Source organism: Ammospiza caudacuta, chromosome 12 (genome assembly GCF_027887145.1).
Source record: "Ammospiza caudacuta isolate bAmmCau1 chromosome 12, bAmmCau1.pri, whole genome shotgun sequence".
In the NCBI taxonomy this organism is placed as follows: domain Eukaryota; kingdom Metazoa; phylum Chordata; class Aves; order Passeriformes; family Passerellidae; genus Ammospiza; species Ammospiza caudacuta.
The window spans coordinates 10,719,109-10,859,563 of record NC_080604.1 but is presented as its reverse complement, the minus strand read 5'-3'; the positions used below and the strand labels follow the sequence as shown (position 1 = coordinate 10,859,563).

The window sequence follows — 140,455 nt, the reverse complement described above, 5'->3', positions numbered from 1 at the left end:
CTCACCAACTGCATAACTTTGGAAAATTAACCAAGAGGGGAAAATATATAGCAGTGGAAGATAAAAGAGGATTACACTCTGATTGCAGTCACAAAACCAAGATAGAACCATTTACTGCTTCCACAAGGCCGGAGGCATAAGTGAGCTTGTTTAGTTGTTCAGCCCTCAGTGCACTTGTAACAAGCCAGAGCTTGTGACAATAGTTAAACCCAAATTGCATCAAGAGCATTTAACAGTTTCAAACTTGCCTAGTATATGCAATGGGCTCAGACACACTGACTCTCTGATCAAGAATCCAGATTCAGCACAAATGATTTAGTATACTGGATTAGTCTCAAGTGTAATGACTAACTCTGAGAAACTTCTACACTATTTTTAAATCTCCCTTGTCAGGGCAGAACCTGGAAATTAAATGAGAACCTCAGAGACATATCCCAAAGAGAAAAATCAAATAGGAATACCTCACAGCTTCCAAGGGGAGCTGTGACAGGCTAGTGCCACCTGGTGGGAAACTTTTCTCCATCCCCCTTACTCAGCTTTCTGTTCCATGTTCCAGCTTCCCAGTGGCAAGACAAGGGAGCAACAACCAGTTTAACACCAAAAAGGCAGAGCTGGGTAGCTCTTCCAACTACTCAGACCTAGAGATTATCTTATGCGTTCAGGCCTGAGAAGGTTCTCAGTTATTGCCTAGCTGAGCCTGACTGCATGGAGAGTAAAAGAGGAATGTGTAGTCCAACACCACCACAAGACAATAATCTCTGCTCATTACTGAGCTGGTTTACAGATAACCAGGAAGATGAGAGGTAACAAATCTCCATATAGAAACACATGGGTTATTATAACCTAGCCCCTCTGGACAGATGTTTGCCTATCAACAGCTCCAGCTCCTCACATCCCATGTCCCCCGTTTGGCAAGATGAACGCTGTCTACACGCACCACCCAGGAAGAACAGTTGACTACCAGCAGAACTAACTCCACTTAGGATGTATTTATTTTTATACATTTAACACAGAGAAGACAGCTGCTGTGAATGGACTCAGCTTGCCCGTGGTGCCCAGGACATTCAGAGCCAGAGGCAACCTGGCACAGTCCACACGTTCATGATTTCCAATCTGCAGGCAACACCTCCTAGAGACGGACCCAGTACATGGCACTGCGGAGGCGGTTGTAATCCAAGAGCTGCTCAATGGGACCTGAGTGAACAGAGGAAAGTTACTTTGAGACACAGTTAAAAAATCCTTCTACAATTTCTTATGGTTTTTACAGCAGATGGTGGCAGAGCAGCCTGTGCTTGCAATCCATAGCAGCTCTGCACAAAACCAAGCAACTACAGCTCAAGCTTGCATCAGGAAAACTAACAGACACCAGCTCCTGACAGAATAAGGTGTTTTCTCACACTGCCCCACAATGCTCAGTATCAAATACAGGGAACCACCAAGTCATTTCAACATTTCAACTTCCTGCTCAAACACTGTATCCCTTTTCCAGCCCGCTCCACTTTTGAAGGCCAGAGGAAACAGCTGCAAGGAGGAGGGGAATTCTCAACACACAGGAAGGAGGCAGCAGAGCTGAGCTGCTTAGGCAGGTTTTACGAAAGGAATTTGTCCTTGGCCAGACAGACATGCCAGAGCAGCACAGGAGAATCAGGTCCCTTCACTTCCCTTACATAAACCACCCTGACCCCAGGGTAAGGACACCTGGCAGACGTGCTGGGCCCGCACCCAGCTACAGGACTCCCTGTCTTAGGCACAGCTCCACAGCAGGCAGAGGTGGGAGCACAGCCAGAGCTCACTGCCACTGCATCTCCATCACCTGCAAGTCTGATCTCGTGGCAAATGTGCCTTGGCACACCTCATGTGCACAGGCACGAGGGTATCAGTGAGGAACCAGAGTGGCTTAACGAGTCAGGACAGACACATGAGGACTGCCTGTAACACCTGCACTCAGCCCTTGGCCCTGCCTTGTTTTTTAAGTGTGTACTGATTGTCACCTACTACTCACCAACTGCTGCAATTGCCGGGCATTTGTCATAGATGTATTTACTGCACACATCTCTCACCATTTTTGCATCAACAGCCTAAAAAAGATTCAACAAGCAATTAATGACTCTTCCAGCAGATCTACACTTCTCAAAGTTGCAACTAACTGCTGCCATTACATATCAAGATCATTAAAAGTTACAATCAGACCCTTGGAACCATCTGCACCAACTGCCCAGCTCTGCCTGCAAGGATGGCTAACGTCCCTACACAGTGCATTCTCCTGGGGGTACAGAAGACAAGGCCAAAATCAGAAGTCTTCTAAGGAATAGAGCGGTTGCTGAAATTCCACAAATTAGGTGTGGGACACCAGTAGGAAAACTGTTACAGGAATTTCAGGTTGTGCTGCTTAACACAATTGAATGCCCTCTTTTGGGATGGACTGACTCCAGTCACAGATACACAGCATACACTGTGTCTAAGCCAGAGATTCTGACAGTTACATCAGTGTCAGCAGGATAACCACCGGACTGACTCCAGGCAGTCTGATTAAGGGATAAGTAAACCACATGTTACTGCAATGTTACTGCAGCAGACTAAGGCCAGACAATGCTGACACCCACCATGCTCAGGTATACCAGCCAAAACAAATGGATACCTACAGAAATCCTGGCATCCCACTCCTCCAGAGGGATACGGCGTCCATAGTGCAAGAGGTGGCTTGCAATATTCTCACACACTCGTGTGGTACCTGGATGTTGAAGATATTGCATGGTCAGTGCACCAAAAAGCCTTCCAAAATTGCACAGCCTGATCATCAGCCAAAGCAGAGAGTAGAAAGTCTAAGCATTAAACCCTCTGCTAACAAAGCACAGTCCTAATTCCCACTCTATGCAGCTCCAGCAGGAGCTACACAATACACAGATTTCTTTACTCATCTGCCAAGTGTTAGAGCCAAGGCAGGCCAGTTTGAGGGTCTCAGTTCTTAGGTCACCAGCAGTGTGTCACTCCTGGGAGCACAGAAGGCCAGGTCAGTGGCTTTGACAACGTGGCAGGAGGAGTGTGGAGCAGGAAAAGCAAGTTTTGCCCAGCGCCTGCCAGCAGAACTGCAATCTTTAGCACAGGTCCTGCTCCCCAGGAGAACCTCAAGCAGAAACCCTCTGAAAGCTGCACAGTGGTCAATCCATCAACCAGAACATACCATCCAGCTGAGCCACCATGGCATTTCGGAGATAGTTCTTGGCTCTTGCTACTTCTGACTCTGTGGTACTGGTGCACAAACGCATCCTGGAGAAGACATGGAAGCTCTTAAGATGTTTGTCTGCTCAGACAGAACATTAATTCCTCCCTTTCCCAGTCTCCTCAAAAATAAGCTGCTATCAACACCGCTTCTCTTGCAGGCTGACATTCATCCTGGATCTCCGGAGAGCAGCAGGAGGCAGAGCTCCAGCACACAGGCAGGGGATTCAGCCAGCAGGATACACGCTGAGCTACACTCAGAGGTTCAGCAGCCCTGGTGATGGCTCTGGCTTGCCCAGCAGGCACAGCAGCACGTGCTGTGCACGGCCCTATCACAGGAGAGGGAAGGCGTGTCAGCCATTCCCATGCATGGCAAGCTGCTATGGAAACTGATGCTGGAAGAACAAGACAGCTCCACAGTCTGTCTGGACTCCAGCTGCTACATCCCTTCTTCTCCTGCCAATGGGCCATGTCTCTGGGGCAAGGGCTCACTCCACCTGCTCCTCACAGAGGGGCTTGCAGCTCAGATGTAGCCTTGAACTGGTTCATGGACACAATAAGATGGACAGCCAGAAATCTCCCAAACACTGGCATGATTCCAGCAGCAGGTCATTCATCAGCCAAAAGACAAGAGTCTGAGCAGCAGGAACTCTGCCTGTTTTGCTCAGGCTTAACAAGACAATGGAAATAAATCTCTTGGGCACCTAGGAAAGCCTTGTCTAAGGAATCTCACTTGTATACAAAAAGCCTCAAAGCCTCAGTGCTAATACTTGAAAGCATGAACAAAAGACCAGAGGAGCTATAAGGGACTAAAACAGCTCCTCAAAAGCCACATTCTTAGAGATTTACAAAAACCACTTACAGGATCACTTAACCAAGAAGTTACCAAGAAGTTCATGAAGAGACACAGCTCTCTGTAAACTTAATATGCTCCCTCAGCAGCTCAGTCTCCTACAAGAGGCTCAGATCTTGAACAGCAACTTGTGCCGAAGTTGTACTTACCACTCTCCCTGAGCACAGAACATCATATCATCTACAGAGAGGGGATCAGAAACAAAATGGAAACCGAAGAGGCCTGTGTCAGAGTAGCAGGTGTTGAATGGCTCAAAACTGTGGCAGAGATTATGCTCCACAGCAAGCGTGGCCAGCTTGCTAGACTGATTCTGTAAACAAGGAGATGCTGTCAGCCATTTCATTTTCAGTTTCCTCACAGCTCAAATTCTTTCCCACTGAGCTGTTTTCACAAAGACCATAGACAAGACAGAGCGGAACACTTTGCTGAAGGAGAGCTTAATTTAGAGCCTTCATGTGGTCAACAGATGAGAATCACTGCTGGAAAAGCCACAGACAATGGCCTAGGAGTCCATCCAGCAGAACCACTTCCTTTCCCAGCTGCAGATGAAAAGCTGGTATGCACACCACCACAGGAGTGGAAAAAAAATGAGAAGGACAAGGTCTCCCAGCAGCAGGGGTTAGCACAGACATACAGGCCAGACAGATTTCAGACAATAATGGATTCAATACTGAGGTTTTAAACAAGTTCCATTTGCTCTGCAGTGGTAAGACAAGCTTGCATCACGAGACTGTAGAGTATTCTGTCCTGCTTCCATCCCCACCCCCACTGAGTGGTTAGTTGTGAGAGTGGGAACAAGCTGCTGTGAATCCACCAGCTACACCTCTCCCACAAAAGGTTCAGTTCATTTGCCAGCATCACCTCTCAAGAACTGTCCTGGATTAGCCTCGATTACACTTCTATTTACTTTCCAGCCTCCTACCCCCTTCACAGCTGGAAGCTAACCACGACAGCCTCTCCTAAAGCACATCCACCATAATAAAAAAGCACATTCTCCATAACACTTCACATGAAAAGGCTCCAGGCTCTCCCTGCTGCACTCACAACTCTTACCTTGCCACCTCCGAACGTGCGGTCGTAGCGCCCTATGACAGCATTGGCCACGTTGAGCACCACGTTGTCAGGATCAGCCCATCCTGGCCCCTCCACAGCAAGAGCAATATGGGCAAGAGGCAGACCATCATCTCTGGCACGGATCTGCAAAATCATCAAACAGTGGGGGAGAATTGCATCAACACTGCACTCTGTCTGCAGCCTGCTGCAATGTCAGGCTGACTAACTGGGGCACTTGATGTTATTCCAGTGAAATAAAAGAATCCCAGGCAGAACTGAACACAAACCAGCTGTTCTGATGTGAATTTTGTAGCAGATCATATGAGCAATAGCCTCACACTCCTAACGGGTTTGGGTCCCATCTAAAACCCAACACGTGGCAATAATCCCCAAGAAGAGAACGTGGGAGCACTACCAAGATGGTGCATCATCAGCTTCTCTGACACACATGAACAGACTTTTCCACTGAGAAGCAGCTCTAGTTGCTTTCCCATTCATTCCACAGCTGGGCAACAGCTGCTCGTTTTGATGGAGACCAAAACAAATTTACCTCACTCCCTGTGAAGCGACAGCGCCTGAGGGTAGGCACAGAATCCCCCTTGGATGTAAAAGGTGGCCCAGTGAAGTGCTGCTTAGCTGCATCTACCAGTTCTTTGTGGGAAATACCTGGCAATGATAAAAAGAGAGATCTCCAGTCTTAAAACAGACTAATTTAACAAAATTATCTGATTTTACCTTAGTGATGCGAGACAAGTCTGATCACATGAAAATACCAAGGCTTCCCAGGATTACAAGGATCTAGAACTTACCTCCAGCAGCTGCCAGGACCATACGAGGTGCCTTGAAGTGAGTATCAACATATGAAACCAGATGTCCTCGAGTCATCCTCCTGGAAAGAACACAGAGACCCAGAACATCAGCATCTCCAACTCTGCAGGAATGAGAGGCTTAGAGAAAGCAAGTTCACACTGCAGAGACAACAATGATTGTCTTTGCTGCAGGGTAACAATGCTTTTTAGAAGCAAGACTGCACTGTGTACTGTGTTTGCCCTGTGCTCTAATTCTAGAACACAAAGAACAGGAACCAGCAGCCAAGATGGAGAGTCAAAGACAGACTTCAATGCAGACTGGAGAGTACTGAACGCAGTCACTGAGCTAACACAAGGCCACTGTGTTAGTGGCATCCCTAGCTCTATAATTTTTCTAACAAACTGAGAAGTATGGGAGAAGGTTCAACCTGTCCCCTCCAGCCTCAGGAAGGGCTTGCACGGGGTGGTTCTAAGGAATGCCTGCAGCATTACACTTTCACCAGTGCCAACAGGGGAAACAGAGTCAGGGCACAAGGAGAAGCCCATGGGCTCAGATCACCTCCATGTAGACACTGTACAGTCATCCCACCCAGGATCAGCAGTCGTGCACCCACACACTGCACCCCAAGGCTGTGCACCACACCCAGCCTGATGCTCACTTTATGTTGTCTGTGGTCCCTTCAACGGTGTGGGCCAGCGAGGTCCCCTGGTAAGCAGTGGCATGAAGGTAATCAAAGGTGACATCTGTCAGGTTGCTGTCCATTTCCTTCAACTCCTGAAGGATGACAACACGCTCCTTCTCCATCTGAGACTCCTCCAGTGCACAGTTCTGCACAAGGTCACTCAGAAGCTCCACAGCTGCAACACAATTCCTACATTAGCATCCCACTGCCTGACTGCTACCCAGTGCTGCTGAAAGGAGACACACAGGAATGAGCAAAAACCATGAGGGGGAGGGCATGCAACCTTGCAGAGCTGGGTGCTACCTATTCCCAAAGCATCTGGGAGGAACAAACAACACTCATTTAGCAAGAAGGCTCCAAACCAGCTTGCCAAGCACCTTCACCAGCAGAGCGCAGGCTACATCTGCAGAAGGTGAAGTGTATCAGAAGCAGGTTCTCCTCCAGATACACACTGAATCCTCACAGAGAGTTTGTGATGCCTACAGCACAGCCCATGTCTACCATAAGGCCCCTACTCAAATCACTGCCTCTGCCCAAAAGCAGCACGTGGCAGTGCAGAGCACGAGGAGCACCTGCAAGAGCTGCACTGAGGACTCCTCACACAGCAGCTCTTGCTGACCTCAGCTGCTAAGCTCCACAAAACAACCACAAACTGGTGAATCCCTCCCATCTTCCCTCCTGGCAAGGCAGTGCAGCCTGACATAACTGGAACCCTTGGTTTAGGGACACATCAACACACAGCCTTGAAGCACCACATCACTGCACTGCTCTCTTCAGCTACCAACCAGAACCTCCAATTCACTGCTCAGCTTCAACTTCAGTTCCCAGTCTGCTGATAGAAAAGCTGCTTGGGGATGAGAAACAGAAGCACATGCACTTACTTAACCTCCCAATCAGACTCTGCCCTGGCCATCCTACCTTTGGGCATGTCCTTGGACAAGGCTTTTATGTAGAAGGCTGTTTGCTCACGGGAGGTGTACCCGTTCAGGTGAGCTCCCAGACTCTCCACTTCCTTCTCAAAGTCTGAGCCAGGACGCTTCTTTGTGCCCTAAAGGAAACCAGACAAACTCAGCTATGAAATGAACAAAGCTCCCTTTAGGTCAGAATTAAAGCAATGAAAATAACAATAAACACTGTCTTGTGAATCATAAAAACCAAGGGCAGGTGCACAAGAGATTTAATACGTGGTTTATTTCCTCTAGATAAAGGATGGCTGAGGTGTATTTTGAAAGACCAAGACAAACTGTCAATAAAGCTTGTGTTTATTGAAACACAATGAAGCTGCCTGAAAAAATAAAGGCTGTCATCACCACCAACCAGCACAAACTCAGCAGGGAAGGAGACAACCTATGCTGAGACAACAGTGTTTGAACAGCACATCCCTGGAAGTAAACCAACAACAAGCCCAAACCAAAAACAAGCAGGTTTCTAGCTATCCAAGCAGAAAAAGACAAATAGATGCAGAAGACTATTTCTAATACAGGGCCCATCTCTTAAGGAGCTAGCCAAATGCTGTAGCTGTCTATGAAGGCACAGGCTGAACTTGAGCCAGCAAGTCCTAGGCTTAGATGTCTTCTGCCCTGTTCAGCAGACACCTGCATAATTTAAAAAGCAATAATTGTAGCCTCTGAACTTGGCTGTACCAGTAAGAAAAGCTAAGCAAAATAAATGGCAACAGGAAATGCTGCTTTGAACTCTCTGTGCTAACCTGAGGAAAAATGCTTCATAACACAGTACTCTAAGTGTACTACACTTTTTAATTGCAACTTTTTTCCTTTAAGAGAAAAACAGCAAATAAGAGTTATTTTTATTTCATGCATGCTTGCAAGTTGCTGCATATTCAACCAATATGCACCACACAGGCTAGATGCCATTTCAGACTTATTTTTATAGTGTATGCAAAGACTCTAGGACTCAGATGACCTGGTTTACACCCTCTTTCAACAGCCACAGCCTCCAAAACGAGAGGCCAATGCATGGACAGAATATTCAGGGCAGCTGTGTGCAGAGCTGGCACACATCCTCACCTTCAAGGCCATGTGCTCCACAAAGAAAGCAGCCCCGTTGGTCTTCGGGTCTTCATAGCGGCTCCCAGCCTTGATCCACACACCCACCTGGCAGCAAAACCAGCCAGTACCAACATCAGAGAGGAAAACAACCAGCACCCTAATGACACAAACACAGCAGCAGCGACAAGGGGTCTGCTCCACACACATTACACCACAAGAACCAAAATAAGAACAAACAAGCAACAGTTCCCTGCATGTAGTTTGGCTTTTTCTCTCTCAGCTTCACCACATCTGGTTTTGCCAGAGAGATAACTTTTACTGCTCACTTATTGCTCATACAAAAGGCTGAGCAAATTTGTAGAGCACTAAAATTTGTCTTAATACAACACCAGTCTGGGCCTCCTGCTGCTGTATTAATCCCATCTGTTCACAAAGAGAAGCAGTGGGGTCTGTTCCTTTTGGAAGACCAGCTGCAGGCTAGGCAAGGCTAACTGTTTCAAATAAGCCCTTAATTTATGTTAAGCTTACCGTGCAGGTTGGGTGATTGGACTCCTCTGAGGCTACCCGGAGGCCGTTCTCCAGGGTGGTGACCTGGGTCTCAGGCATATTCTGGAGTGTCTGGGCATAGGTGGCAGCACCTCGCTTCTTCGTCAAAGTCAATAAAGCTGCCTGTAAAAATAAAGGCTGTCATCACTACTAACACACTGTTCCCTCAGCAGGGCCGGGAACCCAGAGGTTTGAAGAGGTGGGAAACCCCAAGGGAAAAGCCGCACGAACTGGTCACACCCCAGTACCGGGTCAGAGAGCGGCTCGGTGGCAGCCCCGCACTGGGTGACAGTGACAGCGCCGCTGCTCCCCGCCCGCCTTGCCCTGCTCCGGGGCTCGGGGGCTCCCACCGCCCGCCGCGTCCCCATGACCTTCCCGGCCGGGACACAGGCGGGCCCGGCAGCCTCTCCGCACTGCGGGACCGCCGGCGGCCCGGCCGGGCTCCCCCCCGCGCTGCCCCGGCGGGATGCGGTGACTCACGGAGGGGCGCGGGCCCCACAGCAGCGCCCGCCCGGCCGCGCTGCCCGCCCGGCACACTGAGCGCGCCGCCATCTTCTTCTTCCGCAGACCGACGGCCCGAGCGCCGCGCGCATGCGCAGGGGCGGGGCCTGGGCGGGGCCGGGCGCGCGCAGAACGGGCGGGAGGGCGGGCGCGCCCCCTGGTGGCGGGAGGGCGCAGCGCGGGGGGCGCGGACGGGGATCCGGGAATGGGGATCCGGGAATGGGGGTACGGGAATGGGGGTACCGGGAATGGGGGTACCGGGAATGGGGGTAACGGGAATGGGGGTAACGGGAAGAGGGATACGGGAATGGGAGTACCGGGAAATGGGGATACGGGAATAGGGATCCGGGAATGGGGGTAACGGGAATGGGGGTACGGGAATGGGGAACCGGGAAGGGGGGTAACGGGAATGGGGGTACCGGGAATGGGGGTACCGGGAAATGGGGATACGGGAATAGGAATACGGGAATGGGGGTACGGGGATGGGAGTACCCGGGAATGGGGAACCAGGAATGGGGAACCGGGAATGGGGGTAACGGGAATAGGGGTACCGGGAATGGGGAACCAGGAATGGGAATACGGGAATGGGGGTACGGGAATAGGGGTACCGGGAATGGGGATATGGGAATGGGAATCTGGGAATGGGGGTCACGGGGAACGGGCGTCACGGAAATGGGAATCCCTGGAAATGGGGGTCTATTGCTTACATTCCAAGAAAGAGTATTAAATACTGAAATGACCTATGGAAGGTGAAGTGGTTATCAGTGTGAAAGTCCAGTGTGTGGCAGTCGCAGAAAGGAACCCATGAAAGCCCTTTAAATCCCAACACACAAGCTGTGAGTTGGCAGTGTATGCCAGCTTTTACCAAATCACAGCAAACTGCAGATCACAAAAATTGGCCATTAGGTCAGATATATAATGAAGCAATAGGCATCAGCATCAACCCTGGTAAGTGGTATAAGAAATTACAGTATTCTTATTGATATTATCAGAAATTTCAGTGACTCTATGAAAATTATAAACTAGGCAAAAAAACAAAAGGGGGACACTGATGCTTACTGTGGCATAGTGTTTCCCAACAGAGATTTTCAAAATGTAAAAATTATATCATCCTTTAATCTGAAGGAAGGTATTAAAATGACAGTAAGGAAATGACATCAAATGCTAGAAATCTTAGTCAGCATACTTATAGACAGAAATGCCACTGGTACACTGAGAAAATGGACACCAATGCAGCATGGTATTGAACCCCAGAAATGTCCACTGCTTCACTGTCTGGCATTTCATTAATATGCACATAGCAGCTCTACTACATTCCTACTGATCCCCTTCTTGGCAAACCACTAGTTTCTTCAGTGCCAAGATTTTAGGTACATGATATTAGTGATACAAATCTATGCCCTTCAAGTGAAATGTATTGTGGAGAGAAAATCCTGTCTGAGATGTTCAGTCATTCCATTTTCTAGACAGACTAAATAAAAAGAAAGCCAAGTTATAGGGTTGTGTACTTGCTATTACAAAACACCTGCCGGCATCTGAAAATAAGCTAGCAAAAAATCAGCATAAATGACACTTGAGGCAAACAACCTTTTGAAGAGAATAATGGTGTGATAAATAAAAACAATACATTTCCAGGCTATTGAGGTACTTCAGAAAAGGATTGAGAGCAGAGGCTGAACTAGTGGGGAAAGATTAGAGAATCCCAAGAAAAACATGACCTGGCAAAACTCCTGAAAGATATGGGCAACTGACCTGTTGAAACCTTCAGGAAATCAGCGGCCAATGATTTAGACAGACTATTAAAGTAACTTGCAGGTAATTTTCCCCTTCTGCTCCTTTTTCACCAGTCAGCATCACAGGGTGAATTGTGACCATGGAATCACGATTTTTTGGATTATATTTTAGCTTTAGGAGAGAAGTACAGCAGCTGAAGTACCTATTACTGATGTGATACCCAAGAGCAAAGATTTGACACATTTCATTCAAGTCCAGTTACAAATATTAATACTAAGAGGAGAGGATTGGTCTTTTGCATTGCACTCTTGTTTTGCAGCCTGCTCTGATCCTGGTGAAACTTTTATGATTAGCTTCTCCCTAAAAAGGAGGAAGTCAAATTAAATTTCCCTCCCTATTGGTGGAGGTTTCACATTTTGTTTGTTGAGCCTAAAAATGGAACTGAAACTAGCAGGAATGACTGTATTTTAAGTGCTATGTCCTTGAAGGCCATCTCAGTTTGATAAAAGCCTACAAAGAATATTCTGTTTCCTCCAAGACCAGATGCATGCTATTTAGTCAAACTTTCTTGTAATAAACCCTAGTTATACAAGATAGTCACAAATAGCAGAAACACTTATTTCACCATTTAGGGAACCAACCTTCTCACCCTCTTTTGGGGTGAGCATTATCTGGTAGCTGAAGTAATAAACTTGAGAACATAAATCTCCCTACTTCTGAGAAGCTGCTGACACAGGAACCACCCAAGCTCTGTGACTTCCTCCTTTACATTCACTAGTCAAGCTTAGAAGCCTAAAGTTGACTGGGTCAATCAAAGACTAATGCTAACCTAGCCAGAGGTCTATAAAAAGTCCAAAAATAATCCGAGTTCTTCTTAGATAATGAGAAATGGAACAAGAACTACCAATCTGGTTACTTGCAACATACCCCTAAAACTTATTCCCTTCTATTCTTCCTTAATGCATAGCCACGGGTACAACCAGGAAAAGATGAAAGTTACTGATGTCAGCAAGGGAAGGATCATAAAGAACTATTCCTATTAATCATCATACAGGCAGCAACTCTATAATTAAAGACACAGAAACAGAAAAAATATTGAACGAATGCTAGATATTGAAATTGTGGAACTAGCCTTACCCCTGCCCCCCAAAACCCCATATCAGCCTTCTCTTGGCTGCAAGCACTTTCCCCCTTGGTGTAGGTATGATTGCAGCCAGCAGGTGCTGGTGGCTCCCCAGTCAGGCAGGGAGGGTGCTGTGACCCTTCTGAGGGTGGGGATCCCTGCCCATACTGCTACCCAGAGCAGGTGATGGTGAGAAGTGGAAGAAAAGAGCCAGAGGGAGGGTGCTGGGACAGGGAGGCCGTTCCCAGCAGTGCTGGGGTGCAGCGGGGTGGTCTGGCCCAAAAGTACCATTATTGAGGAAAGGGCATTGAAACCAACCCTGGAGAACACCACGGAGCTTTATTCATGATGCCAGCCGGCTGCTGGGAGCAGGAACCCTTTGGCCCCTCCATCACCCCCAAACCACGTCCTGGCCTGGTGGGGCAGGCTGGGCTGGGCAGTGTGGGGGCAGCAGGCGGCCCCTCAGTGTGACAGCCAGCTCCTCGGTGTGACAGCCAGCAGCAGCTCCATCCTGCAGCTCCATCCCCATCACGGACAGGGCAGAGCCCCAGCACTGAGAGTCCAGAGGAGCTGGTGGGGATCAGGGCATCTGGGCCCTAGGGTGGGTGACTTGGTGCCATCAGGGTGGCAAAGCCTTCCTTGCCCACCCGTCTCCTGGGGGAGATGTCTTCCTCTTGAGGGGCTACATTCTGGTGCTGTGGTCCACCTGAGGGGGCAGAGAGGGAGGGGTTGGTGTGGCTGCCCTCTCCATCGCCATGCTGGGACAGCAAGGCTGGGTACTCACCGAGGCCTGGTGCCGCTCCCTGCTGATGTGCGCCACGGCATCATGCACAGAGGGGAAGAAGGAGTGCTTGGTGATGGCTGAACTGAAGAAGTTGCCCCGCTCCAGCTGGGCCAGGACAGATACTGTGTGGAGGAATAAGCACCCAGCTGAGCCCCCGTCACCCACCCAGAGCAGCCTCCTCCCGCCTCCTGTGTTTTGGGCGACACCAGGGTCACCACCATGGGACAACCTGCAGGACCCATCCTCTGAGGAAACCCTGGGGGTGGGAGCACCATGGGGGGACCCCCCAGGCTATCAGCTGTGTGCCAAAGGGGTGGCCATGCCCAGCCAGGGCTCATGACTCTGCAGATCCCCCTCACCCGAGCAGCTGGCAACGAAGACGTCCACTTCTATCTCATGGAAATCCCTGAAGATCTGCAAATGGGAACAAACATTTTACCCAGGAAGAGGAATGGGCAGCAGCCATTGGGGCACCCCACAGGGCCCCAGAGACACCATCAGTGAGGCTGCTGTCCTGCCTGCTCCCCAGCCCCTTACATTCTTCAGGATCTTGATGGCGACGGTGTCCACGAAGTTGATGGGGCTGAAATCCAAGATGACAGCGTGGAAGTTGGGCTTGGGCAGCCCTAGGCTCTGCAGGGTGGGCTCTGAGGGTGCACCGCTCTCTTCTGAACTCAACTCAATCACTGACACGCCTGGACCGTCCTCTGCATGCTGGGGAAGGGAAGGAGACCTGGTGTCAGCAGCACCCTGGTCATGGCAGTGCTCCCCCGGGCTCACCTTGGTGAGGCTCTTTGGCTGCATGAGGGCACAGGCAGTGGGTGGCCCCAGGAGTGGCTGCCCCTTTCACATCTTCACCGACTTTTGGGCTCCTTTCAGATGTATCAAAATCCACCCCTCTCCCCAGCACCACTCTGTAGAGCCAGGCTCATTATCTGGCACCAGGCCAGCCTTTGCCCTTGCTCTTAATTCTGATTAACTAGCAAAAGGTTAATGACTTGGCAGCTCCAACACATAATCATTAACAGCCCAGCTTTCCTACTAACCTTGGGGGGTGTGACTCAGTTCAGTCCCAGTGCCTTTCTCACTCATTGGCCCTAAACTGAACTGGGAACCATGTGGGCCACCAGGCCACACCAGTGCACTGACAGAAGTGTCAGAGCTGGGGAAGGAAGAGGTGCAGGATGTCACTGGAGGAGTGGAGGCACCTTTTTCCTCTTTGCCTTTTCCTTCTCCAGTTTCTTCTGCTGTTTCTTCAGCTTCTTGAGGGCCTTCTTCTTCTTCTCAATCAGGCGGTCCACATCAATGCCGCTCTGCAAAGCAGTGTGGCCCTGTGTCCCCAGCTGCCCCAACGCCACCCTGTTGCTGGCAGACAGGCAGGAGACAGAGGAAGCACTCTGAGCTGGTGACTCTCCTACCTTTTTCTTCAGGGCCTCAGCGTACAGCTCCACATTGGCAAAATAGATGGTGGAGGAAGAGCGGAAGATCTTCACGCCAGGGACCTCCTGTGCCTGGGGGCAGATGGGGAGGGTGCTACCCCAAGGATGGAGCCACCTGTTCCCCTCCCCTTCCCCCCACCAAAATGCCCCCAGCCCCTTTTTCCAGTGAGCTTTGAGCTGCCCCCCAGTGCAGGCAGCTCTTCCCCCACCGCTTGTGCTGTTACCATCTCGTATTCCACCACATCCCTGTAGACGTCAGTGTCGGAGATGCGCCCCAGGATGGAGTAGTGGGGGCTGCAGGGAGGAGAGCAAGGGGCTGAGGTCAGCACAGGTTCCTTCTGCCCTTGGGATGTGGCACAGGCCCCAGCCCCGGGGTACTCACAGCTGGGTACGGAAGATGACCGTGAGCAGCCCAAATGCCACTGAGGCCGCCAGGCCGATGTCCAGGTTCAGCAGGAGGGTGGCTATGAATGTCACAACCCAGACCAGCTGGAGAGGAGACACAGTCAGCTGTAGCACAGCCTCTTCACTGGCACCCACAAGCCTCAGGGAGGGTGGAGAGATCCTCTCCAGGAACAAGAGAACAGCCCTAGGGCTGGCCAGCACCTTACCAGGTCCACCTTGTTGGACTTCCAGAGAGTGCATAAGTCCTTGAACTGCTTGAACATGCCCTTGAGGTTGGCAATGATGATGGCAGCTAAGATGGCCTAGGAGAGAAATTTCTGCAGCTGTGAGGAAGCTGAGGGCAAATCTCTTTCCCGTTCCCCTACCATATCACCATTGCATGGGACAGGCACAGGTCAGGGATGTGACACTGGGGCTGTGGGACTAGATGTACCTTGGGTAGGTCCCTGAAGAGCTCTCCAATCTTCAGAATGGTCACCAGGATGACCAGGGATGCGATGACACCAGCTACCTGTGCAGAAGGAGAGCAGGAGGCAAGGGGTGAGCCCCCACTGCTAGCTGTGCTGCCTGCCCCTGGTTCAGCCCCAGAGAGGGGGCAGCACTGCCCAGACCCACCTGGCTGTTGCCCCCTGTGCTCTCCTGTACAAGGCTCCTCGACATGGAGCAGCTGATGGCAAAACACTGGAAGAATCCTCCTAAGAAGTTGCAGAGACCCAGTGCAATCAGCTCCTGCAGGGACAGAGCAGTGGCAGGGCAGCACCATGCTTTCATCTGCCTGCACGAAGGGCAAGATTAGCTTTCACCCAGGGTGGGGGCCCTGTGCCTCAGAGCATCACCTGGTTGCTGTCCACTTTGTAGCCATGTTTCAGGGCAAAGATTTTGCCCAGGGAGATGCAGATGGCATAGCCTACCACAGCAATGGCAAAGGCATTGCCTGCCACCTGCCCAAAGTAGCTCATGTTAGGGACCACAGGTGGCTTCAACCTACATTCAAGAGAGAGATGGTGCTCAAACAGGGGTGCTGTGGGCAGCATGGTGCCCTGGCACAGCCCCCTGCACCCTCAGGCCCCGCTCACCCACTGGGGATGTTGCCCACCACGGAGATGCCAAACTTTTCTTTCAGGTTGACCCCATAGGAGATGCCAGTGGAAACGATGATCTGGGGGAGAATGACTGGAGTGAGGCAGGGTCTTCCTGCACAGGGACTGTGGTGGAGGAACACATGCCCTGGAGCTGCCAAGGAACCCAATCCCACCACTCCCCACCCTGAAGGGGACAGGGATACAGCAGGAATTCCTGGCTGTGTCCCCACAGGAGGCCGGGGCAGCTCTGGGTACCGTGATAAGCTCGATGGGGATGGGCATGGGCAATTTGGCAGCAAACTTGTGGTTGAGCTCCTTCACAATCAAGATGGCCACCATGGCAATGATGGCAGTCACCAGGGTGCCCACATTGGTGCCTGGCAGCTTCTTGCAGAGATCGATGATGGTCTAGAGAACACAGGAGGAAGGAATGTGCTCAGGAAAGCAGATGCCTCCCCAGCAGGTTTTTGGAGGCCTCTATGTGCCCCACCGGTGAGCACCAGTGGTCCTTGTGTGCCAGCAAGCCGCCACTCACCACAAACAGCGAGAGTGGCCCTGAGGCCTCGCCTTGGGAGATTCCAAAAACATTTTTGAGCTGGGAGACAAGGACATGCACAGAGGCAGCGGTGGTGTAGCCACGCACCAGTGGGTCTGAGAGGTAGGTCACCACAAATCCAAACTGCAGGAGGCCCAGGGCCACCTGGAAGAACAGATGGCAGAAATTACCCACAGGTTACGGTCTCCTGCTCTCTGCTAGACTAGGCTGGGACCACCTTACCTGGAAGATACCCGTCAGGACAGTGATGGTGGCCACCAGCTCCACCCTGGCAGCATCGCGCCGTTCCTCATCGATCGTTGTATTGCTGCCATTGACAGATATCATGAAGTCCTCACTGGGCATCAGGGACTCTGTCAAGCTCCCAATCATGACAGAGATTACAGCAAAGGGACCTGAGAACAGGTAGAGTATGGGCAGGGAGCCCAAGGTGGGCACCAGGATCTCTCTGAGAGGATCTCTTAAGGGGTCAGCTCCTCTCTCCTTAGGCCAGGCTCAAAGCACACACACTGTACTTTGGCTCTGGCTTGGCCACCCCCCTTCTTGGTGGAGCAAAGTAAAGGCAGGAAGGGTTCCCCCAGCTGCTGATGGGGTAATGCAGTGCCATGGACTGCATTACCACATCCTTGCTCCCTGCCCACCATTGCTGTGCAAGCACATGGTCCCTCAGCTCACCCACGGAGTTGTGCCTTGACGTTCCAAAGAAGAAGTAGAGGAAGACGGGGTAGAAGGAGGAGTAGAGCCCCGTGACCGGCGGCAGCCCGGCCAGCAGCGCATAGGCAAGCCCTAAAGGTGGAGAAGGGAGACATGTCACCAACGGCCAACCCCTGAGCACCCCAGCTGTGGGGGGCCCCTGGCAGCCTGGGCATGGCACCACTCACCCTGGGGCAGGTGCATGATGCCCACACTGAAGCCCGAGACAATGTCCCCCAGGAGCCAGTCCTTGATGGGGTAGCGGGGCAGCCAGCGCAGGAAGGGCAGGAAGCGGAACAGCAGGGACTTGGCAGCAGAGCCCGAGCACCTGGTGGGGAGGCAGCAGGAGCTGAACTTGAGCACAACTGCAGGGGGCTTGGGGACATCAGTGAGGGTGGATGAGGCCCCATGGGAAGCAATGTGGGACCATCAGCTCCATCCAGTGCAGGATGGTGTCCCTCCAGGCAGGAGGACAGAGTGGGCACATGGGTGTCTGGGCATAGGGAAATGAACCCCCAGGTCTGCAGCTCCCTGTCTAGGCAGGGCTGGGGGCAGAATAGGGCAAGGTGGGGCCTACACTGTGTGGGGCAAGGTCCAGGCACATCCCACTGGCCACATGGTCTTACCTGGTCTTGCGGAGATAGCCACGCAGAGAGGGCCTGGGGGGAGGTTTCCTGTGAGCCACCTCCTCGAGTTCAGCCTCATTCAGCACCTTGTGGGGCCCTCGGTGGCTCAGGGCCATCTCTGCTGCCATGCCCACCTGGCTCTCCGGAATGCCAGTCCACTGCAAGGACACAAGGGACAGCTCAACCGCATTCCCACTCTCAGGGGCATCCCACCCACCCTGAGGCCCCTCCTCCAGCTCCCCTCGCCCATGGAACCATCCCACCTGCTGACCAGGGGGGCAGGAATGGCCCTGAGGATAGGCACCAGCTGAGTTTTGGGAGTCCTGAAGCAGCAGCACTGCCTCACAATGGAGAGCAGTAGGCAGTCAGCAGGTGGGCAGGGAAGGCTTTGGCAATCAGTGCTGCCCACTCCTGCCCCAGAGCAGCCCCATCCACCCCACTGAAATGCACGGGGGGGGGTCTGCCAGCAGAGCTGCCTCGGGGGGCTCCCTCTCCACCTGCCCACGCAGGACCCACCTCGGTGCCAACACCTTCCCCTCCGTGAACTGCAGCAAGGCAGGGCAGTGGGCCAGCACAGCTGCTGGGCAGAGCCCCATCCATCCCACAGCCCCATCTGCAGACTTTGTCCCTTTACACATGAGGGAAGCAGGAATGTGGAACCCGGCAAATGTCACGGCTCACCATCCCTCCAAGAGTGCCCTCCCTTGACCCCTGCAGTGCAGAGCAGGATGAGCCTGTGAGCAGAGGGGCCAGGCTGCTCTGAGGTCTCACCCTTCCCAGGGCTGGGATGGTGGGTCTGAGGAACCCTGTACAAATCTGCAGCTTGTTCTCGCTCAGGGCTCACTCTGAGGGCTGCACCATCATTCCAGGCCCACCCAGCTGGTGGCCTGATCAGTCTTAAGGTGCTCATCCACTTGCAGCTGGACCCACAATCCCCTCCCTGAGTACTGGGGCTGTGCCAGCCTGAGCCCCTGTGTTACCCCCAGCCCTCCTACCTGCTGTGCTCAGCTTGGTCAGGAGCCACCAGGTGTGTACTCAGCTTCCTCCTATTTATTAAAACCAGCCAGTGATCTTTGAGACGTTGTTCCTTGCCTCCTGCCCTTCCTCCTGCCCTGCCAGGAAGCCACCCTGCTTCCCAGCCCCATGGATGCACAGCACCCACTATGCTCCCCTTGGTGCCCTGGTGTGCTGGGTTCCCCAGCTGTGCCAGACCCAGCACTGGTACCACTGTGCCCAGAGCCATCCCATTCTGGGGACTGTCCACCACAGTCCCAGCTCCTGGTCTCCAGCTACATCCAGGATGCTGCCATGCCTGACCACCCATGTCACGAGTAAGGCAGGGGGCTTCTTGCCCCTGGGCACGACCTGGTACCAACCTCCTGCCAAGAGCTGCCTCCCCAGAGCGCTGCTGTGCCCCCATGGCTCCCATGGATGTCTGCTCCCCAGCCCATGCCCTGGAGCAGGAGCTGTGACCAGGACAAGAAGGGTTACCCAGAGCCTCTGGCCATGGCATCCAGGGTACTTTCCCCAGACCCTTGCTTACCTGCTGGAACAAGGTGTGCTGTGCTCTGTGGACTACCCTGGTCTCACACAATTTGCACAGACCCAGCTGTTATCTTGTTCCAAAGGTCCCCCGCGGGCGCTATAGTCCCACTGAACCCATCACACCTCCCTGGGCTCTATCACAATGTAGAATTGGCTGCAGGGAATTTCTGAGTCACATTTGGCCCAGGCCCATGGGGACACAGCTGCGGAAATCCAGGCTCAGATTTCTGACTGGTAGCAAGGTGTGATGTGAAGGCAGTGGGCAGGGCCAGGCATTAGAGAATCCTGGGTCCCCTGCATGGTGGGATGGGGATGAGAAGCAGCAGGAGCGGTGACATCCAGGACCACAATCTCTGGAGTTGGAGCAACTTGTCTCCATCCCTGGTGCCTTGTGGTGGCAGCCTGTGGCCACCTTGGCTCTCTCTCAACCCAAGTCCCACAGCTTTCAGTGAGGCTGAGCCTCTTCCCTAAAGCCATCCCTGGCCCTCCCTGTCCACCCTCCTGCCCATCAGTGGTCAGGTAAAGGCATGTCCAGCACAGGCACCCACACATGACTGCTGCCTCCTCATTTATCTACTCCCCATCATTTATTCACTCCCCCAGCACATGAGAGGCTATCACAGGGCTCCTGCTCCCAAGCAGATAACACCCCGTCCCATTTATTGCCTCTTTATCAGTGCTCCCTGTCCCCTTCCATGCCATTCCTTCCCTCACTCCAGCCTCCAGTGCCCCACGTGCACCTCAGGCTGGTCACTCTGCCTGTGTCCCCCTCTCCATTCCAGCCCCCCAATGGCTCTCCCTGGCCCTCACCCCCCAGCCAGCCTCTGGCAGGGCTGCAGGGCAGGACCACAGCTCCTGGCACTGCCAGCACAGCTCCTGAAGGCTGCCCTCCACTCCCTCCCAGCGGCTCAGGTGACAGCCCCTAGGGGACAAAGGGATGACAATTGATGGTGACCCTTGCTCAGGGCGCTGTGGATAAATGCTGCCCTTTGCTCACCTGTTATTTCCTCTTCAGCAGGAGGGGAGGACACAGGGCACCAGGATCACGTTCAGCCTTCTCTCCCCACACTTCCTTCTCCTTGCTTGACCCTGCTGAGGTCACGCAGCCTTTGGAAAATGGATCTTCTTCCCTTAGCCTGGTCAGGCTGGGGGTGCTGGCAGCTGCCAGGCACGAGCCCCACAGCTCACCACAGCCACTGTGGCACTGCAGCCCTGCCAGCCAGGCCTGGAGCCACTGCACAGCACCACAGCCAATCCCCCCTCTGGGTGAACAGCCTGTACACAGCCCAGTCCAACCACCTCACCTCGAGTCCCCATCCCAGTGTCACCTTGCCTCGGGGCACAGTGACTCCCAGGCAGCTCAGGAACTGTCTGTGAGCTCCTGCCCAAGCCCCCTGCCAACAGCAGCTCGAGCCCAGGTGCTGCATCCACAGCCCCAGCCATGAATCCCCAGCAGAGGGAGAGACAGCACAGAGGCCAGCACCATTTTATAGACTTTTATTTCCAAATCTGGCGCTTCCATGATACACTTTTACACAGCCAAAAGGGGGTGTGGGCATCTCCCCCCTCCCTGCCCAGAGTCAGGAGACAGAGAGGAAACAAAACCCAACCAAATCCCCCAAAGGAAAAAATCCAAACTCAAGGAGGATGCTCCCCAGGTCACAGCACTACAATCAGGGACCAAGCTGCAGGCTGGTCTGCAAGAAGCAGATTTCTGCTTCTTGAGTGGCCCAGCTCCGCAGGGATGGCCACCAGCCCTGCAGGGATGGCCACCATCTCTGCTGCTCTCTTCTTTTTGGCACTTGACACTTGCTCTCCATTTGGCAGCAGCATAAAGAGCCCTGTGCCCAACTTGGCAGAAACATGGGCCCTACAGTGCAGCAGGGACAGGATCCCAGGACTCTGGAGAGAAACTTGTAAACGAGCTTGTTTCCAAAGGCAAAGATGGGCAGCGTGGAGGTGCCTGGCTGTCCCAGCAGGTGGGGCCAGCAGGCTTTCCCTCTGCACACTGGTCCCAAATGGCATGTAAACATGTCAGCAGGCCTTTCTCTCCTCATCCCTGGGAGAAGGATGACAGTGAGCCTGCCTCATCAGGGCTGTGCTGGGGACCCAGGGCACCCCCAGTCACCAGCCCTTCTGTTCCCTCCATACTCTCCCCACTGACTCGGGGAGGCAGCCCAGAGGACGTGGCCTCCCTAGAGGCATGAGGACAGCAGCATGGGTCCTCTCCTGTAAACATGGTGGGCTGGGCTACAGTAAGATGCCATGGCAGTGTGGTAGTAAGGCAGTAAAGAGCACATGGCCATGCAGCCCTGAGAGCACCTGGCAGGTGAAAAAGGGAACATGCTGGCCCTGCTGTGCCTTTTTCACCTGGGGGGTGAAAAAGGGAACATGCTGAGCCAAATGTCCCGGCCTGAGGCTGAGGTAGGCACAGAGTGCCATCTCACAGCACAGTCAGGGGTCAGGCCCCAGGCTGAGCAGAGAAACCATCTGGGTAGCCTGAATTTCCAGAGGGGACAAAGTGCTGCTTATCTCCATCTCCCAAAATTCAGGCCACTCTGAGCTGTGGTCCTTTGCTACTCAGGGGAGAGCAGGTGTACACAGAGCCCCCAGGGAACCAGCTAGATACAACTTCTGGGGGCAATGCTGGACCCTAACTGGAGCCACATCATGCTCCTGTGGATGTTAGTTCTCTGCAGAGTGAGGACTGGCTCTGGGAAAAGCCAAGCCTGCTCCTCAGCAGGGCAAGGGTCATCCAGCTCCTTTACCAGAGCCACAAACCAACAGAGGTTTGTTCTGTAACATGCAGGTTAAAGAGCACAACACCCAGTGGGTAAAAGCCCGGTGCTCACTTGCTGAGCTGAGGAAACCAGCAGTGATGAGGGTGGGACCACCCTGGGACAGGACAGGACTGCACAGCAGAGCTTGGCTCCTCCCCAGCAGGTTCCCAGTGCTGAATTTGCTGCCCCACTCACCCGTGCTCTCGCTGGCACATCCCCAGCTCACAGACAGCCCCAAGGGTGGTGCCATGGCAGGGCAGAGGGAGGCCTGGCTGCAGGGGCTCAGGGACACCAGGCAGGCAGAGACAGAGTTTGGAGCTGCAGTGGGAGGGCAGGGGGGGCAGCAGGGCCCCTGCAGGGGGAATGGACAAAGCACTGCCAGCAAAGCCTTAAGGACTGCCTGGCACTGTCTCTCCAGTCCACTGGGATTCTCGTAGCCCCAGGGAAACTGGCAAGGGGCTGTTGGTGAAACAAATGCTCCATGTCCTGGGAACAGACCATCCGTAAAAATAACCATAGAAATTTCTCTTCTCTCTGATTACAAAGATACAAAAGGATAGAAAACCCTCCCTGCCCCCACATCCTAGGCTCCATTTCTGTCCCCCTGCCACTGCCCACCCTTCACACACACACAGGCACACCCCACACACAAACAGCTCGCAGAGAAAGACCTTGGCCCCAGGGGGTTGGAGATGCCACCCTCGCCCAGTACTACCTGTCACACCAGGCAGGTGATGGAGAGCATGGTGGCAGTGAGAGCCTGGAGGCTCCTGGCAGTGGGTGGTGTGGGCTGCTGGCCCCTGAGCCCACAGGGCAGGGGAAAGCAGGGTTGGTTTTGGGCCTCTGACAACCATCAGTTCTGGCCCCTGCTCCATGGGGATACCAAACCTCAGCTGGCAGTGCCTGGTGAAGAGCCCTGCTTCTTCCATCTCTGTTGTGATCCATCTCCGGCCCCTCAGGAATGGCCATCGTTTCTCATTATTCTACTCAGAGGAAAGAAAAACAGTGTTAAGCTATGGCATCTCTCCTGGGCTCCAGCACCCTTTCCCCACGATGCCAGATGGGGACAGGGCAGAAAACCTCTCCTGTGTCAGGGCAGGAAGAACTGTCTCTGAGTCCCTGAGATAAAGGAAGAGGGAAAGAGGGAAGGGCTGGGGTGGGAGCAGTACCAGCAGGAAGCACAGCTAGAGGGAAAAAGTGACATGCTAAAACAGAGTGCCTGGAGAGAAATGTGGCTGGGGAAGGCAGGGCTTCCCTAGGACTTGGGCTCCCTCCTCTCCAGCCAGCCTGGCCCTTGCATACATCTATGGGACTTAGAGCCAGCACTGACCAAGGGATCAGCCAGGAGGCCAGTCTAGCTGCACAGAGCATCCTCCCTGATTACCCTCAGGCCACAAGCAAGGGCCATCATCTCTTGGGCAGAGAGGACACTCACATACAGAGAGGCTTCTGTTTGTGCTGCTCAACAAGCATCTGGAGCTGTCTCACCTGAGGCTTCTCCCTGCCCAGTCACTATTCAGTCCAGGAGACACCTGCCACTCACCCAGGGAGCTCCCCCTTCCACAGCCCTCTCCCTCCAAACTAAACACCTCTGGGAAGAAGCCAAGCAGGTGGACAATGCACAAGATCAGCTGAACAAGACCTGGCTGAGGAAGGAAGGAAACCACTTACTCTGAGTCTGGTGACAGCTCTGAGATGCTGTGGGAGGTGGCAGAATGAGGTGTAGAGGGACACACTGCAGAGGGCGTCGAGGTCTGCATGGCAGAGGGGGTGGCGGTGGTCTGGGGGCCTGAAGGTGTGCTGGAAGATTGCACTGAGGACAGCACGGAGGAGTTAAAAGAAGCAAGGATGGAAGAAAGGATATCTAACTGTTCAGTGGAAGGATGTCTGCTGGGAATGGCCTCCAGGTTCTCCCTAGAATGCTGTCTCCTTGACAGCGGTTCCAGGCTCTCCCTGGACAGCTGCCTCCGAGACAGACTGCCCAGGTTGTCCTGCGAGGGCTGCCTGCTAGGCACTGTGTCCAGAGGCTCTCTGGAATTGGATCTTCTGGACAAAAAGTCCAGCTGCTCCCTTGAAGCTTGTCTAGCTGATGCTAGCAGATCCCTTGAAGGCTGTTTTCTAGAAAGCAAATCCAATTGCTCTCGAGAAGTATCCCGACTTGGCAACATGTCTATTTGGTCTCTGGACACTTGCCTACTTGGCAATGTGTTTAGCCACTCTCTAGAGACTTCTCTTACTGGCCCACAGTCTAGCTGCTCTCTTGACCCAAATCTGCAGGGTAAAGTGTCAAGGCAGTCTCTGGAGCCCTGCCTCCGGGGCAGTGTGTTCCCATGATCTCTCTGACTGGGCCTAGCAGCAAGTAGATCCAAGTTCTCCCTGGATGCATGTCTGCTTGGGATACTTTCCAGGTGTTCAGTAGATCCATGCCTGCTGGGGATAGTGTCCAGCTCCTCTCTGGACCCATGCCGACTGGGCACGGCTTCCAGGCACTCTCCTGAGTTGTGCCTGCTGAGCTGCTCCCGGGACATCTGTCTCCTCATCAGCATGTCAAGCTGCTCCCGGGACGAGTATCGGCTGGCTGGCTGGGACAGACTGCCAGCCCCAGAGTAGATCCTGCCATAGGAGGCAGCGGGGACAGCCCTGTGACCCAGCGTGGACGTCTTGTACCACGTCAGCTCGTTGGTCATCCTGCCAACGGATGGCAAGCCCTGGAGAGTTGGGGGGTACTGGAGGCGGTTCTTCAAAATCCCTGCACCAGACAAAAGAGAAGTCAAATATTTGCACAACAGCAAGAAGAGCAGGAAAACCAGGGAGACACCTCCCCAAGGGCAAGGCCACACAGATCTGATTCTGAGCTTTCAGTGTCATGTCAGCCTGAGACAGGCAAGGCCACCCTTGCCCACTTGCTCCAGATTTTTACCTTTTCTCTGCCGCTGGGTCTGGGTGAGGGAGTTCTCATCCCCACTGGTCAAAGCCAGGTCTGGCTGATTATTGTTGGCTGCATCCTTATTGATGTCAAATCCCAGCTTGCGCTCGGAGCCCCACTTCTGCAGGGAGCAGGGGTGAACCTCACACTCGCCCAGCGCTGGCCAATACAACATGAGGTCATTGCCATCCACATCTGATGAAGGACACAGCAAATCAGGCCCCAGAGAAGAGGGAGGGAATATTTCCATGAGCAGCAATTGAGCCATCACAAGACATGCATGGCCTGACCCCCCTAGGGAGCTGAGCTCATTCTTTTCCCTGCCAGAGCCCCAGGCTTGCCTTTGGGAGTGTTGTTGGCAGGGTTGGTGAGGAGGCGCTCGCTGTGCGCCGCCCGCTTGAGCTGGCGCTGGAAGCGGCCCCGCAGGCGAACGTTCTCCTCGCTCTCCGAGGATGGGATGGAGAGGCTGCGCTCCTCATCCAGAGACAGGTCACTGTCCGAGTCTGAGTCCTGGTCTGGAGGAACATGGTGTGTGGGGGAGACATTTGGAATGAAGGTGGGAGAGGTTCCTGCTGAGAGCACCAGGAAGGCAGAACCACCCCAAGCTGACTACATTCATGAGTTGCCCCTGCCCTTTGCTGCCCCTCCCTCAGCAGCAGCCTGTGCCAGCTCCCTCACCCCTATCACCAGGTAACCTGTGAGAAGAGCCCAGGTCCATCTCACTGCACCTTCCTGTAAGGCAGCTGCAAACAGCACTAAGATCCTCTCTGCCTCCTCTTCCAGGCTGAGTAAACCCACATTCCTTACCCTTGGCTTCCCTATCCCACACCCCAGCCCCAGCTGGTCTAGCTCCAGTGAGTCAAATGCCTGTGCTGTACTGCAGAGCCCAGTGTCCCCAGAGATCCCACAGTAGCCCATGTCCCCTCTGTTGCCTCCCTCATTTCTACTCCCTTGGGGACTGGCTATGCCCTTTGCCATCTGTCCAGGAGGAGGCTGTGCTAAATGACACAATGGCTGCCTTTCCCGCCATCTCCCACGTATTTGGAAGTTGCAGCTGAACATGGGGTACAAGATGTAACCACACATCCAGAGCCTGCACCAGGAAGAACTCCCCCAGCTCAGGAACAGGGCAGAGCCTTACCTCCCCCAGCATCACGGTGGAACATTGCCATGTCGATGTCCGTGGGGCCGGTGTGAGCCAACAGGCTGTGATCCAGGGCTGAGCCCTGACGTGCTGCCACGTTGTCTCTGAAAGAGAGGAGGCTCAAACTGTCACAGTGGCAGGAGCCTGTGGCTCTGCCCAGGCACTGCTGGCCCCCTGGCTGCTCCCTACCTGAGGTAAGCTCTCTGGCTGGAGTGGGTGCGGGCAGAGCGCACGCTGCTCACCGAGGACACTGTGGAGGCCCCCAGGGTGATGCGGATGAGCCCACTCTCCTCAAACAGTGCTGTGTTGTTGTAGGCATTGGGGCCCTGGGAGGAGGGAGAGGGCACATGCCCTGTTAAGGAGCTGCCATGGCAGCCCAGGGAAAGTGGGGATATCCCTGTCAGCTCCTGTCCCAGATGTGCAGCCTGAGCCCAGCCCCCTGGGCTGCTCTGCTCTCACCCACCTGGGTGCTCCTCGTGGCCTCCTCGCTCTGCCCCTTCTTGCTGAGGCAGGCTAGCTGCCATGCCTCCCTCACCTCCTCGTTCAGGACACAGAACAGGACCAGCACTGCCAGGCCCTGTGGAGAGAGATGCCATGAGAGACAGCCCCTCACTGCCAGCTGACCTGCTTGCCCACAGTGCCAGCAGCATGCTCCTCCCCTGGCTCCTCCCAGGCCACCGGACTGGGACGCACCAAAAACCCCAAATACCAATGAGAGCTAACACCCAGAGTGGCCATGGATGAGGGAGGAACAGGTGGGGTGTCCACCTGTCTGGCAGTGGCCAAGAAGCAAATGGCAGGGTCCCCTGCAGCAACATCAGCTCCAGTGGTGGGAGAAGGTTGGCAGGGTGCTGCCATGGATCATATTTTGAGTGTCCAACACCTCCATCACATTCTCTTACTCTGCCCTCTCAGGACCTGGAGGCACCTTCCCTCCAGATGGCACTTGCCATCCCTTGGATGTTACCTCTGAACCAAATGCCTTGCAGCCACCTCCTGCTCCGTGTGGCTGCTCACCACAGGCACAGCAGCAAGGAGTGGCAGGAGTCCCTCAGTGCCACAAAGGTGGCAGCAGAAGGGACAAGGAGCTTAGTGAGATGTTGGGAGCTCAGCACAGGGCATCCATTCTCCACAGATAGCTGTGGGGACCACAGGGATGCTCCACTGGGCTGACCCTTGCCCTCCCCAGCAGAGGCTGGGCAGTTACCTGGAGGCTGCAGAGGACAGTGTAGAAGTAGTGGAAAGCCAGGACACTGTTGTTGACAGCCAAGAGGCCAAAGAGCCAGGTAGTGCTAATAACTAGAAGCAGAACAAAGGAGCTCCGTAACGTCATGCTGGAGAGAGAGAGACAGACAGACAGACAGGGACATAGACACACACCGAGAGGTTAGTGCGAACTGTTAACCTACAGGCTAGTGCTCCCTGAGATCCAGAGGGGAAAGCTCCTGCAGAGACCTCCCTGCTGTGCCCAGCACTGCAGGCACATCCCTGCACAGTGGCCCAGCTTCCCCTGACTGCCAGGCCTTCCCTTCTGGATCACACATGGCAAACACAGGGGCCAAAATGACACAGGTCATTTTGAGCCACAGAGAGCTCAGCCATGCTCCAGGGCTGGCTCAGAGGGAGTGGGGAAAGTTCTCAGGAGCATGTAGGAGAGGTAGAAACAGGTGCTCATAGCTGACAAGGGCTGAGTGCTGAACCCAAGCAGACACAAGAGGTGGCTGTGAGGGCAGGTGGTGAAAGGGGACCAGCTGGGACGCGAGTGTGAACATAGTAGGGACATAGGAACTAGAAAGGATAAAGTTTAGGAAGGGTTAATGTGGCTGGCAGGTGTGGGAGAGGAGAGAGGAGAGTGGCTGCAAGGCTGACACTGATGCACAGAAGGGCCCTTTGATGGTAGAAGGAGGAGGATGGTCACTGAAAATGCTAAAATCCACTAGCTGCCAGAGCTCTGCTGGGAGTTTGGCCACTAATACTCACAGAACCGATTTCTTCTTGGTCTCCTTTTGGCCTGGGGAACAGGACATCTTGGCCACAAGCAGGAACATGACCCCATTCATCTGAAAGTGTTGGCACTGATTAGAAGCTGTGCCAAGGGCTGGCTCTGACCTGACCTCCCCACTGCAGACTCCAGGCTTGCCAGGCCCTGCAAACATCCCCTCCTTTCCCTTCATGCCCGAGCTGTGGCCTCCCCCAGGTTTGGCTAGAGTTGAGAAGGGACAAAAAGAGGGCCTCTGACTGAGGGAGAGGGAGACAGAGAATGGGACAGGCAGTGGGCAGCCAAGGAGGGGTGAGTGCCCATGGTGCAGAGAAGGGAGGCAGGAGAGGGTTGTGGGTGAAACAGGACAGGGTTTTACCACAATGACGACAGTAATGGGGCCTGCAAAGCTCCAGACCAGCTTATCATGAATGGAAATCCAGCAGAAATCGGGGTTCCCGTAGCCCTCAGGATCCAGGCCAACGGCCAGCCCTGCAGGAGGAAGGGAGAGGTCAGGTCCACACCCAGCAGCCTTGGACTTGTCCAAACCATATCAATCCCATGCCAGGACTGTCAGAAGTGAAGGAGCTTTCTCCCTGCTCCTTGCCATGTGCATAGGCTTCCCCACCACAGGGGGAGGGAGTCAGGACTGTGAGACTCAACAACGGGGACTTTATTTCCTTTTCCTCAGATGTCCCTGACACAGCCCAGTGCAGGAGGCATTCACTGCCAGCGACAGGTCACCCAAGTATGCAGGCTTGGGAAACCAAGAGACTTTAACTAGAAGACCTGAGAAGAGGTGCTTCTCAGGAGTATTTATCCTCAGGACGCAAGATGACGGTCCTTGATACATGGTCCCTGACTACCACAGCACTGCTTGCTGCCAGCACTGCTGACCATGGCAAGCCCACCCTCAGCTCTCCACCCTAGATGAGCTGGGCAGCACCAGGTGGTCAGGGACTGCTGAGAAGCAGCAGGGCTGGTTTGGGCATGGCTCCAGCACCAGCAGCTCCTACCAGTGATGATGGCAGGCACGCCCCAGCCGATGGCGTAGTAGAAGCGCATGGCCCCAAAGTTGACGTTGCGCGCTTCTGTCTGCATGCGGTAGATGTGGAGGCCCTGGACGAAGAGCCAGGCGAAGGTGGAGAGGAAGAAGCAGTGGAGGAGGATGGCAATCACAGTGCAGAGAAACTGGGGAGAGAAGAGTGACTTAGAGATGGTCCCACTGTGCCAAGGCTAATGGCATCGTCCACACCTCACCCCCAGTGTGTTCAGCCCACAGACCTGGTTCTCAGTGCGGTTGATACCCAGGAGAAAGAGCAGCTCAGAGAAGAAGAGAGTGACAGATATGTTGGAGTGGATGCCACGTGTGTTGGACTTGAGGCCTTTGAGGCAGGTCAGAAAGGAGAAGGTCAGCAGCAGAGACACCAAGGAGAGAGACACCAAGGAATAGGTGACAATTGCCAATGTCTCCAGATCACCTTCCAGTTGCTGCAGCAACAGAGAACCAAAGGCAAAGAGCAGGGTTAGGGGCAAACACAGGAAGCTTGCAGAACTCTCAAACTGGGTTTGTGTCCCACATGGAATTTTTTGCCTGTGCCCAGGACATTTTCTGCCTGTTCTGGGACCCAGCTGCTAGCAGTCCCCACCATCACCACAGTCCCACAGGCTGAGGTTACCTCTCGGTGCGAGCTGTCCATCAAAACCCCAAAGGTGCCAAACTGGGAGCACTGGCAGTGGACGTGGGTGCTGTTTCGGTACACGAGCTCGCAGTCCCTGGCTGTCCAGAAGCCAGAGGGGTTGGTCCTGCAGCCACCAAAAAGCAGAGTGCACTTAGGAGAGAAGACACACAAATGTGTGTGGGGGCAGGAACCACAGAGAAGAAGGGTGACTGACAAGGCTCTTCTGCCAGCAGATACAACTGCTCTGCTAAAGTGGAAAAATGGGAGCCAGAGCGTGGACTTGACACTGAGGGAAATGGGTCAGTGGTTGACTTGGCAGTGCTGGGTTAATGGTTGGACTCAATGATCTTAAAGGTCTTTTCCAAACTAAATGATTTTGACCCTGCTGTGCCCTCCCAAAAGAAACAAATCCTATGGGAGAGGATGGAACCCTCCCCCCCATCCCAGTGCTGCTCAGGGAAACTTGGGGAACGAGGAGGTATGTGGGGAAAGCAGCTCAGAGAGAGCAGCCCAGTCATGCTCAACTCACAGGTTGGAGTGGTTCCACTGGACACAGAGAGGTTTGCTCCTGTTTGCTGTCTCCAGCAGGTAAAATTCCAGCACAAGAGGGGTGTCCAGGGGTCCTTGCAGGAAGGTGTGATTGCTGAACACAGACACACTCACAATGGGGGAATTCATCACAGGATTCTTGGGGAGCCTGCAAGGAACAACAGAGCTCTACCATCACTATCACTGTGTGGCAGCTACAGACCCCCAGAGACTTCTCAGGTGTCCAGCTCTGACATCTCAGAAGGAATTGCTCAGAATACAACATGGGGCTGAGAAACGTGGCACAGAGCAGCACCACGGCTGGGAATCAAACCCTCGCCATTGCAGACAGACTTGGCAAGTGCCAGAGGGAACAAACAGAGTCCAGCCAGCCCCTGTGCCCTGGTGCTTGTGGGGCACGGGAGGAAGGGGAGGAGGATGTACCTGACACTGCGGCGATCCACCTGGTAGCGTGCAGGCAGCAGCCCCCCGAGGGTGCGGTACATGATGAGGATCACCACGGTGAGGGTGGGCTCGGGCTCTGGCAGCGCCTGCCTCGGCGAGGAGTTCTCCACAGAGTAGTTCCCTTCGGCCCCAGCCAGCGTGGGCACTGCTGTGGGCACAGCTGGGGCACACAGAGGGGTGGTGAGAACACACACACACACACACACACAAAAGCACACACACATATAACCAGCACATGCTGCTCTGAAGACAATCTGCAAGGCCATCAGGAGCCTTTGGGATGTGGTGAACACGTGTAAAGCTCAGGATCTCAAGGCTGGCTCTCAGACCTCTGACAGAGACATGTCTCAGTAGGGTACATGCAAACTAAATGGCTTTTAAAGGTCATTTCAACCCAAATCTTCTTATGATTCTACATCTTTCTTGCCAGCTGTACCCATCCATGCTGTTCCTTGAGTGATGCTCTTGTGCTCACCTTCAGCTTTTGGAGGGCTCAGCACGGAGAGTGGCAGCACCACGTGTGTGTGGGGGTCCCAGGCGGGCTGGCCCCTGAAGAGGCTGCTGTGGTAGCGGGGATAGCGCCGGCGGATGTGGGAGTGGTTCTCCATGCGGTCGATGCTCAGCACTGCGGAGGAGCAAGGCAGTGAAAGTCAGCTCAAGGATGGACACCTGGATACCAACTGTGCTCCAGAGCACCCCAGGATTCAAGTCCATGGCCAAGGGAGTTGAGGCTATGACCTCTGTTTGGGCATGACATTAAATCTCACTACCCACAGTGCTCCTTCCCAGCCCAGGTCCTTGCTCTGCCATAGGGCATGCTACTCCTGCCACCAAGGCCAGTTGCTTTTTCACTAGACACTGGAAAGTAACTGTGAGCAGGCAGCACACTCTGAGCTCTGCTAGCTCTTGGAGGTCAGCTAGTCCAGGCAGGGATGGGACCAGGACATCTCTCACAAATGCCTCCCCATGCTAGAGAGAGCCATCAAGAACATTACCAGCACACTCCCTGGGGTGCAGTGAGATGAGAAGGGAACAAGCTGTGATGGAGGAGTGTCCCTGCACCCCAGGCAGCTCCTACTCACTGATGTTGGGGGTGACGACACCGACGGGGTTGAGGTAGGTGAGTTTCATGTTGCTGGCCAGCGTGCCCGAGTAGTCGTGCAGCTGCTCCATGAGGCTGGCGCTGCCATGCTCCCCGTGGGGCAGCATGGCCCAGTGCTCCCGGTTCTCGGGGGCCAGCACAGAGCTGCCTGCACGCAGCAGGTTCTGAATGGGAGAGACACGAGGACAGAGGGTGAGCGTGGCCTTTGGGCCTCTCCTGACCACCCCCAGACTGCAGCACTGTGCTCTCTGCACAAGGGCTCTGGGAAGAGAGGGACTTCATACTATAATGGGCTCCCCCTTCAATTCTCATCAACCAATGCCCTGCAGAGATACCTTTCCTGCACCCTTGCCATGAGGGACCTGCCAGCAGCAGTAAGACCTTCCCTTGCCTTCCCAGGCTGAGCAAACCCAGCTCTCTGCCTCTCCTCAACCAGTCTTTGCTCCAGCCCTGACCATGCAGGCCTTGCTTCCCACACTGCTGGTGCGAACCGAGAGCCCAGAGCTCCTCACGGGGTCCCACCACACCCTCAATCCCCTTAGAATCACAGGGGGGGCTGCTCAGAGCAGCAGCAGAGAAGGCCCTGTGGCGTGGGCAGCACTGACCTCGTTGAAGTGTGCGTCCTGCGTGGCGGTGAGGCCGAAGCCGCGCTGGCGGCTCTCGAAGGCCATGAGGCGGGACAGCAGGCGGAAGGCGATGTGCACATCATTGCCAAAGTAGTGCTCCATGTGGTCTGTGACAGCCCGCAGGCGGTGCGCCAGCTTCTTGGCTTCAATCGTGTTGAGCTCGGTCTTGTTCCTCTCCAAGCCCTCCAGCTGTCAGTCGGGAGAAAAGAGAGGGTTTAACAATGCAGCAGGTTCCTCACCAGGGATGCTGCAGACCCTGCTGGACACAGAGATTATTTCTGAAGCCACGGCAGAAGCCATGGACACTCACAGTGGTGGTCTCTAGCACAAGGAGAACATCTGGCAGAAAACCAGCCTCCAGCAACACACCAGGGTCTGCACTGGCCTGGCTAACCCAGTGCAGTTAGTGCAGTAACACAACAGAGGCCAAGCAGATGAAAGGGCAGAGCAAGGCCCTGGCAATACTCCCCTGGAAACTCTCCTGGCTTCAGTTTCAATTCAGCCTAGATGACATGATGACATTCAGCCTAGATGACATGTAAGTGCTAAATACACTTGCCTGGATATTTCAAAGGGATTTGTCCCTGACAAAATTGAGGGGCTACAGAGGTCTCATGGAGCAGACATCCCACCAGCTTCAAACCACTCAGCCCTGCTCAGGATTATTTATTTTCCCCTCAAATACTCTGGCAGGACAAAGTAATTTCTGAGGGGGACACAGATTAAATGAAGCCATATGAACTTAAGCTCAGACCACTGTCCCACAGGAGGGATTTGGGGGAAGGAGGTGAGAAAGAAAGGGACTGAGCACTGTGGCAAGGCCCTCTCATACCCCAGGCACCCCTGGAGAGCTGAGTGCTTTGAATTGTGGCTGTGAGCCCTTGTTCAGAGGGCTCCTGCTCTGTCAGGGCTGCAGAGCTGAGAGGATTACCAGCACGGACAGCTCCTTGAAGGCAGGTGAAGTGCAGTTGAAGAGATCTGGCTCCAGCCAGCCCTTCTCCTCATCACAGTGTCTGATGGCTGCACCTAAAACAAGGAGGAAGGGCTTGTTGGAAATTCAGCACAGGAGACATGGCTGATCCTCTGCACCAGCTAATCCCAAAGAGTGGCACTGACAAGCAACGGGAAGGGCCTGTAACACCCCAGGGCCATCATCCTGCTCTGCACCAGTGCAAACCATTCTGCTCTCGATTTGTGAAACCTCAGCAAGGTGCCATCACACAGGATTGCAAAAAGGACAGACTTGGCATGACCCAGGCTCGAAAAGCCCAAGGGGACATGACTGTGTCCTTAGGCACATCTGACCCCAAGTTATGAAAGCCCAAGCAGCTCTAGGCATCCCCCAGCTGACAGCCTGCAATGCCTGCTGAGGTCCTGCTTTCTCTACATGGCAAAGCCACTCCAGAGAACAACAGCCCTGCTGCTGGGTTGGAAAGCCAGCCCCTGAGAGGACCCCCTTCAGCCAAGGGGGATGGAGGAGTGCGATGGTGCACCCCAGTGTGGAGGATCCAGCAGTGTGGGGCCAGTATCCAGTGACAGCCCCCCAGGCTGGAGCCCAAGCATTTGTGTACAGCAAGGGAGTTTCCAAAACTGAATGAGATGAGATGATAACCACCACCAAAAATGCTGCTAAAGCCAACACGGAGAAAAGTGTTCTCAGCTGGGTATGTCACCACAAACACTTTGAGCAAAAGAAACCAGGCAACCTCAGTGTACCCAGCAGGGCTGTGGAGCCTCCTGGGGACAGCATCAGGGCACAGGAGCTCACCAGGTGCCCATGGCTGGGAGAGGGTAGCAGGGGAGGGCAGGGAGAGGAAGCTTAGAGCAGACTCCAGCTGCTGTTCAGAAAAGCCCCAGGGACAAGTGTACCCCCTCCACCACCTCCAGCTCCTAGCAGTCCTCCCAGCCACCCTTCTCCCAGCTGCAGAAGCACAGGGACCAGTGCCATTGCAGCAGGAAGCAGTAAGAACAAGAAGTCTCCATACTGATGGCATTCCCCTTGCACAGAACAGAGATTGACTCAGATCTGGGCAGGATCAGACCCCCAGGTCCCTGTGCCTTCTCCTGCCAGCCAGCCAGAAGGAACAGGACCTTGTGCTGTGCCTGCCCATCAGCTCTGCTCCCATCCTACCACTCCCCACTCAGGTAGTTTCTCCTTCTTCCACCCCACAGCCATTCCTCCCTAGCCTCAGCACCAGCTCCTTCCCCTCCCAGGCTAAGCAAGCGAGCGCCATCCAGGAGAGCCAGCATCCATCCATCCCAGCCAGGGAGGAGAGCACAGACCTGCCAGAGCCAACACTGCAGGCCAGGCACACAGGGTGGCAAGGGCTGCATGCAGCTGCAGCTGGGCTTGTGTGGTTAGTGAGCTGGGAGCAGGGAACACTGTGGAGGAGCAGTGAGACCAGGCAAAGCGTTGGGAGGACCCTGGGCAGCTCCAGAAGCAGCAGGGAAAGTGCAGGGGTGTGCAGGATGCCAGGCAGGGAGCAGGGAGGGAAAGCCATGTGGTGCAGCCCTTGGAGCACAGGGGGAAGGAGATGGGAACAACCTTACCTGCACCCCTCAAGCCTGTGCATGGAGGGCGAGAGAACCGGGGAGAGAAGCGACAACAGTTAGGAGCCAAACCTGCCTCCTCCAGGGGCGAAGGGCTGGGGAAGGACAGGGCTGGTATTGTCCCCTGGGGCTTGCACTGCCCTGCACTCCCAGACACCCTGCTGACACCTTTTCTGTCACTGAGGACAGCTTGGCCTCCTCCAGCTCAGGATGCTGACTCCTACCCAACATTCACCTGACACCACATTGTGCCCTGCTTCCCCTGCAGAGCACATGGAGATGGGGCTGGTGGAGCAACAGCAAGGCACTGAGGGTGCTGTGCCAGGCCTGACCTCAGCCTCGAGCCTGGTGAGCCCAAAGAGCAGCAGGAAGAAGATAGGCACCAAGACTGAGGGAACAGCACAGCTCCATGGCTGGGTGATGGGTCTTACACCCCATAGCTTTTACCCCACCCCAGTGCTATCGCCAGCACCCTCTGCTCTCTGCTCTTCCTCAGGCTGTGACATTTTCTCTTCCAACTTCCTTCTCCCAAACTTCCAGCCCAGCTGAACGGGACTGGGGTAGTGCAAGAACAGAGTGATATTGCCAGGGCTGCTACAGGACAGCCAGGCTGTCCCCTCCCCTCTCTATCATATCCCCACTCACCCAAGGAGCCTTTGGGACACAGCACTGCAGCCGAGAAGCCAAACTTGGTCTGGGGCCACCACACACCTGCCTTGAGGCTTTTGGGGCAGCCATCGTAGAGCACTGTGGGGACACACAGGTCACAGGGCCAGCCCACTGACACCCAGCCCCTGGCAGCAGCTGCCCACAGTGCCCACACTCACCCTGGCAGCCGCTGGGTGTCACCTCGGCAAAGGGGCTGTCACAGCTGTTGCACTGGCGGCCGATGACACCGGGCCGGCAGTGGCAGCGGCCGCTCTCCCTGTCACAGGAGCGCGAGGTGGAGCCCACGGGGTAGCAGTCACAGGGCAGGCACGTGTCACTGCCCCTGGGCCGGTAGTGGAAGTCCTGCGAGGACATGGGGACAGTCATCAGAGTGCCCAATAGGACAGCAGGCTAGGGAACCCCTGGAGCCAGAGAAGGTCAAGGCATTCCTGATTTCCAAGCACCCCACTGCCCCCATCAGCACCATGCTGGTCTAGGAAGGCTGTACAGAGGAACTGAGCAGGGATCCAACCCAGATATGGGCACACAAAGTAGGACCTGGGCAACTGCCAGGCCTTTGTTGGGGGACAAGGAACAGCATCAAGAACAAGCAGGGTTTCAGAGAAGCCATGGTCCATGTCCCCATTGGCACAGCTGCCCCTCACCTTGCAGTGGCACTGCCCGTTGGTTTTATTGCAGTCGGGGTCAAAGCCTTTGTTCACATCACAGTTACAGGGCCCACAGGTGGGGTTTCCCCACCAGCCCTTTGGACACTGCTGGTCTATCCTAGGGAGAGAAATATCTTTGATATTACAACCACCAAATTCCCCAGGCCTTGTTCTGCCACCAGTCAGCAGCTCCAAGGAGGAAAGTGGCACTGAGAAGCCCCTGGTTACACATCCAGGATGAGAGGCCCGCACGGAGCCAGGCCCAAAGGCCACGGTCCTGCCCTGTATCTCACCTGTGCTCGCAGTACTGCCCAAAGAAGTTCTCACTGCACTCGCAGACGTAGCCCAGGCGCGAGCCAGGCTTGCGGCGACACACCGACTTGTTCTTGCAGGGGTTCAGGTGACACACGTCCACACAGTCCCCTCCGTAGTACCCTGAGGTGGGGACAGACACCACCAGGTAAGCAAATACCTTCTGCCTGAGAGGTGCTGGAGTACCAAGGAGTGAATTCAGGGGGCTCAGGAGGGATTCTGCCCTCCAGAAAAACTGATGAGTGTCTGACAGGGGTGTGACTTGCCCAAGGCATGGACAGGAGAGCGGTCACAGGCCAGGAGGGAGTCACAGGGGCAGAGGAGAAGATAAATGGGCACAAAGAGCAGAGGAGTAGCAGGGTGCTGCAGGTCCTACCTGGCTGGCAGACACAGGAGTAGCTCTGCCACTCATCCTTGCAGACACTGTTGGCTGGGCAGGGGTTGGAGTCGCAGGGGCTCGGGACACTGCAGCCAGCCTCCACCCGCAGGGCATGGTTGGGCTTGGGCAGCACGATCCCAGTGACACTGTCACCCAGGCGCACACCCTGCAGTGCAGGTGACAAACTCACAGTGAGGCCAGGGCAGACACACCAGGCTCCAGCTCTCCTGCCTTCCACAAACCCCCAGCAGCAGCCACTTGCCATCCTCCCTACTTAACGCTACCCCATGGCACGTCAGAGCCTTGAATGCCCAGAGGGACAGTGACAGCAGCACCAGGGATGCTGGCAGCAGTTGCCAGACTTGTGTTTCCAACTCTCCACAAAACAGACCTGCTGAAAAGGGAAGGCTCAGAGCAATGGACTCACCTGTATGCAGCCCCTCAGCCCATTCTGCACCTCGCCAGAGCCCAGGACTCCCCCCACATGCAGGTGTTTCACCTTCAGGCCATGCAGTTCATTTCCCACAACCACCGTGTCCTGCAGAAGGGAGCAACACGAGGCAATGGGCACCAGCCCTGGCCCAGCCCTCCCAGGGGGTGCAGAGGCACAGCTCTGCCTGTGTTTGCCAAGCATCCCCCACAGCTCCTGCCCTGGTGCCAGGGTCCTGAGCAGCACCCACCTGGTAGAGCCCAAAGTCCAGGGTGAGGGTGATGACGTAGCGCGAGTCGCGCCCGCTGTGGACGTCCCGCAGCTCCAGCTGGAGGTCGTGCCACTTCCCATCACTGAGCTGCAGCTGGTCCAGGAGCAGGCTGGTGCTGCGCCCTGAGCCCCTGCTCACCATGAAGGAGAGCAGGCCCCCAGCCAGCTGCACAAAGGGAACAGCAATGCCAGCAGTGAGCAAAGACCTCATCAACCCTGGCTGCTTCCAGCCTACCCTCCATCAGAGCATGGGGAGGGAAATCCATCCCTGCTAAATGCCTCTCCCCTCAGCCACCCTCTGCTTGGGATGCAGCCATCAGGGAGAACAGGGTCCCCGTGCCCTCCTGGGGCAGACAGCAGCAGAGGCTAGCCCGTGGTGCTGTGGCTGAGGCTGTGGCCATACCTGGCAGAGCAGGGTGGTGTACTGGCCCGCGTGGGCCTGCAGCAGAACCCCATCCTGCTGGCGCGTCCGGAACGCCAGCCCCAGGTACCACGGCACCGAGATCTTCACGTCTGCCTTGAAGTCCCAGGTCAGGACACTGTTGCCCTGAAAATAGTGGGCATGGTGCATGGCTGGAAAGGAAAGTGGAGGTGAGGAGAAGGGAAAGGCACTTCACAGGGAACACTAGATGCAGGGACAGCAGAATTGGTTCATCTCATGTGGATCCATCACTCTGCCTCCACTTGCACCCCACCCTGCCCATGCCCAGCAGTGCCCCCTCACTCACCATGGCGACAGTCCTTGCCCCCAAAGCCAACAGGACAGAGGCAGGAGTAGGTCCCCCAGCTGACAGAGCAGGTGCCACCATTCTTGCAGGGGTTGGAATCGCAGAATGTGTGCTTGGCATGACAACCTGGAGGTATCAAAGCCACCTGTATCAGCCTCAACCAGCTCACCACCTCTCCCCAGCCAAAAGGAAAGGCACCACTGCCTGCTGGCCCTTCCCCAGGCTGTCAGAGGGGCAAGCCCTGCTGCTCAGTGTCTCCACACAGACCATGCCTGCTCAGGGATAAGGGTTAAGGCTGTTGGTGCTCCTTATGCCAGAACAAAGATACCGTAGAGCTGGACTGATGATCTGGCATCTCCCAGATCAGCCAGCTCAACAGACTCTGCACTTGGGATCAGGGGACATTCCCAGAATGTTAGCTGAGGTAGGCATTGGATCATTTAAGGGGACCTGAAGGCCTTGTTCTCCAGTGAGAATCTGCTCAACTCCAGCTGTGGTGCCACAATGCTGCTCCAGCCCAGCAGCAGTGCTGTGTGAGAAGCAGATTCCATCCCTGGCAGGGCTGGCAGGAGCAGAGGCACCTGTACCTGCAGCAGTTCCGTTGTTGGCAATGTAGGAGGCCAGGTCGATGCGCTTGCTGTCGATGAAGAGATCTCTCATGCACCCCACAAAGTCACGGTGAGTGATGGGGAAGTTTTCTGGCAGATTGGGGACCCCTCCAAGGAGCAAGGGACCTGTGAGGTCCAGGGACCTGCAGGATCAGAAGCCCAGGGCTTTAAGAGGTACACTGACCTCACCTCAGTGAGCTCCCCAGTGCACAGGAGGTCTGTCCCCAGACCTCCTCAGGGACAGGTACACACAGCCAAAATCCTGGATGTGAAGGCCTGGCTCCACAGGGGACCACCCCTCCCCACCACAGCAGCTCCAAGGAACTCACTTCTTCGAGCTGGTCTGCACACCTTCTGCAGCACAGGAGTAGTTTCCAATCTCGCTGCCAAACTGCAGGGCCACTGAAGCATCACATTCATCTATTGTCAAGATGGCCACCTTGTCCTTGGAGGGGCCCTGCACCACCCCCAGGGTGCTGACCTTGGGCTGAAAGCAAATGAAGGGTGTCATCAGCACACAGGCCCCAGACCCCAGCACCCAAGAGTTCACACAAAAGCAAGGAAAGGCCTGAGTAGCCCAGGCTCAGCTGTGCTCCTGGAGGTGTGAGCAATGCAGGAGGGAAACCTCCAGCTGAGCCCAGCAAGCAGCCCCAGAGAGGAACATGCACAAGGACACTGCATGCAGCACATCCCTGCAGCCTCCAAGTGAGGTCCTGGGTGTCAATCTGTCCCTGCACCCAGCTGTCTGCTCCCCTGCATCCATCCCCAAGGGCTGACAACCTGCTCTACCTTCTCTCCAGAGCCCCTGCCATGGGACAGAGGCAGGGAACAGGAGAGCCAGCACTGCTCACTCATGGGGAGAGAGAGCCATGAGTGCTGGGGCCAGCTGGGGCACACGTACCTTGTTGTAGTAGCGGAGCTGCAGCGTGTGCCACTGCCCATCACTCACACCCCCCGGCAGGTAGGGGCTCACCACCGTGCTGGACTCTCCTGAGGAGACAGGGATGATGGCAGGGCTCAGGGGAGCCACACAGCCTCCAGAGGTTCCCACCCTTCCTGAGGCACCACACCCACTGTGCTGCTGATGGACTTGTGAAGCTCACAGTGACACAACAGGACAGAACAGCAGCACAGACACCAAAGGGGTTTGTCCTGGTTTGTGCTCACAAACCACACTCCTAAGGCCAGGGAGAGTCCTGATACACACAACTCATCTCCTGTGGTATCCACTGATGCTCACCAATCCCTCCTAACCCTGCTTCCCTTAGCACAGGCTCCATCCAGGGCAGCATTCTCCTCTTCCCACTTAGCACAGGCCTTCTCCCAGCTCCCATGACACAAATCCCACAGCAGGCAGGGCCAAGAGTACCTGTGGAGTATTTCAGCTGGACCTGGCCCTGGATGATCTCCACTGCCAGGAAGTCGTGCCTCTCATTCAAACGCCCATTGTAGAGCAGGAGGCCGCCGGGCTCCACGGTGCTGAACCTGGGGCAGGGCACAAAGGAGAGCAGGGTGTGGGCAAGGAGCACGTGGAGATCCCCTCTATCCTGTGGCATGCACCAGCATCCCAGCACAGGGACACTAAGACCTGAGCATGGGGGGCAGAGAGCTGGCAGCAGCACTGCAGGAAGGCATGAGCTGATGCCAGTGCAGGTTCAGAGCCCTTTGGCCAAAGGTGCCAGGGCAGACCCATGGGGGAGCAAAGCCAGTGACACGGGGTGAGGAGCGCATCGGGCAGCCCCTGGACTGGCCCAGCATGCTGTGCACAGGAGCCACCAGAGCAGGGCCGGGTGAACCGAGGACACTGCTGTGCAGGGGAGGGGAGAGAGAGAGACAGAGAGAGCACTCACGAGAGGGCGAGGGTGAGGTGGAAGCGCTGGCGCAGGCCCCGGAACATGATGAAGGAGCGCGGCGGGAAGGAGCGCGTGGACACGTGGCAGAAGGGCGCCTCGAAGCCGCCCGCCGGGCACTGGCAGCGGAAGCCACCGTCGGCGCTGTCGGTGCAGGTGCCCCCGTTGTGGCACACGCCGGGCATGCAGCGCCCTGCCCGGCTGTCCACCTCACAGTGCTCCCCTGCAGGGCAAGGCACAGGCTGGGACCACGCACAGCAGCCACCCACAGGCTCCTTGTCCTGGGAATGCAGCCTGGATTCGGCACAGGGCAGCTGAGGGAAGGGAGTCTGAGGAGTAGCTGGGGGCCAGGGAAGGGTATGACACCCCAAGTGTTACCCAGGTGCTCCCCAGAGGAGCCAGTGAGCTAGCCAGCACTGCCAGCCCAGCACGAGCCACTGGGCTGGATGTGATGCCAGGTCTGGCTGAAGGGACAACTTTGGATCCAGTACAGCATGGGAATGTGGCAGGAGGGCACTGGCCTCTACACTACAGCTGCACAGTCCTAAGAGTGGAGAGGCAAGCCAGGGAATCCTGGTAATGCTGAGAGTGCCTCCTTGGGCTCTGCCACCACACAAACCTGGGACAGGCATCTCAGTCCTGTCTCTGGCATGTGGGGACAGCCCAGTGCCACTGAGCTCCTGTCAGTAGCTATAGAAGTATCACCCATGGCACCAGGAGCTTCCAAACACTGCATGCAAGTGGGAACCACATGGAGAACAACAAATACCCTGGCACCTTGCTGGCATGGGTAACAGGGATGCCTCATGCCAGCTCAACAGTGCAGTGCAGGACATCTGTCAGCCCCTCTTCCTGTGCGATTCCCACAGAACCCAGGGAAGCACTCAGCTGAAGTCCTACTCAGCCCCAGGCCCTGCTCCCATTACTTGCTCTGTGATACACAAGGAGGATGAGGAGACAGCATGAAGTGACAGGCAAATGAGCTCATTAACCCTTCTGCTAATGGCTGTTCACGCTTCAAATGCCGGAGGTTAATTACCACTGACTCTGCTTATCTCACCAGGAGCCACCTACAGAAGAGCTCCAGGCAGCCATCTGCTGCCATGCTCCCTCCTGACAGCGAGAGCAAGGCAGGGGATCCCTCCTCAGTAGACTGAGGCCACCTCCCCTCATCCCTCAGCTGCCAGTTCTCCACAGCCTGTTGGGAACTTGTGGCAACCAGACTCTGGCTGGACTGTGGATTCCCCTGCCAGCCCCCCAGCTAGGACCAGATCTTCCTGGCTCAGATCCTGCCTGGTGGGGCACCTGGGCCCAGCCTCCCCTTCTGTTCTGGGTGGGTTGCACTCATCCACTGCACATGGGGCCAGTGAGGCTCCAGACCTCTGCCAGACCAGCTGAACACTGGCACAGGCTGAAACCACAGAAGGACTGCAAAGGTCCCAGAGCCCATCACCCTCTAGCATGGGGCACAGCCAAGAAACCTCCTGTGCCCCAGCCTAGCCTAGTCTAGCTTAGTCCTCCTGCTCTGTGACAAGGGGTGGAAAATGATAGCCAGGGTCCCCAAGAGTTCTCCAAGCCAACTCCCTACCAGACAGATTTCTATGGCAACCTCAGCCCTGCACACGCAGCACCATGGAAACACAGAGCTGGGAGCAGAGCTGGACTCTGCAGGCACAGAGAGGCTGTGACACCCACGGCCCTGGTGGGAAGGGCACCTGCCACGGTGACAGCAGTGCCAAGGGACGCTGCCAGCCCTCCCCCAGGGCCGCACTCACCGCTGAAGTGCTGGCGGCAGACGCAGGTGTAGCCGCCCTCCCTGCGGGTGCAGATGCCCCCATTGAGGCAGGGGTTGGAGTAGCACAGGTTGATCTCGGTCTCACAGTAGTCCCCGGTGAAGCCCTGGGGGCAGCGGCAGCGCAGGCCGGCAATGGGGTGGATGGGCCGGAACAGGGTGGAGCGGGAGGCGATGAAGGGCGCCGAGCTGTCGAACTTGAGCACGGAGATGCACTTCATGTAGTTCTGGCAGGGCTCCCGCAGGCACACGTTGTCGTCGAAGGGCAGCACGTCCAGCATGGAGGTGCCTGTCAGCACCATGCGCTTCATGTACAGCTGCTCCTGCAGCTCCTCCGAGCTGAAGTAGCGCCCGCCCCGGGGCGCCAGCGCCGAGAAGCTGACGTTGAGCACCGTGCCCCCCACGTCCGTGTCGTTCTGGATGTTGAAGATGAAGATGTCCTCCTTGGGCGTCGCAAGCACGGTGGCCACTCCTTCCAGGAAGGTGGAGAGCAGCGGGGAGAGGAACCTCTCCTGCCACATGTTCTGCAGGCGCACCGTGATGCTGTTGGCCAGCATGTCCTCCGTGATGATGATCACGCGCAGGACGCACTGAGCTGTCACGCTGTGGATCCCGTCTGTGGGAGGCAACAGGAACACGCTGCAGGTCTCTGCCTGCTCTTGGAGGATCTCTTCCCTCCCAGCCCAGGGCAGAGCCCTGCACCCCAGTGTTTGACTCCTGGGTAAGGAAGCTTGGAGCCACAGCCCCAAGGGCTAGTAGAGAGCCACCTGGGATGGAGAGGGAGTGGCCCATGTGGCTGCATCTTCTCCCCCCATCAGGCTCTCCACTGAAGGAACTCTCAGGTTTTCTCCTTGTCCTGGATCTCGGCAGCAAACTGAGCTCCCAGGAACAAAGGTGCTCAGGAACAGAAGGAAGTCCCAGCAGGAGGTTTGGCAAACACTGGAGATGATGCCAGGGCCTGGGGTGTTTTGTTTCCCTGCTGTGCCCTGTCTGCCTTCCCCACGCTGCCTTTTCCTGTGCTCTTCTCCTGCCATTTCCTTCCTCTCTCCTCCAGGCTCTCCCAAGCTTTTGTGCTGGTCTCCCTGCTCCCCCCATTCTCACCATCTGCTCTGCATCTCTTCCTCTCTCAGCCCATCTCTGGTTTGTTTAATTCTCTTTAATCTCTGTTTTCCTTGGAAACAAACTCCTTCCCTTTGGGATCGCGCTCCACATGAGCAATCTCACAGGCAGAAGCAGAGGAGCGTGCAGGGACAACTCGGAGCGTGCAAGGACACTCGGAGCGTGCAGGGACACTCGGAGGTGGCAGGGACACTCGGAGCGTGCAGGGACAACTCGGAGTGTGCAGGGACACTCGGAGTGTGCAGGGACACTCGGAGTGTGCAGGGACACTCGGAGGTGGCAGGGACACTCGGAATGTGCAGGGACACTCGGAGCGTGCAGGGACAACTCGGAGCGTGCAGGGACACTTGGAGGTGCAGGGACACTCGGAGCGTGCAGGGACACTCGGAGGTGCAGGGACACTCAGAGCGTGCAGCGACACTCGGAGCGTGCAGGGACACTCGGAGGTGCAGGGACACTCGGAGGTGCAGGGACACTCGGAGGTGCAGGGACACTCGGGAGGTGCAGGGACACTCGGAGGTGCAGGGACACTCGGGAGGTGCAGGGGACACTCGGAGCACGCCTGCCGGCTCTCTCAGCACCTTGGCCAGCAGCAGCAGCAGCCGCTCACCCAGGGCACATCGTGTGCACTCCCGGCCAGCGGCTCAGGCTGCAGGGGCACCACAGCACAGCCCGAAGGGGCAGCGGTGCAGCTTCCACCCTGGCAGATCCGTGATCATGGGCTCCTGCCCCACCCCAGCCACCCAGCTCCCAGAGACCAGTGGATCCTGATACCCCAGGAGACCCCAGACACCTCTGACAGCAGCTTTGGCTGGGAGAAGACTGCTTTCCCAGGAAAATGCCTCCTGTCACCTGGTCCCCTCCTTCTGGGCTCCAGCACAGGCTCCAGCAGAGCCAGATTTCAGCATGGCAAGGTAAGACTCTGCCAACCTTGGTGGCCCCAGAAATGTTTGATGGGGCTCATCAAGAACCTCACTGCTCTTGAAATGAAGCAATCCACCTTCCAGCCCATTGCCAGCACCCCAATGCTGGTGCCCCACGGGCATTAGCAGCACACAGCTGCCACCTGTTGTTCCCACCTCCCACCTCATATACACCTGAGAGCCTCAAACCCACACAATTCCATGGAAAACTGGCTCTCCATCATCATACCAACACAACATTACATCAGCACATCTCAACAGTGAGCCCCATGGCTAATCCTGGATCCCAAACCTATGTGCTTCACCTGCTCCAACCCAGTGCAAGGAGCAGCAGCAGGATTCTGGCACCCCAGCCAGCCCCATCCCCGACCAGGATCAGGTGTGCCCATCCCTCATCCATGCCCCAGCTCCCAGCCTCATATACAAAGCTGCCTTCACTGCTCCTCTCTTCCCTTGGCTGCTGTGCTGCAAAGCCTTTTGATTTCCCCCAGCCCTGTTTGAAGTTTGCAGTGCAGGAGGATTTACAAATGGAAACATCTCTCTTTCTTTCACCTCTCTCTACTCCTCAGAAGGTGAAAGCTTTCTAGTGACCCTGCAAATTCCTGCACGAGCAGCAGCCTGCACACAGGGACTGTGCTCTGGAGATAAGGCTGGCTGCAGGCTGGGGGAGCAGCGTGCCAGTGCAGGCACCCAGGAGCTAATCTCCTGCAGGAAAGGGGAGCTGCTTCTCTCTGAAGGCAAACTGCTCCCGGCCCTTGTGGAAGCAAGGTGAGAAAGCACCTATCTGTGTGCGACACCCTGCCTGCTCTGGCACACAGGGCAGCACGAGCAGCAACAACAGAGCTCCATTCAGCATCTGGTTGGACGTGCCAGGGTATCCAGATCTGTCAGGGCTCAGGGCAAGGAACTGGCATCACCACCTCCATTCCCCAAGGCACATCCTCTCTGCAGGAGGCTCATGGGGAACTGAGACCACCCCGACCCTGGGAGGCAGGAGTGTGAGGAAAGCCTAAGTCACACTTGGCAGAAGATGCTCCCCAAGCCACCACCAGCCTGGCAGCTCTCCCTGAGGAGCCCCCTGGTGAGGCAGCACCCCAGGATGCCATCACTGACACCAGCTCCCTTCTCCACACAGCTGGGTCGTGTCCAGCTCCCTCCCCTGTCCCTTTGTCCCCTCCTCTCTGTTGTCTCTCTGGTCAAGGCCAGCATGAGCTCCCTGCCCTCTCCTCTCCAGCTCCCAGCTCACCCAGAAGCAGCCACAAGGCCTGGGGACAGCTCCTGCTCTCCCCAGGGGCTGCTCAGAGCCCAGCAGATTTCTGCCTGATTTATGGCTGCTATTCAGCCTTGGCTCAGGGCATCCTGAGGCAGGCTGGAGGCCAGGAATGCCTCACAGGAGCAAGGACTCTGTGCCTGGGGAAGAAAGTGAGTTGGAGGGTACCTGATGCCTTTGATCCCACGGCAGGAAAGCCAAGCATCCCTTTCCCAGTTCCCCAGAGCAATGTGGAGCCAGGCCTGGGCCCACAGCCCTCCTCAGAAACCCCCCTCTAACACTGTCCCAACCTCAGCATCACACCCAAGGCTGCCTGCCCCTCCAAGCACAGGGAAGCAGATGGTTAAGAGAATGACCCACTGCAAATGGGAAAAGAAAAAAAAATAAAGCTACCAGAAGAAAGCCCAAAGCTGGCTGGAGGCACTGACCCCCCATGGGAGGCATTTTAATCACGAATGCTCAGCCTTTCTGATTAAATCCTGTGGCTGCAGAGCTGGTGCCTGGTGAATATTCATGCAGCAGAGTGAGGAGTCCTAGAAACACAGCTACAGGGAATGGAGCAAGGAAAAGGAACAAGGGGCTCTGACCCTTGTGCTGGGCAGCATTGAGCCATTGTGTTTGCAATTCCAAGACTGACAATTACCAGCTTCAAAAGCAACGAAGCTAAAGAAGAGTTCCATGCCCTCTTCTACTCAGTGGCAGCAACAGTGTCCAAGAGAGCCAAAAACAGTGTCCAAAAGCCACTATTGTGACTGCAATGGCCACCCCAAAGACAGCAAGGTGCTCTGGGGACAGACAGGGTGACTTTCATGTTTGCAGGTGAGGAACAGTAACACACTTACAGACAAGGAGCCAGGAAAAGACCTGGATATCAGTATAGTGAACATTCCTCACTGCTGCTGAAATGCTTTGGCAGACCTCTCAACATCTTGATAATATTTTACCAGTTAAGAGATCTTGAAAGTAAATCAGGCTTCCATCACCCAGCACAGAAGATGAATGCCATTCTCCTGCACCTGAGCCTCCACACTTGCCACCAAGCCCAGAGAAACCAGTCTGAAATGGTTTGAAGTCAACATGATGTCAGTCTCTCACACTGCCCTGATTTCAGAGCGCTGCTGGCCATGGACAGCCCCTCCATTCCACTGTCCTGCATCCTCAGCAGCCAAGAGCAGATGTTAGCAGCCAGAAGTGTCCTGTGAAAAGCTGAGGTCAGTTTTGAGGCTATCAGCCCTGCTGGAAAGGCAGTGGTTTGTGATGGCCCAAGTCTGCTGCCTCCTACAAGGGGCTGAGCTAAGAATACACACGGCTCACAGGCAGGCAAAATGGCCCCTTGCCCTGTGTTTTAGGGGGTTCAGCCTCCCTGAAAAGCACCATAAAGGCAGGGATTCAGTGGCCTCCTAGGATGCTGGCCCTTGGGACACCCACGTAGCTGCTGCTGCTGTCCCCCAGCAGCAGGGAGCTGCTCTGCCAGGCAGTGTCTGGGGCAGACAATGCAGCCAGGGCTGACTGTCCTGGCTGCCAGCTCTGCACACCCACCCTGCTCTGCACACAGCGACAGCACGGGGCTGCGGAGCTGCCAGCTGGGCGGGGGGCTTCCAACAACAAAGACTGAAAAGCCAAACTAGACCTCCACCTCCACAGCCAATACAAATCCAACAAAAGGCTCGTTTCCCAGCATCTCACTTCCCTCGCCAGAACAGCTCTTCCCCTTCCATCCTCTCCCCTCCTTGAGCACACCGCTCCCATTCTCCCTTCCCGCTGGAAGATGACGACATTCTAATTGCAAGGGCCCCCTTGCCACGAGGCGGCTCATGCAGGACTCCAGGATGTGATTGTCTCCTGCCTTTGTGCAGGGTTAAGTGTGTGAGGAGGCAGGGCTTGCATAAACACACTGGGGCAGAAGCTGGAAAGGTCAAAACCACCCCCACCTCCAGCGAGGGGCTGGAGCAGCCCTGCGGCTACAATTACCCCCACAGAGCCCCAGCCCACTGCCAGGCTGCTGCTGCTCATGCAGGATTGCCTTGGATAGGTCTCCTGTTAAAGCCCTTGCTCCATCCTTTGAAAGAAATCCTCCTCTGACAGAATAAGCCGGACTGAGAGAGCCAAAAGGGAAGGCAGCCAATGGCCAGGGGACCATCACAATTTAGAGCACCGCTCCCCAGGCACTCCTGGCAATTCAGTGCTTGGCCCCTCCAGAGAGGGCTCCTGCCCTCCCTCCTGCAGCCACTCCATGGTTCAGCAATGGACAGATGCCTCCATTTCAGATCATGCTAAGAAAGGCTAGTGCTGAAGGCAAAGCTCAGGCTCTGGAAGCTCCAGGTCCAAACCCTGCTTGCCCATGGTCCGTCTTTGTCCTGTCCTCAGCTGGGCTAGAGGGCACCCAATACCCCACAAAGCCACCCCTAGCTACAGCCAGCATCTGCATTTGGATACCCCAACAACAAGCACTATGCAAGAGTTCCAGGGACTGCACTCAGGCTTGTCACAGCTGTCCCCTGAACACTGAGCTGGCTGCAGAAAGGCAGCACTAGGCTTCAGAAGCCACCCTGCAAAGCAAGTGCTGGCAGGAGCCACAGCCAGAGTCCGGACTGAACTGTTTGCTGCTGGCAGATGGGTGTTTGAGAGGGCTCCCTCTGCACTGAGCTCAGTCCCTCCCTCTCTACAGCAGAGCCAGGGAAGCACTCAGTCCCGGCAGAGAGAAAAGCCACCTGGGCTTGGGAGCAAGGCAGTGTACCAGCCCTGGGCCAGCAGCCTGGCCATCGTGGGAACTGCCTCCTTCCTGGGCCAGCACCCCACAACACACAACACAGCCTGGCTGGCCACAACACCTCCAAAGGTGCCTCGCTAGCAGCCAGAAGTGATCTCACAGCTCAGTAACGATGCTTTGTTCTTGCAGACCATTTCCAGCCTTGTCCCCTTCACAAGCACTGCTCAGCAACCTGCCTCCCATGCCACCCCTCACACCACCCCAGCAGAACTCTGTCTGGAATGGACCCCCAATCCAAACCTTGTTACCAGTCCCCACCCCCAATGCACAACGGGCTGCCCCAGAGGGACCCTGCAGAGCCCCCCAAAGGTACCGTACCAAAGATTCAATGATTTTCACTCCCTACCTGTGACAGTCACCAGCATGGAGGCCACAAGCGGACGGTTGTTGTCCAGCTTGCGGCTCAGCCTCAGCTCCCCGCTCGACTGATTTACAATCAACAAGTGCAGCTCGTTTCCCCGCTCAAAGGAGTAGAAGAGGTGGTCAGATGCATCTGGGTCATATGCTGGGACCTTCCCTATGACCCCCGAGGGGAAGGTGTTGGATTTATTGGACACGTAGTTATTGAACAGGATTTGGAAGTTCTTCAGAACAGGGCTATTGTCATTCTGGTCAAGGAGTTTGATGTGGACTGTAGCTCTGCTGACCAGAGGGGCAGAGGTGGCCTGCACTACAATCACATATTCAGATTTTGTCTCATAATCCAAGTCTATCAATGCTGTGAGCTCCCCAGAAAAGATGTCCATCTGGAATATCTCTGGGATGTTGCCCTCCACAATTTGGTACATGATCTGGGCATTGGGTCCCTCATCTGGGTCAACAGCTGTGATTTGGGCCACTACAGAGCCTACAATGCTGTTCTCCTTCACCAGAACCTCAAACTCCTCAGCAGGAAAGACAGGAGCGTTGTCATTCACATCCTGAATGGTGACCTGGATGTGGACAGGAGTTCTCAGAGGAGGGATGCCCCTGTCCACAGCGTAGGCAGTCAGTTCGTAGACAGGAACGCTCTCGCGGTCCAGCCTGCGCACGGTGCGAATGATGCCTGAGGTGGGCTCTATGGTGAAGTCCCCATCCCCGTCCTCCCCGTTCTGGAAGGTGTACTGCACTCGCCCGTTGGTGTGGGCATCCCGGTCGGTGGCAGAGATCTGGAGCACGCTGGTGAAGGGAGGTGCATCCTCAGAGATCACGCCCTGGTAAAGAGGGCTGACAAACTGGGGGGCATTGTCATTAACATCATTCACCATGATTTCAACATATGTGGTGTCTGCCTTCTGGGGGATCCCATTGTCCTTGGCAGTGATAGCCAACGTATACGTGACCTGGTCCTCATAGTCCAGTTGTGCCTGGAGGGTGATGGCCCCAGAGTCTGGGTCAATACGGAACTGAGGGACGTTGTCTTCCAGGTAGTAGGTGATGCGGGCGTTCTCCCCCACGTCATCATCCGTGGCACTGATCACCACCACGGTGCTGCCCACAGGCCGGTCCTCGTTGATGCTCACGGAGTAGTGGGCGCTCTGGAACACGGGCCGGTGCGTGTTGGCGTCGGTGATGTTGATGTGAACGTGGCAGTTGTCACGCAGGGTGCGGTCAGAGGCCGTCACCGTGAGCACATAGCGCCTCTCCTGCTTGTAGTCCAGCGGCAGAGACAGAGTGATGAGCCCCAGCCCTCCCTGCGTGCTGATGGAGAAGCGGTTCCGTGTGTTGCCCCCTGTGATCTGGTATGTGATGGCGCTGTTCACGTCCCGGTCCACTGCCGTGACGCTGAGGACACTGGTGCCCACAGCCGCGTCCTCGTTCAGGCGGATGAAGTATTCCTTCTGGGTGAACTCAGGGCGGTTGTCGTTGACATCCATGACAGTGATGGTGACGCTGGCCGAGGCGGATAAAGGTGGAGAGCCGTGGTCATGAGCCTCCACCCCAAAAAAATAGTGCTCGACCGATTCCCGGTCCAAGGGCCCACTGACCGTGATCCACCCCGTGGCACTGTTCACCACAAAGGGTGTGTCAGCTGAGACCCCTGTCAGTTTGTACTCCAGGCGCGAGTTCTCGCCGTAGTCTGCGTCCACAGCCTGGATGTGGATGACAGAGTGGCCAAGGGGAGCATTCTCCAGGACGGAGATTTGAAAAGGGGTGCTGACAAAAATGGGGGCATGGTCATTGATGTCCACCACCTGGATGCTCGCCATGCCAGTGTTGTTAGAAAGAGGAGGACGTCCCGCATCCTGAGCCCGGATCCTCAGGGCGTACTCCCGCTCCACCTCAAAATCCAGGGGGGCCACCACCTGTATTTCCCCAGTGACACTGTCAATAGAGAACTGGCCCCGACTGTTCCCACTGATGATGTTGTAGTGCACCAGCGCGTTGTTGTCCTTGTCCAGGTCCGTGGCGGTGACACGCAGGATCTCGGTGTGGGGCCGTATGTCCTCCCTCACTTGGACAATGTAGCGCTTCTCACTGAACTGAGGGATGTTGTCATTCTCATCGAGGACTGTGATGTAGACCTTGACAGTGGCGGAGCGGGGCCCCGGCTCCCTGCCCTGGTCATTGGCTTCCACCACCAGCGAGTACTTCTCCATTTTCTCCCTGTCCACTGGCCCACTGGTGGTGATGAGGCCGGAGCGGGGATCAATCTCAAAGATGTCGTGGGCAGCCCGTTCGTTGACAAAGCGGTAACGGATGTTAGCATTGGGCAGGGAGTCGACGTCGGTGGCCCGCAGCTGCAGGATGGGGTATCCCTCCTCGACGTTCTCCCGGATGGTCTCCCGGTACTCGCCCTGCTCGAAGACGGGGTCGTGGTCGTTGCGGTCAGCCACAGTGATAGCCACCATGGTTGTGGCGGAGAGCCGCGGTGCCCCGTGGTCAGTGGCCGTCACTCGGAAGTAGTGCAGGTCCATGCTCTCGCGATCCAGGGCCTGGGTGGTGGAGATGAGCCCGGCCCGCGGGTCGATGCTGAACAGATCCCGCGAGCGGCTGTTCATCAGCGCGTCCATGGAGTACACCAGCCGCCCCGCCTCGCCCCCGTCGGGGTCCTGGGCCGTCACCGCCATCACCGCCGTCCCCGCCGGCTGGTTCTCCGCCACCTCCGCCTGGTAGTTGTACTGGGGGAACAGCGGGTGGCGGTTCGGTGCCGCGCGCCGGCCCCGCCGTCCCGGGGCCGGTGCCGGGACCGAGGGCAGCGGGCGCGGCTGGGCGGCGCGGGGCGCGCAGCGCGGCGGGGACCGGCGGCGCGGCGCCGGGGGCAGCCCCGGGGGCACGGCCGGCGCCCGGCACGGCACGGCGGCGGGACAGCCCCAGCGGGCTGCCGGCCCCCAGCCTGCCGGCGGCGGCGGCGCCGTGGCCCCCAGCCCGGAGGGGAACAAAGGGAGCAGCAGGAGCGGTAGCAGCACTAGCAGTAGCGGCGGCGGCGACGGCTCCCGGCGGCGGCGGCAGCAGGAGCGGCTCGGGGCGGCCACCGGCTCCTCCGCCGCTGCCATGGTGCCTCGGCGGCCGCCGCCCGGCCCGGGCGCACGGCGATGGGCTCGGCGCCGCCCCCGCTCGCGCCGGCGATGGCCGCCCCCTGCCCCGCCGCCGCCGCCGCTGCTGCCGGGGGTGGTGGCGGCTCCTCCCGCAGCCCCAACATGGCTCCCGCCGCCCCGCCCCGCCGCGCCCCCGCCCGCCCTGCGCCGCCATCTTGAGCGCGGGCGGCCGGGCCGTGCCGGGCGCTCCGGGCGGAACGCGCGGCTCTCGGGCCGGGCATCGCGGGGCGGCCGCTGCCGGCGCTGGAGCGGCGTGTGCCGCCCGCGAGCAAACCCGCGGGCTCAGCGCTGCCGGACGGCTCTTTGCGAGGGGCTGCACCGGCCGGCCCCGGGTGAGCGGCTCCCAGAGCATCCCTGCCAAAGCTGCAACCCCGGCGGCCACCGGGACACCGTGCACACAGCACACACCTGCTGAGCCCGCCGACCCTGCGGCTCTGCCGGTGCACCCGGGGCCAGAGCAGTGCCCGTGCCGCTACCAGCATCCCCAGGCCAGACTGTGCCCCGTGCCCGAGCAGAGCCCGCGGGCACGGCTGCGCTGCCGCCCGCACAAAGGGCGAGGCAGCGGAGTGCCAGCAGGCAGGTTGGGCAGGAGGCACTGCCGTGCCTTGGCAGCCCCACGGGACCCTTCCACTCCCCATGGCCTTCAGGCAGCACCACGTTGGGCATCTGCAGGGATGGGCTCTACCGCGTGAATGAGGACAGGCTTCCTTCCCTGTGTCTCGCTTCTCCAGGTGGTGCAAGTGGTGTCCCAGCCCAGCCCCTGCCACCCAGCTCCCAGCCATGGGCACCCAAGTGTGTGACAAATATAGCTATCCCACTCTGCTTCCCTGACACAGACCCCAGCTGCCAACAGTCACGAGGTGTGGCATCAGCACCAGAGGGAAAGTTGCAGATTTTCCTTTCTGTATCCCCAATATAAAATAAAACCAACAACCAACCTTATATTTTTCTGAAGAAAATTCAGTTTGAGGCCCTTGCATTACAGTGATTCATTAATGCATCATCCTCGTAATTTAGCTGTTGGTTTGATTCAATCAACTAATATCCTAATCCACTGGAGCTCATAACAGGCTTCAGGTCCTCATTAGTGTTTCGCATGCCATGGTAGAGGGACATCCTTGGCCATGTCCTGCTGAAGGAGAGGGCAAACTGGGGCAAATGCTAGAGAAGAAAGAACTGTGTCAGGGAGGAAAACAGAGCAAATCTGGGAGATGGGAGTGTAGGATGGGGCAGGGAAGAGCAGGGCATACATGGGACACACTGTGCCTCCATGCACATCCTAGCTCCAAAGGGGCCCTCCCAGCACCTGCAGAAGCCCAGGCCTGGCCACCCCTGGGGAAGCCACAGGGTGGGCAGAGCAGGCAGGGCTTGTCCTTGCCCTGTTGCATGTGCTGACCATTTGTTGTAGCACCATGACAGGAACTACCAGGCAGGCCCTAAAGTGGTGGCCAGTGCAGCTCAGCATGTGCCACAGAGAACTTCCCCTGGTGCTTACACAATGCTCAGGGCTGACACCCAGTGAACGTGGATGTCTAACCCCTGGAGAAGCCAACCTGTTAATTTATGAACTGCATAGGATGGGTAATCTGCTGTGATTAACTCCTCAACCACCACATAACGCCTCTGGCTTGGGTGGTCCAGCACCAGCCATGGGCATACTGTGCTCTTGGGGGATTTACATTCTCCCCTACAGACCCTTAATTACCCACTTGAGCCCTCTCAGTGCTGTTAGGATAGTGCCAGAGCAGCCCTGGCCCTGCACACAGCTCACCCAAGAAACCTCATTTACCACAGAGCAGCTCATCACTCATGTGCAACAGGAACACGCTGGCTGATCATACATCACACCTCCTCAAACTGGGGCTGTGCCATCAGGAAACCAAATCAGGAGAGAGGCAATACTTCTTAAAAGTAATGAAGGCTTTCAAGTTTATTTGTTCTAATTACCCAGCTGACAGCTCAGGGGAGGAGGAGAAAATTATCAGGGTATTACTGCCACAAAATAGTTGTAATTGAATCATTCCAGACAATAAAGCAGAAGCGCAGGTCACAGGCAACGTGTCACTCCCCCCACGCCAGCCACCAACACCTCAGTGTTGCACCACAATAAAAACACCAATACAAGGACACACTGCTCTATTGTGCATTATTATAGCCAACAATCCTGAGTGTCTCACCTACAGGGAGAGCAGGATCTGCTGAGCAGGCTGGGGACAGTGAGCTCACATGCTGCAGTTTGATTGCCTGTGATGGGTGAAGGCCTCTCCTGTGCAGCAGGTGCATCTCTCAGGCTGGACCCCCCAGCCAGCTGCCCCCCAGCTCTTCCAACCCTTGGCTGCAGTGGCAGCAGGGTGCTGGGGCAGAGGGTGTTGTGCTACTGTGCAGCTGGGGCAGGGTGAGCAGCCCCATGGACAGCAATGGCTCAGGGATGCCAATGGGAGCCAACAGCTCTGCAGTCTGGGCTCCTGGCACACAGAGCCACAGGTCCTGCCACTATTGGGTTTGCCCGGCACAGCAAAGCCTGTGCTGTGTCATTGAGGGCAAGTGCCAGATGAGCATCTCACCACAGCAGCACGTCATGGCCAACAACAAGCCCAGCAGCACTGGGAAGCAAGCCGAGGTTGGCACAGGGGCACACTCAACCATGTGCTGCACAGAGCAATGGGGCACAGGAGAGCCACCCTGGGGACACACCAGTGAGCACTGGGAGCCCCTATGTGCCCCAACTGAGCCAGGTGTGCAAACTGCACACTGCAAGGCCACATGCCTGGGGACTTTGGAGACACAGGCCAAAGAGGCAGGAGCTAGGACAGAGCTGCCCCCAATTCTGCAGGTAGCTGAGTTTGATGCCATCCTTGGAGTGGCACAGCTTGCACCTGGCATTCACACCCCTGCCCTGGCAGGGCTGTGCCCATGGCCTGGCTGGCTCCCTTGGCACAGAGCTAGGAGCAGACACCAGCTTCCTGCTGCCAACCCAGTGCTCTGCCCCGTGCCTGCTGTGCTCCCCTTGCTCCCCTACAGAACCCCTGCCGTGCAGCACCCCAGGGCTGCAGGCACGGGCTGAGCTTTGGGAGCACACATCCACAGCCAAAGCACGATTCATTACACTCAGTACAGACCATTAAACCCTTCTCTGCCCGGGCTGGCTGCTGGGGCAGCTCTGCTGGGAGCCAGCTGAGGCTGCACGTACCTTGTGGGAAGTGAACTGTGAGTCCAGCTCTGCCAAACCCTCATGTGGAGCAGCCATGCTGGGCAGGCCCCAGGAATGATGGCTGTGCCCCTAGCAAGGGCTGCTGCCCTCCACCCTTCCTTGTCAGCCAGCAACACGGTAGCAAAAGACAAGGCAAGAAGCTGAATAAGGGAAAACAACTGCATTATCCCATTTGGAGATCAGCACCCACTGCTCTGCCTCTGTGGGCAGCAGGCATCCAACCACTCCTGATGCTTTGGTGCCCCTACAACAGGACTGGGCAGGCAGGGCTACACTCACAGAAGTCCAGTTTAAGACATTTTTATTCTTCTGCAGGTTACACTTAGTGTTTAAGAAAATACAGGATCCCTTTTGACATTCATACATTTTTACAGGGAAAAAATAGGTTTCTCTACTAGGGTGGTTATTAAGCTTGGGCATTCCTAGGCTGACTTCCTTGCCCCCATTGGCTGCCAGGCCAACACCCTCTCTTCTCAAAGCATCACTGCCCCAATGGCCAGTCCAGGCCTGCAGAGCTTGTGTCATCCCCTCAAGCTAACAAAAAAAAGTAATTAAAGTAAATACAGTGCTCACTATTTCCAGTTTCACAGCTCCTACACTGGCTACTGCAGAAGAAGACCTGGAGACAGGGAGTGACCACACTGTGCACACAAATATCTAAGAGACCCACGTTAGTGCGTGTGACTATCTGGACCAGGGAAGCAGGTTAATCCCGTTTGCTAGAAACCTAGAGGAAATAAAAATAAGGGTTCCCCACAATTAGCATAGTCATAAACAGCTACTGGACACCAGGCTCACGCTGCCCCTGAGTGTGCCAGGGGACAGGAGGGCAGCGGGGCAGAGCTACTACGAAGCTCAAGGCAGGAAATGCACGCGCTGCACGACCCGAGCGTGCCTGCCCAAGGGCAGCCCCTCTGCTCCAGGCAGTGCTGCAACAGAGTGGCAAGGGGCAGCTTCACCTGGCAGGACACGTCTTGGTGCTGTGTCCAGCCAAGGGCTTCCTAAGGGCAGTGTCATCCACGTGGCTCTTACTTCTAGGCTGCCACAGTGTGCAAGAAATTCAGATTTAAACATCACTATAGAAAGCAGATTGAAAAGCAGCTGCTGGGGTAAGACCTCCATGACCCAAGGTGGGCTGCTGCCCAGAGCAAAGCTGAAGGCTAGGAGGGAGCGAAAGGCTCACTAGACGAGGCGTTAGACAGCGAGCAGCTACTTTCCCTTGGCAGGGCTGCAGCACATTGGCACTAGCAGCAGGAAACAAAACAGATGTTACAAAAGCTTCTTCCAAGCACCAGCAGACTCCACTTGGTCACTGCAGGGAGAGAGACTCACATGGAAAAGAAGTGATACTCTAAGGCAAAGGCCTTTCTCTTCAGGACCTTGGGACACCAGTGCAGCTAAACACCCCCCCATGCTGGCTGCTAAGCCCCCACAAGCTCTCTGCCCTTCCCACCAACACCAGCTGCCCAAACAGCTCCTGCTGAGTCTTGCAGGCAAACCACGTGCCAGTGCCCACCCTGCCCCGGGCACCAGGCCCCGGGGGCACCCCTCACCCTCTCTGCCACTGGCGCTTCCACAGGGCCGGTGAACACTGTCCCAACCTTAGGCCTCACACAGAGGGATGTAAGGTATGAGCTGTACTGGGAGGGAATGGGGACAAAGTGTCAACAAAAGACATAGTCCATCCAAGTGGATCAAACTCCAGTCCAAGCTGAGGAGCATTAGCTGGTACCAGAAGAGATTTCTGGGAACTCTTTATAAATCTCCAAGATGATCAGTTTCTCCATCTGGCACTGCTGGTCCTCCTCCTCCTCGCCCAGGATGCGCTGCAGGATGCCCTGCAGGTCAGAGAGGCGGTGCTGGTGCTGCAGATAGGGCGTGGAGCGGATGATGGCATGCATCAGGGACAGATACTCCATCCTCAGCTGCCAAGTGCAGGGGAGACAAAACACAGAGCACAGTGAAAGATCTGAAGTGAGATAAACAAGTATGCCAGCATCCGTGACAGCATGAGCACAGCAACAGCTGTTTGCTGCTGCACCATCAACCAGAGCACAGCTCCAGAGGCACCTGCCTTTCCTTAAGTATCATTAGTAACTATGGAAAACTCTGCTTTTCCCACAGCAAGAGTGCTGCTCCTCCCCTGGCCTTGAACACGTGTACATCCCCCACCTCCTGCAACAGCAAACAAAAGAGATTTCTCCTACTACTACTCACAGAGGGTCTCTCTTCCCAAAGGTCCCTGGTCAGAAGTGTGTAGACCACCAAAAGCCTGGCAGATCTTTCTTCAGCTATGCTGGTGTGCCAGGCAGGATAAATCTTCCCTTCCTCCTCAGCTCCCAAGGTTGATTTAAGCACACAGAAATGCTGTGCCCACCCCAGAACTCCACTCTTGCCTGCACCAGCAGGCCCCATGAGGGGCCAGGACAAACACCATTGCTCTGGGACTGTGCTCCCTTCCCCAGTGTCTGTGAGTCACTGTGAGCACCTTGTCTCCAGGGGAGAGATCCGCAATCTGCCGCACCAGGATGTCGATCAGGACCATCATGTCTGTGTGATAGAAGATGCTGGCTGTATCCTTGCTGGCAAAGATGTCCTGCAGAAACTTCAGTACTGAGTGTGGTGGCTGAGGCTGATGCTTGAAGATGGAAACTGGATCATCTGGAGGCAGAGACACTGTGCTGAGCCACACACTCCCCGCTGCCCCTCTGCTCCATCCTCAGTGCACATCCCCTCATTAGACCCTTCAGAGAGGAGCCTGCCCTGCCCTCAGCCAGCCCCTCCCTGCCTGTGGATAGCTTTGGTGCTCAAAGAGGTGAAATCAGGATGGCAGCTCTGCAGGCTACCCAGATGAGAGCAAACTCATTATGATGAGCATTAATCACTGTTTATGTTTCACTGACCATCCCAGGTGAGAGCACATTAGTACACTGCCTCTCAGTATCTCCTGTTTTTGCTCAACAGCCACCACTCATTTTCTCCCTGGTTTATTAAGAGGGGTCCAATAACCCCCCTGAAACGCCCATGAGAGCCTGTACCAAAAACAAGCTTTCACCAGAGACCAGGCTAGTACTGTTCCAGAAGCAAGAAAAGAAACACTTCCAAGTTGAAATGAGCCACCACATCCTGTTCTCTTGCAAAACACATCCGTGCAGACTGCAAGAGGGGCTCTGGGCCATGGCAGCTCCTCCAGCAGTTGTCAGGAAGGCGGGCAAAACAGAAGCATCTTCATTAGGTTGTGCCCCCCCCTTTCTTCTCCCAACTCCTCACTGTAAGGTGATCTCTGCAGGGAATCTGGCAGGAAAAGGGCTAAACAAAGGCTTTGGGAGGAGGCCAGACAGAAGAGTACCGAGGTGCCTGCTGCCCTCAAGCTGATATAGTGTGGAGACAGTGATTTGCAGCCCCAAAGAGAACTAAAGCCAGACTAAGATGAGCTGCATGCATCACAGGGTGGGTTATTTCCAGCAGCTCAACAAAATGATTTCTCTCAGGCAGCAAAGCTCCTGTGCTCCAGAAGGTATTAGCAATACAACAGTGGCCTGCAGCACAGGCTGAAAGGCCTGGCACCACTCTTCCTGCAGAGATCTCCAGTGTTCCAGCAATCTGCTCTGCAGCAGCTCTACAACTACACTGGATTTCGCTCCATGCCTGAAGCAGACACAAGGCTAACCCTCTGCTGGCAATTCAGAAATGGAAAGTTCCACTCCAAACAGCGTTTCTGAAGACAAAAGCTTCCTCTGCATCTGTCGCCCAGGGCAGATGTTTACCAGCACAGGCAGAGGTTTCTATGCCAGCACACATTGAGTCCTCTGCCTGTCCAAGGACACAAGTGGTCCAGGACCAGCTTTCCTCCCAGACAAGAGCTTGCCCATGGCAGCTGTTCCATGCTCTGAGATGGAGCTGATCTGACACAGAAGTATGGAAGTAGCAGCCCCTCCTCAGCAATGCAGACTGTCACCCTCACAAACTCACCAGGCAGCAGCACAGCACAGCCAGCTCCTCAGCCACCTGCACCCCTGACATCCTACCCCGTAAGAGCATGGCCATGTCTCCCCAAGGATCTTTGTGCACTCCCTGCCAGGCATGCAGCAGTGCCACACACGCTCTCACCTCCTCTGTTCAGCAGCAGCAGCAGCTTCTCTGTGAAAGTCTTCACGTTGGAGTGTTTGCTTATTGCAGTCATGATCACACTGTGTTCTGGAACTAAAGAAAAAACCTGTTCAGCATCTCCCTTTTTTCCTGAAGACCACGGTGATAAAAACACACAATGGGTGGCCCCTATTTCACATCAGTACTCTGGGGTGCTTTGGGGAACCACAGTCTATGAGGGCTACAAAAAGTTTCAGGCCACAGAGTGGGTGGGCAGGGAAAGAGAAGGTGAAATAAATCTGGAAACAGCACATGAAACACTTGCAACTTGGTGCTTTCTCCATATATCCGATTCATGTGTGGGTTCCCAACTTGCCAGCCAAACACTGGGAAAATACCTTGCAAAGGCTTTATGTTGTCAAACATTACCTCTGCTCACAACCCTCTGCAGCCAAGGGCTCCATTCTTTGGTACCTTCTTCCTTCCTACCAGCACTACCCTTCTGGAACTTAAGAGTTTTATGAGTTCTCTTAAGAAGGGTCCCAGGAGCATCCCAGAAAAGTTCTTCCCAGCACTCAGCACTGTGCTGTGCAAGGGCACAGGCTGAAGACTTCTAGGAACTGTCCCCTTGCCTGGTCTGGGAGTGATTTGCTGTAAAATACATTTATCCCAGCAGAGCTTTAGTGTGTGTGTGAGTGTGCACACTCAATCACAGCTCAGTGTGGCTATTTCTGTGGCCTGTAATATTTCACAGGCTGCAGAGTGTTTCAGGATCCTGAAGGCCATCAATATAATATGCATTTAGGAGAGTTTTTGAACTAATGCTGTACAACTTAACTGCATGATAGATGAATCTTGCAGACATAGGGATAAAAATTCAATCCACCAATAAGCAACGTGAACATCATTTAACATTTTCTTAGCATCAGAGAACAAGTCACTGCTCTCAGCTATGCCCCAGGTGGGCAATAATCTCCAGAAACACACTGCCTGTCATGCATTCCTGCCTAATTACAGTAGCCAGCAAGGATATGGGTAACTGTGGGAAGGGGTAATGAATGCAGGCAGCAGAGATATACTTAATCAGTTTCTGTGCACTCAACTTTCACAGGAAATTAGAAACATTTTAATGACACACAACCCAAAAGAACAGGTAAATTACTGGACACATTGTTGCGGCTTTATCTTCCCCTCTCTCCAAAAAATCAAGGATAGTGTCATGAAGTAGATCAAGGGTAAATAATTAACTAAAGACAATTGGAGCAACAGGAGACTGGGTTAAGGAATGGCCTCTCTTAGCAAGACCTGAACTACATTCCAGTCTTCCAAAAGGCTTCAAAATGTGCAGGCAGAGAGAAGGAAGACGCTCTTCCCTAAGGACCTGATCTGCTGTCTGTCCTCATGGAGTTCAGCAGGGCAGGGAGGAGAGAGAACAAGGGCAAAGAGGGGACAGCACATCCCAGGCCAATGCTGAAGGGCTTGGCCTCAACAGCTTGGCACTGGATGAGCTTCAGACAGTGTGGACAGGGAAGTAGAAGCTTTGCCAAGACTTGGAGAAGGCAGAGGACTTTTGTTGTGAGTTAGTATTGAGAAATGCCCACTGAAGCATCTTCTCTCCCAGGTCACTCATGCCTATAAATTAACCCCACTCATGCTCTGCAAGTATACCCCAACAACTCTTTTGACAGTGACAAATCCACTGAGCTGCCCAGGGTGCTGGGCAGGGGGTCTCAGACCATTTTTTCCTCTAGGGTTTTGCACTACACTTAAACACAGTGCTGTACCAGAGACTAGGAAAGCTGGTTGGTGGTTACAGCACCATCAAGACCCAGTAAGATTCTCCCTCCCCATTTTTCACACTCTCACTGCAGACCACTGAAATGCTGCCAAGGCAGAGCAGCAGCAGTTGAACCTGGAATGTGGAGATTGAAGGCCAGAAGGACGTTGACAAACAAGTCAGGCAGCTGGTCAGTGGTGTCCGAGGGCAGCCCGTCCTCAATCACATCCAGCAGGAACTGCACAAACTGAGAGTTGAGATGTTCTGCACAAGGACAAAGGGGAGTTTACAGCACAGTGAAAATAAACCAAGCAACAAGGGACCATCCAAGCCACTTTTATGCTTAAAAACCATTAGTGTCAGCCTCTGGGGAATAGTGGGCTCTTCAAGTGGACTAGACAGAGCACTGAAGCATCTTTGTGTGAAACACAGTGCAGGGGATTGCTAAAATTCAGTATTCCAAATGGCTTTTTTTTTTTTTGAGTAAACCACCAAATCCTGCTCTAGCTGTTGCAGAACCAATGCCAGCAGTGAAGGCTTCAAGGTAAGAAAAGATTGGCATTCTTGACCACAGGTTCAGTTAATCTCTTTTAAAAAAACCCTAATAACCTAGATCATTAGTAATAACCCAGTTTTCAATTCAGCTATTAGGAAAGCTCAGGAGCTCATGCAAATAAGTCTACCTGCAGGAAATAACTGCCAGGGTTACACAAGGAGAGGTAAACAGGAGGTGTAGAGGCTCATTCCAGTCTCTACTGCACCACTTTTAATCTTGCACAGGTTTACCCAGGGTTAAGGTAAAGCTGCTGACAAGATATTTATAAAAATCTCTACTGCATTTCTAGGAAAATTAAGTCCAGAATTTCCCAAATATGAAATAGCTGTGGGAAGAAGTGGGCAGGGCTTTCTGGCTGAAATGAAAGGACAGAGAATAAAACAGGGAGAATATTTGCACTTTGTAATTAACCACAATACCCTTAATCATCTCCACTTTCCCTAAGAGCCTGAACTACAGAGAGCTGCACTATCCTGCTAGAAGAGAGACCAGAAAGAGGCCACATTATGCAGCTGACAGCCTTAGTGGGTGTTTGTGTAGGGATCTGGGATCTCAGCCTCCTCAGCAGACAGTCTCCAAAGCAAGTAAGAGGTGTGTGCTTTCACACAGGCCAGAGGTAAAACAAAATGCCACTTAGTCACAGGGATGGGCAAATCCATGTTGCCTGCAGCATGGCACTCAGTTCTCCACTGCTCTAACCCAGATTTGTGCTGCTCTTTGGAAATCTGGCACCTCAGCCCTGTGCTTCAGCCAGGCTCTACTGATAAAGAACAGATCCTACTCTTGGTGGGCTTCCACTGAGCTGTCCCTGGCCTTGGCCATCAGGAGAAGTCCCTTCCCCATGTCTGCCAGCATGCCCAGACATCCCCTCACCAGCTCTGCCATGAGCACAACCACTCTTACCATAGTGGTGATATGGCAGGGGCTCCCCCATGGAGAACATCATGGCCAGCACCAGGGCAGAGTAACACATCTTCTGATGATCTGCAAGGCAAAGGTCCTGGCATTAGCTCTTCTGAGGATGTGAAACCCTTCCCCAGCTGCAGCTGGGAATCACACACTTCATACAGGCATGTAACACTCCTCATTCCTGTACTGACTGAGCAGTAAGGGTGTTTGTCCCCATTTTAGCACAGCACACGCCTTCTGTGCCGTGTGTTTCCAAAGCAATTTAAAAATAATCATAACAAGAGTCCTCTATTTTTTCCCCTCTACTTCAGAGGATCTGGGAAAACTTGAGCTGAATAATTAAAAACCTCCCCTGCACAGTCCCAGGACACATCCCATAGTTATGTAATTATTGAACCCAGAAAAAGCATCCATCTGGCCAGCTCAAAATACTGCCTGTTCCAACCAACACCACCCCCAGACAGACATGCTGCTTGTTACCATCTCTGCACTGCTCTACTTTTGCTACCTCAGCTCTGCCTGAAGGTATAAAAGGTCCCTGGGGAGAGCAGATCACTGCTCAGGCTGTGCATCTGCCCACCTCCCAGGCCACACATCTCCAGCACTGATACATCCCACAGCCTCCCAGCCCAACACAATTATTGCTGGCAGCAGCTATCTGTGAATGCTCCAAAGAACCCCTGCCAGTGTCTTTCCTGAATTTTAATTAATGGATACCTCTCAATAGATATTTTCAGAACAAAATTTTAAAAAGTCATCAAATAGGATCTGTGCCCTCATCAAATGTAGCCTCTGACCAGTTCAGCAAGTCTGAAGGCAATAGGAAAATGAGTATTATTTAGGTTACCAGATGTAGTGGCTAAATAAAGTTCAGCTACATCTGCCAGAAAGAGCCCTGGGGCACAAGGAAACTGAAGGTGTAATTATGAAAAACTGACCAAAGCTACTTTTCATCAGAGGAGAAAAAGGCCCCTTCAATCTATGGTGCTTTTCCTGGCCATACTGCTGCCCTGCACAATACACACCTGTTCAGTGCTCCCTCCAAACCCTTCAAGATATTTCACTTCTCCATGCACAAAGCCACCATCTCTAAGCCTCTGCACCCTGCAGTTGGGCGTTGACTGCACAAGCTGATGCCTTCAATGTCACCACTCACTCCTGCACTTGGCCAAAGGACCTGCAACACTTGGCAGCTCTCAGGTTTACTGTCAGCATGGGGGAAAATGCTATGGAGTCATTCCAGCCCCATGCCCCCTGGAAAGGCAGCTCTGTCAGCAAAGCCTCTCCACTCAAAGCACACTCACACTGTCACAGCTCCACATGATGCCTCACATTTCCATCAGCAAGTACTTGGAGTAAAAATAGATCATTTGCAGCTTAACCAGATACTACAGTATGAACAAGATTAAGAGTTTGTAGACCATGTGGCAGCAAAGGAAGGCTGAAAACTGCTGTTTACTCCCTGTAAACAGAGAGGGAGGATATTTAATGACTTCAATATAATTCATACTTCTTATATAAGAAGTACTCAGCTATAAGGTGACAGTAATGCCAGAGCAGACAGTAGCAGAAAAGGGATTTGACAAACTGTTCACCACATGATTTCTTCATTCTTCCCTCCATGGCTACAGGAGCTGGGTCTCAGAGGCAGGACACTGCAGTAGGGAGACACAGGGAGCTGCTGTTTTCATGTTCCTAAAAAGGCTTTCTTTTGTCAATAAAATAAAATATTTTCTCTCATCACATCAGGAGCAATGAAATAAAGTAAGAGCCAGAAGCCAGTGATAAACGCGGCAGTAGCAAATATGGAGGAACAGACTAGAGATGGGAGGGGAGGGAAGAGTGTAGTTTTATACCTCCTTGGTCCATCTGCCATTAACTGATGTCCATTCATCTTGGCTGACAGTAGTCCACATGACTAGGAGGCAAATCTTGTTGTATTTCCCTACAGATGACAAATCAAAGAATGCTGAAACCAGCCAGAAACCAGAACTTGGGGCAAATCCAGATGATCCCAGAACACTCACACTGCAAAGGCTCCACAAGTTTTTGGGAGTGTCCCAGCTGCAGCAGGACAAGACTCCAAGACTCACCATGCTGAAGAGCAGAGTAACTGTCAGTCAAAACAAAGCTTCTGGGTTTTACCTTACAGAGCAGCACCAGTTGTGTCAGAAATTAGGCAGTATCAATGCAGCTCTCCTGAAGCAGAGGGAACTGCTGACAACAGACTGAAAAGCATCACTGAAGCAGCCACGACAGGTGGGAGAGATACAGCTGTTTGCTTACCAGCCTGCATTGCTGAAAACTACTGAGATAGTGGTGAGAAACTGCAATCATGTATAATGTAAAAGCATTTCTCACAGGCCTTTGAAAACCTTGCTTCCACCTTCTAAACACAGCAGTGTGAAATGTGGGCACTGGAAGCAGACAATTGTCTGTGACTGAGGGAAGGAGAGCCTGACAGCTGACTTGCATGCAAACTGTGCTGCAACAAGGGAGAAAGTCATGACTACAGACTGGATTATCCCTGTCTGTTTTCTTTGGAATTGTTCTGGCTAACTCTGTCTTGCTGTGGCTTATTATAAGGTGTTCTAACATGGATAGATGTGCAGGCCAGCTGCAGCAGAGGGAAGGAGCTGCCCAGAAGCAATAAGACCCAAGCATCTGCAGAAGAACTGGCCAGCAGCCAACCTGCCTGCATCAGTCCCAGGGTAAAGCCCTTCTCACCAAAGGCACCCAGCATCCACAGCCAGAGCTGCTGCCCCAGCTGCTCTGCAATAACAAGCCAGGAGGGATCCAGGGATCCCCCAGAGCTGCTGCAGCCAGTTCCAGCTCCCCAGCTGTGTAGTGTTGGCACTGACTGCCCTGGCTGCAGTCACCCACAGGAGGGATTAGCTATTCCACAGCATGTCATGGATCAGCTGCTAGTCCCCAGTTTTTAGTACCAAAATAAGCTCAAGTCATTCTAGGATTCAAGGTCATGTTTTCACACAAGCTTGCCATTTGCTGGCAGCACATGAAGCAGTAAAGCACCAGCATGGCAGGAGGGAACTACTAATGCCCTGAAACACCTCTGAAGGACAGACACATTTTGGCCAAGGATGGTTACCCCCCTGCAGCCCCACTGTGAAGGCTGGGAGGAATGGATGATGCACAGATGCCATTGCACAAGTGCCTACCATAAAGCCTAGCCCAAGGAAAGCAGCACAGGATGAGAACACTGATTTGTGAGGCTCCTGTATCCACACAGTGGTCTGTCAGCAAAGGAGGAGCAGCTTTTCACCCTCCAACTGGACCACTTTACATCAAGGAGGGAAAAAATCCTCACCTTGAGATGAGGCTAGGGAAAGGGAGATGCTGCAGAGCTGCAGGCCAGCAGCTCAGAGGACACAGTAGAGCCACTCCTCACCCACTTCCACTGCCCTACTTTTAGGACCCCAAAGCAGAGCCAGGAGTTGCTGTGAGACAGGCCTGCTCCAGCCTAAGTGCTCCCTGGAGATCAGCAGAGGTGTGCAGAAGTCACAGGTCAGGGCTCAAAGCTCCACACCCACCAGGAGGCTGAATCAGCTGTGCTGTCTGGGATGACACAGCCCCAGGCAAAACACAGCATCACTGCAACCAGCAAGGAGTAAGAAGGGTGACCAGCCCACTCTGCCTGCACAAAGACAGCTCAGGAACAGGCCAGGAGACAGAACCCTCTTTGGGAAGGTGCACAGGATGCTCACTTGGGGACAGTCTTTGTGAATGAATGATGGAGGCACAATAAAGTTTTGTTTTGGCAGCACAAAATCAGGAGAAATGCTGCTGCAGGAGCACAGTCACAGTCCCATAACCAAGCAGCATTTGCTTCTTGGGCAGTAAAACCTCAGCCTGGAGAAGATGCTTCTGAGGCATAACCAGATTAAACACCAAGAGTGTGGCAAGCTCACACCACAGAATTCATAAGCAAGAGTAACAAAAGAGGAAGCACAGGAGTAATACTTGCAATCCCACAGCACCAGCCCTTTCCCCTGCCCTGAAATGCCACCTCCTCACCTCTGAAATGCCTGCACTTCAAAGCATCTAGGCAGAGACAAGTGCAAAGCCTTCTGCAACAGGCTTGATTTTCATCTCCACAGCCCTTTCCAGACACGAGATGAGCCCTGTTAATGCTGCCCAGCAGAGCCAGGTTGGCAGGGACTCATCTGAGGTGGGATGCTGGGACAGGAATGTCTATTATGCAGGTTCAAAGTGGCCATCTAGGACATTTACTCAGCTCACATACAATGGATGGGCCAGTCCCTGTTCTCTGCAGACCTGTCAACCCCTACACAGTCTCATCACCAAATTATACCACAGCTCCATGACACCCACAACAAACTAACAGACTGCAACCAGGGCAGCAAGGCTGCAAACACCAGGCTCTGCTGATTTGATCCACATGGTCACTCAGCAGCTACTCTAATTATGGGTCACAATTAGCACAAGACAATGGATTTTCAATGTCCTTTTAAGAGGAATATGCCACTGCCAGTACTGGTGGCCAACAGGTTGGCTTCAAAATGGGGAGCAAAGCTGTGACTGTCCAGGACCAGGCCTGTGTGGGGAGCTGGAAGGTAACTCCAGGGGAGTATTACTACATATTCACCTTACTCTTAGGCTTTTTCCCAGCATGTGCTTCTGGCTGCCCAGAAATAAAGGACACTGGGCTAAGCAGGAGCTCTGAGGGCACAAAGGACATCCCTGTTAGTAGCAGGGACAGGTCATCCTAACAAATGGAGGAGGGTGAAGTAGAAGGAACATGAGGGCAAAGCCTGAGTATGGAAAGCAAAGAGCTGGGAAATCCTGGGCCATGGCACTATCCTGCAGAGGACCAGGACTGCAATGCCAACAACAGCACTACCATCTCTCTTGGCACAGTGGTGGAGAGAAGGCCTTTTCCTTTAACCAGCACACACATCACTCACCACAGTGAAACACCACAAAAAATTGGGTACAGAACACTGGAAAAAACTCTTCAAGAAACTGCAGAGATCTTCCTTGAGATCTGCAAGTGTCTCTTGTCAGCATTATGAAACAAAACTGGAACAACTCAAAATGTGTTTTAAGACATCTACAAGAAGTGACACAGATCATTCATGGCATGTTCAAGAGCTGGAGGGCCTGGCACCATTGGACTGAAACATCCCTTCCTGTGCATTCCCAGTTACAGAGGTAATAACCTGAATAACTTCAGAACCAGACACCATCCCCCAGGCATGTGGAGCAGCCAGGCAATGGGGGGCCATGCTGCTGCTGCAAATCCTGTGATGGCAGCACACATGCCAGGGCTGTGGGAGCAGCAGCTCTGGCTCACCCTGTGTGTGGGTCTGCATGTCCCGGGCCAGCTCCATGGGCAGCACAGAATTCACCAGCGTGGAGATCACAGCAGCATCCAGGTTGCACATGGCTCCAAAGCACTTCAGCAGCAGCAGGCGCAGGGGCACCCTGTGTTCCTGCAAAACCAAGTGCTTACATCAAACCATGTCCTGAGGAGGGCTCACTGAGGCAGAGACACAGCTTCTAGAAGTTCCTGTTGTTGGGAAGCCACAGACCTCCCCAGGGAGACATGAACCCAGAAGGTCTAAAGGCTTTTAGCAACATTACAGAAATCACTTTACAATAATGTTCACAACTGGGCTGGCTACAGGTTGTTGGCCTGTGTGGTCAGAGGGCATGTGGCAGCCAGACCTCAGATCTGAGATCCACATCATCCACTAAATCTGGTAACACACCAACAAGCCATACCTGTCCCCAGCAAAGAGACTGAATGTGCTGGGCAGCCAGAATTCTCTGAGCATGTCAAGGTTTTGTGAACACTGCTCTCATTAAGGTTTCATGACAAGGTAACATTTGCAAGCTCTCTTCAGAAAGTTTTGGGAGATGCAAGGATTCCAGCAAAGATGATGCTCAGCCTGCACCCCCCATGCAGGAGTTCTGATGCTGAGGTAACCTGCATACTCCACCCCCAGCCAACAGCTCCAGGGTTCAGAGAACACAAGAGAGCCAAGCCCTGGCACTGGGCATGACAGCAGCCAGGACAGGACACCCGACTGCTCCTTACCTGGTCAGGCTTCCTTGGAATTGTGGTCAGAGAGGAGCAGGCAGTGAAGGTCAGCAGGCTCTGCCTGCCCAGCCTGCCTTCCTGCTCTCAGCTATGCCATAGCCCCCTGATGCTGAGATCTGGGTTCAGACACACAAGGGCTGGGTGAAAGCAAAATGCCACAAGACTTGATGTACTGTAGCTGGGGACTTGGGGACAAGATGGGGACACGTTTTCTACTCCCACAGAGTCCTACAACAGAACTTTCCAGGAAGGAGAGGGGCAAAGCAGCACTATATAAGGGTTTAGGGCAAAACTTACATTTCTTCCTCTAAACTGATTTCCTTCCCCAGTCCCAAGGCTTCTACTCATTACCTTCCTCACCAAAGTTATTTACAAATGCACAGGGGTGCATCAATTTAAAGAAGAGCAATCACAGATCTCCCCAAGGCATCCTCTGAATTCCTTCCTCTAGACAGCAGTGATGCCAATGCTGTCCCTAAATGGGCCAGTAAAAGCATCAAGCTTTACCCTTGCCAAGTGCTAGCTACTGCTTCAAAGTCTACAGCACCCTCTGCTCTTTCACACAGCTTTCATGCACAGCATTGACATAGCCAGCACTCAAAAGGGACATGCTGCAGTTTCAGTGAGACCACAGAACTGCCCTATCCAAGGGAAACATTTTAAATACATTCATTGTACCAACCCTGCTCTTCTGCACGTTCAGGGAAATCTTAAAGAGACATTTGGTGCATTCTGCCACCTTACCATCTGATAATACGCCACAAGGGACAGCACAGATTCAAACTCATTCTTCTTGCACATTTTCTTGCAAACTTCTGGGTCTGCATCTGTCTGGAAGAAGGAATTGACAGGTAACCCAGTGACACATCAAAGCAGAAGGTGCCTGTGCAGGGACCTTGAGGGAGTCCACTTGCTATCAGATCTCAGTAGCCCCAATATCTCACAAAGAAACTGAAGGCAGAGCACAGAAACAGATCAAGAACCACCACCCTTCACCATCAAGGTGGATTCTTGAGATATGCCTCTGTCATAGAGCACGTCTCGGCTGAAAATATCTAAAACACAACCCAAACAGCACCTGATTGAGAGCATCCCACAGTTACACAGGGCAGCTCCAGCACTGCTCCCATCCTGAGAAGGACATCTCCTCCCATCCCTAAGTTAGGGGGAAATGGTTGCACAAAATCCCACTCAGCCTTGCCCTGCAGGCCCACAGCAAGGCAGCACAGGCTGTATGCAGAGTGACAAAGACCCTGGCATTTATTACAGCAAATGTACCTGTTTTTTCCAGAACTGGAGAGGACTATACAATAGTGCCAGAGCAAACCCCTAACACAGACCATGTCACTGCACTGAGGGCAGCTCCCCAATCATCCCTGGACACAGATGGCCTTGTACATACTGGTGAGAATGCTGGGACAGTAATCCCACTGCTGCTCACCATGGGCATGTTCCTCTCCGGTATGCAGAGATAAGTGAGATGATTTATACTTTCTCACAAAAACAGCTTTAAAGCTCACTTTCAAGGCAACCAAAGAATGTTCTTTGCATTTGATGAGCTTAACCCCACAGGTACCTCCCAGCAATGGAGGATATCTTGAGGGGATGATGTTTTAAATGGGCTCAGGAGTGCAACAACCCTCACCAGAGACTTCCAGGTTTTCTGTGGCAGGTTGAGTATTTTGGAGGTGAGGGTTTATATCCCCTTGTGATAGCTCAATACCAAAACTACCATGAACAGCTCAGTAATGCTTTTCAGAACAGCTCTGTAAGGTGGAATGGAGAGTAAAGGCAGATCAGAGGCACTGCAGAGCCCACAGAGAAGGGCAGGGCTTACTGACACTAAAAGATGCACAAGAGACCTGTGTCCCCAAAACAGCCGATCCAGTGGCAACACAGGGGTGAAGGAGGTCAAAGAAAAGGAGCTTCACCAGCACTGTCTGCTCTGGTCTGCCTGTGAAGAGAGGGATTTACTCACCAGGATGCGAAGCAGCTCCTCCAGGTAGCAGCAGATGACATTCTCATCCTCGTAGAGGGCCCAGCTGCGCTGCTGAGCATCGTCCTTGTGCCTGGCCAGATCGGCAAAGATCACCTCCAGCCGCTGCTCGTCGTGGCAGATCTGGCCCGAGGGCAACCCCGCACTCAGGTTCTGCACGACAGCAAAACCCCTGGTTAGTGGGGCCCTGACAGCTGGCTCTTGTTTGGGTGCCTGTTCCCTGCAATCTTGTCTCACAACTGGCAGCTGACCTCATTCAGTCAAGAGCTGGCAGTATAAAACCAGGAAGTTTATGACACATGTTATTTCAGATCTCATACTTTTGGAGCCTCTACCCTCCGTGGATTTTGGAAATCATCCTGAGAATAGGAAAAGCCAAACCAGCCCAGTATGGGCCAGGACCACTGCCAGGCAGCAGCTAAGCACCCCCAGAGAAACAGACATGTCTTGGACAGGAGACCACCACACTGCACAGCTGCCTTGAGGCAGGAGAAGTTCCCTCTGCTGCCCACTCCCTCCAGCCTGAAAGGGACAGATCTGCCTTGAATTCTTAGCTCTTGGCACTTGTATGGTGCTCTCCATGCCAGCTGCTCTAGGCTGGATCCTCTGCAGCAAGAACAGGAACCAACTCATCATGGGCTGCTTTGGTTTTGCTTCATTCTGAACAGCAGAGCTCCACTGTTCACCACAGCTCTGAAGTGTGTGGCCACCCAGCAAACCTTACTGCACACAATCCATTCTCCAACTGCTGTCAACTGCATCCCCAACACTTCCACCTCACACACAACCCTTGCCATGAAGGTCTCACTCTTCAGTTGCCTTTCCTATGCTCCTCCTCTCCTTCAAGAAAGAGGGGAGTGGTGAGGGTGCATTTAACCCACCTGAACAGCCGCTGTGCTCTGGGATTTAGGATAAGCCTCTAGGACCTAAGTATATCACATGAATCACTTGGTTTCCTGAAAGCAAGGCAAGAAGGGGGGTTCAGTACATGGAACTGAGCTGATCACAGGTGAGGTGCCCAGGCACTATTAAGAGAGGTAAGGACTAATTTGTGAAAGAGCTTAAATTATATACACAAGAGTTTGGCAGCAGTGACAACAAGCAGCAGGAGATCAGTGAGGTGGAAGAGAACCAAGCTGAGAAATTCAAACAACAGGGAAAACCCACTCACTGAGATCAAATTCCTACAAATTTTTGTATGAGGCTGTCTTACCACATGCAGGAACAAGTCATGATCACTCAGTGAGGAAAGCCCTTTACAACTTACCAGCCAGGAACCTGGAACCTCAGAGAAGTCTTAGTCCTTCCAGCAGGCTGGCTGTGCAGGCAGGGGCACAAGCCTTTAGGCAGACTTCACTTTGGGAGCAGAGCAGATAGATTTTGTACAGAGACACAGCCCATGTCTTGTGCCAGCTGTGACACCTGCACATGGATGGCCAAGTGCAGGAGCTGCACCCCTCCTGCCTATCCCCACCCTCCTGCCCTCTCTGGGGAAACCACTCCATGTTTAACCACTCCAAGTAATGTCTTGCCTGCTTTATTAGAGACAGATTTGTTAGTCATTTGCTTTGGGGTATGAACTAATTTAGGACTTCAAGTCCATGCTTCAGTCATAAAATAAAGACATTTTCTTGTTGCTGCTTCTTATATAACTTTTGTCAGGCAGGTAATGAAGGAAGAAGCATGCAGGTTTAACACAAGCCTCTGTCCACACTTGAAATTTTGGGAAGCTGTGGGTGGCCTAGCAGAAAAGCAGGTAGCCAGCTGTAAGAGAGCACAACAGCTTTCAGGAGCTGAGTACAAGCATGAGAATTTCCCTCTAAATGGTGATTTATCAGAAGCAAATACATTAAGAGACTCACTTCATCTTGCCACTCCCCTGCTTCTCCTTAGGAGGACCTACAGCACTGCAGGGTCACCTGCCTGTCCTCAAGAGTCCCAGCTCCCTGGGAGAGGGTTCTCCATTATGTGCCTTACATCCTCCTCCTTGGAGCACTGCAGGGCCAGTCCTACCTCAATCCACTGCTGGCCCTCTTTTTGGATGACCATTTTAATGAATATTCATTTTAATGATCCCTCTACTCAGCATCTTACCACTAATCTACTTTCTCCAATCCTTCATCTGCAGCCCTTAATGACTCCACTGAGCCTCAAGCTTGGATGGACTTGGATGAGATCAATCCATTAACAAGCTATTCCATCTGACCATGTAACTACACCTCACACTGTCTCAGTGCACTTTCAGCACCATTCTCAGCCCTCCCATCACCAGGATCAGGTCTCTGCTTATTAAACATCTTGGCAGCTACTACAACATGCAGCATCATCATATGGCCATTTCCAGGAATCTGCTGGAGAGCCCATAAGCAGAAGGAGGTTTCAATATTTCTAACAATGCCACTTTGCATTATCTTGCTGCTTCAAATAATTCCCTGCCTCCAGCCCAGCAGAACAAGCTACTACAGGGATTTCATTCTTCCTGAGCAGCCCAAAACCATTTTGGGAACTTTATCATACCCACACTGCTCAGAGGTGGCCACATCTGCAATGCAAACCCAGCTGCTATCCTGCCCTGCCCATTTCTTCTTTTCTCTTGCCTCCCTCCCCCCATAACCCACCAGCAAGTGCAGTGTCCAAATTTCCAACGAGCTCCTATGAAAGCCAGCTCCAGTTCAGACAGTCACTGCAATGCTGCCTTTGAAAAGAGGTTTCAGTCCCCTTGTGCATCTTACCCAGTCACTGTGACATATATCAGGAGCTAGCTCATGGACAAGAAGAGGGACAATTTCCAAGGCCAGGCCAGATGCTGACACAGGGAAGCCAACCTGGCAGGTTTGCTCCTGCAGACCCCAAATAGTATGGTATCTCTGAAATATTTTTCCTAAGGTGTGAGCTCCTCAGCACCCTCGTCTCTGCTGTTCCCCCAGCCTAGCCTTACATCACCTCTCAAGAAGCAGCAGCAGGATGCTGTCCCAGCATCTTTTATTCTCTAAAAAAACCCACATGCCTGTACAGACTCCATGCTGGAGAGGCAGCAAGGTAAATAAGATGGAAGTACTATTCAACCTTCAGAAGGCACTGGGGATAGAAGAGAGGTCAGAGATTCTGGAATTGATTTAGTAAACCAGTGAGCTGACTTTAAATTAAGACTGGAAAAGGAATAGAAAGGATATAACTAATTAAAGAACATGATACAAAAGGTTGAAGCAGGTATGATATCTACTATGAGCAGACCAAAGCTTTAAATCAAAGCTGATATCTCACTCTGTTTTAGGGAGTAGAAGAAAAACCTTGAAAAATATGCAAGAGATGAGTTGCCATGTATTTGCATGGATTGGGGAGTAGAGGGATTTCAGAAGCTACAAATTAAAGAAAAAAATTCCTTGACCTAGAACTGACAACTCAGCAACAATTCTACACAGAAACCCCTGAGACTGTGGAATGATTTGGTATAATGAACAACACAAAGTCAACAATAATAATTTGTACCACTAAACCACACTAGTGAAGCTGCAGCAGTGCAGCCACCCCACAAGCACACATGCCCACCCTTCCAGCTGTCAGAGCTAGTCCAGTCTCCCACACCAGGTGAACAACCTCACCTGGGACCAGGCCCCCACCTATCAGCAGAGCTGTATCATCTGGCTGAGCAAAAATGCAAACCACATCCACAACATTTACACCTGAGCACTGTGCAAGCCCATCCAGGCTCTCCTTCTGAAAGCAGTACTGCTCAAAATAGGTATGATGAGATATTATGAGATGGGAGAGAATCTTCTGCTGTGTCTCCATGTATTACTGATCATTTTAAAATCCCACAGATGTCCTGGATGACAGATATCATATCAATTACCATAAGATCCATACTACTCCCTGCACCAGCATCACCTTCTTCCCACCCTTTTCAGGCTGGTCTGCAACAATGGCCATGAAATTGAGGCTTTCAAATCCCCTCTGCAGAAACTTGGCACTAAATAATTTCTGTGGAATTAAGCTTATTGTATCCTGAGTACAGGTATGAATGGTAAAAATAATATTAAAATATTGGACAAGGTGCAAATATCTGAAAACTGAACTCCTCAGCATGCAAGACAGTGCCAGAACATTTGCTTGAACCAGCTAAATTTTTTTGCTGAATCTAGATCACACATTGACAGGGCATTGTTATTGAAGAAGGAAGCAATTAACCACTGGGTTATGGCCACAGAGACTTGATGATTGCTTATAGGCCCCTCTATTCAGTACAAACAGTCAGCCAGATTATGATTTGATGTAAAATTTGAACGTCATTAGTTTTCCATATTCAAATGCCTCCAAACAGTTCATTATAATCTTGCTATTAGCAACGGAATTCCAATCTTACAAGTTTGTATGATGTGCACTGAGCAAGTGGGAGCTGAAATTTATTATCCCTCCAGCTAAAGCAGAGGGCTGCCCAGGTGCACTTCATCATTTCAATGACTGATGCAGAAGGAGAAAGATAGGATTATTTTGACATAAGGTTTATTTAGAACAAGCTCAAGATAATGCGCCAACTCAAGGCTAAGTTGTACATCTGCAGCTCATCTGGGGAATAAAAACTCACCTGTTTTCCACTTCTCTGCTAACAATACTAGGACCTGCCTTAAACCCTTTAAACTCCCGGTTCCCCTGGCTGGATGTTTATCCCCATCTAGCACCTTTCATTTGGGATCTCACTGCATTTCTCATCCCAAACATGAGGAGCTCACTGAGCTCATGACACCTTATCCTCTGATGCTCAGAGGTGGTGAGCAGCATCCCCACTCCAGCCTGACACACATTACCTTACTCTCCACCACAGAGATGAGGATCTGCTCCATGATGCTGCTGGTGGCGGGGACAGAGGTCTGGATGTGGCCGATGACGATGCCGATGGCCACGCGGGACAGCTCGTAGCTCAGGTGGGTGTTCCTGCGCACCAGCTCGATCAGTTCCGCACCAATTGTCTTGGGCACCGAGGCCGCCAGGCCACCGGCCTCTGCAGACAGCGACTCCACCCCAGCTCCCTTCTTATCCTCCAGGCAGAGGTTGCTGAAGGCATCCAGGCTTGCAGGGGGGGCCAGGGCAGTTTTCTTTCCCTGAGAAGTCTTCTCCCCATCCACATTGTGGGACCTGTGGGTCCCCCCTTCGCCTGGCGGAGCTGGGGCGTTCCTCTTGGACTGGGGAGATTTGCTGGTATCCTTTGGGGAAGTGCCGTAACGGGAGTGGGAGACGGAGCCGCTGTCCAGGTTGCGGGTGATGGTGGTGTGCACGCTCCGGCTGGGGACGGGGGGTGGCGTGTTGGCAGGACTGGACGTGGCTGTGGGGAGAGCGCTCTCGGACACAGAAGAAGCAGTGTACAAAGTATCCAGGGATGTCGTGCTTATAGAGGAGGCACTAGAAGCTGACCCAGGAATAATTTCAACAGCATCTGAAAGGGAACAATTAAACATGCCTTAGCAACAGCATCAAAGGAAAAGAGAAAAACCCCAAATTGCTACAGCACAGTCCATTAAGAGGCTCATTGTGCATTCGACCAGAGCAGTTTAACTCCTCTTCCTGCCTCACTTATCTCAAAGCAAAAATTGTACCAGTTCTCTCTGGAGCATTCCCACACAATCACCTCTTTAGAAAGGGGAAAGCTCCTCTGCTGAGATGAATACCCTTCAAAGGGCTTAGTGTTTTACACAGGGGAAGGGAGGGCGAGATGGACAGAACTAAGGGACAGAAAAGTCTTTTCCCCCTGGGTTAGGCTTTTTCTGTGTTAAGGATGTAAGCCCTAACCTTTGAAAGATGGTGCCTCAGAACTGCAAGACACAGAAGGCTTCACACACAAGCCTGCACCTCCCTCTTGCACTGACAGTGGAGGAAACACTTGACTGACAACCTCTTTAGTCCCTCCCTTTCAGCACTCTCCCAACATTTGTTCACGAGCCCTGCAGCCCTGCTGGCACCCACTGATTTCACTAGCCTCCACACTATCTGCTCTACTGTATTTCTACCCCCACCTCTAGTTCTGACTAGCTCTAGCAGTGGGAGTCCCACCTTCCAAGGGAAAAAATCCACAACAAGCAAAGAGATATTAAGATTTTTCTTTCCTTTAATCTGGTTTTATGTATAGTTTTGGTTAATCTTATCCATTAGTTTACAGAGGGCAGAAATGTATCTGAGTTCTTCCCTGACTATGAAAACAATTACTTGGACAAGCAATGGGTTAGCTGGGGTTCCCAAGAGCAGCTGGTGTTAGTGCTGGAAGAGAAGGAGCTGTACTCCATGGGGAGCTCAGAAGGCTGTTACACACACACATGCCCAAAAGAAGGAGCAGTGGGACTGATGTGAAATGCCTTTGCTGCCCTTCCACAGGCAACTTCAACCCTTCCTGCTCCATCAGTGCTTGGAGCCCTCCACCAGTCCATCCACCACTCCTCCCAAAGTAAACACCACCTAGGCAGAAAAACTGGGCCCTTCACACCCACACAGGTTCAGCATCCCCCTTTTTCCTCCTCCTCACAGAGGATCATTCATGACTCATAGCTCCCCCTATGCTTCATTAAGTAATGAGTTGAAGGAAACTGACCTTTGCAAACTCCCACCACTCCAGTGAAAAATGGCTCAATACCATTAAGCACCATTAAGGAAGCTGGTGCCAGTCCCAGGTCTCAATTACCTGCAAGTCAATAGCTCTGCCCTGCTCCACACAAGGGGACATGAGTGGGCTTGAAATGGGCTGAGTGTCACCAATGGCAGCACTGTCACAGCACAGCAGAGCACTTGGGCAAGCTGGCAGCAAGTCAGAAGGATAAGCATTACTCTGTCAGCTCAACCACACTGCAGATGGAGAAGCTCCAGCCCTGACCCCATGGTCCTGCCCTCAAGTGTTTCTCACCAGCTGCTCCTCTGCCTGTGGGCAGCACATAGGCAGATGTGTCCCTGGTATTATTACTGCTCCTTACAGGCACCAGACACTGAGTTAATGGAAATTCAACCACTGTACAAAGAAAGGGCTCAGTAGACTGGTAGTTGAGACTGCATTAAAAGCCAGTGAGATGCCCTGTATCACACACTGCACTGCAAGAAAACGATCCCTCTGCCTTGTTGGGAGACAGCCATGGTGTCTGTGGGAGAAAAAGGACCTTAAACCACTGACTCAGTGCACTAGCCAGGCTAGCCACATAAGCAGGCAGAGTTGCTCCTTGGAGAGCCACAGGCACTGAAGGAGCAGGGGGATGCTGTACCTGGCACCCATTCACAAGCTGCTCAGACCCTCCCAAATCAGAGCAGGCTTGAAGGAGCACAGGTCACCAGCTCTGGACCACTAGCATTAAAACATATAGGAATCAGGCTGCATACATCTTATATTTGTAAGGATATAAACCATAATCAGAATTCAAGGAATGGATGAGGATGCTCATGTAAGCACAAAGCAGAAGCATTCAGGCCCCATGGCTGTTACATCACCCAGTGTCTGCTTCATGCTCAAGACCTGGAGAGCAGCTTGTCCTTACTTTTAATGGGAGCAGCAATCTGTGTGTTCTTGCGCTTCTCTGGAGGTGGGGGGGTGACAGGAGCAGCACGGTGAGCCTGTGGTTGGATCTGTAAGGAGAGATTGCAGGGCAATCAAAGGAGGTTAACAATAAAGATATTCTCTTTATGAAGGCTTCCTTCTCACATGCATGTGCAGATTTGTCCTTACATCTCTCTTGTCATTTGGGGCAGTTTTCTCAGGAGGACAGATGCTAATGGGCAGCCTCCCAGAAGAACAAAGCAGGACTCAAAGTGACTTCATCCCCTCCCTGTGACAGGCAAAGCAGCCCTTGTTTAATTGCTGTGTTCAGAAGCACATGGCACATATGTCGTGTAGACCTGTCAAGCATTTACTCCTCCTTTATTCCAAATGCAATCCCACACACTTACCATGTCTCCACATTACTCTCAATAGCTCCACAGAGGCTGCAAACAGAGTGTGTATTTACACATTCTTCTGGAGAGATCCATTACATCAGCTACAAATACCCTTGCAGAAAGACAAAGCCAAGGACTGGAAACATGTAAATGCCTTTTCCATGCTTTCAAAGCTATTTCTGCTCATGCAGGGAGAAAATAGGGTTTAACCCTCTGTGCAATACTATGCTACATATAGCAAGACACACTGGGAAAAGCTTTGCCAGGGAGTTGCATTAACTCTCCACATCTGGGGATTCTTGTGCAAGTCTCTTCTAGGATTGCCAAGCCAGCAGTGTACAAGCCCCAGACCCAGACCCCTACACTCATCTTTTCCTGTCAGATCTAAGATCACCACTATCACATTCATCCACAGTTACTTGAGTGAGGTGCAGCCTCAGGATTTACCTCTGATCAGCAGAGCATCACTGAACACAGCAGCCAAGCTAGGTGGGAGCACATGGCATCACTACACCAGTCCCCACAGCCCAGCAGCTCAGGGCCAGGAGACTGGCTGGGACCTCTCAGGACTGCTGGGATTCAGAGCCTGCTGCCTCAAATGTGCCTCTGCTTTTATGGGATATTGCAATCACTGTCTGTGGCCAAACCTCCTAGGGGAGCACAGGAAGGGAAAGGAGGTGATGGCATGAATGCCTTGGGTAACCTGGCTTTCAACCATTTGGAATCTACAATGACATTCAGTCTACCACAAGTGAAAATTTTCCAAGTTTGTTTAGCCCCGGAAAAGATGTTTTTCTGTGCCCTGTCATTGTTGAATAAACCTATATAAACACCACTAAGGGCACAGAGCTCTGCCACTCTGCCATCCCAGAGTGAAAATCTGAGACAGGCCCCTGAAGGGTCTCTATCTTACATTAGCTCAGCAGAAACAGAATGAGAAATGTATTTTTTCCCCCAGATCCAGGAAGGGCAAAAACTTCATCTGAAATGGGAGCAAAGATATTCCTATAAATAGAACACCTTCAAAAGCCACCTCAAATATTCACAACTCCATGCCAAAAGCTGACAATGTGCTCACAGCCCGTGTCTAGATCCACTAGACAAGTGAAGACAGCAGTTTGCACAAAGACTTTTAAAAAAGGATCTCTTAGTCCCTTTCCCACCCAACACCAAATACATCCAACCTTATACCATGCCATATAAAAAGTCACTTTACAAGTGCCTTCAGCCAGTGAATTAGCAGGAGGCACTGCTGCAGACTCCCTGCCTGCACACTCTGCTCCTGTCAATCCACCCCACATTGTTCTCTGGGTGAAATGCTATCCAGTACTTGCATACAGCTTCAAAAATTATCTGTGTTGGTCCAAAAAGAGACTGCACAGCTGAGAGAGGTCAAGCAGATCAGGAGGGGTCTCTGCATTGCCATGGTTGGCAGGCTGGCCCCAAATCCAGAAAGCTCAGCTGTGCTAAAAGCAGAGCCCTGTCTGCAGAGTGCTGGAGCTGACAGCACGAGTTGGAGCTGCTTGGCATGGCACAGCCACCATTACTGGGGCAGTGGGATTTAGCAGCCAGGCAGGCTCAGAGCTTAGTGCAGATGCATGACATTGTTTGGAGATAGCGAGGGTTGGGTCATTATGGAGTATTTCCACGGCTTCCAAATTTACCACACAAGTTTAACAGTTATTACAGGCTAGTGCTTAAATTAATAGATGTACAGACAATGCTAGGTCAGCCCCTGCCAGTTTAGGCAGCCCCACACCACAGTACAAGCAGCTGCAAGAACATGAAGCATCACAGGAATTTCCCTGTGCTTGCCTGAGCTGCATGATCAGGAGCTATGAGGAGTAACCAATGGCCATCCCCTCTCTCCACTCCCCATCCTAACCACTACCTGGGGCCAACAGGAGGATGGACAACACCAAAACCCCCAAAGGAAAACCTCCCTCCTCTGCAAGGTGACCATGCAGGAGTCCTTGAAGTCCAGATCCCACCTCTCCAGAGGAGAAAAGATGAGGGACCTTACCAAAGGTTTAAAGAGAAGCAACTGCACTTGTGTTGAAACTCTCCCTTTCCCCAGACCTCTATTAAGGCACTGTGAGCTTCCTCAAATCCACAGATTTTACACATCTGCTGCCTGTCCTTTACCCTTTTGCAAGGACTGATAGCAGGCTGTGCTCCCTGTGCTGCTCAAAAACAAGAGCTGACTTTACCACAACACTCTCATTCCCTTTGCAGCCAAGTAGGCAGAGAACATCACCACTCTGACTCCTGGGAGCAATGTTATTATAGTAGTACCCTTTAAACAAAATAATAAAACAGTAAACCAAATTAACAATCTCCCACCCACCACCTCCTCCAGGCAAACTCTGCCAAGCCAGACACACTGGTCTGTAGCAAAGGTTTCTGGAGATGAGCATCACAAACTCACTGAGCATGCACAAATGCAGCAGACTGACTAAAATACTCCAAGAGCCCAACCTCCACCCTTGGCAGCTGGTATGGCAGCAGCCCCAGCCTCCCACCTTATGCTGACTGGGGAGGAGCTGAAGCACAAATGCCCTCACCAACTACTGCAGCCAGTTCAGTCCTGGGAGCAAAACCACTGAGAGGAAACCTCAAATTTTGCTTAGGTTTTCAGATGCAAACAGTAAATGCACTTGAAAGTCCCAAGCAATGACAAGCACATGCCAAGACCTCTGCTACTCTGGAGCTAGTGAGAAAGTTTAGATTTCAGTGGGTCTCCTCTTAGGCTCCTGCATAACCAGTGGAAGAAAGCAATGCTGCTTCCTCCACTTTGTATTTTCAAAGTGCTCAGGAAATCCACTGAGCTGTTAAAATCTCAAGGAGCCCTTTCAGCACAGGGCTAAGCTGGAAGCTCTTCAACTGCATCCTCAGTGCCACCCAGACAGAAACAGTTCTTTGTCAGCCAAGGAAATTTGTCTTCCTCCTTTTTGGCAAGCAACCAAACCACAGACCAGATAAAGACAGGGAATCAGCATGGAGAATGGGCTGTAAGGTGCCCCCTTTGCTTAGCCCATAATGTACAGGCTTCAGAATGGAGCTAGCTTGACTGCCAAAGAACAGAAATGAATGCTGAGGAGAAAAATGGGGTTTGTAAGAATTGCTGTGTTCAGCCAGAGTGAGCCAGAGCTGCCTTTCATCCTCCCAAACTCACAGTTCTTCAAGTATAAAACAAGCCTCATCTGCTAGGGGTGACAGCAGATCAGTGCCTTATAAACACAATACCTCCAAACACTCAGTCCAGAGAGATGAAGAAAAATTACAGTGCATGTGTTCATCTGTAGGAGGAATAAAATGCTCATCCTTGCTTGGTGCCTTTAGCCCTAAGATCCAGCTACACCTACACAGGGACATCTGGCACATCATTCATCCCCAACAGCCACAGCCCCATCCTGGGCTGCTACTTTGAAGCCTCACTGATGCGACACTGTAACCTTGGAACTGCGTGTCACCGAGATAAAAAAAGATCTGCTTTAAATCTTATTTCCTGCAATTTGCCTTTAATTCATCATGATAAGCAACCTTCAGACAAAGCAGGATCTTTGGGGTTTTTTTTGGCTTTTTGTTTTGTTTTGAGTAGTATAAACAGGCAGCCACAGCAGACAAAATGCTTAAGGACTAATGATCTTGTGCAGACATAACAAGGGGGAAATGAAGCAGTGCTGAGTGCTTGGAGGGAGCTCTCCTGCTCATATCAAAACTGCTTTTCAAAGCATTCTCCAAGGAGCCTGCAACTCTTTTAGAAAGTTGCCAAGAGATAGTCACACAGTACAAAGTGGATTTCACATGTCACCATAAGGCATGGACCCTCAAGGACTCCAAAAAGCATGACAAGTGTAAATGGCAGAGGGACTGTTCCAGATTTCTTAGACAACAACACTTCACACTGCAGTAATCCCAGGTCAGCAGCACAAACACCTGACTTGTAACTTCAGCTGCCAAGGCATTTTATTCACCAGGACAAGAACCATCACAGCACCAAAGGAGGAAGCCAGCACGTGTCCAGCCCATTACCTGGTAGAGACCTTCATCCTCCGCCTCGAACTCGGTGTTGGGGAGACTGTGGTGCCGCTCGTAGCCCGTCCTGCACACCCCGTTGGGCTGCCGGGACACATCCAGGTGGTGGTCACTGGAGGACTGGGTCATCACTGTCCCCTGGGGGGTGGGGGAGTGGCTCTTGCGGGACACAGTCTCCTTCCGGTGATGGATCAGCTTTCTGAAACGGAATGATGACATCAGGAAGGACAAAGCTCAAGGGAGTGACCACGCTGCAACATTGAAATTATTTTTTAATGATTTATTGCTTTTGGGCTATATATACCAGAATGGGCTACATTACTCTAAACACCAGCTCCAGTTTCATTAACAACTAAGGAAGCACTTCTGGGGGAGGAAGGAAGAGGCTTTGCAAAAGCCCATAATTTATTCATCAGTTCACTGGAGAAAAATGCCTCTTCCTCGGGGGAGAGTCACATATTGCATTACAAGCTTCAGAAATTGCCTGCACTTTAGAATTGCTGTTCAACCGAGATTAAACCAGCATGCCTCAGCACAGAGGCTGAGGTGTCAGAGAAAACAAAAATTCTCCTCAGAAGCAATTATTTGAGAATGTATTAAAGACCTTGTGTCACATGCCAAAAACCTCTACAATTCCTCGCTGGTAAAGCAGAGAAAATGCAGCCAGAAAGGTTTTGGATTTCTCCTCCAAGCCTACAGTGTGGCTGAGAATCTCCTCTTCTTGGCATGCACAGAGAGAGCCAGGCCAAAGCTCTCCTTTGCTGGACACAGCTGCCAGGAGGAGCAGCAGCAGCTCAAACACTGGGAAGTTCTCCAGTGCAGCAGCACTTTGAGGAACAGAGGCTCAAACCAACAACATCCAACATCCCCATGGACAGAGTGACACTGTGACCACCCTCCATCTGCCAGCTCTCCCAGGTGCCCATCATACTTACTGGAGGACATCTCTCTGCTCCAGGTTGTATTTCCCCCCATTCTTCATGGCTGCATTGTGCACAGCCTCAATGGCACGGTCAATGGACTGCAGAACCACATCCTGCTCCAGCACCTGAAAAAACAACATCCAACATGTTACTGTGCCCTTCAGCTGAGGTTCTTTTGCACCAGAGGTTATGGCAGGAGAGATCACAGTACAGTAAACTCCCAGAGTTTATCTTTGGGAAAGAAGGTCACTGTTACAAGCACCGAAGTCCAATGATCCCAACAGGGAGACCAGAGGCAAAACTTCAGGACCATGCAGCAGCCTTGAATATTTAGCCTGCTGCAGGGCGGTTTTGAGATCCCACTGCAAAGCCAAGTTTATCCCAAGCCCAATTATTCCTCTTCTTGCTGCCTTCCTGTGGAGCAAATTCACAACTGTGAATGTGACAGTTGAAATCTGGTGATCTCCAAAGTCTATTGGCTCTGAATGATTATTTTTTTGCTCACTTTTTTCTTGATGGTTTTTGTTCTTGTTTTGTAACTTGAAGCACCTTTTCCAAATCACAGAATCACTGGGTTGAAAGAGACCTTCAAAATCATAGAGTCCAACCCATGCCCTAACACCTCAACTGAACCATGGCACCAAGTGCCACATCCAGTCCTTTTTTAAACACATCCAGGGATGGTGACTCTACCACCTCCCTGGGCAGACCATTCCAGCACTTTATCACCCTTTCTGTAAAAAACTTTTCCCTAATATCCAGCCTATATTTCCCTTGGTGCAGCTTAAGAAAGCTGTGTTCTCTCATTCTGTCAGTTGCTGCCTGGAGAAAGAGATCAACCCCCCAGCTGACTACAGCCCCCTTTCAGGGAGTTGTACAGAGTGATAAGGTCACATCTGAGTCTCCTTTTGTCCAGGCTGAACACCCCCAGCTCCCTCAGTGGTTCCTCACAGGGTTTGTGTTCCCAGCTCCTCTCCAGCCTCGTTGCCTCCTCTGGACGCGCTCCAGCATCCCAAGGTCCTTCCCAATCTGAGGGGCCAGAACAAGGCGCAGCCTCACCAGTGCCAAGTACAGGGGCAGAACGACCTCCCTGCTCCTGCTGGTCACACTGTTCCTGGCACAGGCCAGGATGGCCTTCTTGGCCAGCAGGGCACATGCTGGCTCATGGTCACTCGGCTGTTGATCAGTACCCCCAGGTTCTTTTCTGCCTGGGCACTGTCCAGCCACACCACCCCCAGCCTATAACACTGCAGGGGTTATTGTGGGCAAAATGCAGAACTCAGCACTTGGATTTATTAAATCTCCACCCAAGCTGTCACAGCAACATTTATTTCTCCTGCCAGCTGGTTTAGCACTTGTTACTGCAGTTAAAATAAACAGCAGCCTTGAAACACCAAAGACCACTCCCTGGGCTCCCAGAGGAGGCTGGAAGGGGAACAGGAAAACAAAGCAGGTTCCTACACTTGTGACAGTCTAAAAAGCTTTGTTTACCAACAGTTGCTATGCCTTCAGGAGAAAAGACCTTTACAGGACTAAGGCAGAAGGCAAAGGACACAAGACTGAGTCTCTGACCCACAGGTCTCCCATAAGCTGCCCCTGGTGTCACCATCCACTCAGTCCCACTGCTCCAGCCTCAGCCATGCACGAGGGGAGGAGGGGAATGCTCAGAGTCCAGTGCTCACTGCAGCTGTTTGAACACTGAATCCCTCTTTCACTTGCTTTGCCCCCCTCTGTGCATCAGAGCAACTATTTATGCAGCCAAGCAGCGGCTGGATTCTCATCAAGGATGCACCTTAATTGGCCTTAGGGGGCTGCAGAGCACAGGAGGGAACCCTCCCCACCAGGGCCAAAAGTGCCTGCCTCCATAACACTGGCATGCAGTTCCCTGATAACATCCTATGTATTATTTATATCCTGGTTAATTGCTTAAGCAAATGTGAATTAACAGCCACCACAGACTGTGGGGAAAAAAGCAAGGTGTGGATGAGAGACCTCTTCTGCAATACTCAGCTTCGAAAAATTTCGGAGATTTTTTTTTTTTGCTGATTTGTTTTCCCAAGAAAAATACATAGGAAAGAAAGCAACTGGGGAAAACTTTAAAAATAAAACCAATTTTTCTAAAGTATCAGGTCATGATCAAAACCAACACTCAGAATTCCACTTTGGGATGAAACCTCCAAGCAGCCCCATGTGGCCTAGGGCTATGGCCTAGGGAGCATTTCATCACCTCCAACCACAGAACTAAGGAAATGGAGCAAGGTGTATTTGAACACATTCCAAGGGGGTTTGGAAGGAACAGCAAGTTATTTCAATGAATTCACATCATCTTCTGAAAAGATAAGAGAAAATTACAGCAAGCTGCATGCTCTTTCTGGGAAAGGGGAGCAGTGCAGAAGTCTCCAGCACTGCTGTCCCCAGGGGAATGCCAGTGTTGCTCTGAGTGCCACAGACCCCTGCCCTCTGCACACCCCACCTGCCCTCCCACATGAGCCCTCCCTGCCCCATCCCATCCTCCCCAGTCTTCCACACTTTCACCCATATGGGTTTAAACCCTTCCTCAGTCTGATCATCCCAGGGAAGACAGCAGTACAGAGCACTGAATCCTAGTGAACAGCTCAGCATCTCTGCCCTCTTCCACAAGGCACATCAGCACAGTCCACAGGAATCCATCTACAGGCTGGGATCATAGAATGGTTTGGGTTGGAAGGGATCTTTTAAATCTTCTAGTTCTAGACCCCTACCATGAGTAGGAATGTCACTCACTAGACCAGATTGCCCAGGGTCCCGTCCAACCTGGCCTTGAACACTCCCAGGGATGGTTCCACAGTTTCTCTGGGCAACCTCTTCCAGTGCCTCACCACTCTCCAGTTAAGGAATTTCCCCCTAACATCCAATGTAAGCCTCACCTCTTGTAGTTTAAAACCATACCCTCTTGTCTTAGCAGTACCTGCCAATGTAAAAAATTATTGTCCATCTTTTATAAGCTCCCTTTAGGTACTGGAGGCAATGAGGTTTCCCTAATGCCTTCTCCAGGCTGAACAATACCACTCTCTCAGCCTGCCTCCACAGGAGGGTGCTCTTAGGGAGCTGCTCCTTGCTGTGCAATGCCATTTATTAAGGAGAGGGTGCTTCCTTTCTGATAAAACACAGCATTTTCACACTAATGCAGCAGTGCTGTGACAACTGGCTTTTAGCTGCTGTGCCCTTCCCTTTTGTTTCTGTTCCCAACCTTCTATTAACAAGGCCCTGTCAAAGGGCTGGAATAAAAAAGCAGCATTAACTTGCACTTTATGACATGGTTGATGCTGCTCATAAACCACCTCCCCTGCTCAGCTGGGTTGGGAGGGTGCATGTTGGGTGAGGGGGAAATGGCAGAGCCTTCAGCACAAGGGGCTGCCCTGTATTCTGGGTTGTAGGACACTCACCATCAGGGATCCCCTGCATTGTAGTCATAAAGTTAAAAAGTATCAGTATCCTGGATAGATCATGTGAGTCAGAGGAATCTGCACACTCCTCGGGTTAACCAAAATGGCACTGCTTTGTTTAAAGGGGGAGGGATGAAAAAGCACATTGCAGCTGAAATGAGCACAGGTTGCAAGGGGGCAAAAGTCTGATTTGCCAATGTCTCACCTATGATCTCCTCCTCCCTAGGACTGGAGGGATTACGTGGTCACAGCAACTCTGGGCAGTGCCTCACTGTTCTCCCCCTGCAATCGAGGGAGATCAGTCACTCTGCAGGACAGGGGAATCCTGCCTGTATCCAGCACCCATTCCTGAGGATGCTGGCAGCTGGGACACAGGCAGGGGTCTCACATTCACAGGCAGCCCTGGCCACGCACAGCTCTGCAGACTGCAAAGGAGAGAGGCCACAAAGCAGCAGCAAGAGCAGAGCCCTGGAGTGCAGGGCAGGGCTGGGTGCTCCAAAGTCCTGCAGAGTCCTGTGCTGCAGCCCTGCCCTATCCTATGCTCTGGGCTACAAAGATGAACCCTGTTCATAAGCTAAGGCTCACATGGAAGCAAGGGAATGCATGAAAAGGGCATTGCTGTACAGAGGGCTGCCAGAGGAGACTACCAAGCAAAGCCCAGGAATTCAGCTGGATTTACTGATGCTGCACGGTGGGGGTTGGCAGAGCCCTGAGCAACCACTGCAGCATGCAAGCTGTTAACTGTGTCCTTCAGCAGTTCACTGGCTTGCCAGGCACAGACACAGCCATGCCAGCCACTCTGGGAAGGCGGAAAAGGTGGCGGGGACAGGGCAGAGATGGCAGTGGAAGGCACCAGCCCTCACAGGGTGAGTGCAGGGGACTCCTTGGTCAGCAGGGAGTGATGGTGCCCAGGCTGTGGCCAAGAAGCACCAGCCTTCTGCCCAACATACCACAAAGATCAAGGGGTATTTGCTGAGGTATTGATAATACATTCCCACTGGTGCTTCCCCCCAGAAAGGAGTGGCTGCCACCCCCTTTATCAGATATTTCTGGTTTAATCAAAGAACACTGCAGCAGAGAAATGCTGGGCTCTATACACAGCCTGTCTCCACCACCCTGGTGACAGCAGAGAAGTGACCCTTGGTGACCACAGGCCATACTGGCCATGGACACTGTATCAGAGAGCCAAGGCTACCACCAGCACCCCACAGGCCAGCTGCTCTGCAAGGAACATAGTTATGGCTCTAATTGAGCAGTACCATCAGCCAGGAAACTGAATTTCTTCCTTCATAGCCTGGTGTAGGAAAATCACAGCAGCATTAATAAATCATTATTTCCTCACTCCTTGCTAATAACAGAACCAAACAAAGGGCATCCCCAGAGCCTGCTGCTAATTTCCTCCCCACCTGAAGAGGACAGAGCCAGACCTCAGCACTGCCTTGGGGTGCTTTGCACACCCCAAGGTGGGTGGGGAAGGATGCCTTTCTCAGGGCCAAAGAAGCTTTTAAGAAGTACCCTTCCAGAATGTCTTGTGAGTACCTAAGCATGGCCCTGCAGAGACAGGAATGCATCTATTCCTATGCCTCACACTGCTCTCATCCCCACTGCCCCAAAAGGAGCAGTCTCCCCAAAAGGAGCACACCTGCACTGATGTGTCACACAGGCTGGTGAGAGACCTGAGCAACTGAGAAGACACTGCAGGTGTCCTTGTTGTACAGCAGCACAACCTCCTCTCCTGCCCTCCCCAGGCTATCAGAAATGTTGCCCCCTCTCTCTTTGTTTGTAATCTTTCCACATGTACCACTGGTGTTGTTTAAATGCACTCACACAGAAGAACTTGCTCAACAGTCTAGAATAATCATACCTTTCAGAAAAGCATTTTCTAGACAAACAGGCTGACAGCTGCATCAGCTCAGACAGCCTGAGCCACTCTGTGTGCAAAAGGCTCCCACATTTATGAAAGTGGCCCATTAACTTATGGCAGGCTTTTCTTTGCCTCCACAGGGGGCTGATCCAAGAAAATATAGCTTTTTTTCTCCTCCTACCTCCCCATTCATTAGTGATCAAGGGCATTTACTCTTCTGCATGTGCAGGAATCAGTGCCCTCATGCCTGCAGCTGCCTCTGCAGCCAGAGGGGTGCCCAGGCAGGGCTGCTCATCCTTACCCTCATCTCATTGCCCCAGCTTTCACAACATGACAACAAAGGACAGACAAAGTTTTGTCTCCAGTGACAGCTCAGTTTTCATGCAGCTGCACTGACACGGACCACTGGTGAAATTAGGATATTTATCCTGCTGGCATCCACAGGCACAGGCTGGTTCTTTGTTTCACAAATCAGAGAGGAACGCCACCTCTTAGGTCACATGCCCTTCACCCCCAGTCACTGCCAGACTGTCTGCATGTTTATTCCTTCCAGACTGAAGTGATCATGGCACCAATTTACAAATATCAGCTATCCTTTGTCCATGGCTCAGTGATGTGCCAGATCAGAGTTCCCCCTTTGGGACCACATGGCTCAAACAAATGGACTGATTTTTGGTTTTTTGCATTGCTGGGGAAATTCAGCTCATTTCCCTTCCCTTTTGCAGCCCAAATCTGAAATTTTTAGTCCTCAGGCTGCTGGCTAAGAGAGATGCATTAACTTATTCTTGCCAGCATGAAGATATTGTGCCTCACGGCACATAAAAGCACACAACAAAACCACAAGTGAAACAATGGGCAACTGCCCTGGTTACTGAGCAAATAAAGATGAGTACAGCTCCAAACAAACCTGCAGCATCTCCGACTCGCTAGCGAGAAAACAAAGACATGGCTGAGCTCTCCTGACAAAGAGGCAGCCCAGAAGCAGCCCAGGAATTCCTGCTGATACACTACAGCGCGTTTCTCACGGATCCGTGTTTTTCCACTGTGTGCTGACAGCAGCCGCCTGAGCAGGCAGCCGGCACAAATGGGAAATGAAAAGAAAGGATGGCCAGGAAAAGGGCTTAAGCTGTGCAAATCACGCTAAAGCCAAAGCTCCTGGCAAAGACATACACTGACTAGGGACAAGAGGCATTCTGAACAAACAGAACCCTGGAGGCAGCAGAGGGATGCGCAGCAACCAAACCTCAACCAATTTCTCTCCCAAGAGCAGAAGCCTTGGAGTCAGGGAGCAGGGGGCAGAGACAGGCTGAGGGACAACAGAATGCATGCAACCCAGCACTGCATGCAACCCAGCACTGCATGCAACCCAGCACTGCATGCAACCCAGCACTTCCCGAGGTGGAAATGCTTCATCCTAAGTCTCTCCAGCCATGCTCAGACCCTGTTAACTGGGCACAAAGACCAGAATCAGCCACTGATTCCTTCCCCTCATAATTTTTCACACTCCAGTAACCAGAACACGTCTCATGCCAAAACAGTCTAAGAGGATAAAAGCAGAGAGAGAAATTTTTAAAATAAAACAATCAACACATACTCATGTATCCTGCTGTTCCCTACTGCCTTGTTAGTGCTCTCAATGCTTCAGGGACTTCCCTGGCTCAGCCTGCCCCAGGTGAGCAGCTGCCAGACAACAGAGGTGCCCCTATCTTTAGGATCACCTGCTCAGCATCATTTTGCACACAATTGTCAAGCCAAGTCAGTATCTGACATGATCAACATGGCATTTGTGTGAGAAAATTTACATTTCTACTGACACATAAACATAAAACGTATACACATACATAAACATAAAATGTATATACATACACATACTGGAGTTATCACCTACACTGAAAAAGAGACCAGTAGACAGCCTCTGCTTTGATGAATATGCAGGATTATGAACCAGGATGTATCAAGGTGGAAGGAAAAAATACTGCAGGGCAGCACTAGAAGTATACCAAGACTTTTGACATATTAGCCTTTGAAGATGAAAAAAAGCCCTACAGAAGGGGTTTTGCCAGACTTTGTGCGGTCTTCAGTTTGGTACCCTAAAAAACTGCTACAGATGTCATTCACTCTCATTCAGCACAGCTCCAAGATCACTTGCACACAATTAGCACAGGTCTATGAGATAACCCCAATATTAATTATGATCAAAAATGCAACTAATTTCTAAGTTCCCAGCGTGCTGGGAAGAATGCAAGGTGCTAATCTCAGCCCATCTTTGTTTTGATTGAGTTGGCAAAAACACGGATGTGGGATGAAGATCCAACCACAGAAACTCTCTTTGCAGTTAATAAGATTTGCCAAGAGCTGCCAGATAAAGGAGCAAGGTCAGAGCCCAGAGGAAAGAACAAGACTGGAAAACTCTGCAAGTCCTGGCTCTTTATCTGGCATTCAAAGAGGAAAGCTCAGCTTCCCCGCAAAATTTATTTCCATAGCAGAAATTGTAACAAAATGCCAGAAAGGTGACAGTTATATAAAACCTAAGATGAAAATATTCAAATGTCTACCATGATTGAGAGAACTCTTTCCCTTCCCAATTACCCTTGCCTTGGAGCACATTCCAGTACATGAGGATCAAGTAAGTAAAAGTCTCCAGGGGTCAAGCAGGAAAAATATGCAATTACACTGTTAATTCAACTGATGCCCAAAGACACATGCAGAAGAGCCCATATGTACATGTGAACCAAAAGGGACTTTCCTCCTGCATGCCACAGACTGGCACTGATGTAACAGCTTGCAGTTACATGTTTGAGAAAGAGATACTAACTCGTGATTCATCTTGCACAGGAATTTATGATTTATCAGCTTTTCTTCCCAAATCCTCCCTGTCCCATGACCAGCACTCTGGCAAGAGTCAGAAGGCAGCAAACTGGAGTTATTATGTGCTTTGGGATAATAACTGTGTTGCCCAAACCCAAAACCATGGGGAAATTAAAAAGTGTCTCTTATACAGACAGAAAATGGGGAAATGCAAAATTAATTGGACCTGCTGTCTCAGTCCCAGAGAACATGGAAAGAGAGGCAGCAAACACAGGTCTACAACCCAGGAACACTGGCCAGGCAGGAAGGAGAAGGGGCAAGGAGGGTGCACAGGTCACCATCCAAGGAAGGGCAGAGCCTGTGGGCTTGGCAGGAACAATCTGAGTCTGTCACATGGAGAACAAGTGCTGCTTTCTGGTATCCATGAGATGAACAGCCACATGTACTTCATTAAAGCCATTAATGAGGGAGAAGAGATTTCATCCTTAAGAGGCAATCACAGAAAAGTCATCAGCTAGTTTTAGTCCTGGACAGCTGTAAATTGCACAAAAAAGTGAACCAGACATGAATCCCCATAATCTTTTGAGTAGCACCAGGATCAGAGCTACCAGGCCTGGCACAGCCCAGGCTCTTTTCTGCTAAGCTGTCACTGTGAGATGAAAACCTGCCTTGCATTACTGTGAGCAAACCTGAGAGAGGCCCTGGAAAGTTGTCCCCAAAGATCATTCTAGTCAGGAGGATCAAAGGCAGCTTGCTGCTGCAGGATCAGTTAACAGTCTGGATAGAAAAGAATTTTTCTGTGTTTTGGACTCTACATGCACAATAAGCATTGCTTCCTCTGCCATGAAGGGGCACAGCTCCGCTCACACTGTGGCAGGCCATCTACCCCTCCCCTCCTCTGCCACAGGTACTTGGTGCATGAAGAGAGAACCTGGCTGAAAGGCCCACAAGGGGTCATCTCTGGCTCCAAAAAAGCTCAGGCCTCAGCTGAGAATCAACCTCCTAGTCTGGAGAGCAGATGTGGGAAGAGATAAAAGAAATATTCTTGACTGAGAGACACTGTTTTACAAACTATAAAAGACATATGAGTTATCACAGAGGCAGAAGCCTCTTACACACACCCTGACAAGTGTTCAAGACTTCTCCCCAAAGTTTGGATGCAGATTCTGAGGTTGGTTTCCAGGGAATTGAGGGGAAGGATCTCAATGTGTGCTCCACCAACAACTGGATGGTCAGACATATTGAATCCTAAGTTATATCATTTCTTCACTAGCTGTAACATTAATAGGTAGCTTTAACTCCATGCTGTACATATCTACCAGTAGTCTCTTTTTGTCCTTATTCCCCTGTAGTATTAGTTCAAGTTTTATGTCTGTTAGTTTTGTGTCTGTTAAATAAATCATTCATTCTATAATAGACCGAATCACCCATTATTAAAGAAGTTGTGAATGAGAGTGGGTTTTGGGGTGCTGGCCACTTCAATAAAGTTACTGTCTGCTGCCAGAAGCCTGGACAAAAGGCAAGGACTTATCTAAACCCCATCCATTCACAACACACACCCAAAATAAAGAGAAAGCCAGCAGGGCAGGAGCAGAACACATTAACTTATAGAGAAAACCCAGCATTTTCCTCTGTAATGAGCATTTCCTTTCCTCAAATTACTGGTGCATCTTACCTGAAACTCAACTTACCAAGCTGTGTGATCAGATCACATGTGCAACCTCCTCTGAAATAAAATGACCCTCAGATCACCATATGGAAAAACCTGAGCATTTTTTAGCAGGAGTAAAATTGCTCCAAGCAAATACAGAATGGCTGGGTTTATGCTGCCCCTTTGTTCAAAGAGGGCAGTTCCACATTCTCATGGAGCAAAACTCATTTGAAGGTGGAGGGATCACTTGCCAACAGTACTTTTACTATCATCCCTTCACACAACCCCTTAGCACAAAAGATAAACCAAGATCCTTGAGGACTTCTCCTGCTAGTGGTGTTTCAGGCCAGGGACTCAAGACAGCAAATATATTTACAAGGTTTCTCCAAAGCAGATGCCCATATAATGTTCCCAAATATGTATTTCACAAGCAACCTTGCTTCTCTCCACAGCCCCCTCTGGGTCACAGGAACAAAGATTTGAAACATCAGTGTTGGGAAACCCCAGGATACCCAACCAGCTTCTCCCCAACATTTTCAAGCTGTACTGAACAGCTCCCACCAGTGTGGAAGAAACACATCTCCTCTTTGGTGGGGACATATTTCCCAACGTGGGAATCCCAAACAAGTCCTCCACCTATGCAGAACAGCACGTCCAGACCCAGCAGGCTTCTTCCAGTTGCTCGGATTGTTCATGACTTCAGTACAAATTACTCGTTCTTGGATTTAAACAATGTAACAACCAGACTGTGTGAAAGATAACCCTCACATGCTCATTTGCTTTGGGTGGGCCATAGTAAAGCTATGGCAAGAAGGAATATCCTCCAAAAGAGGATCCTGTGCCATGGGTTTTGGTTGCTATATATTTTAAGATGTTCAGAGCAGCACTATGGAACAGAGGATGTTATTCGTGCTTTTGGCTTATCAGTGCTATAGACAAGAATTCCATGAAGTTAGGTGTGCCAGCTAGTTCTAGCAAAGCCATTTAAAACTGTTGAGGGTGCAGGTGTAGGGCAGCAATGGAGAAGGCATCAGAGGGACTGAAAACATACACATTGTATTGTCAAGAGAAAGATCTTGCTAATTGGTCACAGACAAAATACCCAAGCATGCACACATCCTTGTTAGCTCAGAGTTGCTTTTGCACGCACATTTATTCCTTAAAGTAGGTAGGGTTTCTGCTGATGTTTCTGTTGCTGACTCTCACCAAATCCAGCAAGTCAATGCAATCATGCTTTATGGGGACAGTGATAAAACTAAAGCTAATTCATACCCCAAAAGCAATGAAGATACCACTGAGATCTGCAGCAGTGTCTTACACTGTTATATGTCTGATCATCAAGACAACAGCACAAGCCAAAATAAACCCCAGAAAATCTTGAACTAAAGATCCTGCAGTTGTTTTTGACTAGCAGACAGCAGAACACTACTTTTCCGTGCTGCAAAACTTCAGCAGACTGACAGTTTCCATTGACCTACAAAAGTAGCTTGAGAATTGTAAGTTTAGCACTGTTCATCAGAGGAATAAGGCTAACTTGCTGCTATCTCTAGACTCAGTTCTAGAACAAATTCTGGTGTTTGTTCAGTGAGCTTTTTCACCTTAAAAAAAATAAAAGGATTCAACTGGATTTGCTGACATTTCACCTTTAAGGAAGTAAGAGTCACAGAAGCTATTCACAAGTGTCCCACACTATCTTCAGGAGAAAACCAGCCTCTGCTTTAGCTGCAGTTTATAATCCCATCTCCTTCTGCAGCTGAGACTAGCACAGGCTCCCCAGAAAACACAAAGAAATGGGGACAGGAGGGGAATGTCCTCATAGGACAATGTGCTTCGGGCAGCAAAACAGCCATAATCCTGTTTTCCTCACTTCCCGAGGCAGTGAACAAAAAAACCTGCCTTTGTCAGACTACTCATTTCCCATGTGCAAAAGTTGCTCCCAGCTCCCATGGCTCATTACAGACTTATTGAGGCAGTTAAAGACTGAGTGTGATGTGAGGATGGTGGTGAGGACACCTCGGGCACCTCCCACTGAGGTGTGCAGCCAGGACAGGGTGCTGGGTGAGGCACCAGGAGGGACAGGCACTGCATGTGGGAGAGGGGACAGGTGAGACAGGCACAGGGGAGAGGGGACAGGTGAGACAGGCACTGCATGTGGGAGAGGGGACAGGTGAGACAGGCACGGGGGAGAAGGGACAGGTGAGACAGCCGCTCTAAACCCCAAAACCGTGCCACACCACAAAGCCACCCCGTGCCAGGACACTTTGCCACCAGAGTGCCCTGCAGTCATGCCAAGCTGCCACACAGGTCCCACAGCAGCTCCCCTGCTGCCTGCACAGAGCCCTATAAAAGGGGTGCCCAACAATGAAATTTGGCTGACAATGTCAGCGCTGCATGCCTGTCTCCAACGTGAGCGACAATCTGGAAAGGCACAGAACTCACCGAGTTTACACAAAAAGGAATTGTCACCACATCAGATTCAGAGGCCATGGAGGTTTGCATTTGTCTGCTCAGTGGAGAGCTTCAACTTGATGTCTCTAGGCAGCCATCTGCTTTCCACAGGAGCTGCCCTGGTTCTTATTGCAGCACACAGACACTGAGTGAACTCTGCTAACAAAGAGCCCTCCATTCCAAAAATATGTCCAACCACGTCCATTCCCCAGGTGCAAGTGGGTGAAAGGCACCTGTGTGGTCCCTCAAGGCTTTCTTCCCACCTCCAGAGGAAGAGGATGAAGCTCAGAGGCTGAGCTCAGGCTCCCAGCCAGTCAGCTCAAGGGCAGTGGAGGGGGAGCAGGCAGCAGAAACAGTGGGAGATGACATCTCAGCTACATCAGCAGCTGAGGGGGGATGGCCCCAGGCACAAACCTCATGGACAGGCATTCAAAGACCTTTTCATCAAGACATCATCCCAGCAATTCTTGACTCCTTGTGGGTGAGTGTCTATCTCTGCAGCTCCTGCCTCACCTTCTCCCTTAACCCTTTAGTTTTTGCTCAATACAATAGAAGCTTTGGAGTTGAGGCCCGCCCTAAGGTTTCCATACTAAAAGGCGCTGTCCCTACTTGTACTACAAAAAAACCCAAGAAATAATTAGTAGTTATTACTTAGAAAATATCTAATCTGAACTTTAAACCTGTGATTTAGCAAGAAATGACCCACAGCCTGGAATTATCTAGCATGCCAACAGCTTGACTTTCTAAAAAAAATTTAATTATAACTCTTGAGCAGCTGAACAACCTAAAATACCAGTCTATGGTGGCATTTCCAGATCACAGAAAAAATCAACACCTTGCAGACCACTTTCACACACACCACTCTAGCCTGAGCAGCAAAGGGAGATAAAGCAGCACAGATGCTTCTCCCAGCCCCTGATGGCATGACAGGAGATCTCTATTCAAAAGCCCATCCCACTAGCATGAAAGGCTGCCTGAGTCAGAGGAATGGGTTCACTGCACTTGCAGCTGGGTGACACTGCCTTTTTAGCTGGCCCAGATGGACAGGAGGAAGAACAAGGGCTTCACAAGAAGCAAGCAGCTTCCAAGGAGGATAGGAGTGACAACTTCTTCTAAACAACTTCAACAGGCAAGCAAATAACCAGGAAAAACAAACCCATGGACTTCCCACCTCATTCTAAAAAGCTGACAAAATCTTCCTTCCCTTTCCTGCCTAAGCCTCATGCTAAAACAGGACAAGTTTTACTTCTTTGCTCCCTTGAAAGGGAAGCAAACAGCTCTGCCACACAAGCTCTGCAGTGCAGGGCACGAACACAGATGATCTCACATGAAGCTGAGCCTCCTCTCCCAAGGCGGTGGGTCCTGTCTTTTGGACAAGATTCTATTTGTCTGTTAGCACTGAGAGATTTCCACAGAATTGTGCTCAATATCCCTGTGGTGAGAATGCAAAGGGGAGCAAAGGCAAACAGCTGCAGTCATGAATTGTGTCTTCTGTTCCACTTCTCACATGACAAGCTTCAAAACCCTGGTTTAAAATCAAAAGTTTTACCATGTGATAAAAAGTCAAGACAAATTAAGTTTGACAAGACCCTCTTTTAAAGGTCAAAATTTGATTTGTGAGCCACTGGCTGGGGAAGCAAAGTGATGCTCCTCCAGAAGCAGGACCAGGACCCACAATTCCTGCTGCAACTCAGACCTGAGGCAATGAGGTCAGTCAGGGTCCACAGAAAGAATTCCCAGTGACCTGCCATTTCAAATGAGAATTGCTCCTCTAAATACAACAAGGATTTTTCAGATCCAGGTGCCAACTCACAGAAAAAGCACAAAGTGGAGTCCTCCAGGAGTGCCAGCACCCACTTCCTTCTGGAGAGTGTCAGCCCAGGAAACAAGACCTCCTTCCTACTAGAAGCTGGCACCCATCACACACCAGTCTGCACATACAGCAACAGCAGCTCTGGGAGGCAGAGATCACCAGCCCTCACAGCCCCTGCAAGCCTGCACAGAAATACACTTCTTTAGTGCAATAAATTGAGTCAACTCTTACTGATGTGGCCAAGATTGACAAAACTCAATTTAAGTTTTGTCTCAGGAAGAAACACAATGCACGTGCATTTTAATCTAAAAACTCTGAACACAGAGCTCTGTTAGAACCTGTGTCTTGAAAAATTTTGGTTATTGTAGTGTCTATGTAGAATGTTAGTATCTGTGAAGTCTGATTTTCTTGCAGACCATCCAATGCTATAATTGCATACAAAGCTGCTTGTACTTCTCTCCTTATAAACCCTTCTGGAATTCGTACTTCTTCCAATACCCAGGCTGACAGCTCACACACTGAATACATAATCCTGTCTAGGAACAACAAAATTTAAATTGTTCATGAGGGAGTCAATCTGGGATGCTTTTATAAACTTTTGTTTATTTTTATGCACACCTGAAATACAAAAGGAACAGAATAAAAAGGAGGCTGCTCCAGAGCTCTCCTCAACAGACAGGTTCAGCTGTTTTTCATGTTTCAACCACTGACAGATGTAAATACCCACTTTACACCATAGGATTTGACCTCCCCCATAGGCATTAATATGCTCAAGGCCTTGCAAGGGATTATCTTAGGTCAGCCAGTGACCATGATATATTTCGCTTTTGTCAAAGCCTTGCCTCATTTAGAGGCTGCTCCAAGCATGGAGGTTACTCTTCTCTTGCAAGGAGGAGGACTCTTCACATTGTTTTCCCATCATCACTAACAGAGTCCATTTTTCTCCAAAGACAAGCAACATTAATTCCTCCCTGCTCTTCAATGTCTTGCTCCCTCTGTACTTCACACAGAGCAACAATCACAAGAAAATCAATTTCCATGAACTTTCTAGTTTATTGGTTTCATATTTCTTTCAATACAAATCTCTCCTCCTTGGTTTTTTTTTTTTTTTTGCAGTTTGTGGGGTTTTTTTCTAATAAGAACTCACCTGATGGGATGCTGGAAATCCTCAAAGGAAACACAAGAGTGGGATTGTGAGAAGTGATGCAGAAGCACAAACAGAGCAGGATGTTCCTAGTTCAAAGCTGGCAGTTCTTCTCTTTCCAATAAAAAGCTCATCATCATCCAGATGTAAACAAGGAAAGATAGCCTAGCCATCTTCTCCTGATTAAAAGCATTAAAAAACCATACAGTAGGCAAAAACAAAATCACAGATTTGATCAATAAAATTGCAAGGTAACAGCAGGTGATGGCAACACCATGAAATGCTCACAGCTCAGCACTAGAAAGCAGATGTGCAAATGACCTGGCAGACACTATGACCCTGCAGGGAAGCTGGGAACCAATCTGTGTCTGTCTGCTCTGGGCAAGTGCCTCTTCAAATGCTGGGAAAAAAATGGCACATTTCCTCTTTGCAGTCTGCCCCCTCACCTTGCCCTTCTTCCAAGACAAAGAGAGCTGCAGCCACATGGCTCAAGAGTGGACAAGGACTCTCAGACATGTCCCTACTGCCTGATCACTTCTGACCAAAGCAGCCTACATGTTGTTCAACCCTGAAACAGGCTTAATATTTCCAGCCCAATGGAGCCATCCATGCACCCACCAGTGTTACTCCACCCATGACACAGGAGTGGTAAGACCATACCACCAATGCTGCTCATACCTGGGTGTCCAGGCCACAAAGACAAATTTTATCTGGTATCAAAAAGCCTAACTATTTCTAATTGGAGTAAAAGTGAGAAGAACATATCTTCACAGCCAAGACTAAAGATCATTACCATAGCTCTACTTTAATCATTCTGGACCGTGAAAGATTGTAGATCTTCTGGCTAAAATTTCAAGAGTTTAGCTACAGTAATTAGAAATGGTTATAATTCCCTTGACTGTGTAATTTAGTCTCAAGAATAAAACTTTATCTCAAAGCACAAGCAGCTCTGACACAACAGCATCTCCGCTATGGTGGGACCCCAGAGAAAAATGCTTCGTTCTTTCACTTTCTTCATGTATCAAGAAACGCAGCCTCAGCTACAAAGCACTACCAGCTGCTCATTCTCCAAAATAAAACTTTATTTTTAGCCTAAGCACTTACTCAGGATCTGTGTGAGTATTGCAATTAAGCTCTCACGCCCATTGAAAGCTCTGTCAAACCTGCAGCAGATGACAAACAACGCTGCAGGCTCCGCGCAGGGGACAGTCCGTACAACACCTGTACAGCCACCACCTGTCAGGAACAACAGGAGCAGCTCTGCCAAGGGGCAGGAGCACCATGGTTAAAGCTGGATCTTAAGCAGATAGAGGGAGAAACTCAAGTAAACAACAATCGCCAAAATTCAGTTTCCAGCAAGCCCAGGAAGGTTGTAGTATCTCCTTTTCTGGAGACATTCAAAACCCACCGGGACATGTTTGTGTGTCACCTGCTCCAGGTGGCCCTGCCTTTGCAGGGGGTTGGACTGGATGGTCTCCAGAGGTTCCTTCCAACCCAAACTATTTTGTGATTGACAATGTCCAACCAACCAGGGAGCTGCAACTCCGTGATCTTTAAAGTCCCTCCTGATTCAAGCTATTCCACAATTCTGTGTTCCACAACCATCATTGTCTCCATGCCAGTGTGGAAGGTTTGACACTACCTGAGCTGCCACAGTGATCCCACACAGCACCAGCCTTGGCACTGCTGCTCCATCCCTGAACCAATGCTCATGAGATCCTGGCAGAGAAGCAACATAATTACAAACAAGGAGTTTTCCAGCAAGCCAGTGAACTGAATTAACTGAGAGTGGGGATGACAAGAGCAGAGGCAGCTTAGGGAAGGCTGGACAGCAGGGCTGGGTGTAGGATGTGGGATCAGGCTGCAGGAGTGGCCATGAGCTGTGAGACCCACACTCTGAGCCCTGGCATGCCCTGCAAGCAAAGGCAGCCCCTCACTGCCTCACTCTGCACCACTCACTCTCTCCTGAACCCAATGCTACAGCAAGAAATAGGGCAGAATGGTTTGGGTAAACAGAGAGTGCTCAAATTTCACTCCCCCACAGAAACCTGTCTTCTTTGCAGCTGGGGAGGTGACACACCACTCCTGTGCCTGCCTGATCAGGACTACCTGTACTCTGCCACTATGCACTTGCTCGTGCTGCAGGAGGATTTTAGTTGTTGCTAGGCTGCACAAAGCAGTCTCTTATTTTTATCACATGTCTGTTTATTCTTGTAGAAAAAGATACTGCAAACAGCAATCCAAGGCATCCTCAAAATGCTTGTTACACTCTTTGCTTGGCTCCATTTTTTCACCAGACAGTCCAAAGCTTCCTGGCCATCAGCATACACACCTTTGCACCCAAACAGACCTTTCCTTGTCTTTCCTTGCTCCTCCAGAGGTACAATGTGAAAGCATGAACAGAGACTCAAAATCCACATTACAAACAATTTTTCAGTTATTCCAAATAAATTTAAGGTAATTTTTAAAAGGACATCAATAATAATTTCAAAGCTGTTTCCTATGGCTTAATACAGCTGAACAGCTAATTTGTAACAGCCAGCAGGCTAAACCATTCCCACTTCATCAAGAAACATCTCCCTGTGACTTAGCACTTATTTTTGCACCCCTGACATTTACCAATAGAGCATTTTAAAGCTGCCATCCCCCTCCCCAGCATTTAATATTAACACTTTCACTGACAGGCAATGCAGCCTGGGTCAGTGCAGACACCAGACAAGACAAGATCAGTTGTGGTGCCAGGTGAAGCTGAGAGCTGAAGCAGCCCTGCTGCTTCTGTGAGTCCCACAGCAGGAGCAAACCAGCACAGCCAGCCCCTATCCTGCCAGGAGCAGAGCAGCTTTCCTGGCAGGCCAAGTGTCACCCACACTCAGCATCCTCCAGGACAACCACTCCCTCTGTGCTCCTGGCACTGCTGTGCCACAGCCTGATATCTCATCCAGAGCTGGAATAGCTCCACATTCCCATTACAAAATTCCAAGGTCTATCATAATATTAGCAACATAGAGTTATTTATCCCACAGAAAGAAACTATTATTTGCTAGACTTAGCATTTGTCCCTTTCTGACAGTGAGTGAACTTCCTGTACCTCAGCAAGCTTTCCAAATTGAATCTTTTACAGCTGCACATAAAGCTTTGAAAAGCCTATCTTCTGGAGTGACTGTCTGACTCCAGAGGACACCCTAAGCTCCATTTTAGTCTCCATATTTTTCTGCCACTCATACATCACTTAAGCATCAGCACACAGCTGGAGACAAAAGACCAGCCTCATGCTAACAGGCACCTTGCTGTTCAATAAGAAGGCCTGGCGCTTGAGCAGACAGTTCTGCTGCAGCAGTATTCACCTGGCATTGGATATTAGCACATTTCTTGCTCCACCAGTAGCTGGAGGTCTCTACCCTTGTGCTGTCACTGGCACAGTGCTAGGTGCACATTCTCACTCGTCTGGCAGCAGCACCCACAGCCCCCACAGTGACCTTGCTGGGCACTATCATGCCTGCTGGTGTCACGGCCTCCCAAGATCTCCACCAAGAGCATGCAGAGCCAGGGCAAGGCCACATGTGAGGGCACTGTTCCAACAAGCAACTCTCTCTGTGTGCAGTCCACAAGCTGCCCCACTCAGCAGCACAGCCCAATCCTCCCCTCTCGCTGCTTTATGGCCTCAGTATCTATCCCCAGAACAGCACTCAGCTTGAAATTACTCTTAATAACCCAAACAGGAGCTAAAAGGGAACTACAGAAGAGTAAAATCAGCAGGAATATCAGCTGAAGTTGGGCGTTTCTAATTGACTCAAATTAACTTCACATCATCTGTACCTTCTGGTGCTCTGGCTGGGCCCCAACTTGTTTTGTAGGGGCATTCTGAGAAGGATTTGTTGGTGGAGCCTTCACCCCCCCACAACTAACTCTCCTTTAACAGCAATACTGAGCCACAAGGATTTCAACACAAAACCCTGCAAAAAGACATCAGACAAAAATAAGCATTAAAAAATAACTGGGAATTATTTTTTTCTTTTAGAGAAGCCAAGGCATCAATATTCCGTATCTATGAAAGCTGAGAAAAAAAACAACCCTGAAATGCAAGTGAAGCTCAGAAGAAAACAAATGTTCCTAACAGTGCTCAGCAGCAAGAGCAGCCCAAGCCTGCCTTGTGAGGTTGCTGTGAGGGGCTGTGACTGTTCCCCAACCCATTGCTCACCTGGAGCCTCTCTGCACTGCTGAGGAAGGGCAAGCTTACCTTTACAATGGTGACTCCTGTTGGCCACGCTCTCTCCCTGCTAACACCAATCATTAGCGGTGCTTCTCCCTGCTGTGATTGGGGCAGCATTAATTACCTCCCAAACCGCTGGCACTAATTGGTCTCTGCGCCCTTATTAAACCAAAACTGGGTGACAAATGTTTGCACTCCTCCTGGACATTGAGCAAACAGTCTCAAGCACGCTCTTGGTAAGCAGATGCTTTCTGCCATGAATAAACACATGTTTTGACTTCATATCAGCTCTTCAGAGCTGGCAAGATGCAACAGCAGAAAGTCAGTCACAGACACGCAGGATGACTGCATCTGCAGAGCAGCAAATTAGATCCTGCTGCTTCCCACATCATCAACAAATTCAGGTGCTGGAAATTTAATGGCCAAAACACAGCTGAGCAGATGCAGGGAAGACTCTGTTTCTCACAACAAGGTCTAAAGGCATTTGGGAAAGTTACAGCTGAACTAGAGGGAATGCTCACAGAGTCACCAGCAATGCTGCTTTAGTATCAGTGCATTGCTAACATGTCAGGAGTTAGCTTGGCAGGCTGCAAGCTGTGTTGGGGCTGTAGCAAAATATAATGTTAGAAATGAATGTAAAGTCACAGAATAAATACTTTTCCTGTAAGATCTTGAGATGCATACTAGCAAGGTACCTGCAAGAAAAACTGGCATGAGTGAGCAGCCTAGGAGAAGGCTCCTGCACCCACAGCAGCGAGAAGACGTCATGCCACACAAGCAAATGAAGCAAGAGACTGCAGAGAGTAAACTCATGAGCAGCAACCTGGAGCTATGCCACTGTGGGGTTTTAAGATCTAGCAGTTAATAAGGTCTTTGCTCTGTAACTAAATAGCTCCTGTAAAGAGGTTATTAAGGGCTTATTGATACACAAGATGTCCCCTTCCGTCAGGCCATCCTGCCAGGCTGCAGAAGAGCCCCAGCTTCACAGGATGGATGGATCAAGTGGCCATCAGAGAGACCTGGCGTTGCCCTGACACACATACACACTCTCCTGTTAATGCTTGTCTCACTGGAGTGCTCGGCAAAGCCCACACCCACACTTACTTACAGCCTGAGTTACTGCTAATCAGAAATTCAATGGCATCTGAAGGATCAGCAGCAGCACACTAAAATAAAGAGGGTTGTCACCATTTTCAGACAGACTCCAAAATGCCCCTTTGTAACATTCACACGCATTTCTGAGCGGTTACCCATTCACTGATGCAAAGAGTCTTCAGCATCCAGGTCCCACAACTATCCTGTGGCCCAGAAGTACCAAAATTCATGGCCCCCTCCATGAATTAATTCTATAATGCCTATTTTAATTTTAGAAGCCACGTTTTCTCACTAAGCAGCCCCTGCACTGTACAAACCCCATGTAACCTCTTTCCCATGACCCTTGCATGGCACAGTGCTCACACCCAGCAGCAAAGGGTGCACTCCATCCTCTGACCCCAGTTAGGGCCACAGCAGGTGCTCAGACCCTGGGTAATTCCTGGTATCACCAGCTTGGCTGTCAGTGCTGCCATGGCCCGTCCTGTCCTCCAGGACAGCAGGGGTGTGCTGTGGGTGTCGTGTAGAAGGACGATCACCCCTCAGTACTCAGTGTGGGGGTACCACACACACGGAGCCCCCAGGCTGAACAGCCGGGGATGGCCATAGGAGTGCCACTAACTCACACCAACCACGGCTGCTGGCCGGGACACTCCGGTTTACCTGCAATCATGTTTACTCCGGGGAGGAGAATCCCCCTCAGCATCTCCCAGGGATTTTCCCATCTTCCTCTCCCAGTTCTGCAGGAGTGAACAGCCCGTCAGACTTTCAGACCCTGGAGATCCGTATCCAGCCCTATCCTCGGGATGAGCCTACTGAGCTCTCACTTTCTCCCTGCCCCGCAGGGCTGGCGCTCCCCAAACCTGACACCACGGGAGATGTCTCCTGCCTCCCTGCCACCACGGGACTCCCATCCCACGGTGTCCCAGACCGTTCCCACTGCCGCACACGGGGCAGGGGCAGCCACGGCCACAGAAATCGCGCAGCCCTTTCTCCAGACGGGCCAGCGGGGGCATGAGCGACTGGGGCTGTGCTGCTCCGAGCAGCGGGCTGTGCTCTGCCACCGCCCCGGCACTAACCCAGCCTGGGACAGCCAGCAAAGCCCCGCTGCCTGCGAGGGGCCAGGCCAGCGCCGCCCAGCCCCGGGACCTCCGGCAGAGCCGCCCCCGCCCGGCCCGACCCGGCCCGGCCCGGCCCACCTGCAGCCGCTGGAGGTAGGAGGCCGGCGCGTAGCCCGTCTCGCCCGAGCCGGCGCGGGTGACGAGCCACCAGTGCTGGTTGCTGCGCTCCAGCAGCAGGAAGGTCTCTCCGGCAGTGAAGGGCAGCGAGTTGGGCTCGGCCGAGCGGAAGCTGTACAGGGCCCGGTACATGGCGGCGGCACCGGCACCGGCAGCACCGGCACCTCCGCCCGCCCGGACCGGACCGGGCCCGCCCCCGCCAGCCCCGCCCACACGGTGCCGCCGCGCCCCGCCCCCCGCGCGGTACCGCCCCCTGGCGGCGCGGCGGCGCCACTCCCCCGGCCCCGCCGGCCCCGCCCCGCCCAGTGCCGCCCGCCCGAACCGGCAGGGGGCGCCAGCGGCTCGCGCAGCGTCCTGAGGCGGCACCGACCCCGATACCGACCTCGAGCACCGACCCCAGGCACCGATCCCCGCACCGACACCGACACTTCCCCCAGCACCGACTCCTGAGGCACCGACCCCGGCACTTGCACCTGGGACTGACCCCCAGAACTGACCCACGGGACTAAGCCATGAGACAGACCCCCAGAACCCGGGACTGACTGCCGGGACTGACCCCCGGCACCGACCCCCGAGGGGCGGTTGGCAGGATCCATAAGCACGGGCGCTTTCCCGGCACCGGCCCGTTCGTGTCCCTCCTCAGTCACACACCGGCCTGGGGCACTGCCGGCTCCTGGGGTCACCGCTCCCGCCCGGCCCCTCTGTCCCCGCCGTGGCCCAGCTGGCCGCAGGCACATCGCTTCCCCATTAAATCCACCCGTCCTGGCCATTGTCCCCGAGCTGCCCTCCTCTCGGAATGCCATATTGGAGCACCCGGTACCACTGAGCCCCCAAGTCCTTGTGTGCCCACCAGTCCCACCCTGGGTGCCACGAGGGCTTCCCCCAGCAAGCTCCCCCAGCATGGGATCGGGGCACGACCATGGCTGGCTCTGACCCGCAGCGAACACAGTGACCTGGCAGGTGGCCATGGGAACGTGGGACATAGCCTGTCAGGCCTGGAGCTCTCCATGAAGACAGAGCAGCCCCCAGCCTCATTCATCTCCTTGCCCTGTTCCAAGAGAACAACCCTTTGGGACATTACCTCCAGCGGCCCAAGACCCCTGCAAGACACCCCACCTCCCAAAGGCATCAGCAGCTTCCCTTGATCCCTGCTGCCCAGGGATCTGAGCCCTTCTTGCTGTCCTGGGGGAGTGGGTGGCAGCCCTGTAGGGCACCGTGCCCCCTCCCTCTTCCCCAGAGCAGCTTTCTCCATGCTGCCCTAGGAACGAGACACATTTTCCACCTGACAAAGCCAGCACAGAGAGCCTAGGAGCAGGGTGAGTGGGGACCTGGTTACAGCACCCCAGTGGGACTAGTACATACTCCTGCAGCCAAGCCCACCACTGACACCCCTTACCCATGCTGCCCACCCCTGCCATCCTGCCAGAATGCAAGAATGCAGAGATGGAACAGTCCACAGATCCCTGCTCACAGTAACAGGGGGGTTTAACTCATCCAGAAACCATTCTCAACCCAATCCAACCCCTGGTAATACAATAAAAACCAGGCTTGCTGCAGCCATAACCCCCTGCCTGCTCCCAGCTCAGCCCACCCAGGCCCTCACTTTCCCAGCCTGGCAGTGAGATAATTCATTCTGATCCTGGTTACGCAGGGAGGGAGGATGGAGTGGGAGTGAGCGGTTGCCTAGACTCCCCCACTGCGGCGGGTACCGGGAATCACTGCGGTGTATGAGCTGGAGTTGGGCACACTCAGGCTGGAAAAACAGTGGGGTGCTTTAACTGACAACTGTGAGATGTAATCAGGGCTGAATCCTTCAGGAGCCCTTCAGGTCTGGACTTCCTGCCTGGTCATGGTCCCTTCCTGATGCCCAGCAGGGAACAGCATGATGGTGGGCAAGGGCTGGGCAGCCGGGGATCACCACTGCAGGAGAGAAAACGTTCCCGTTTGTGGAGTCATTTGTATCCCACAGGAACACAATTCTCTGCTTTTCTGTCCCCTGCCTGGATTGGCTGCAGTGCTCACCCTGCCTCTGTGTCCCCACTCCAGGTGAGCCCTGGCCATCCCCTGGCACAAGCCCAGCTGTTTGTGCTGGAACAACGGTGCTTTGTTTCCACGAAGTCAGCAGCACAGGCTGTGCTGGCAGGCAGAAGCAGCTGAGGGGGATGCAGGCACCCCCCAACCACATCTCACGTGCACAGAAAGAGCAGCAGCAGTAGCACCCCAGTGTCTTGCTGTGCTCAGCACAGCATCCCAGCTCTGCCAGACAGAGGCTGGGAAGGATTTCTCTGTAAAGGCCCCCTTCTTCTGCATCTGGCTAGAATGCAGAGCCCAAGACAAATTCCTGCTGCTGAGGAATCAGCTCTGAATTGCAAGTGCCAGGTGATTTATATTGAACAGGGAGGGTCAACGAACAAGGATCCTGCTGCATCACTCGCAGGTGATTTTTAAAGCTGAACTTGAGACCTCGAGAAAATAATACTTGCATCCCTTGCCCTGAGAGCCTTGGGGGACTGGGATCACTGTAAGCCGTGCAGGGCTCAGTGTATGCATGGCAGCCCCCACACTCCTGTTTTCCTCCCGAGCTGTGGAGGGGAAGTGTTGCACAACAGCACTCATATGATTGGAACACAAACTTGCCAGCTCCACATACACTTATATAATTCTGCACCGTCTGCTCGTCAACACGTTGCAAAACAGCAGTGGGATCAATCGCTCTACTTTTAGGTATACAAATATTATTGCATTCCCACCAGCCCTCTCTGGGTGAAAAGTCATAGGGATGTGAGGCGTTGTGAGGACCCCAGGCCCACAGCTCTGGGGACAGTGTCTTCAGTGTGTCCTGCAGGGGCTGGGGCTGTCCAAGGCCAGGATGGGCAGGCATGTCCTTATTTCACAATGTCCTGATGGCCCTTCCTCCTGGAAAACCTCACTAAGAGGCTGTAGATAGGACCCTCGAATTGCATACATCCGTATCACTTCCAGAAGATCTCACGTCTCCAACTACATCTGCTCCCTTGCGGGAGAAGCCCCCAAAGCTGTGCTACCTGCAGGGAGCTGGGAAGGGTGCTCCGCCAGGCAGGAGCAAGCCCTGCTCCTGGCCCTTGCAAGGAGCACAGTGACCCGTGCTGAGCCCGAGAACACCCGCAGGGCGCTGCTGTTGGACGGCCGCTTCCCCGCAGAGCACATGCGGAGGAGCCGGAGCTGCCGGGGCAGGGGGCGGCTCTGGGCCCGCTCTGTTCCGCCTGCCTGCCGGGCCGAGGTGCCCGCAGGGCTCCTTGCGCAACGCGTCCTGCACAAAGCCGGGGCTGGCTGGGGCCCAGACCCCTCCTGCGGCCGGAGGAAGGAGCAGCCAGTGCCTGCCAACAGCTGCACTTCCTAGAAACGAAGAAGACAGAAGGTCGGGAGAGTTGAGGGATGGCGGAGGGGGGCCCGGGGGATGCTGCGGGGAGGACTGAGGCGCTGCGGGTTACGAGGCGAGCAGCACACAGCCTAGCCTGCCCTGTGGCTTCTCTTCAGGAAAACAAGCTCTTTGGCTTCACAAAACAGCTCCCTGTTCTTTGTTAAACTCTGCTCGAGTCCAGAGCTGAGGAGCCCCTTCCAGCCCACGCACTCTGTGGGCCAGCACTGCTCCTTCCCAGCTCTCCCATGCCATGCTGTGGAAAACATTCAGGACAGTGACACATTTTCTGCCACCAGCCCAATAGCCAGACAGAAGGCATTTGGAGGCTGAGGGAAGTGTGGCACAGGGGTAAGGTTCTTGGCAGTGAGAACACCACTCCCTGGGCTCCCCAGGCTGTCCTTCCAGCTGCAGGGCTGCTGGGTGAAGGGCACTCCTGGCCTCACATCTGTCTCCAAGCAGGCCAATGCTGCCTTGCCCAACACCACCCTGCTCATGTCCTTGTCTCGTTGCATGGGAAGAGTAGCAAAACAAGGGGTTGCCTGGGGTGCAGCAGTGGATCCTGCCTCTGTGGGCTGCAGGAGCTCCTCTGCTTCTCTTTGAAAGAAAAATTGAAAGGACTCCACACGGGGCCAATGCAGCCTGTCACAGCTGAGCTGGTGGGGACACTGCTATGGTGCAAACCCAAGGAAGAGAAGACAGAGGCCATCACCTCATCTGGAGCTGGCAGCCCAGCATGGCAGGCAGCAGTCTCCACCATGTGAGGTGTTTCCAAGGGTTACCCTTTGCTGGCCATATGGTTTGTGGGGCAGGAGGGACAGGGACCATGTCCCTGCTTACATGCTTTCCATGAGGAGGAGTCCTGGGCTGCGGGCTGGGTGCAGCAGGCTGTGGTGAGCAGGTGAGGGGTGCTGGGATGGGGATCCCCACTAGTGGGGATCGGAACTCGGTGCCCAGCCTGGTGGGGCCATCTCCAGGGCTTGTTCTGCTTTCATTTAGGTGTCTGAGTTACAATCTTCAAACAAAAGCCAGGCAACAGACGGCTGGGGGAGGCCCCTTAGCCAACCCTCATTTCCATACCATTGAAGGAAGGTGGCTTTGCTCCCAGACAGGGACACAAGCCATTCATTCCCTGGCCCCTCTGCCCTGCCCGACATGACTCCAAGGCTTGGGCACCACTGGAGATGGCCACAGGGCCGTGCAGGACCCTCACCCTGTGCCAAGGATGGATCCATGCACAGGATGGACAGACAGTGGCCCCCAACCCCACTACAGCATCACCAGTTTTTTACCCTCCAGTTAAACAAACTTAAGCCCACCACCATTAGAAACAGGGAAGGCACAGCTGCAGGGCCACACACAGCAGCCACTGTCTCCAGCAGTGAGTGCCCCAGAGGGATCAGGGCACAGGGTCCCTCTGCCCCCCTGTGCTGAGAACCACCGTGTCCCCAGTGGCTCTGGTCTGAGCCCCTTGCAGCCCCAGGGCCACAGAGTGAACCATTCTTCCCTGGGCAGGGAGCACAGCAACTTGGGGCCGCTGCCCTGTGAGATGTCACTGCTTGGCAACAAGGAAATACTTTGTTCTCGCTCCATAAAAGGCATTTGTGTGTCCCTCCCCACTGGCACAGGCCCAGCTCAGGGGAAGAAGTCCAGCAGCTACTCAAGAGGCAGCAGCACAGGATGAGGACAGTGCAGGGACAAAGGTGCCCTCTCCTCCAGCAAGGCCAGGGGCTGTCCCCTGCCTCTTCTTGCTTCTGCCCTGCCCACCCCCAGTGCCAGGGAAGCTACTTACCAGAAGATCCTGGCAGGTCCACAGAACACCACTCACCCCCCACCTCAGTCCCCAGTGCCCTGCCAGCAAAGCAGAGCTCAATTCACTGGAGAAACCAGTGCCAGCTGCAGGAATGTGTTTCATCTCTAGCCAGCTGATGCATGGCAATTCCCATCAGCCACCCCAGTTTTGGGCTAGCAGTGACCTATTTATGTAAGGCAAGCTCTCCACAAGCCTGGGCCTGGTGCAGCACCCTTCAGGGCAGCCACAGGAAACCAGGAGCAGGTGCCTAGGGGCCTGGACCTAGCCAGGCTGGACTCATGCTCTCACCCAGCCCCTCAAAGCAACCAGTGCAGGGTCAGAGCCAGCCCACTGGAGCCACCCTGGTCAATGGCCCTGCTAGGGCAGGGCTGGCAGGAAAAGGTGGGTCTTCTCCAAGCATCAGGAAGCACACAGGGAGGAGACCAGACACAGGGGAGCCTTGAGGAACAGGGACATGCGCTCAGCATTGTCCTCCACAGAGCAGAGGCTGCAGAAATTACAGAATGGGGGCTCCCTGCCAGGGCACAGGCTGTTCCAGCTCCTGTCCCCCATCCCAGCAGCAGGGCTGCTCTGTGGAGGTGCCTCTCCCATGGTGCAGGGCTCCTCAGGACACAAGGGAACTAGCCCAGCTACCCCTTCCCAGTGCCCTTTCTGGCACAATCAGCACGGAGGGAAGCTCACAGTCCAGGGAGGACCACAGCTGTGGGGAGCCATGCTCAGAGCATACACACAAACAAAAAAAGCCCTCGAGTCTATTCCCGAGCACAACTACTGCTCTCCCATTATTCCACCCCTCTGTCCTTTGCCATGGTCCAACAGGCCACCACCAGACCACAAACAGCCACACCAACCCCTGCTCATCCCATTTCTGCCTTCCAAGAAGCCCAGGCACAGGGCTGGAGAGCCATTTACAGTGATTGTGGGAACCCCTTTCCCACCCCAGCATGTTGGCAGTTACACAATTGCCTTTCCACAAATAAAAAATTGCCTGGAGGGATATGTGCAGAACAGCATGGAAGGAAAGAAACCCGCTCTTGAAGTTTGCAAGACAATATCCGATTTAGGTACTTGCACAGGGGTTACCCTTTTTTTAACCTTCAAGGATGTGGCTCAAGGAAGGGATTTTTCCCCTTGATGTTTTGCTGTTACATAACTCAAAGTAACTAAGGAAAAAGGTCTTTTCTGTTCCTGCTCCCTCCCTCCCAGCTGCTGCAGCCCAGGAAGCTCCCAACCACCTTGTTGCTGTGGAGCCCTGGCACAGCATCTCTTAATCCTCAGACAATATTGGCAAAAGGATTTTAGCAGTGCTGGCCTGAGCCCACAGGTGCCTCCACCTTCCTGCAGCAGCACCCATTGCACCTGAGGGAGGGTTTGTTATTATTCTGTATGGATCCCCCCAGTGCTCCAGGTCTGGCTGCTGACACCCAACTGCTGCTGAAAGCACGCCTAGCTGAGCTTACCCTGCTGGCAGGGCTTCTGCAGCTCCCTGCCTGTACCCAGGGCCGTGGCTGCAGGCAGCTTGCATCACAGCAAATGCGATTGTTCTCATCGGATTTCATGAATTCCCTCCAGAGTTCCTACGTAACACAAGTACATTAGGGGACTTTATCCCTGCTAATTTCAGACGACAAAGTCAAACCATGCATCAGATGAATCTGCACAGGGAGGCTTATTCATAAGCAGCAGCAATGATAGGGCACTACAGTGCCTGCCAAGAGACTCGTCATTAGCTCATTAGCAGAGGACATCACATCCTAAACGGGAGAGCTGAAAAGGAAACAACACCTTGCAGCCATGGACCCTCTCCTTTTGCTGAGTGCATCTTGGAGTGCTGCTCATCAGTGCTGAAGGTATTTTGCAGTTGAGATGCCAAAATAAGCAGCCCCATCCTCCCCTCTTGCCCAAGGGTTTTTGCAGCCAGTGTCAGAAGTGCTTCACAGGGCCCTGTCAGCTGCACTCAACGCTGGAGTCTCACCCAGAAGCAACATACAGCCTGATCATGCTGCACAAGCCCATCTCCAGAGACAACAGCCCCTCTACTGGCATAAAATACTGAGGGGACTGCGAGATCTAAAAATACCCGTTTAAAACCAACATCAGTTGGTGCCTAAACACTGTGGAACAACATAAACCTGAACAAAAACCAACAATAAAATCCCACCCACAAACTCATGTACAAGCAAAGGTTAAAAGCTTCTTTAAAAAGTACAAAGGAACACAGTAGAGCCATCAGACAGACTTTGATCAGGAGAACTTGATAGCAACTGCTGGGGTATATGAAACTGAAGCTACAGGGCTACAGCCAGCTTAAGAGGGTGACTCTGCACAAGCAGAGCTGCAGCCTTCCTGTCACATCCCACTTCTCTCCTAAGCAAGCCTGCAGGCAAAGTATGGGCCAGGGAGATGATTCACCTGACTGTTCTGCATAAACTGACTACTTCATGTTGATTAGCTGTAACAACTTTCCCAGCCTTACCTCAGCACTTCCACATCCATTTTTCTCTTGCACTATCATGATGACGTAGGCCTGTATCTAAAAATGGTTAGATAAATGCTTCTTCTAACAGAACCGTTGGTTTAGTTACTCTGTTATTTCAGCTACTCACTGCCCTTCTCACTTTCTGATGCTTCCTTCCTGTCAGTTTGTCTCAAGTAAGATTTTAAGCTGCTTAAGGTTCTTTTCAGGCCTGGCAGCTCCACCCTGGTTGCTGCTGTTGCAGCTATTCCTGGGCAAGTTTTACACATTATGCCTCAGCTTAGGTTCAATAACATCTCTAGCTCTCTAGAAAGAGGTTACACAGCCTCTTTGTAGATACATAAGACCTAGTTACAAGACCCATGAACAAGAAATAGGCTGTTGATTTCAAGAGCAAGTTCTCACTGATCAGTCCTCATTCTGGCTGGAAGAGACCTCTGGAGGCCTCTCAGAAGCTGTCTTTACCCCATCTACACAGGCTCTGCTGTCCCAGCCTCTCCTCAAGGGCAGGTGCTGGGCCCTGCCAGCTCAGTGGCTCTGCTGGGCTTGCTTGACAGGAGGTCCAGGACAGAAGATGTGCTATCCCACAGGTGGTCTCATGAGGCAGGTAAGGCTTGCTGTTCAAATGATGCTTCTGCATGACACCAGAGACCTGAGCTTCATCTCCTCCTCAGTCACCAGCAACAACGGAAGCATCACTTACAACGAACAAAAAGAATTTTATTGGAACATATACACACAGGGATAACAGAGGTATCTGAGTAATCAAATATGGAATGTTTAAGAAAGTTAAAATAAATAAGGATACCAAGTTTTGCCAGTGCTAGGTCCAGCACCAATGTAAGTAAATGCCCTCTGAACAAGTCTGACTCTGACAGGATTATCCCTGCAGAGCCCGTAAAGATTCCTACCACCAGAAAGTGGCCAATAATTTTGGAATACAAAGAGTCACAATAGTGCTTTCTACTGATGTGCATTCACACTGTTTATTCACTACTTTCGTCTCTTATTTCTTTAATAATATCTATTAAATTCTGGAGTCCAAAAACGTAACCCGTGTCTTGGCCCTCGTGCACCACAGAATCTTCTCCATAGTACTTGCAGGTTGTGTGGGCAAAGTCTATCATGCGGACATCCACAGTGCTGGCAGTCGGTTTGTAGGCATAGGCTCCTGCCGACTCATCTGAAGATTCCTCTGAAAGGTCCTCTAGGTCCTCTGGATCCGAGTCAACGGCGACTTCCTGCCTCTCCTTGCCATCATAGATGATCAGCAAGGAGCTGGAATAGAAGCGATAGGACTCCTGTTTCTCCAGCACAGACTTGAGTTCAGTGAGTTTTTTAATAACGGACTCAAAGAGTTCCCTGCGCAGGTATTTGCCGTTATGAAAGAACTGGTAAAGTGCTTCTTTGAATCCTTGGACTGAGAGTTTTCTTCCATGGTATTTATTCATGAACATCAGCTGGCCAGTGCCTGCCTGATAGACCTGCATATACAAACACAAGACAAGAAAAAAGGAATAGTTAAAATTGCTGGTACACTGACACCAAAGCCTTGAGGGGACACCAAAAAAAAAAAAAAATTGAAAACTAAAAAAGCATGCTCCTTAAGGCTTTTACAAGATGACAAACTAATCTCTAAAACTGCTCTTGCACAACTATAGGAATTGCTATCAAGTGATCCAGCAGCACCTCTGTAACCCAGAGGAAGTGGAAAATTCCCTCAGTTTAGATTTGAGCTTTTCCACCCAGAATGTAAGAACGAGGACTTTAAGTGAGATTAGGAAAGCTGCCGCCAAGATCTCCAAAGTCAAGCTACAACTTGTACCACAGCCACTCATCCAGCTCATTACCAGTCTCTGCTCTAGGATGTACCAGTTGATTCTCTGCATGCTGAGATGTGACAGCAAACTTTCCTATAAAAAACTACAGTGTACCCATAATCATCTGTATTTGAAGAAGTCAGAGGTGCTCCTGCAGAAAATGCCTTCCTGCAGGAAGGCACAGGAGAGTGGTCTACACAACTGATAGTTCAATAATGCCCACACATCTGGGTCAAGAAAGGATTGCAAATGCTTCCAAAGCTCCTCTCTGTTTTCCAGCACAGGTCAACACTGGAAAGTGAATAATGGCAATGCCCCTCCTTGCTCAAATCCCAGCACACTGTGGTTAGAAATGCAGCTCCCACACTTTCATTTCTGCCTCATGTTTTTCTCTGAATTTGAACAGTGAGCTGAACACCACACATGCCAACAGCCCTGCTGTGGAACAAGTCCTAGCAAACACTGCTAGCATTCCTGGAATCTATTGGATAGGAGGAGAGAAGCTTCAGGAAAAAACTCCAACACAAACATGTTGTTTCCCATTTGTCACTCCAGGAATACAGAAACAAGTAAACAAAAAATTCAGGTGAAAGTCCACACAATGTCTCCTCATCTGGCAACAAGTCTTATCACATTTACCAAGCACTTCTTGCCTGCACTTTGCAACAAGCCTACTTCAAGCAGTGGAAGATCTGTGGCTTTCCAAGTTACACAACAGAACTGATTGCTTCTTAATATTTTTACAAATTTCCACACCCTTAATTCAAAATGCATATAATTGGGCCCTTCTCAAACTGTTCTCTATGCTATCCTGAAATGTTCATTGAATCAGTAGTTTTAACAGTTTTGAAGTGCTGATAAGGTGCAGGAGGCTGTTTGTGTGTTCAGACCCGGCACTCACTGATGCAGAGCGTGGGCTGCAGATGCTGCCACCTCCAACCGATCAGCGACACTCAAAACCCTCACTGTGCTCTGAAGGAAACGCAGCACAGCAGCTCAAGGTAACAGCTTGTGAGATGCCTGCATAAACCCACACTCCACTACCAGACACAGGTGTGAGCGTGCTGGGCACAGGTGCGAGCTGCCCCTCACCTGCATGCCGCAGACGCGCACTCCGATCACGGCCGAGGTGCTCTGCTGGCACTTGCGGATCTGATTCGCCTTCTTCTCCTCGGACGCGTCGTCGCCGTGCTGCCGGGTGCCCATCTTCAGGTCCAGCACACACGGCACCTCGTAGCGAGACGTCAGGTTCTCCAGCAAAATGAATTCTGAGCAGTTAAGGAACAAGGCTCACAAGGAGGAATACAGGTTTTATAAACATTACTGTGGATTTTATAGTGCCTCACTCTTGACTTTAAGGATATCCAAAACACGCCTAGTATAAAGTAATCTAGAAAAATTAGTTACACAGACTTTAGATGCCCTCTCTGTTTTGAGCCAGTTCAGGTTTTACTGGTCTAGAGAGACTAGTGAATTTCCACATTAAGTGAAAATCAAAAGCAATCAGGGTTATACAGAAATATAATGTGGCAGTTGACTTTGAATTATGACGTATTTCCTGTCTAGCAAGAGACTTTTTTCTGTGGGAAGTGAAGATTTTGTGTGTTTGTATTACCACTCAAAACCAGTGAAGCATTTTCACACCATCTTTACAACTTCAAAACATCTGTAATATTACTGTTCCAAACATATCACGCACTTTTTAGGGAACTGAATAACAATCTAGTGAAACAGTGACGGGACCAGCCAAAAAATCCTATCAATTTGATCATTTATTAGTCACAGATGTTTCAGTAATCCATCACCAAAACTCCTCATACTGAGAAATTTGTTTACCTCAGTATTTAGATAGTACTACTTTTGCAGGATGTATCAGTAGCACCCAAGCCTACAGCAAGATCAGTTTTTGATGGAATGCTCAGGGTGGAGATGCTTGCCTAGGAATCCATAGCACAAAACCAATGTGCTTCAGCCTTCATGGATTCACTCAGTTTTTTTTCTCATGCTGCAATCCTACATGGCTGTTTATATGCAACTTTTCTTAAAGCTCATCAAAAAGAGTCTACTAGAAGCATAAACTCCAGGCACTGGAACACCCTCTCTATTTAAGAAACTGATGTGAAGAGGAAGAGGACAATGGTTTTTAAGATCACAATGTGAAGATTTAAATTGAGTTCTCTGAATTTCCCAGCTTAGGTAGTTTGTTACGTGCTGGAAAAGCACATTCTAGGAAGTGCTGGCAAACTCTTCAAAGACACCAAATAAATTATGGCTTCAGAGAGTCTCTTGGGACTGCAGTTAAGCCTGCTCTGCACTCTTATCTGGAATGTTCAAGAAATGAGAGGCAGAGCCCTACTCATTCCATTGTTATGAGGTATTTTCAGGAAAGGATACTATATTGATTTCGGTGCTTTGCGTTTTCCTTCATCCGCTGTAACTGTTGCTGGTGACATTTCATGCTCCAAGGATTATGGTGTTTAAACTGAGAACTGACATTTCCTTTTTTCTCTACAGTGTAATACAAGACTTCAGATTTCTTCAGCCACTCAAATTCTTCCTCCAGTTTGTGACTAGAAAAACAGAACAAAGTAACAATTACAGGTCAAAAGGAAAAATAAGCTCTTGAAGAGGGGCTGTCAATGGATTTAACTTTACAACCTATTCTGCTCAACTTCATTAACAGCAAGCAAAATCTTTATTTTCCTCTCTGTACATGTGAACAAGATACCCATGAGTAGTGTTTCAACCATTACAAAGCCACCTCCATACTAATATAAATGAGCATAGAGCCAAATGTTACAAAACATGTAGTAATTCTACTTATATATCCTTCACCTGTGTGCATGGTTCTATGAAGTAATGCAAGAGGCAGCAATGCACTTTAAGGTTTATCTTTGCTAAGGTCACTGTTTTTAGCACAACACATCACAGCCCACAATTTATGGTGGGCACAATTAATAAGAATGAACACGGGGGAAAATGTCACTAGCAGGGATAAAGCAGGATTCCTAACAAAGTACACCGTAAATAGTAGCACTTAAAAATGTTTGGGGTTGGTTTATTTTTAACTATTGTTCTTTTGCAGGTGAGTGAATGCTTTTTGTTTATTTGTAGATCTGCTTTTTTGTGGTTAGGTTTCTTTGGTTTGTGTTTTTTTTTTCTCTTTCTCAAGTGTCTAAAATAACTTTGGGAAACCTGTTTCAACTGACCACAGCAGAAAAGAAAATGAGAAGACTCAACTTAGCCTTTACTGAGGGCTAAGGATATACTAGTTTCACTAGTGAACCTGTCTGCACTGAAGAGGTCAGGAAAAACAAAAGAAACAAGAGAAGAAAAGAAAATGAAAGTGAAAAGAGTTCTAGGGAGTTCTCCAGAGTTCTGGAGAACAGAATTTGACAGCTAAAAGTCAAACTTACCTTTTCATTTTTTCCTCTTTCCTGTGCTGCCGGACCCATTCCTTTGATAGCTTCTCATTTTCTAACAACACTGTTTTTTTGTTAGTCCACCGCAATAGCTTACTTTTGGGTTCACAGTCAGAGTTATCTAAGTTTTCTAGGTTATCGTGGTCCCCATTTAATGGATATGCTATTAGACATAAGTTTCCATCTTCATCCTCCTCAAAGCTCACTGATACCACACCTGAAGAGAAAAAGGACCCAGACAGTTATGAACTGCTCAAGCCACAAGCAAGCCTTTTACAACGCGTTCTTTTACACTAAAAATACAGCAACTTTATTTTTTCTCTTACCCCAGTCCTTAGTTTCTATCTTGCCACAGGCCAAACCTCATCTGCCAACCTAACAAATATCAAAAGAGCTAGACAAAAATGACACCTCACAAAAGACAATTTATCATATTGGCACAACAATGATACAAAAGATCATTTGCTCTCTCTGAGGCAGTCAAGTAACAATCAAATAATAACAGGACACAATTTCAATTAATAAAAGTTTTTATTAATTAAAAAAAAATCTGACTGGTCTGATTCTAAGTGATATGTAAAACATTTGTTAACATCTTGCAGTGAAAAGTGACCTGCACAAAGTAAAAATTCACACTAAAAACTTTTTAAATTTTGCATGACAGCAAAGCAGTTCTCCGAACAATACTCAGTTAATAGATCTCAAGGGAAAGGAAAGATGTGCAAGGAGAGCAAAACAAGGGAAATGTCACATTACAACAGAAACTAGTCCAAAAGCTTCCACTTAAAATCACCATGTTTAATTATACATTTTTGTCTATTTTTTTTAATATATTTTATTGATACTGGTTATGCAGCAATCTTATGGCATAAGTAACAAAAATGCAATACAAAGCAAATCTGTTTGTGGTACAGAAACATGGTGAACCTCAAAAGCATTTTTTTCTCCTTATCCTCCCCTCAGGAGTCTCTAAAGCACTGCATTGTATTTTAAGAGTCTTAGTGGAGCACTGGCAGATGTGCCAAGTACCACATGAATAAGTCTCAGGAGTTAATAGAGAAGCCATAACAATTATCTGAATTGGTTTTTATTTTGTTTTCCAGTCCTCTATTTCAGATCACTCAGTCTGCACAGTTCTTGCAGCTCATCACTAGCTGGGGAGAGGTCTTGGTGAGAGACTGGCATTCCCAAGGTGGGCAGCAGCTCCCAGACCTGCAGGGCTGGGGCAGGGAGTACAGAACCTCTGACTGTCCCGATGTCACAAAGGAAAGGACAATGGGGAAAGGGTGGGGGAGCCAGCTAACAAACGGCTTCTTTGCCTTTACTCTGGAAAAAAAAAAATCAGAGGTGGACCAAGAAAGGCCCCTTCCCTCTAAATCCCTCCCCATACTTCCCAGAAAGCCACATACACTAGTACAATTGCTCTATTACATTTTGAAAAGTGCCATTCAAAGATCAGATTTTCTTCCAGTCCAACAGAACTTGTAATTAGACATGGCAGAAAGTCTCTGTAAATGAGCAGAGATTATTAATTCTGAAACATCACTGAAGTCTCCCATCACTTTCACAAACAGAACACAAAACTTCATCACCATCATGGTTGTTAAAATCAATGTGCTTTAGAAAGCAATTGCATTTTAAAAAAGGTGCTTCAGACATATTAATCATTAGACAACAGTTGATGGAATAGAAGAAAGAAAAAGAAGTATTCCTGTTAACTAGTTCAATTCTTAGGAGAACTGGAATTTCCACTCCTACATAACTTCTGACTCAGCCTCATCACAGCTACTTGATCCTTGCCTACCTAAATGCCATGAATTTTCATTTCCTTAATGGCAGAAATAACACTGCAAGTATTCAACAAGACACCTTACTGGCATGTACTTACTGCAATTGAAATGAAAGTCAGAGGAGAAATCAAAGCACAAAAGAGACCACAACTAAGCTTACACAAAACACTATTATCCATCCTTACAAAATCCTTTGTAAACAAACATTAAACAAGTGGCAAAAAAAATCCACAAAAAAAAAAAAAAAAAAGAAAAAAGAAAAAAGAAGAGGCAGATAATTACTGAAAATGTTCTCAAGCTGTTAGCTACTTACCTGTGCCTAAGGGAGATATATGGGCTATCACCAGCAGAGTTGCTCTACTCTAATGCTGTTAGTCAGCCCAAACACCAACTTGGCAAGCATTTCCACCCTGCATCTCCACAGCCTGCCTCAGACAACATCAAAATACATGAAAAAAAACCCTAAAATCTCTTCCACATAGAAGAGATTTCAGAGAGAACAGAGAGCACAGCACACTCGCATTAACAGAAACGAAAAGCCCGACCCCATTCAAAGGTTTGGTAACTTACCCTCATATTGTGGAGTGAATTTACGCATTTCTGTCGGGAGAGTCTCATAGAACTGGTGTTCTCTCTGAATAAGAGGTTTACAGATGGTCTTGTCATTAAACCGGAGGACACAGGAGTGTCCTCCAACTTGGTGGACAAAAGGCTCGAGTAAGACTCCCTTGGAATAGTGCTCCACTTCCATTGCTCCAAATGCTGGGCTCATCCTTGTAGCACATTAGATAGAAGACGGCAGCAGTGGTGAAGGCAGTTCAGAGCCTGAAGCCTCCGAGCCCCGCAGGTGTTTACTGTGATTCAAAAGTCTGTTAAGGCAAACACAGGAGAGCAGCGGCGGTCAGTGTGGGCGCTGTGCCCCGGGAGCGAAGCGAGAGCGAAGCGAGAGCGAAGCGAGAGCGAAGCGAGAGCGAAGCGAGAGCGAAGCGAGAGCGAAGCGAGAGCGAAGCGGGGCCGAGCAGAGCCGAGCCGAGCGCGCACCTCCCGCTCCGGACTGCGGCGACTGCGGCCGAGCGCGGGGCGCAGCCACCAAGGCTCTGCCGGCCACGCCCCCGCCGAGCCGCGGCCAATGGCAGCCCCCGGGGGGCGGGGCGGCCAGCGCGCCATGCGCACGCGCGGAGCGGCAGAAGGAGCGGGGCGGCCAGAGCGGCTCGCCGCGCCCGCACAGGCACCCACCCGGGCCAGCGCCGCAAAGGAAACCTACCCGGGAAACCCACCCGGGAAACCCACCCGGGCCAGCGCCGCAAAGGAAACCCACCCGGGAAACCCACCTGGGAAACCCACCCGGGAAACCCACCCGGGCCAGCGCCGCAAAGGAAACCCACCCGGGAAACCCACCTGGGAAACCCACCCGGGAAACCCACCCGGGCCAGCGCCCCAAAGGAAACCCACCCGGGCCAGCGCCGCGCAGACAACCCACCCGGGAAACCCACCCGGGCCAGCGCCGCCGCTCCCCCAAGGAAACCCACCCGCGGCACCCGGGCCAGCCCCGCCGCGCCTGCACAGGAAACCCATCCGCGGCACCCAGGCGAGCCTCGCCTGCCGCACCCCAGCCCCCGACCGCCGAGACAGGTCCCCACCTTGTGCAGGCCAGCCCGAAAACCGGGAATTAACACCGAGCGTACAATTCCCCCCTTCCAGACAAGGGCAGCAACCCGCCGAGCTCCAGGGTGGGACGTGTATTTCACCGGTTCACTCACAAGAACATGTCAGATACCGAAAATATGACACAGATGCAAGCTCTTCACGGGCAAGCCCTAACGCTAATGTGCCATTTCCCAAGAACACTTTTTTCCCTACATTCAGCAGAAGGCAGTGGCCTGTGCCAGCTGCATCCCAAAGATCTGCTGCTGTACCCTGTGACCGCACACTGCTCGGTGCTGGCCAAACACCAGTTTCATGCAACCTGCACTTCAGAGAGCAATTAAAGGAGCAACGCTGAAAACTAAAACATGACTGTCTTGCTCTCGGCCTTCCAGTAAATTTTTAAGTTGAGTTACTCTAATTTTAGACCAAAGCTTTAATGATTAACTTTTTGTGGCTAAAAACAACCTCATGCTCATTTTGCCTGAAGATAGTTACACGGACAATAATGCACTTAATTCAAAGAGACTACAAAGTGTTCTAGGTCACAGGTCTATTTTTATTTGTCCTCCTTAGATATTTAACCGCTTTACATTAACTGGAAAAGCAGAGACCTGCAGGCTTAAAGCAGCGGCACTACCAGAACTACATACGCCTACAGCATGTCCTGGACATAAGAGCATTAATTGAATTAAACAACTAAACTGCTTAAAGAAACAACAGATCGATCAACTGAATGAACTCCAGGTCCTGGAATGTTTACCTGTGCCTAAGGATAACAGGTCAATAAGAGCTGAATGTGGTTTTTTTGGTGGGGCTTTTTGGTGGTTTTTTTTTTCTCCTTTCTTCCAAGCGCCTTATTTGACAAAACATTATGAGGTTCTTGTTTTTTCTTTTTTTCCCCCTTTTAATCTGGAATAGTATTCCCCATAAACAACACTGTCTTCTGATAACCTATATTATTAAGATTACACCATTATCAATAAACTTTCATTTCACTGTACTACTTTTAATTTCCTAGTATTCTTTTTCTAATGCAGCTACTGCATCACCACAGAATTTTCTAACCTACCTCAGCATCAACAATTTGACAACTCAGAGACACACATATAAAAACCTCTCAGTTACACCCCAAACACAAGCCACTTCAAAAAAATCTACCCAACTGCACCAAGCTGAGCAACCTTGGAGAGCCCTGGCAGTGCAGGAAAGCCAGGTAACCATGGCCCGTCCTCAGTCCTGGGCAGCCCAATGTTCTGTTCAGCTGCCACAGTCAGGAGGGAGCACTCTCACAGCTCCAGAGTCACAGATTTATTTCCCCATGGCTCCCCAAAGCAGCACCCACTCCAAGCAGAGCCACGCTGCTCTTCACTAAGGCTCACCTGCAAGCTGGCTTACCAGCACACGTGTAACACACTTGGAGCTGCCTCCACACACTTGACAATCCAGATTACCCCCTGAGTAAACTCTGAGAAATGTTTCCATTCTCTCTACAGAAATTATAAGCATCAGTCTGTATACTGCACCAGTAATTTTACAACTCTTGAGCTTTCATTAGGATTTTCTAGAGGCAATAATGCCTCCAGTCCTCTGGAATTGCTGAGGGAAAGCCAGAAGTGTGCCAGGTTTCACTGGAGGTGCATTTCACATGTGCATGATCTTGCAGTGCAGAGCCTTACACTGGCACAGCCACATTTAACAGCCCTGCAGAACAGCAGCAGTACAAGAGCCACTTTTTCCAAGCCAGCATCACCACTCTGTGGCTGCCTTCCTAATTACCCCTGATAGAGAGAGACACTGATTGCCAACTGCAGTGATTCAGACTGAGAAAGCACCTTGCAACATCCTTCAACCTCAAACACTTAAATCTGTCCCAGTCCTCCTGCATTACAGTTGCATCAGGAGTTAACTCGTGAAGATATTTATGCCATAGAAATGACTCTAGCAAACATCATCTCCAACACAGCTGATGTACACCTTGTTTACCCCAACACATCTTCAGGGAGCCCATTAGTAGCAGCTCAATTTGTTTGCTTCCATGGATGCCCAAGTGGTCTGGACAATACTTGTGTGCAGATTGCACTCAGCAATGGAACTGCCAAGCACAGAATTGGACAGGACTACTCATTGTACTTCACCCTTTCCTGAACAAGTAATATCTGGCAGCACATCACACAGTGTAACTTCCCATTGGAGGAAAAAGAAAGAGTTTTTTTCATGCTCTGATATTATACAAATTATCTGATAAGTTATTATAAGTTAGGCAGTATTTAGATAAGGGTGGGGTTTTTTTGAGAGAAACATTGGTAACATTTGTACATAGTCCAACACAGTGTACCCAGTCAGCACTACCACAAGACAAATGTGAAACTACCAGAAATAAAGGGGAAGGTTCACACAAATGAAGATGAGTTTACTGTGCCTGTACTAGTAAGTTCTGCTTCTGCTTTTATCTTCCCAAAACTGCAGCCCAACTCCCCCATGTTCTGTTTCTATGAGTGAATTTTTGTAGTACATATTCCTGCTGAAAAAGCTCTATTAATACAGTTCTGCAGCAGAAACTGTGCAAGCACTGCTGAGCAGAGCATCAGCAAGGAGCTCCTTGCCATAAAGCCTTTAGCTGAGCTCCTTAACTGTGCAAGGCAACTCAGGGCCTTTTTATGAACCTAAACCAGATCTATGTGAACATTGTAACAATGCTCAAGAAGACAGCAGCAAGACCAGGTCATCTTGTCAACAATTTAGGTTTCAATGAGGCCTTAATTAATCAAAGTGAAAACTACCATATTTTAACCATTCAAGAAGCACTGTTTATGTAATAAATTCAGTCTCTTCTCACCCAATAAAATTCATCTCACTTGAAAAAAGGTTTTTTTCAAAAAAAAAAGTAAGACCTTACATTTTTTTCTGCTGCACGCTTTAACATTACCATTACTAACAATCAGGATTTGTTTATCATTTTGGCTCTCCTTAATATTTGGAATTTTGCCATTCAGATTAACAGGGCCTGGAGCACAACTGTAATGCCCATCAGAAATGCTTTGCACTGTTTCATCTATAAATACTTGAATTCCATAAACAGCCTCACAATATGCCAAACTGGTTGCAGTTCCTTACAAATAAAAGCTTTGACCTAAGCCCAAGAGTTTCAAGCGGCATTGATGTTGATCAGCACAAGCACAATGCAGTTTTTCACTGCCTTTCCTCTGATTCTACACCCAGTTTGTTCTTAATGCTCCTTGGGAAAGAAAGAGCCCAGAAAAGCTGGTTTTAGGCAATCTTCCCAGATAGCAAATGCAGGCTCACTGTACCCTGCCCTTTTCCTCCTACGTGCTTTAAGTGCCTTTGACTAGTTTTTGTTCAAACAACACATCAGCCAAAAAAGCAGATTTACTAACCCTTCACATGTCAAGCATTTTAAGAAAAAAATCTGACATAACTTGAAGGAGCAAATAAACATGTGCCTAGACACAGCAACATTCACTTGAGCAACGTCATTCCTATTGTAAGCAGCAAAAGATGTTTAAAACCCAAACTTGCAAACCAGAAGTGACATTTATAGACACCTTATCCCCATTACATGCGACAATGACCATCAAAAGAATACCACAATGAATTCATGTTTTCAGGCTCTTAACATTAATCCCAGGTGACGGCATTCTTTGGAAGGTACTTCATGTCATTACAGATTCTCAGCTTAGTCCCACATGTAATTGCATTAATGAACACATCCTCTGGAGAGCACAGGTCTCAATTAAGCAGCAGCTTCTTCCTTCATAACAATCTTAAAAGTAATACACCTCCTGCCAAACCTTTGTCATGATAGAACTACTGATGCAGAACTGCCCTTCTGTTGAATCTGTTAAAACTGGGTTCTCTCTAGTGCAGGCTTTTTGCTTTGGATGGTTAGCATCTTCAACTCCCCACAGCCATAAATCAGCTTTACAGGGACAGAAATAGCAAGGCAGCAAAGCTTTCTGCCTGTCCTTTTTTCTCAGTTCACTGGGGAGTGCAGAGGAAGCTGACAGGGTAGAGACCTGCAGAGCAGAGCTGCTGCAGGGTGATGAAGCAGACAAAGCAAAGCCCCTTCCCAAGGTTCCAAGGTATCAAGGTTTGACACTGGCACAACACCAGGCACCCACAAGAGATGCTCACTCACCCTGCCCTGCCACAGCTGGCAGAGGAGAGAAAACAAAAACTAACAAAGGCTTCACAAGCTGAGGTAAGGACCAGGAGAAACACTTCAAGGGCAAAACAGGCTCAACATACGGTTGCAAAGTGAATTTATTGCTAACAGAATCAGAGGAGGATAGTGAGAAGTAAAATAAGTCCTTAAAACACCTTCTGTCCCTATCTCCTCCCTCCTTCTCACCAACAGCACAGAGACAAGGCACAGGAGTTTCTGGGTCAGTGCATCACTGAGATTTTCTTCTGCTGCCCTGGGAGAGGAGTCCTTCCCTGTGAAGCCTTGGGGTCCCTCCCAGGGGAGACAGTTCTCCATGAACTCCTCTGGGTCCCCTCTCAGGAGCAGCTGGTCTACAGCACCTTCTGCAAGGTGAATTCCCCCCACGGGCACAGAGCCCCCCAAAACTGCTGCCATGTGGGTCTCTCTTCCCATGGGGGGCAGCACTCCAAGGACAGGCTGCTCCAGCCTGGAAGCAGGGCCCTCTCTCTCCACTGGGGCTTCTGCTGGATCACAGCCTCCTCCAGGCACCCACCTGCTCTGCCATGGGAAACTCCCCCGTGGATCTCCATGGGCTGCAGGGGAACAATCTGCTTCACCATGGCCTGCAGGGGAATCTCAGCTCCAGCACCTGGAGCACCTCCTGTCCCTCCTTCTCTACTGACCTTGGTGCTGCCATGTTGTTTCCCTCACATGTTCTCACCTCCTCCTTTTCTCTGACTAAAAGCGAAACTCTATAGCTTTGATTTCCTTCTTAAACATGTCATCACAGAGGCATTATCAGCCTCTCTCATTGGCCCAGCCTTGGCCAGCAGCATGTCCATCTTCAAAGCCAGCAGAGATTGGCTCTGCTGGACATGGTGGAAGCTTCCAGCAGCTCCTCACAGGAGCAATCTTTGTGGTCACCCTGCCACCAAAAACCAGGCCATGCAAAACCAACAAGGAAACAGAGGAATGGCACAGCCAGCCAACAGGACAGCAGAGTATCGGTGACCTATTAGATCAGTCAAAGAGAAAACTGCTTCAGCCCAAAGAACATTCAGGAAGAAACAACAAAACTGAGACTGGGCACAGAAAGGTGCAAATAACAAGGTGAAAAATACATGGTCTGTGTTTGAGAGCCCACCCCTCCACCTGTTTCATGCACAACATTGAAAAGGTACTTGAGGTCTGAGCTGGTAAGTCACACATTGCTCAAAGAGAATGACTTTTCACAATTGAAACAGGATAAACACATTTTAAGAGCCTACAATAATACAGCTATAAACCAAGAATGGCTACAGGAATTTTACAAGTATATGATTGAACCACTTGTTCCATTACTAATAATGTGGTACTTTACAAGTAGCAAGGTACATTCCTTCCATCAAAGAAAGCAGAGGATGCAACTTTAGAGCATTAAAAGCATTAGAATACATTAAACGTGCTCAGGTTCAAAGTCTTGCACAGCTTGTGATTCATTTTTATGAATTCCTCCACACAAAAGACTTGTTTTATTAGCAAATATGCCCAGAGTAACATGAGTAATGATTTGCTTCTAACATTCACTCTAGCTACTGCTTGGCTCAGAAACTGATGTTACTGTGATGTGTTCTGTTTTCAGAAGTTCCTAAGATCAGAATGTAGCTACTCATATTCTCTAGTGTCCACTCAGCTGGACACAAATTTGTCACAATTAAAACAATTATGATAAATGAGCTCTGTATTAATTTATCCAATTGTTTTAATCAATTCCTGATTCTGAGGATGCATTATACCTCTACACAGAATGCAAATCCTACATCAGGATACCTTTTGAAGCCTTCTGTATCTGCAATAGAATTAATATAACTAAGTAGTAAAAGCTATAGTTTATAATTTTTAACTCCTTGAGACAGGAATACAGAGCCCACATAATAATGTGCTCATATTAATCCTACAGTTTTGGGAAAAATCTTAAGAGCAGCCCTAAATTCTGCATGATTATAAAAAGCAGACATTTATTCTGGTAACTAATTTGGAGGGAAAACTTTATCTTTGACAGAAAGTGCACTGACATTGTCAGTTCTCAGAATTTTTTTATTTATAAACAAAACCAAAAGCATTATAAGCAGCAAATAATTGAAATTTAATAAAGCAGTCAATAGTATTGAACACCATGAGGAGTAGAGGGACAGTGTCATAGCATCAAGGAGGAGGAAATACCAGTGTTTCTTTAAAAGAAAGACTGGGGGAGGAAAACCCCGCTCCTTCTCACTAAGTACAACTTGAAACGGGCTGTGATGACGAAACGATGCTGAGCTGTAACTTCCTATGCAAGCCAAGACTGTTTAAGCTCTTCTGCAGCAAATCAATCAATGTAATGATCATTAAGTTACATGACTTGTACTCAGGATGAGTAAGCATGATGGTTTGTACAAAGACTCAGCAGAACACTTCACACTCCAGAGTAACCAGCTCCTTCACACCTGTTCAGTCTATGTGTGCATCCCCTGTGGAAGCAGAAACACTTTTACTACAGCTTTTAGTGGTAAATCATGAGGGTGCTGGAGTCACACACTGTAGTGGCACATCTATCATCACCACCTACAGTCACAAAAAGCCAAGAAAGCAAATTTTTTTATTTCACATCATGCGTTTGGACTAGACCAATAAAAGCAGCCACCTGCTTCTTAAAAATATTGATATAATTTATTTTTTTTATACTTATCTTTACTAAATGGCTGGTAACTGCAGCACTACATTGCTGCAGTTCAGAAGAATTAAGTAACATCTCCAGATAAATAAGGAAACAAGTGCCTTGGATTAATTTCACAAATTAAGAGCTATGTACTGCAGAGCATACTGGTTGTCCATGGAAAATTCTGATTCAGGAGGGACTCACAAGGATCATAACTTACTTAATCATGCATAACAGATGGAATCTAGAAGCCCAGAATTATACATGAACTCATGCACAAAATTCCTACAAAAAATGTTTGCAAAACCTTTGGGAACATGACAACTCCACAGTAGTCTTGGCCTATCAAGGTAAAAAGCCAATCCTGTTTTTAACATTAGCTTTAAAAATACTAGCAAACATTTAACATTAGCAAACAGAAGAGTCCTACCAATGAAGAACACATTTTTCTGCTTTCAATCTACCAAAAAATACCTTGAAATGCCTTAGCTTCTCCTAAGGCTGTCACATCTAAAGGTACTACTCCCAGATATTTCATCCTCTCTGAAAGGAGAGGCCAGTCCAACAGCAGCTGCAATGGCAAAGGACTCACAAGTGCTGCACTAAATCCCGTTCTGCAGTTTCTCAGGAGGGTCAGACAGCACCCTGAGATATCCTTCCCTGTAACCAGAGCACCAAGCCTTTTCTATTCACTAGGAATTTTGTCTGTAATACAGAAATGAAAGACCATGCACTGAGATGTTGAAAAATGTATAAAGATGGAATCTTTACAGGAAAAACGTTTTTTAAACTAGCAACATGTTTATCCTATCTCCTTTTAGTCCCTAAACACAGAGTTCTAGTTTTGTCTTCCTTTAAATAAAACCCAAACACAGACATAAACACTGCCACATGTATTTATACCTGTATATTTAACACCATAGCTACAGAGCCACCTCCTACCCAAAAGACTTTTGAATATAGCTTTAACAGATAAAACTTAAGAATTATGAAACATTAGGCATAACATATTGAGGAAGCAAACTACACACAAACCAATTTGAAGTTGCATGATGTTCTATGACTATTATTCCTCATGCACAATTATTATGCCTATCTTCCTTAAACCAGGTCTACAGTATCAGGAGAAACTCAGTTCCCCAATCCTTTTGTCCAGGAAAGCAAGACAAGTCACCAAAGCCATCTCCAAGAACTTCTGGCTTTTTCACATAAGTGTGCACAGCAGCCCCTCAGCTGCAATTTCTTAAAATTCAGCAAGGAGGTTATGTGCCCTGTGCAGTTGATATTTCAACATCTAAAAAAAGCAGCAGCTTTCAGCCTTCCCCACACCATTTGTAATCTGTAATCTTAACTCCTACAGTTACAAAGTTCTGGAGAAATGCCAGTTTTACCTCTCAAGTAAAGCTATTTTATCCTCCTGGAACTAAAATAAAGCCAAGTTACAAGTTACTAAGCATATTCAGACAGAAAAGAGCATGCCATTCTGACCCATGTAGCTTTTTCAGGGATTGTGTAATTTAAGAACCAGTCTCTTTTCCAAGTAAAAATACCATGGAAACTAAGAAACCTGAACCACCAAAACTAAGCTACTTAAACTTCCTATTTAGAAACTGATCTATCTTAAATTGGTGTTCTGGCATCAGCAGCCAAAATCACCAGTTGCTACAAAAAGACAGTACCACCCTTTGTCATGGAGAAACCAAAATAGCACCCAGCCTTTAATCTGCTGAAAATATAACAGCAAGAGCTAAATTGTGTGGATTACACACATGGAAGTATTATTCAAGACACCAACACCCTCAAGAAATTCCAGCATTAAGATGAAATAAATCCAAGGCTATGCCTTTTTCATTACATGAATTTAGCAGTCTGGGAACTTTATTTCGAGTCACTCAATGGAAGAACACAGAATCTTTGTGACACAGGACAAGTGTCAAGTCCCTTTCAAAGTCCACCCTCCTTTAACTACACAAAGATTTTCTCTCCCTGTAATTGCTTTAGAAATCCCAACCTCTAATGCTTTTTATACATTAAGCACTAGGGGCCCAAAGGACAAGATTGTTAAATTAAAGCTTTGATGCCTAAATCCTACAATCCAAGCTAACTCCTTGAGCAAAAACTTCCAAAGGAGTGCACAGCAAAGATCATTAACAAATGCTTTATTATAGGAAGAGTGGTACTCTAAATGCACAGTAACCTATTTAAGGGTTATCATTCATGTGTATATTCACCTATACCATCAATACTCCTAAAAAGTTTAGTCTCTTTATGTGGAAAAATGATTGAAAAGTAGCCCAGAATGAGACAGTTTTGTCATCATGCTTTGGAATACCCATCCCCATTTTTAACTGCAGTTCTACAAATGTAGGTTCCAAGAATTAATTCTAATGACTAAAATAAATGGAGATTCTGCTCCAGAACAGCTCACATTAATGAAATGCATTGAATATATATTTTAGAAATGTATTTTCGTTTCAAAACATTGCAAACTACTGCAAACACGCCTCAATTCAGATAACACAGCCCAGATTTGCATCTTAAAGGGAAGAGCTGGTATGAGTCAGTGACCTCTGCAGGCTCTTTCCCTAAAGAGCTGAAAGTAACTGGGACCTAAGGCCTTGAGCACAGCTCCCTGCAGGGCTGCCAGTGCAATTACCAAAGTTCAAATGCAAAAATACAGTAGAATAATTTCCATGTGCTTCTTGTTTAACTGCAGCAGATTGGATGAGAGCAAGTAAGGACAGAAGTCTTACAAGACAGACTCTCACATGGCACAACAAAACCAAGGGACAAAATCTAGATTGTTTCCCCTGGTAAATGCAACTCACTCCAAGAACAGTTTCTTCCCATAAAAAGGACCTTTTCTGCAAGTACACCTGCACAATACTTAAAAAATGCTTTAAAAATTATTTATGTATTTCATGTTTCATTGTTCAGTGATCTCCCCTTACACCACCTGGGGCCAATTACAGGCTTAGCATAATAATCACTGACAAAGAATTAATCCATTTTAATCTCATACAGTTTACATATTCAAACAGCAATACAAAACCACTTGAAAAAAATCTTATCAATTTCAGTAATCTAGAAAAGGAAGCTTCATCAGGAGCTTGGCTGTATTGCTCCTATCCTTGAAGCAGGCTGAAATACATTTATTGACACACAAGAGCTAGCTAGTTAAACACCCCAGGCAATGGGATACAGCTGGAGTGTGTCCTATTCCCCTAAAAGTATCTGTTGCTTTAGAGGCAATTTTTATAGCAGCCACCAAGTGTGCACTGCACAACTGTCTTCAAAGAGAAATCAGCACTCACCAAAAAGGGAAGAAGCAGACTGGACGACTGCCAAAAAAATATTTTGTCTTCAAAATTCCACAACATAGCACCACCATCCAGAGTGTGCTGATGTTCCAACTCTGCATTTCCAAAAAACAGCACATTATGAGGGGGGGAAAATATTTCAAGAAGTCAAGCTTATAAAAAAAAACATTTTATTTTTTGAAAGCAAATGTTGCACAAAGTTATGTTAAAACATTATTTGCACTTTAAGACATAATCACAATTCAGCACTTAGGTTTAACTATGTCAGAGGCTTTGTTTAATGGAACAACTTGAAGTCAGTCACCATCTCACCAGGCAATTCACTGCAGCTCCATCAGCATTTACTTCATCTACCTTCACACTCAAGGGACTACTTATCTATCTCCACAAATTCCAAATTTTGTTCCCTCCTTGTTGGAAATGCCACAACTTTTGAATTTTTCTTATGTAACTTTGGTCATGGTTATCAAGAAGTATACCCTCAACTTTAATACTCACAGATGTCTCTTCAGAAAACTGACTGGTTCTATTAAGCCAGAACCAATTTTCCTAAGGTATCTTGAACAGATTCCCAGTTGCAATGACAGTTCTATGAGTAGGAACACTCCTACCCATCAATTTAACCATCTATCTTCTATTAAATTCAATCAACCTTCTGAAAGTGGTAACACCTCAGAAAGGTAAGGATTATGCCTATCATTTCAGGCAGTTTCATTTCTCATTTCTGTAACTTCATGACACTAACTTATGTCATTGAAAAAAAAAATCCATTGCCATCACACTGTCTCCACATATCCAAAGCACAAGGCAAATAAATTGCCATTTTTCTGGAAAAATATATGAAAAGGGAAAAGAGCAAATGTCAAAAGAAAAGAGGTCATCTTCAATAAGCATGAAATTAAGCAGCACCCAAAATTCCTGATAAGGTTTCAGGCAGTGTAGAAAATTTCTGCATCACAGCACTGCACAGCTATTTGGGTATGCTTAAAGCCCTCTGTGCTTCAAGAAAGTAAAACCATTTTTGCTGTACTCATTCCAATATAGACTTTGGCATAAACCCCCCAAACCCTTGCTTTTTCTAATAAAAAATAACCTCAATAACTGTATCTTCCGTCCTTGAGTCTGTTCATTTTAAGTCTCAACAACCTGGGATGCTATTAACCAGCTTAAGCAAGTCATACAAATTATTTTTTCCCTTTCTTTCCAACCTTCTGGAGGCCAGCACAGCAGGACAGAAGACAGGGGCCAGGAGGGGCAGCACAGCTGAATGGCTGCTGTGTGAATTCAGTGGTTCCTTGGTCTGGCTGGTGAGCACGTGCTCAGCCCCAAAGCAGGCACTGCCTGTGCCACCTCCTGCCCTCCATCCACCATGGCCCTCACACAAAGCCACACTCTCGTGCCCAAAGCCATTTCATGAGCAAGCCTTTCTTTTCCCAGCAAAAAGGCAAACTGGGCAGTAACTGGTTCCAGCTGTGTCCAACAGAGAATCCTCCAGATGCAGGAGCAGTGCAGGCAGAGGGTCAAAGGCTGCAGGCTGATAGCTGATAACAGCAGAGTGGTACATTCTGTACCTATTATGCAGATTATCATCCCCTTATTCTGACACAGCCTGGCTGTCAGAGACACAGGCAGGGCTGCAATGCCTTTGTGCCACACAAGCCAAGAATCTGCAGAAGATTTCAGATTTTAAGCTCTGAACACCTGATTAAACACAACCAATGACAGACCTTCATTTGAACAAACAATTTTGTTTCCATTATGCCTTCCAGTATTTCAGATTTTGCAGGAGAAATTTCTAGTTGCTTGCAGCAAGTGATACAATGTCATACAGCTTTTTACAGAAGCAGGAAAGAAAGAACCACTTTGCAATAAAATAAATTACTATGAAAGACCCAAAATTAACATTCTAATGAGATATTTCTAACAAAAAATACAGAAATTCATATCTGCAGCTATCTCTTAAAATACTTAAAATATAACCTCTGAATATTTGTGAACTATCCCTGTATTGTTTCAAAGATGCAATGACCTTGGCCAAGACAGCAAGCCAGATAAAAGAATTAGCAAGAGGAAAAATCCTCTCCCTGCAATGGAAAATTTCCATCTCTTGAAGCAAGGCAGAGATGCTGAGCCGGACCTGCGTTGCCTGGAGACCGACAGCAGCTTCGTGCCAGCAGGGAGGAGCCAAGCACGGGCAAATTCAACAGCTGAGGAGGGGCTGAGCTGAATGAGAGGCGGCAAGGCTTCTCCACACGTCAGTGTAAAACCTGACAGCTTGCAGCTAATGGTTCTAGCCCATGCTCACTAGATAAATAAGAATTATTATGAATGTAAAATGTCAGCTAAAGAAAACTTCTAACTGCTCTATATTTGGCTCTTACCCCCACACTTTGGGTACAACTAGAGCAGTAAATACCACACACAAGATAAAAATTATAGCTGCAGCTCAGTTTCTGCCCTTTCAATCTTTGGATGTGGTATGTGAACTTTTGGAATATGTTCCTACCCATTTAACAAGTTCTGTGTTTAAGCAAGGGTGCAGAAACATTAAGGAAACCAGTGAATTTCATCAAAAAGGAAGAACCTATACCTTGGCTTAGCATCAAAACCCACATCAAATCTCGGTTCACCTCTAAACCAGCCTTTGCCCCCTGCCTTTCCCACCTGCAGCACAGCTCCCCAGGAAGGCCAGCATCAGGGATGTCAGACAGCAGACACTTGTTTTGCCTATTCTGGTCCTGGAGCTGCTCTCAGGCTCAGGCAGGTGCTAACCAGGCTGCAGGAGCAGCACTCCTGGCTCAGAAACACCCCAGCCATCTCCCAATTTCTAAAGACCATCAAATTAAGAATCATTGAAAAGAACTGACACTTAATACCAGTTACTCCAGAATTTCCCAGTTTAATTCACTCAAAATACTCAGACAGTAAAGAACTAGAGCTTTCTAAAGAATGGTTTCTATTTCATTTATCCCTGTAGGTAAATTCCACATCACTAGTGAAGCAGATCTTTCACCACCAAGCTGACAGCAGACATTTCCCTGCCTCCAGCTCACCCAAAAGGGCAGACATTTGTGTGTCACCACTGCTGACAGACTGAGACACCCCCAGCGCCTCGAGGTTTGCATCCTTCCTCTGCCCTCCAAAATTAAAAACTTCCCCAAAATACCCTCACTCTCTCCAGCTGAGACAACAACTAAAGCAGCACCAACACCACTGATCTGGATGGAAGCCCAACCACTGACAGGCAGCAGAGAGGTTCTTTAACATCTTTTCCTATCCTGGTTTTTCAAAACCTCATGACTGACAAATGCTAAATTCCTTCAAAGCAACTGGTAGGGAAAGAATTTTTGTAAGTACAAAGCCCATGATTCATATGACTGACCACTGTCCAGTTTTCCAGCTGCTTCCAAATTTCCACCCCCACATGGCTGTGACAGCTCTGATCCACCTTTCCTCCAAAGGAAGCAGCAACATGAGGCTTGTGACGCTTGTATAAATGCAGTGCCATAGACAAGATAACAGGCTGTTACTTCAGAAAGTATAAACATCAAAGACAGAAAAGGCATAAGATCAGTTTTTCAATTAAATGAATGTAAATTTATGAAAAGCTACTCAGCCAAGTTTAATGTCTGGAATTTCTTACAAACAAGTACACATGAATGGCTGTAATCCTTCCCATGATCCTTAACTTCTGAACACTTAAGATTATTTTTTAAAAATAAATTCTCCTGAATTCTGGCAGTTAAATCACTGGGTTTTTCCTTATTTCCTAAAGAAAAAAATATAACAGCAATCTGGAAAATGTTAAATCAGCAACAGTAAACAAATTAATCAGTTCATTTTTAAAACACACATATTTATGTGTGGATGCGTGTGTACATAAACTCAGTTTCCATCCCCTAACGTTACCAATAAGTCCTGAAAACACACAAATTAATTCAACTTAAAGAAAACTTTACAAGTCGGTTTTGTTTTTATATGAGAAAAATTATGAGCAAAGAGGCCAATTCTTGGCCAAAACAACCCTGACCTTGCTATCCCCAAGTGTCAGATCTGTTCTACCACCATTTCAGTGCTGCATGTTGAGTAATGACCAATAATACATCACCTGACTGAGAAGTTAAAACAAACATTAATATTCCAGAACTGAGTATTAAAGCAAAATTCTAATTAGAGTATTTGAAACAAAACTGTCCCCTTCGATGTTCACAAAAAGCACAGGGGCACTGGATGCATTTGTAAAACATCTGAGTATATGGGACACATAAGGCACTGTGTCAAAAAAAAAAGGGGAAAAAAAAAAAAGACAGCTAGAAGTAGAGGGCAATTAAATGCCAGCATATATCAGGAAAGATATCAGCATTAAACATGCGTAGTTTTCACAGTGGAATTAAGGCCAAGGGCATATCAGGGTGTAACTACCAAGAAGTTGTTATTCTATCAACAACGATAACATTTATTTTTTTAAGCTGGATGACTATTTCCAAAGTCTCAGCCCTAAGTGTTTTTGTTTAAACCGACTGCAGCTCCAAAGCCACGTTAAAAAGGTATTACAAAATCGTCATCCTCAAAACAGTTTTTAATAAGGCATCACCCAGAACTTCCAGTTTACAGAGAAAAAGGGCATTCCTGAGCATCACATCCACTTATGCAACGCATCCCGCAGCACCCGTTTTTCATTCAGAACTATTACCGAGCGCACCAAGCAGCCGTCAGAGCAGCAGCAGCACACCCATCACCCGGGCAAAACGGCCCGACAACGTCTGCGGACTCACGGACCTGCTGAGTAACAGCGGGAGCCGAGCGCCAGCCCCGGCTCCGAGCCCCGGCAGCGGCACCGGGGCCCCCCCGCGCCCAGCCCGGCCCGGCCCGGCAGCCCCCGCACCGCGGGGAGCGCAGGAAGCGCCGAGCGGCCGGGGATGCTCCGCGAACGCTGTCACCGCTGTCCCCACCCGCGTCCCCGGGGTGGCTCCAGGCCAGCGCCCCCCGCCCTGCCCGCCGAGCCCGGCAATGCCCCGAGGCCGTCACCGAGCATCCCCTGGGGGCAGCCGCCCATCCCCACCTCGCCGGGCCAGGCACCGACCTGCGGGCGGGCGGAATGGCAGCTGTTCCCCCAGCGGCGACCGCCCCCGGGGCAGGAGCAGCGGCGGCGGGGGGAGCGGAGCGCGCCCATTACCTGGAGCTGGGCCGGCGCCGGCGGCGGCCTCAGCGCTTTTGTTCCTCAGACGTCAAGATGGCGGCGCGGCGCGTGGCCGGCCCTCCTCGCTCCGGCGCGCCCCGCCCTCCTGCCCGCCTCTCCATTGGCTGGGCGCGCACCGCCGCGCGCTGATTGGGCGCCGCCGGCGCCGCTGTTGCCAGGGGAGCGGGGCAGGGGAGTCGAGGCAGGGGCGGCCTCGGCCCCGGTTTTCCTCCGCAGCCCGGGCCGGCCGCCTGCCCTTCCAGGGGAACGCGGGGGAGCGGGGCTGAGGAACAAGCGACCCCTCCGGGCCTGCCAGCGGGCCCTGCCAACGCTCCGCGAGGCACACACAGGGCTGGGTGTCCGGGCCGGTGCTGGGCAGCCGGCTGCGGCCCCGAGCTGTGAGGCAGCAGCCAGGCACGCGCAGGGTGTACCGTTCGCCTCCCTGACCTGTCGATTCCACCTCCGCAGCCATGCACAGGGCTCTCCCTAACTTGCCCTCAGTGCCTGCTTGGAAACCATTTGTCCCCTGGTGTGCGACGCTGCCCTCAGTTGGGACGAGCCCCGGGCTCGGCTGCGGGGCTCCAGCACAGCTCGCCCGCTGGAGCCGGAACACTGCCGAGCCCTCGAGGACTGTGTGCTTGAGCTCACTGCACATCCCGTGTTTCTATCCACCAAAAATCTCAGACAAACACAGCTGAAGGTCCTGGAGGCTCTCCCCACTCAGCTTCACCCTGGATGACTTTTTCGGCCCAGTGGCTGATGCTCAAAGTGCAATCACAGTCGTTAAGGTTTGAATGCAAAGTGAACTGCGGGTAACAACAGCCACCATCATTGTAAGGAAAAAAGAATAATGAGATAATTGCAGTTTAAATTACTAAGCAACAGTCTCTCTGACAATGAACTTAGTAACGCTCTGCCATCTACTTAATCACACTAATGAGACAGAACAACTTCACTTAGATACAAATTACTCTGCATTTCATTTAAATAAAGGTCAGAGAGCTAAAAGCCACACAAGCCACCACACTTCTGCTACACAACACACCCAGCAACAGGCATCCTTTTTGTCTGGAGGGGACCCAGCCTTTCTGGCTCTGAGCTGCCAAGGCAGGGCTGCCTGGGGCATCTTACTCAAACCTCCCACTTCTGCTTCCCAACTGCCTGCCTGTGTGGGCCTCGGGCTTCTCTGGCCCAGGAATAGCTCCTTGGTTTGGAGAGGGGAGCACTGGTTCACCAAAGAGGTTTAGAGGGCAAGAGATCTCTGGTTTCTAATTGTTCTAAAGTAAAAGCATGGCTAAAGTCTTGTGTAAGAGACAATTATACCCCTTGGTTCTCACTGCATAAAATATCTCTCTTGTTCATCAGGCTGACAGTCACAGCCAAGCAGGCCTGCTTGGTGAGAGTGTTTTCATTTATCTGCCTGGTACAATCATTATTATCTTAATATAAAAGTCTGGTTTTGTGTGTGTCTCTCTCCATTTAAACCTGATGACTTCCCTTGGATATTTAATTTTTTTTTTGAAATCTATGCCTCTTTGGGCTGAAGCTGGTCTTGAGAGGGCAGGTCTGTAATTTACTGAAGAAATCTGACTAGCAGTTATGACTAGAGGGTATTGACACATGCTGCTAGTTTTAATCTGTGTTTGCAAATCCAGAGCTGGCCCAGGCTCACATCTGATTTATGTTCCCTTGGCACAGGGAGAGGGGATCTGAGGTGACCGTGGGACCCTTCCCCAGTGGGTGGCTCATGAGCCCTCCAGAGGCTGGGAACACTCCCCCATGCTCACATCAGCAGCAGCAATAAGTTTCCTCCAGCCTCACTCCTCGCTGCACTTTTCGTTCCTCTTAATTAGCGGGGGAGTAATTCCAGGCTATTCGAGTTACTTGGCATCTCCTCCCTCCTCCACGATCAGCTTCCCTGATACAGTTCATGCCTGTAATAAGATGTCAGCATTGAGTTTAGCTTGGCAGCCTTTCATTCCCACACTGCTCTTGCCTGCACACGTCCTAGAGTCACTTCCTAAACTTCCAGCCCCCCATCCCATCAGGTCCAGGATGATGAACCTCAGGCTAGCTGTGCTCCTGTCCACACAAGGAGAGCTGATCCTTTGGCTGCATGGCAGTCCAGGTGACCCCACAGCACGTCTTGAAGCATTTTCCCCTGGCATGCAATGGTGTGAGGACAGCATAAGGAGCCTTAGCTGCAGGAGTCACTGCAATAACAATGCAACTCAGCCCTCCTCTTCCTCATCCCCAGGACAAAGGAGATGCATTTAAGCCTGTGAGGATCTGCTCATGCTGGCAGTTTCTCCCACTGCCTAAAGCATTCACAAAACAAATAAGCAACAAATGTTCCCATTCTGCAAACACCTTCCTCTCCTTGTGTACACTGTGTATATATACACATATGTACAATTAAGTGCCAGACGGACAGTTTAAAAGAACAAGCACTTCCTGTTATTTACTGAACTGGTACAATACAGGAAGCAGCAGAGTAAGCTTCTCTCTCTTGTGTTGTCAAATTCACAATCCAGAGGACACACCTTCAAGCATAAAGTTATTGCATTTTTATTTTTTCATCTCCCTTGCTAAGGATTTAAGAATTGAACCTTTTATAGGGAGCAGAGGACTGGTGTAAAATTCCCTAATTCAGTATTATTCTTACCATGTGAAGGTTGCAAAATTTCATTTGTATGAAAACCAACACCCTGAATCAAATAATTATCAACCTCCCAAAATTCAACCACTTCTTACCAACCCAGTTTCAACCCATTACAATGTTCTAACTGCATATTCCTCACCAACAATCTTAATCCCATGCTTTGTCTGCATGGTGTGGTCTGTGCT

The 140,455-nt window shown here is 51.0% G+C and overlaps 5 protein-coding genes across 6 annotated transcripts; all 5 read right to left on the bottom strand.

Annotated features, from left to right (window-relative positions):
* Positions 1-970: 970 nt before the first annotated feature.
* On the bottom strand, positions 971-9,757 carry LOC131563016 (cytochrome b-c1 complex subunit 1, mitochondrial). Its single transcript, XM_058812869.1, has 13 exons — positions 9,653-9,757; positions 9,155-9,295; positions 8,645-8,731; positions 7,536-7,665; positions 6,594-6,792; positions 5,935-6,014; positions 5,676-5,791; positions 5,126-5,269; positions 4,222-4,382; positions 3,182-3,267; positions 2,643-2,731; positions 2,003-2,078; positions 971-1,194 (listed from the first exon to the last, which is right to left on the bottom strand). Exons 1-13 carry the CDS (start codon positions 9,722-9,724, stop codon positions 1,130-1,132), a joined length of 1,446 nt encoding a protein of 481 aa, XP_058668852.1. The 5' UTR covers positions 9,725-9,757; the 3' UTR covers positions 971-1,129.
* A 3,369-nt stretch (positions 9,758-13,126) lies between these two features.
* On the bottom strand, positions 13,127-18,243 carry SLC26A6 (solute carrier family 26 member 6). Its single transcript, XM_058812736.1, has 19 exons — positions 18,116-18,243; positions 17,678-17,817; positions 17,472-17,582; positions 17,019-17,191; positions 16,776-16,940; positions 16,496-16,648; positions 16,235-16,317; positions 15,995-16,142; positions 15,774-15,887; positions 15,592-15,669; positions 15,365-15,460; positions 15,136-15,242; positions 14,978-15,047; positions 14,733-14,825; positions 14,523-14,627; positions 13,852-14,028; positions 13,674-13,728; positions 13,311-13,436; positions 13,127-13,236 (listed from the first exon to the last, which is right to left on the bottom strand). Exons 1-19 carry the CDS (start codon positions 18,241-18,243, stop codon positions 13,127-13,129), a joined length of 2,232 nt encoding a protein of 743 aa, XP_058668719.1.
* Positions 18,244-23,173: 4,930 nt separating this feature from the next.
* Positions 23,174-52,273, bottom strand: CELSR3 (cadherin EGF LAG seven-pass G-type receptor 3). The gene is made up of 36 exons (XM_058812651.1): positions 49,555-52,273; positions 43,110-43,742; positions 41,335-41,557; positions 40,854-40,969; positions 40,386-40,474; positions 39,814-39,971; positions 39,464-39,627; positions 38,877-39,002; positions 38,552-38,721; positions 38,129-38,314; positions 37,876-37,986; positions 37,446-37,614; positions 37,051-37,192; positions 36,755-36,875; positions 36,269-36,452; positions 36,087-36,188; positions 33,823-33,917; positions 32,871-33,080; positions 32,246-32,429; positions 31,639-31,788; positions 31,143-31,311; positions 30,700-30,867; positions 30,168-30,294; positions 29,773-29,979; positions 29,505-29,679; positions 28,868-28,980; positions 28,491-28,570; positions 27,718-27,844; positions 26,974-27,087; positions 26,700-26,836; positions 26,508-26,614; positions 25,708-25,881; positions 25,361-25,561; positions 24,901-25,189; positions 24,112-24,783; positions 23,174-23,423 (listed from the first exon to the last, which is right to left on the bottom strand). Exons 1-36 carry the CDS (start codon positions 52,256-52,258, stop codon positions 23,396-23,398), a joined length of 8,925 nt encoding a protein of 2,974 aa, XP_058668634.1. The 5' UTR covers positions 52,259-52,273; the 3' UTR covers positions 23,174-23,395.
* A 2,407-nt stretch (positions 52,274-54,680) lies between these two features.
* NCKIPSD (NCK interacting protein with SH3 domain) lies at positions 54,681-106,089 on the bottom strand. The gene is made up of 13 exons (XM_058812885.1): positions 105,867-106,089; positions 84,225-84,337; positions 83,287-83,488; positions 78,855-78,942; positions 76,155-76,780; positions 71,332-71,502; positions 70,098-70,184; positions 68,604-68,742; positions 63,263-63,343; positions 61,939-62,067; positions 60,048-60,140; positions 58,426-58,598; positions 54,681-57,862 (listed from the first exon to the last, which is right to left on the bottom strand). Exons 1-13 carry the CDS (start codon positions 106,035-106,037, stop codon positions 57,659-57,661), a joined length of 2,277 nt encoding a protein of 758 aa, XP_058668868.1. The 5' UTR covers positions 106,038-106,089; the 3' UTR covers positions 54,681-57,658.
* An 8,207-nt stretch (positions 106,090-114,296) lies between these two features.
* IP6K2 (inositol hexakisphosphate kinase 2) lies at positions 114,297-137,691 on the bottom strand. 2 transcript variants are annotated; one of them, XM_058812947.1, is made up of 7 exons: positions 137,606-137,691; positions 132,424-132,524; positions 121,194-121,492; positions 118,828-119,050; positions 117,806-117,981; positions 116,504-116,679; positions 114,297-115,075 (listed from the first exon to the last, which is right to left on the bottom strand). In XM_058812947.1, exons 3-7 carry the CDS (start codon positions 121,393-121,395, stop codon positions 114,578-114,580), a joined length of 1,275 nt encoding a protein of 424 aa, XP_058668930.1. In that variant the 5' UTR covers positions 121,396-121,492; positions 132,424-132,524; positions 137,606-137,691; the 3' UTR covers positions 114,297-114,577. The 2 variants fall into 2 exon arrangements, with proteins under 2 accessions (XP_058668930.1, XP_058668931.1); XM_058812948.1 differs by lacking the exon at positions 132,424-132,524.
* Between the last annotated feature and the right edge of the window lie 2,764 nt (positions 137,692-140,455).

Coding starts and splice junctions, on each gene's coding strand:
- CELSR3 (XM_058812651.1), bottom strand. CDS start 52,258: ATGGCGGTGACGGCCCAGGACCCCGACGGGGGCGAGGCGGGGCGGCTG. Junction 43,743..49,554: donor CATGCTGGTGACTGTCACAG/GTAGGGAGTGAA, acceptor TGCCTCCCACAG/ACGGGATCCACAGCGTGACA. Junction 38,722..38,876: donor GGGCAAGGACTGTCGCCATG/GTGAGTGAGGGG, acceptor TTTCCTTTCCAG/CCATGCACCATGCCCACTAT.
- IP6K2 (XM_058812947.1), bottom strand. CDS start 121,395: ATGAGCCCAGCATTTGGAGCAATGGAAGTGGAGCACTATTCCAAGGGA. Junction 117,982..118,827: donor AAAGAGGAAAAAATGAAAAG/GTAAGTTTGACT, acceptor CTGTTTTTCTAG/TCACAAACTGGAGGAAGAAT. Junction 115,076..116,503: donor TGCGCGTCTGCGGCATGCAG/GTGAGGGGCAGC, acceptor TTGTATATGCAG/GTCTATCAGGCAGGCACTGG.
- SLC26A6 (XM_058812736.1), bottom strand. CDS start 18,243: ATGGCAGCAGAGATGGCCCTGAGCCACCGAGGGCCCCACAAGGTGCTG. Junction 17,192..17,471: donor GTCAAGGCACAACTCCGTGG/GTGAGCTGAGGG, acceptor ACCTGTTCTCAG/GTCCCTTTGCTGTAATCTCT. Junction 14,628..14,732: donor CTGAGGCCCTGAAGAAAAAG/GTAGGAGAGTCA, acceptor ACTGCTTTGCAG/AGCGGCATTGATGTGGACCG.
- NCKIPSD (XM_058812885.1), bottom strand. CDS start 106,037: ATGTACCGGGCCCTGTACAGCTTCCGCTCGGCCGAGCCCAACTCGCTG. Junction 63,344..68,603: donor CATGCAGACCCACACACAGG/GTGAGCCAGAGC, acceptor TTTGCCTTGCAG/ATCATCAGAAGATGTGTTAC. Junction 62,068..63,262: donor CCTGCCATATCACCACTATG/GTAAGAGTGGTT, acceptor GTCCTTGTGCAG/AACATCTCAACTCTCAGTTT.
- LOC131563016 (XM_058812869.1), bottom strand. CDS start 9,724: ATGGCGGCGCGCTCAGTGTGCCGGGCGGGCAGCGCGGCCGGGCGGGCG. Junction 8,732..9,154: donor CCAATCACCCAACCTGCACG/GTAAGCTTAACA, acceptor TTTTGCTGCCAG/GTGGGTGTGTGGATCAAGGC. Junction 4,383..5,125: donor GCACGTTCGGAGGTGGCAAG/GTAAGAGTTGTG, acceptor CCTTGTTTACAG/AATCAGTCTAGCAAGCTGGC.